Below are 120,954 nucleotides of genomic sequence, written 5' to 3'. Positions count from 1 at the left end.
AATCCGGGCCCTCTTCATTCTCAGCCATGCGGGGGCGACACGAATCCTGCCGCCTGTGACGGCATCCTAGCGCCTGATGGGAAACGCTTGCCAACTCCACCAATCACGATCAAGCTACGCTCAATGAAGAGCGCGAGTTGCTCGACTCGGAGAACGTGTTCTCATTGTTTAACACAGTTTGTCACTGCTGTCAAAACATACTGAGCAAATGCCGGTGGATTATCTGTTACCAATGCTGGATGGGTATTGATTCAGCTGCCGCTCTGGGAGATCACACTGGAGACCTTTGCACTGCACATTCAGTGAGCGAACCATGACACCACGGCAGACCCGCATACATGCTTCCGTATCAATCAAATTCTGCAGTGAAAACCCGGGCATTCCATTTACGTGTTATAATCGGCACTACAGGGGGTGGTCTCGGCTTCAAGTGACAATGCAGATTGAATTAAATTTAATTCATCTCCGTGCAAACTCCTCCCACTATCAAAGCACCCGCTCAATGACAATGGTTGGGGGCGCGTGGCACGCGCCTCATAGTTCATTGCCTGTTGATGTTATTGCTGCTGTGCTCACGCATCACGGACTTGCCTTGTAAATTAACTGGGAAACTGGATAAACGGGACCAAATCAAATAAACTCATCACTCGATCGCGCAATGAGAGCGAGAAGGTGTGAGTGGTGACGTCACTGGCCGCTCATCATAAAAGCGGCTACAGGGGCCACAGCCGTTGTTGTTGAAGCTGCGGACGTCACGTTAAGGTCTTGAAATTGCTGCATGTGGACATGTCTTGCGGATCTGTGTAACGCGTGGGTTTTGTCGATGTTTGGGGAATAGTGCTCAGCTCTGGCTGAGGATGAGGCCCGACGGGACAAATTGGCTCTGGAACAAAGCTGGCGCTACGCGATGTTGCCAGGACGTGTGAAAAAAAAATGTGCATTGTTTTCACGGGACTGAAATCTGCATCGTTTCTTCGCAAAGCAGCGACGGGGGGCAGCAGTCGTTGTTGTTGAAGCTGCAGACGTCACGTTCAGGTCTCCGCTACCGCTGCTCTGTTGGTGAAGGTGCCTTTATGGCGTGGGGAGTTCTGCCACGCGTGGGTTTACCTGGTTATGGGGGGGGGGGGCAGTACTCCGCTCTTACCGAGGATGAGGCCGGACGGGACAAACTTCCTCTGGAACAAAGCTGGCGCTACGTGCTATTGCCAGGATTTAAGATCGTTTTGTGTGGTCCATCGCATTGTGATGCGTAAAATGAGGTGCTGTGTGCATTGCCTTTACGGAACTGAAATCTGTCTCCCCGTCTGTATCGTGTCCTTGCAGATTCTTCTCGCGTACCGACTCGACCGCGTGCATCTCCTCTGCCAAGATGAGTGACCTCCATGCAGCCACCCTGAAGCTCCTGTCCACCTTCAACGAGCTCTCTCACGACAACGCCGTCAAAGATTGTCTGAAGAAGGAAAAGTTCAGGAGCTTCCTGGAGGGAGATAAGGGCAAGAGTCTGATCCAGGTGAGGCGCAGATTTGATATTCGCATGGGCGAGGCCCTCCGTTTAACCTCCTATTTCGGTCTCCGATTTTAATACTTGGGATTGTACCTTTCAGTCTCCCTTTTCCTGTATGCGTAAAGTCTATTGCCTGTTAACTGCTGGATAATGGTCTTCCTCGCGCCTTTTCTGGTTTTGAGAAATGTTGCTATAAATTATTGGCAGTGTGGGTTTAACCAGGGAGCATACAAGTGACTTCAACGCGTTTTAGTAGAACCGTGGCATTCCTGCTCGAGTCGTGGCCCCTTTGCCTATAGCGCCGGCTGGTCACGTAGCTGCCCGTCACAGCTGAACTCATGCCTTCAAAGGTCGAGCGCATATTGCTTTTGGCGGAAAGTTGTCTAAAAATGCATTCGTGACACATCCTAATTAGTTTTGCATAGAACATCGATGTATATCAAATGCTAGTCGAGTCGTCTGTTTTGGCAGGCATGTAGTGCAACTTATGTCCTTTGCGTTTTGGATTAATGGTTCATCCCCTCTGGTCAACATGCCGTTTTCTACATGTGCAAGTAATTCGGTCATCTATTGTGGGTAATGCACCTGTGCGAAATCCCTTTTATTGCATGCAACTTGTTTTATCCGACCCTTTGACCTGAAGGATATTCATCTTTAGTTGGTGGATGGTGTGAGTATTGGAATATGCTTTCATCTATTTGAGCCGTTCCAATAAAAATATCCCAAAATGCGAGGGTTTCACCCCTTTGCTTGGTAAACGAAGCAAAGCCGTGTCTTGCACATAAACCGGCTGTTGGCGTTAAGCCACGCTCGCACGAGTGTTTTAATCGCTGTAGATTTCACCCATGTTCCTCAGTCTGTCACAAAGATCCAGTCCACGTCTCATAACTCTTGCTATCGTGCTTCCATTCAGAATCCCGTGGATGGGTTCGTGGTGAGCCGCATCCTGCGGGACCTTGGCGATGACAAAGATGGGCAAGTCGACTTCCTCGAGTTCGTGATCACCATCGCGGCCTTGAAAGTCTGCTGCCACCCCAACTTCCGAGCGCACCACGAGTGGAATGGCAGGAGCCACGCGCTGACCGCATTCAAAGTGTAACGCGGCTGTTTGAATGATACGCATACTATGAAATAAACCTTTGTGGTTGCATCAACGTGGTGGGCTTGTGGCTTGGTATTGTGGGTAATATAAACTACTGCAGTGGTCTCCCTGTGTTGCTAGTTGCAATAGACGACTACCATCAATAGTCATGTAATACTGAACGTGCCAGGAATGGATTTCTTGCTTGCAGTTCTGTGGCTTCATAACTGAAAGATTCATAAAGTTGTGACCCAAGTAATTGGTAGGATGGGCTGCCCGGTTCTAGTTTGTACCTCCAATTGGCACTCCCTTTGCATTTTCGTGGAATAAATATTTGCATTGTATGTGATTCTGTAGTTTTTGACCAAGGTAACCTATCCTGAACATAGATGCATTAACAATCGTATTAGGAACACCACGTGTTTAGTGACGATGTTTTTCAACCACAACGCCAAATATTTCCAACAAACTGCAAGAGCAACGTTTCCACAACTTATCATGACCACAACATTGTAGAGCCACCTCCACAACCAAAGGTCCTTGCCATGGAAGGTGGACTAATGGTGTTTCCTGCCAAATCGGGACTTCCAAATGTATGCAGTGCAGGTGTCATTGGTGAGCGTGAACGTTGGAAAATTCATATTTTTGACAATTTGGGCACGTTCATTTGAAGTTCAAACAACATTGTTAGCAAAACAACATTGTTAGCTGACCCAAAGAAAGCTTTCGTGACTGCAGGAATTCATATTGAGTAATGATTTGGCTTCATCCCAGAGTTGACCTAGCAGAACAGCCCAGCTCTCTCCGTCCACACCCTGCTTATAACCACTCCGGCGTGTCTGGCTATTTTTAAAAATTGATATTCTATTTACGTGGCTTTACCGAAAGACCCAAATAATGAATTCCTGCCGGCACGAAAGCTTTAAGTCAAGATTTAGACGTTTCACACTTTCCCTCGGTCTCGTGTGTTATGCATGTTTCCCTCAAACGTACCAAGTATGAGACTGAGCAGATGGCCTTTGGGACATGTTGCTGCATGGCCGTCTTGATTTGTGGCAATGTGACTACAAGGATATAGGTCTGCTTCAAACTTAATTCCTTCCATCCTGAAGGATTGTGAATACTTCACGTAAACAGTCATTTCAAGAGGATTGGGAAACTGCAGTAATTTGAAGTGTTTGTAATGTCTTAATTATCTTTAGGTGAATTTCGATTTAAAACGTTCGTGACTGCATATTGGTTCTTTCGGTAAAGCCACGTAGAAAGGAAACTAATAAAAAATAAACAATAAAATTCTCACGTTTCGATTGCAACACAAGCAATTTTCTTGCTGTGGTTTTCACACCTGATGATGATTGCTTGTGTTGCAATTGAAACGTCGTGATCATTTTTTTTTATTTCCGTTCTACGTGACTTTACCAAAAGAACCAAAAATATCTAGTTGATTTAAACTATTTTTTCCAGGCAGTACAATTATAAAAAGTGTGGTTACATATTCAAATGCGTTCTCATAGGAATTGCACCATAAACTATCGCTCAATACAGCTATAAATGCATGGGGCATTGTTCTGTAGGAATAACACGTTCTTTCGGAGTGGGCAGGTAGGAACTTGGTTGGACAGCGCATTTGTGCGATCCGTGTCACGCGGCGCAACCTACGTGGGGCGGCGCGTCACGTGGTGCTGAGCCCGCCCGAAGCGCTCTGAAATACAAATCGAGGGCGTGGCTATGCACGACAGACAAATAATCCCTGATGGGCAGTGTGGGATTGTTGTTTCTACCTGTATGAAGTTTGAATGAAGCAGACTTGCATCGGTATTTTTTGGTCATTCCCACAAATGAAGACAAGACCATGCGCGTGTAGTGGCATAGAATAATAACGTAGCAGCATATTGCAGGCTGCTGGTAGGGAAAGGAATCTGCGGCTTTGGCAGCCCTGATGTCAGCCAGGTTATTCACGACAGGGGGATCTAGGAGAAAGGTCACAGAAGGGGGACACCAAGAAAGGGTGTGGCCAGAGGCAGAGCCAGGTCTGCTGGCATAAGAGCTGTCATACAAAGATAGATCACCTATCGTGCTGCTGAAGTCTTCACCATTGTCTCAGTCTTTACCATCTCGGGGCGTCACCAGTCAGGCAGCCTACCAACTGTCATGAGTATTGTCGATTATCAGACGGAATTACTTTAAAAGTATTAACCCCCGATGGTGCTTGTTAATAAAGAAGCACCTCAAACTCTTAGTGTCCAAGTTGGTCACAACACATGCCCCCACAGCCATCTGAAACAAATATTTCACGTGCAACGGTCATGCTCTAGATGTCCAATATGGTATACGAGGGAAATGTTTAGAACAAAACCCATGATTTGCTGGGGGCTTTTTGGCAGTGTGCAACGCAAGGGCAAATCAATAAAAAGCATAATTATTTTTAATTGAAAAGAACGTGCCGAAGCCAGCGTTGAAATAAGTTGCCACTCTCGTTCACAAACCCCATTTCAGATACTTGAAAAGTCCAGATTTGGCAAGGACACCATGAGGTCACCTTGATTGTGCCGATGCACTAAAGTGTTGTGATGGCAAGTTGTGGACGCGACTACATGCTCACAATAATTGCTGGCGTTAGATTGTGGTTGTGAAAACGGCCAACATGGTACTGTTGGGACTCTGGGTGTATCGTACCTACATTAATTTGTCAGCTTTATATATAAATTAAAAAACAAACTTTCCATCATGAAACCACAGCAGTACACAGGCAGACTCCTGGCACGGTTCATATAGCCAGATAATGGCTGGTAGTTCCCCATCGTAAATGGCAGTGCATGGCGACCACCGCAGTCGTGTCTGTATTTAAAGTGACAAGTCACAAGCACTGCATGTTGCGATCAAATGTTTATTTCACAGTATCCGTATCATTTCAAACAGCCGCGTTACTCTTTGAATGCGGTCAGCGCGTGGGTCCTGCCATGCCGCTCGTGGTGCGCTCGGAAGTTGGGGTGGCAGCAGAATTTCAAGGCCGCGATGGTGATCACGAACTCGAGGAAGTCGACGTGCCCATCTTTGTCATCGCCAAGGTCCCGCAGGATGCGGCTCACCACGAACCCATCCACGGGATTCTGAAAAGGAAATCGCAACAGCAAGCGTTAGAAAAGACTGAACCGAATGGAAGACCGCAAATACACGTACAACAATCAAGGGAGACTCGTTAAATTGCGTGCATATGCAGGTCATTCCACTGCATGTTGATTAACGGAGCAGCCGATAATACTGCATTCTCAGATCCTCATAATGTTTGTGAATATGCCAACAAGTACTGCATTCAGTATTAAAACACGATCCATCGTAACCGATAGGACTAGATTAAAAGCCCCCTCTGGTTTTCCGATCGGATTGGGCCCAATAACATTCAATTTACCCTCAGACCTTGACAAATCCGGCATTGCCTGATGAAACAGATTGGATAGCCAAAGAAAAACGGCGTACTCACATTGCAAATGTTGCTAGTTTACTGTGAACCACAACGGCGTCATAAAATAGTAAAAAAGTTCCACATTTGGTTTAGGCGACAAACCTTAATAATTGGCTGCATTGTGGTTAACGACATGCACATTTTACGTCATCCAAAAAAAACGATTGTGATAAACGGAGATTCGAGGGTCCAAGCTAAAAAATAAAGGCAGAGTCCAAAATGGGATGATTAGCAGAGGGACTCGTCCATACGATCATCAAAAGCCACGTCTCACCTGGATCAGACTCTTGCCCTTATCCCCCTTCAGGAAGCTCCTGAACGTTTCCTTCTTCAGACAATCTTTGACAGCGTTGTCGCGGGCGAGCTCATTGAAGGTGGACAGGAGCTTCAGGGTGGCTGCATGGAAGTCGGTCATCTTAGCAGAGGAGATGCACGGTCGAGTCGGTACGCAAGAGGAATCTGCGAGGACACGGCAGAGCGAGACAGATTTCAGTCCCCAGAAGATAATACACGAGGCATCTCATCTTACGCATCATTATGTGATCGACCACAAACTACCTTAATCCTAGTCTTGGTTCTTTCGGTAAAGTTACGTAGAAGGGAAATACTAAAATACAAATATTACACAATATATTTGTATTATTTCCCTTCTACGTGACTTTACCGAAAGAACCAAGAATATTAATCCCTGCGGTCAGGAAAGCTTTAAATACAAATTTACCTTAATCCTACTTTGTTTTTTCGGTGACGTCACGTAGGTAATATAAAAATAAAGAGAACTAAATTAAACCACGACATTTCGGAAGCAACACAAGCCTCCATCTTCAGGTGGAACCGCCACAGCAAAATTACTGTAGTGAATAAAAAAAGTTTATTATTTTTTACCGAAAAAAAACCCAAAGATTATGGATCCTTGCAGTCACGAAAACTTCAAATCTAGAATTACCTTAATCCTAGCAATATCACACAGAGGAACAGATTCCGTCCCTTCCAGCATTATCCTGGGCGATGCACGGCTCTCACCGAACCCAAGTAAAACCCACGCCTGGCAAAGATCCCCACAACACGAGGCATATTCTCCAACACAGACGCGGTAGCAGCGGCGCGGGCACCTGAAAGCGACGTCTGCAAATGCACCAACAACTGCTGCTGCCACTTTCGCGGCTTTTATGAAGCGCGGCCAGTGACGTCACCAATCACAGCTGCTCGCGCTCATTGCGCGATCGAGTGACGAGTTTCATTGATTGGTTTCGTTAATCCGGTTTTCCGGCTCAATTACAAGTAAATTCCGTGATGCGTGAGCACAGCAACAGCGTAAAGAGACAATGAACTGGGGAGTCGCGTGCCACGATGCTGCGCCATTGTCATCAAGCGGGCGTTTGATGGAGAGAGGCGTGGAGGAGTTTGCACGGAGACGAGTTTAATTTAATTCTGCATCGTTACTCGCAGCCCAGACCACAGCCTCCGCAGTGCCGAAATTACAAGTAAATCAGATGCTTGCGTTTTAACCTCAGAATTTGATTGAGACAGGCGTATGCACGTGAGTCTGCCGTCGTGTCATGGTTTGCTCACTGGATGTGTCATGCAGAGGTCTTTGGTTTCATCTCCCAGAGCGGCAAGTTACAACAATGCCCACCCATCAATGTAAACACCGCAGGTATTTGATGGGTATGTTTTGCCAGCAGTACCTTGACAAAGTAATCACAAGGATGGTCACCTCCAGTATGTCAGAACAGGAAATATGAATTGAGATTGTTAAAACTCACCAATGAAGACAATGTGAATTGCGTCAAATACAGTGGTCACAATATGATCCCATTACATTCAAGAAAAAGATAAAACACCAAAAACATTATGAAACCTTGTGCCAAGCTGAGATCAATCCAGGCCCTTTTCATTCTCAGCCACACGGCGGCGACACGAATCTTGCCGCCGGGCTCGACAGGAGTGCTACGGAAATTGAGGACTCTGCTGGCCAGCGGGCACAGAGCGATCAGGAGAAGACCGCTAAGGCGAATGCAGAACCCGTGTGGGCGGAACAGCGCCAGGAACATGCGAGGCGTTGGCGCGATGGGCCGGGAGGAAGCTTCACACCGGATCGTGCCAGGCAACACAACTTAGTCCAGGTTGCCTTTAAGGAGGACGTGCCAGAAGCGGTGACTATGGAATGTTCGATTTTTGTGCGAACTGGTTTTTGGTGTTTTATCCTTTTCTTGAATGTAATGGGATCATATTGTGACCACTGTATTTGACGCACATTGTCTTCATTGGTGAGTTTTAACAATCTCAATTCATATTTCCTGCTCTGACATACTGGAGGTGACCATCCTTGTGATTACTTTGTCAAGGTATTGCTGGCAAAACATACCCATCAAATACCTGCGGTGTTTACATTGATGTGTGGGCATTATTGTAAATTGCCGCTCTGGGAGATGAAACCGAAGACCTCTGCATGACACATCCAGTGAGCAAACCATGACACCACGGCAGACCCACGTGCATACGCCTGTCTCAATCAAATTCTGAGGTTAAAACGCAAGCATCTCATATACTTGTAATTTCGGCACTGCGGAGGCTGTGGTCTGGGCTGCGAGTAACGATACAGAATTACATTAAACTCGTCTCCGTGCAAACTCCTCCACGCCTCTCTCCATCAAACGCCCGCTTGATGACAATGGCGCAGCATCGTGGCACGCGACTCCCAGTTCATTGTCTCTTTACGCTGTTGCTGTGCTCACGCATCACGGACTTCCCTTGTAATTGAGCCGGGAAACCGGAAAAACGAAACCAATCAATGAAACTCGTCACTCGATCGCGCAATGAGCGCGAGCAGCTGTGAGTGGTGACGTCACTGGCCGCGCTTCATAAAAGCCGCGACATTGGCAGCAGAGGTTGTTGGTGCATTTGCAGACGTCGCTTTCAGGTGCCCGCGCCGCTGCTACCGCGTCTGTGTTGGGGAATATGCCTTGTATAGTGGGGATCTTTGCCAGGCGTGTGGTTTACTTGGGTTCGGTGCATTGCCCGGGATGATGCTAGAAGGGACGGAATCTAGTGTTCCGTGTGATATTGCTAGGATTAAGGTAATTCTAGATTTTAAGTCTTCGTGACTGCAAGGATCCATACTCTTTGGTTTTTTTCGGTCAAGTCACGTAGGTAAAAAAAAAATTACTTTTTCTTCGCTACAGTAATTTTTGCTGTGGCGGTTCCACCTGAAGATGGAGGATTGTGTTGCTTCCGAAACGTCGTGATTTAATGTAGTTGTTTTTATTACCTACGTGACTTTACCGAAAAAAACAAAGTAGGATTTAAGGTAGTTGTGTGGTCTATCACATAATGATGCGTAAAATGAGATGCCTCGTGTATTATCTTCTGGGGACGGAAATCTGTCTCTTATCCTCGCAGATTCCTCTCACTTGCCGACTCGACCGTGCATCTCCTCTGCCAAGATGACCGACCTCCATGCAGCCACCCTGAAGCTCCTGTCCACCTTCAATGAGCTCGCCCGCGACAACGCTGTCAAAGATTGTCTGAAGAAGGAAACGTTCAGGAGCTTCCTGAAGGGGGATAAGGGCAAGAGTCTGATCCAGGTGAGACGTGGCTTTTGATTGATCGTATGGACGAGTCCCTCTAATCGTCCCATTTTCGACTCTGCCTTTCAATTATTAGCTTTGACCCTCGAATCTCCGTTCCGCACAATCAAGATTTTTTTTTGTTTGGATGGCGTGAAATATACATGTCGTTTTAAACACCAATGCACCCAATTAGTAATGTTTGTCGCCTAAACAAATGTGGACCTATCTTTACTATTTTATGACACCGGTGTGGTTCTAAGTAAACTAGCGACGTTTCTTTGGCGATCTTAATCTGCTTCATCCGGCGATGTCGGAGGGTAAAGAGTGTCCATTGAGCCCAATCCGGTCAGAAAACCAGACGGGATTTGAATCTAGTCCTGTCGGTTACAATGAAAGCTGTCAATACTGAATGCAGTACTTGTTAGCATATTTACAGTTAAGCCACAGCCATTATGGTGATCTGAGAATATGCAGTACTATTATCGGCTGCTCCGTTAATCAACATGCAGTGGCATGACCTGCATATGCACGCCACTTAACAAGTGTCTCCCTTTATTGTTGTACATGTATTTGCAGTCTGTCACTCGGTCAAGAATCCAGTCTTTTCTAACTCCTTGCCGTTGTGCTTCCATTCAGAATCCCGTGGATGGGTTCGTGGTGAGCCGCATCCTGCGGGACCTTGGCGATGACAAAGATGGGCAAGTCGACTTCCTCGAGTTCGTGATCACCATCGCGGCCTTGAAAGTCTGCTGCCACCCCAACTTCCGAGCGCACCACGAGTGGAATGGCAGGAGCCACGCGCTGACCGCATTCAAAGTGTAACGCGGCTGTTTGAATGATACGCATACTATGAAATAAACCTTTGTGGTTGCATCAACGTGGTGGGCTTGTGGCTTGGTATTGTGGGTAATATAAACTACTGCAGTGGTCTCCCTGTGTTGCTAGTTGCAATAGACGACTACCATCAATAGTCATGTAATACTGAACGTGCCAGGAATGGATTTCTTGCTTGCAGTTCTGTGGCTTCATAACTGAAAGATTCATAAAGTTGTGACCCAAGTAATTGGTAGGATGGGCTGCCCGGTTCTAGTTTGTACCTCCAATTGGCACTCCCTTTGCATTTTCGTGGAATAAATATTTGCATTGTATGTGATTCTGTAGTTTTTGACCAAGGTAACCTATCCTGAACATAGATGCATTAACAATCGTATTAGGAACACCACGTGTTTAGTGACGATGTTTTTCAACCACAACGCCAAATATTTCCAACAAACTGCAAGAGCAACGTTTCCACAACTTATCATGACCACAACATTGTAGAGCCACCTCCACAACCAAAGGTCCTTGCCATGGAAGGTGGACTAATGGTGTTTCCTGCCAAATCGGGACTTCCAAATGTATGCAGTGCAGGTGTCATTGGTGAGCGTGAACGTTGGAAAATTCATATTTTTGACAATTTGGGCACGTTCATTTGAAGTTCAAACAACATTGTTAGCAAAACAACATTGTTAGCTGACCCAAAGAAAGCTTTCGTGACTGCAGGAATTCATATTGAGTAATGATTTGGCTTCATCCCAGAGTTGACCTAGCAGAACAGCCCAGCTCTCTCCGTCCACACCCTGCTTATAACCACTCCGGCGTGTCTGGCTATTTTTAAAAATTGATATTCTATTTACGTGGCTTTACCGAAAGACCCAAATAATGAATTCCTGCCGGCACGAAAGCTTTAAGTCAAGATTTAGACGTTTCACACTTTCCCTCGGTCTCGTGTGTTATGCATGTTTCCCTCAAACGTACCAAGTATGAGACTGAGCAGATGGCCTTTGGGACATGTTGCTGCATGGCCGTCTTGATTTGTGGCAATGTGACTACAAGGATATAGGTCTGCTTCAAACTTAATTCCTTCCATCCTGAAGGATTGTGAATACTTCACGTAAACAGTCATTTCAAGAGGATTGGGAAACTGCAGTAATTTGAAGTGTTTGTAATGTCTTAATTATCTTTAGGTGAATTTCGATTTAAAACGTTCGTGACTGCATATTGGTTCTTTCGGTAAAGCCACGTAGAAAGGAAACTAATAAAAAATAAACAATAAAATTCTCACGTTTCGATTGCAACACAAGCAATTTTCTTGCTGTGGTTTTCACACCTGATGATGATTGCTTGTGTTGCAATTGAAACGTCGTGATCATTTTTTTTTATTTCCGTTCTACGTGACTTTACCAAAAGAACCAAAAATATCTAGTTGATTTAAACTATTTTTTCCAGGCAGTACAATTATAAAAAGTGTGGTTACATATTCAAATGCGTTCTCATAGGAATTGCACCATAAACTATCGCTCAATACAGCTATAAATGCATGGGGCATTGTTCTGTAGGAATAACACGTTCTTTCGGAGTGGGCAGGTAGGAACTTGGTTGGACAGCGCATTTGTGCGATCCGTGTCACGCGGCGCAACCTACGTGGGGCGGCGCGTCACGTGGTGCTGAGCCCGCCCGAAGCGCTCTGAAATACAAATCGAGGGCGTGGCTATGCACGACAGACAAATAATCCCTGATGGGCAGTGTGGGATTGTTGTTTCTACCTGTATGAAGTTTGAATGAAGCAGACTTGCATCGGTATTTTTTGGTCATTCCCACAAATGAAGACAAGACCATGCGCGTGTAGTGGCATAGAATAATAACGTAGCAGCATATTGCAGGCTGCTGGTAGGGAAAGGAATCTGCGGCTTTGGCAGCCCTGATGTCAGCCAGGTTATTCACGACAGGGGGATCTAGGAGAAAGGTCACAGAAGGGGGACACCAAGAAAGGGTGTGGCCAGAGGCAGAGCCAGGTCTGCTGGCATAAGAGCTGTCATACAAAGATAGATCACCTATCGTGCTGCTGAAGTCTTCACCATTGTCTCAGTCTTTACCATCTCGGGGCGTCACCAGTCAGGCAGCCTACCAACTGTCATGAGTATTGTCGATTATCAGACGGAATTACTTTAAAAGTATTAACCCCCGATGGTGCTTGTTAATAAAGAAGCACCTCAAACTCTTAGTGTCCAAGTTGGTCACAACACATGCCCCCACAGCCATCTGAAACAAATATTTCACGTGCAACGGTCATGCTCTAGATGTCCAATATGGTATACGAGGGAAATGTTTAGAACAAAACCCATGATTTGCTGGGGGCTTTTTGGCAGTGTGCAACGCAAGGGCAAATCAATAAAAAGCATAATTATTTTTAATTGAAAAGAACGTGCCGAAGCCAGCGTTGAAATAAGTTGCCACTCTCGTTCACAAACCCCATTTCAGATACTTGAAAAGTCCAGATTTGGCAAGGACACCATGAGGTCACCTTGATTGTGCCGATGCACTAAAGTGTTGTGATGGCAAGTTGTGGACGCGACTACATGCTCACAATAATTGCTGGCGTTAGATTGTGGTTGTGAAAACGGCCAACATGGTACTGTTGGGACTCTGGGTGTATCGTACCTACATTAATTTGTCAGCTTTATATATAAATTAAAAAACAAACTTTCCATCATGAAACCACAGCAGTACACAGGCAGACTCCTGGCACGGTTCATATAGCCAGATAATGGCTGGTAGTTCCCCATCGTAAATGGCAGTGCATGGCGACCACCGCAGTCGTGTCTGTATTTAAAGTGACAAGTCACAAGCACTGCATGTTGCGATCAAATGTTTATTTCACAGTATCCGTATCATTTCAAACAGCCGCGTTACTCTTTGAATGCGGTCAGCGCGTGGGTCCTGCCATGCCGCTCGTGGTGCGCTCGGAAGTTGGGGTGGCAGCAGAATTTCAAGGCCGCGATGGTGATCACGAACTCGAGGAAGTCGACGTGCCCATCTTTGTCATCGCCAAGGTCCCGCAGGATGCGGCTCACCACGAACCCATCCACGGGATTCTGAAAAGGAAATCGCAACAGCAAGCGTTAGAAAAGACTGAACCGAATGGAAGACCGCAAATACACGTACAACAATCAAGGGAGACTCGTTAAATTGCGTGCATATGCAGGTCATTCCACTGCATGTTGATTAACGGAGCAGCCGATAATACTGCATTCTCAGATCCTCATAATGTTTGTGAATATGCCAACAAGTACTGCATTCAGTATTAAAACACGATCCATCGTAACCGATAGGACTAGATTAAAAGCCCCCTCTGGTTTTCCGATCGGATTGGGCCCAATAACATTCAATTTACCCTCAGACCTTGACAAATCCGGCATTGCCTGATGAAACAGATTGGATAGCCAAAGAAAAACGGCGTACTCACATTGCAAATGTTGCTAGTTTACTGTGAACCACAACGGCGTCATAAAATAGTAAAAAAGTTCCACATTTGGTTTAGGCGACAAACCTTAATAATTGGCTGCATTGTGGTTAACGACATGCACATTTTACGTCATCCAAAAAAAACGATTGTGATAAACGGAGATTCGAGGGTCCAAGCTAAAAAATAAAGGCAGAGTCCAAAATGGGATGATTAGCAGAGGGACTCGTCCATACGATCATCAAAAGCCACGTCTCACCTGGATCAGACTCTTGCCCTTATCCCCCTTCAGGAAGCTCCTGAACGTTTCCTTCTTCAGACAATCTTTGACAGCGTTGTCGCGGGCGAGCTCATTGAAGGTGGACAGGAGCTTCAGGGTGGCTGCATGGAAGTCGGTCATCTTAGCAGAGGAGATGCACGGTCGAGTCGGTACGCAAGAGGAATCTGCGAGGACACGGCAGAGCGAGACAGATTTCAGTCCCCAGAAGATAATACACGAGGCATCTCATCTTACGCATCATTATGTGATCGACCACAAACTACCTTAATCCTAGTCTTGGTTCTTTCGGTAAAGTTACGTAGAAGGGAAATACTAAAATACAAATATTACACAATATATTTGTATTATTTCCCTTCTACGTGACTTTACCGAAAGAACCAAGAATATTAATCCCTGCGGTCAGGAAAGCTTTAAATACAAATTTACCTTAATCCTACTTTGTTTTTTCGGTGACGTCACGTAGGTAATATAAAAATAAAGAGAACTAAAATTAAACCACGACATTTCGGAAGCAACACAAGCCTCCATCTTCAGGTGGAACCGCCACAGCAAAATTACTGTAGTGAATAAAAAAAGTTTATTATTTTTTACCGAAAAAAAACCCAAAGATTATGGATCCTTGCAGTCACGAAAACTTCAAATCTAGAATTACCTTAATCCTAGCAATATCACACAGAGGAACAGATTCCGTCCCTTCCAGCATTATCCTGGGCGATGCACGGCTCTCACCGAACCCAAGTAAAACCCACGCCTGGCAAAGATCCCCACAACACGAGGCATATTCTCCAACACAGACGCGGTAGCAGCGGCGCGGGCACCTGAAAGCGACGTCTGCAAATGCACCAACAACTGCTGCTGCCACTTTCGCGGCTTTTATGAAGCGCGGCCAGTGACGTCACCAATCACAGCTGCTCGCGCTCATTGCGCGATCGAGTGACGAGTTTCATTGATTGGTTTCGTTAATCCGGTTTTCCGGCTCAATTACAAGTAAATTCCGTGATGCGTGAGCACAGCAACAGCGTAAAGAGACAATGAACTGGGGAGTCGCGTGCCACGATGCTGCGCCATTGTCATCAAGCGGGCGTTTGATGGAGAGAGGCGTGGAGGAGTTTGCACGGAGACGAGTTTAATTTAATTCTGCATCGTTACTCGCAGCCCAGACCACAGCCTCCGCAGTGCCGAAATTACAAGTAAATCAGATGCTTGCGTTTTAACCTCAGAATTTGATTGAGACAGGCGTATGCACGTGAGTCTGCCGTCGTGTCATGGTTTGCTCACTGGATGTGTCATGCAGAGGTCTTTGGTTTCATCTCCCAGAGCGGCAAGTTACAACAATGCCCACCCATCAATGTAAACACCGCAGGTATTTGATGGGTATGTTTTGCCAGCAGTACCTTGACAAAGTAATCACAAGGATGGTCACCTCCAGTATGTCAGAACAGGAAATATGAATTGAGATTGTTAAAACTCACCAATGAAGACAATGTGAATTGCGTCAAATACAGTGGTCACAATATGATCCCATTACATTCAAGAAAAAGATAAAACACCAAAAACATTATGAAACCTTGTGCCAAGCTGAGATCAATCCAGGCCCTTTTCATTCTCAGCCACACGGCGGCGACACGAATCTTGCCGCCGGGCTCGACAGGAGTGCTACGGAAATTGAGGACTCTGCTGGCCAGCGGGCACAGAGCGATCAGGAGAAGACCGCTAAGGCGAATGCAGAACCCGTGTGGGCGGAACAGCGCCAGGAACATGCGAGGCGTTGGCGCGATGGGCCGGGAGGAAGCTTCACACCGGATCGTGCCAGGCAACACAACTTAGTCCAGGTTGCCTTTAAGGAGGACGTGCCAGAAGCGGTGACTATGGAATGTTCGATTTTTGTGCGAACTGGTTTTTGGTGTTTTATCCTTTTCTTGAATGTAATGGGATCATATTGTGACCACTGTATTTGACGCACATTGTCTTCATTGGTGAGTTTTAACAATCTCAATTCATATTTCCTGCTCTGACATACTGGAGGTGACCATCCTTGTGATTACTTTGTCAAGGTATTGCTGGCAAAACATACCCATCAAATACCTGCGGTGTTTACATTGATGTGTGGGCATTATTGTAAATTGCCGCTCTGGGAGATGAAACCGAAGACCTCTGCATGACACATCCAGTGAGCAAACCATGACACCACGGCAGACCCACGTGCATACGCCTGTCTCAATCAAATTCTGAGGTTAAAACGCAAGCATCTCATATACTTGTAATTTCGGCACTGCGGAGGCTGTGGTCTGGGCTGCGAGTAACGATACAGAATTACATTAAACTCGTCTCCGTGCAAACTCCTCCACGCCTCTCTCCATCAAACGCCCGCTTGATGACAATGGCGCAGCATCGTGGCACGCGACTCCCAGTTCATTGTCTCTTTACGCTGTTGCTGTGCTCACGCATCACGGACTTCCCTTGTAATTGAGCCGGGAAACCGGAAAAACGAAACCAATCAATGAAACTCGTCACTCGATCGCGCAATGAGCGCGAGCAGCTGTGAGTGGTGACGTCACTGGCCGCGCTTCATAAAAGCCGCGACATTGGCAGCAGAGGTTGTTGGTGCATTTGCAGACGTCGCTTTCAGGTGCCCGCGCCGCTGCTACCGCGTCTGTGTTGGGGAATATGCCTTGTATAGTGGGGATCTTTGCCAGGCGTGTGGTTTACTTGGGTTCGGTGCATTGCCCGGGATGATGCTAGAAGGGACGGAATCTAGTGTTCCGTGTGATATTGCTAGGATTAAGGTAATTCTAGATTTTAAGTCTTCGTGACTGCAAGGATCCATACTCTTTGGTTTTTTTCGGTCAAGTCACGTAGGTAAAAAAAAAATTACTTTTTCTTCGCTACAGTAATTTTTGCTGTGGCGGTTCCACCTGAAGATGGAGGATTGTGTTGCTTCCGAAACGTCGTGATTTAATGTAGTTGTTTTTATTACCTACGTGACTTTACCGAAAAAAACAAAGTAGGATTTAAGGTAGTTGTGTGGTCTATCACATAATGATGCGTAAAATGAGATGCCTCGTGTATTATCTTCTGGGGACGGAAATCTGTCTCTTATCCTCGCAGATTCCTCTCACTTGCCGACTCGACCGTGCATCTCCTCTGCCAAGATGACCGACCTCCATGCAGCCACCCTGAAGCTCCTGTCCACCTTCAATGAGCTCGCCCGCGACAACGCTGTCAAAGATTGTCTGAAGAAGGAAACGTTCAGGAGCTTCCTGAAGGGGGATAAGGGCAAGAGTCTGATCCAGGTGAGACGTGGCTTTTGATTGATCGTATGGACGAGTCCCTCTAATCGTCCCATTTTCGACTCTGCCTTTCAATTATTAGCTTTGACCCTCGAATCTCCGTTCCGCACAATCAAGATTTTTTTTTGTTTGGATGGCGTGAAATATACATGTCGTTTTAAACACCAATGCACCCAATTAGTAATGTTTGTCGCCTAAACAAATGTGGACCTTTCTTTACTATTTTATGACACCGGTGTGGTTCTAAGTAAACTAGCGACGTTTCTTTGGCGATCTTAATCTGCTTCATCCGGCGATGTCGGAGGGTAAAGAGTGTCCATTGAGCCCAATCCGGTCAGAAAACCAGACGGGATTTGAATCTAGTCCTGTCGGTTACAATGAAAGCTGTCAATACTGAATGCAGTACTTGTTAGCATATTTACAGTTAAGCCACAGCCATTATGGTGATCTGAGAATATGCAGTACTATTATCGGCTGCTCCGTTAATCAACATGCAGTGGCATGACCTGCATATGCACGCCACTTAACAAGTGTCTCCCTTTATTGTTGTACATGTATTTGCAGTCTGTCACTCGGTCAAGAATCCAGTCTTTTCTAACTCCTTGCCGTTGTGCTTCCATTCAGAATCCCGTGGATGGGTTCGTGGTGAGCCGCATCCTGCGGGACCTTGGCGATGACAAAGATGGGGAAGTCGACTTCCTCGAGTTCGTGATCACCATCGCGGCCTTGAAATTCTGCTGCCACCCCAACTTCCGAGCGCACCACGAGCGGCATGGCAGGACCCACGCGCTGACCGCATTCAAAGAGTAACGCGGCTGTTTGAATGATACGGATACTGTGAAATAAACATTTGATCGCAACATGCAGTGCTTGTGACTTGTCACTTTAAATACAGACACGACTGCAGTGGTCGCCATGCACTGCCATTTACGATGGGCAACTACCAGGCATTGTCTGGCTATATGAAACGTACCAGGAGTCTACCAGTTTACTGCTGTAGTTTCCTGATGAAAAGTTTCTTTAATATATATAAAGCTGACAAACTAATGTAGGTACGATACACCCAGTGTCCCAACAGTTCCATGTTGGCCGTTTTGACAACCATAATCTAACGCCAACGATTATTGTGGGCATGTAATCGTGCCCACATTGCCATAATCGCAACACTTTACTGCTTGGGCACAATCGACTTGACATGATTGTCTTTTACAAGTATCTGAAATGGGGGTTCGTGAACAATTGGCCAATACTTTCTTTCCATGCTGGTTTCGGCACGTTCTTTACAATAAAACATTTTTATGCGTTTTATGGATTTGCCCTTACGTTGCACACTGCCAAAAAGTCCCCAGCAAATCGTGGGTTTGGTTTGAAGCATTTCCCTCGTGTAACATATGTGAGATCTTGATCCATCCTATCTGCCTATGTCGGCTGTTATTTCCGACTCTCTCTCTCTCTCTCAGATCTATCATGCTCGCATGCCCGTTGGGTTGCACTCTCCTATCTTACAGGTACATGCTAATACTGGTGTAGTAGAGTTCATGACTCTTGGACGCCGGAGTTGGAGGCACACGGGTTTGATTCACACAGCACGGTTGTGGCATACAACACTAGAGGGGGTATCGGCCCCCTCACCCGGCTGGCTGGGGATACACGCGCTAGCTACTGCTAGCCTGTCTCCTAGTCCTCCACTAACGGGCTAGGGGAGGCTAACTGGCCCGACACTGGTAAGTCGGGCCCGGTACCCTGAGTCCCAGACCAGCTCTGACACGAGCACCGGCTCTGGATCTCGGGACCACGCCGCTGGCTCGGTCCTGTTCGGCCCTGATAAGGACGGCGAACCAGGGGAGTCCAGGGCTCTAGCTAAGACGTCTTCAGTCTTCACTGGTTAGCTTAATATTCCCCCCGAGCCCTCCGACACATCCCCTTTTATACCCAACCCCCCCCCCCCCTTGAGGGGTGGGGCCCCCGGGGGATCATAACTCCGAATCAGCCCCCCCGGGGTGCCTGGCGCAGACGTCGTAGAGAGCACCTCCCCGTGAACTCACGTAGCCCCGCCCACTGTGTTTGTTTGCCATAGGCTGCCATGCATAACGGGCTCTCTCTCTAACACCCCTACACTGGTAGGAACCTCTTGGTTACACCAGCCCACAGGGGATTATGGTGTCCGTCCGTCGTGCTGGTGGGGTGGGGAGGGGCTGGGTGGGTGGGGAGTGGCTGGGTGGAGAGGGGCTGGGTGGGGAGGGGCTGGTCACCCCGTGGTGCCCTTATAAAACTCAACGTTTAACCTACTCACGCCGGCTTGTGCCCGCCCTCAGTCGGCCATATTTGCAGAATACACCACGCCGCCGTTGACCCTGGCCATTGACCGAGCAACCCAACGTTCCTACTAGCTCCCTCCGCAGGAATGTGTTTTCTCACATTAACATCACTAGCCCTGGCCACTTTATAACCATTGAACTACACCCATTTCAAACCTTTTAGAATAGTCTGCCTCGGCAGCAGACCATGCTTTGCCACCTGATGACAGATGCTTGTGTTGCGCCCGAAACTTCGTGATTTATTTTATTCTATACCTACGTGACTTTACTGAAAGAACCAAAGAGTATACATATTGGAGATCTAGAGCATGATGGTTGCACGTGATTTGTTTTTTCTTTTTCAGATGGCTATGAGGGCATGTGTAGTGACCAATTCGACACTAACAAACACTAAGAGTGAGAGGCGCTTATTTATTAACAAGCACCATCGGGGGTCACCATTTTTATTATAAGTCCGTCTATGATAGTCGACATTACTCATGACAGTTGGTCGGCTGCCTGACTGGTGACGCCCCGAGATGGTGAAGAATGAAGAACGAGGAGAAGAATGGTGAAGACTTCAGCGGCACGACGGGGATCCCACTCCGTATGACAGCCCAGAGGTCCCCTACAGGGGCCCTTAAACTATTCTTAGGTTTTTTCTGTAAAGTCACGTAGGTAAAAAATTTAAATGAATAAAAGTAAAATAAAAATAAAATAAAAAATAAAAATCACGACGTTTCAGAGGCAACACAAGCTTCCGTCTTCAGGTGGGACCGTCACAGCACGATAGCTGTATCAGCTATCGAAACGTTGTGATTTAAAAAAAAAATTTTTACTTTTATTAATTTACATTTTTATCTACGTGACTTTACCGAAAAACCTAAGAATATGAATCCTTGCAGTCACGAAAGCTTCAAATCTGGGCCCTTATACTGTCAGAGGACCTGGCTCCGCCTCTGGCCACACCCCCTTTCTTGGTGTGCCCCTTGTGACATTTCCCCTAGATTCCCCTGTCGTGTATAACCTGGCCTGCTGACGTCAGGGCTGACGTCATGGCTGACGTCATGACTGCCAAAGCCGCAGATTCCCTTCCCTACCAGTAGCCTGCGCCTGGCTATGCTGCTACGTTACTATTATTCTATGCCACTACACGTGCATGGTCTTGTCTTCATTTGTGGGAATGGCCAAAAAAAACGATGCAAGTCTGCTTCATTTAAACTTCATACAGGTAGGAACAACAGTTCCACATTGCCCACCAGGGATTAATTTGTCTGTCGTGCATAGCCACGCCCTCGATTTGTATTTCATAGAGCACTTCGGGCGGGCTCAGCATCACGTGACGCGCCACCCCACGCAGCTTGCGCCGCGTGACGTGGATAGCACGAATGCGCTGTCCAACCAAGTTCCTACCTGCCCACTCCGAAGGAACGTGTTATTCCTGCAGAACAATGCCCCATGCATTTATCGCTGTATTGAGCGATAGTCTATGGTGCAACTCCTATTAGAACGCATTTTAATGTAACCACACTTTTAATAATTGTACCGCAACGAAAATATAGTTTAAATCAACTACAGATATTTTTGGTTCTTTCGGTAAAGTCATGTAGAAGGGAAATAATACAATAATTAAATTCAAATAATAAAATTCTTACGACGTTTCGATTGCAACACAAGCAATCATCAGGTGTGAAACCCACAGCAAGAAAATTATCTGTTGCTATCGAAACGTTGTGAGATTTTTGTTTAATTTTTATTATTTCCCTTCTACGCGACTTTACCGAAAGAATCAAGAATATGAATCCCTGCAGTCACGAAAGCTTTAAATTGAAATTCAACTAAATATAGCTAAGACATTACAAACACTTCAAATTGCCTCAGTTTCCAAATCCTCTTGAAATGACGGTTGAGCCAAGGAATGCATCAAGTGGATTTTAATCGAGAATTAAAACCGTTTCAGGTGAAGTGTTCACGATGCTGCCGGATGGAAGGAATTAAGTTTGAAGCAGACCTAGATCCTTGTGGTCACATTGCCACAATAAATCAAGACTGCCATGCACCAACATGTCCCAAAGGCCATCTGCTCAGTCTCATACTTGGTACGTTTGTCAGAAACATGCAATCACACGAGACCGAGGGAAAGTGTGAAACGTCTAAATCTTAAAGCTTTTGTGCCTGCAGGAATTCATTATTTGGGTCTTTCGGTAAAGCCACGTAAATAGAATAGAAATAGCCAGCCACGCCGGAGTGGTTATAAGCAGGGTGTGGACGGAGAGAGCTGGGCTGTTCTGCTAGGTCAACTCTGGGATGAAGCCAAATCTTTACTCAATATGAATTCCTGCAGTCACGAAAGCTTTCTTTGGGTCAGCTAACAATGTTGTTTTGCTAACAATGTTGTTTGAACTTCAAATGAACGTGCCCAAATTGTCAAAAATATGAATTTGCCAACGTTCATGCTCACCAATGACACCTGCACTGCATACATTTGGAACTCCCGATTTGACAGGAAACCCCATTAGTCCACCTTCCATGGCAAGGACCTTTGGTTGCAGTGGTGGCTCTACAATGTTGTGGTTATGATATGTTGTGGGAATGTTGCTCTTGCAGTTTATTGGAAATGTTTGATTAAACACGTGGTGTTGGTAATACGATTGTTAATGCATCTGTATGTTTAGGATAGGTTATCTTGGTCAAAAAACGTACAAAGAACCCACGTCACATACAATTTCAAATATTTATCCACGATTATGCAATGGGAGTGCCAATTGGAGGGACTAACTAGAACCGGGCAGCCCATCCTACCAATTACTTGGTCACACTTTAAGAATCCTTTCAGTTATAAAGCCACATAACTGCAAGCAAGAAACCATTCCTGGCACGTTCAGTATTACATGACTATTGATGGTAGTTGTACATTGCAGTAGCAATACAGTGAGACCACTGCAGTAGTTTATACCCACAATGCAAAGCCACCAGCCCACCACGTTGATGCAACCATCAGGTTTATTTCATAGTACGCGTATCAAACAGCCGCGTTACTCTTTGAATGCGGTCAGCGCGTGGGTCCTGCCATGCCGCTCGTGGTGCGCTCGGAAGTTGGGGTGGCAGCAGAATTTCAAGGCCGCGATGGTGATCACGAACTCGAGGAAGTCGACGTGCCCATCTTTGTCATCGCCAAGGTCCCTCAGGATGCGGCTCACCACGAACCCATCCACGGGATTCTGAAAAGGAAATCGCAGCAACAAGAGTTAGAACAAGTAAACCCGTAAAAACAAAGTTTTTCACTATAAATCCTTTATATGCGTGGCATCGGGGTGGCTAGAGTCCTCTCGTCCTCTGGCTTGAGATGGCTGCCACCTATGGGTCAGATGATTGTCTGGCAGCATTAAACAATTGGTAATTAAATATTTTGAAAAAATTTCCCTAAACAGTGTAAAATTTAGGAAATTTTTTTTCACGACAATGCATTGTCACGCACAACGAGTCTGTGTGCAAAATGTCAGCTCGATTGGATCACAGGAAGTGGGTTAAAAAACGACCGAAAGATTTGCACGGTCCTAAGCAAGCAAGCGAACTTAATATAAAGAATTTAAAAAACTAGACCTGGATCGAGTGCTAAAACTGCGGAACACGGGTAAAATCTATAGGAATCAAGTGATACGTGGTTTAATTGCACGCCAATGCAGGGGATTCCACTTCATGTCGATACAAAATTAGAGCAGTTAATATCTACTGCATATGCCCAGATAACACAGGTACTGCATTTTCAGATGAACACAATCCATTGTAACTTGTAAGACTACGACATTAACCCACCCGTCTTTATATCTGATAAGCAGAGCGATGACGTCACCTTTATCCCCTCTTAAGATGTTAACAGGACTTTAGGTCACAATTCTGGCTGTCGCCCGATGAAGCCGATTATAATTACCAGCAAAATTTTAATTATAAAAAGGCGAGTTTGCGCTCCACATTGGTGTGGAGTAACTAATTTGCACGTTCTGTTTACGCGACAAACCTTACGAATTTGACGGTCGGGTTTAACGATCCATTTATAGCAATAGGTTTTCCCTTTCATCTGGCAACAAAACTGACACCTTTACACAAATGGATCATGTTTGCATTAACCACAACACTTGCGGTCAAAATGCAAACAAAAAACACAACTCTGATCATGTATGCACCGTCCTTGAAATTGATTGGTCCACAGACAGCTTTTGTTAGGAGTCCAGTCTCACATGATGTTGGACCAGAGGACGCCAGGAGGCGCACAACTCAAAGCGCAACGCACCATCAGAGTAGAGAGCTCGGGGTAAGCATTTACACTAGTAGACCTCCAACCCAAAAGAAAAAATTGCGCAGAAAACCGGATGTTAAAGGCAACAAGCTCAATGATAAAACCGGACTCCAAAATGGTATTAACGAGAGGGACTGGTCCAGACGATCATCAAAAGCCACGTCTCACCTGGATCAGACTCTTGCCCTTATCCCCCTTCAAGAAGCTCCTGAACTTTTCCTTCTTCAGACAATCTTTGACAGCGTTGTCGCGGGCGAGTTCATTGAAGGTCGACAGGAGCTTCAGCGTGGCTGCATGGAGGTCGCTCATCTTGGCAGAGGAGATGCACGGTCGAGTCGGTACGCAAGAAGAATCTGCGAGGACACGACAGACAGAGCGAGACAGACCTCAGTCCCAGGAAGACAATACACGCGGCCCCTCAGTGTACACCATAATGCGATGGACCACAAAATGACCGATATCCTGGCAACATCACGTTGCACACTTTTTGTTCCAGAGCCTAAGAGTCATGCCTGGCCTCATGCTCCGCTAGACCTGCGCACTCCTCTCAACGCTTCCTGGCAAACACCACGCGTTGCAGAGACCAACCCACCAACAAACCCAGGGCCGCACAGAGACCTGAACGTGACGACTGTAGCTTCAACAACAACCTCTGCTGCCTTCGTCGCAGCTTTTATGAAGCGCGGCCAGTGACGTCATCAGTCACACCTGCTCGCTCTCATTGCGCGATCGAGTGATGAGTTCATTTGATTTGGTCCCGTTTAGCCAGTTAACCGGCTGTTTGACAATAATAACACTGGTCAACAAAAAAAAGTTTTTTTTCTGGCCTGGATTTTGCAGCTGTTTTAGACTAATTTCAGGGTGCTGATTCCAAATCTGATCTCAGATTTGCTCTATCACATCTCATTTTTATGCTATCGGCATACCCCATTTTCATTGATTTTACCCGAAATTAACTCTGTCACTTATGATTTCAAGTTGTTGCGAGTCAGTAACTGCTTTAGTGTTAAAATATGGTGCTGTATTTTTAGGATAGTGTGTTTATAATATCATTTTATGTAGATATCCACATTAATTAATATTTTTCTTCTGCAATGCAATATTTGATATCTCAAAAAGCTGATGTGATAGACACAAACTGATGCCAGATTTGGAATCAGCACCCCAAAATTACCTTAAAACCGTTGGAATACCTTATGCCAGAAAAAGTGTGTTGACCAGCGTAATCCGAGTTCATATTCTCTGGTCTGACATGCAGAAGGTGTAAGGTAAAGATGCAGCCTTGTAACTACTTGGTCAAGCTACTGCTGGCAAAACTAACTGATCAAATACTTCTAGATTTTAAGTTTTCGTGACTGCAAGGATCCGTATTCTTTGTTTTTTTTCGGTAAAGTCATTTTAATTTATTTTTATATTTGTTTAACCTACGTGGCTTTACCGAAAAAACCAAAGAGAATGATCAAATACTCGTGGTGTGCCTCGTTACAATGCTGAGGGGGCATTGATTCATCTTGGAGATCAAACCGAAGACCTCTGCATTACACATCCAGTGAGCAAACCATGACACCACGGCAGGCCCACGTGCAGACTTCAGTCTCAATCAAATTCTGAAGTGAAAACGCGGGTATCTCATCTACGTCATTTTATTTGTAATTTTAGTCACTGCAGAGGCCGTGGTCTTGGCTGCGAGTGACGATGTAGATTGATTTAAGCTGAATTCGTCTCCGTGCAAACTCCTCCACTCCTCCCTCCATCAAGCGCCTGCTTGATGGCAATGGCGGGGACGCGTGGCACGCGCCTCCAAGTTAATTCTTTGTTGATGTTGTTGCTGCTGCTGCTGCTATGCTCACGCATCACGGACTTTCCTTGTAAATGAGCCGGGAAACTGGCTAGACGGGACCAAATCAAATAAACTCATCACTCGATCGCGCAATGAGAGCGAGCAGGTGTGAGTGGGGACGTCACTGGCCGCGCTTCATAAAAGCGGCGACAGGGGGCAGCTGCCGTTGTTGTTGAAGTTGCAGACGTCACGTTCAGGTCTCTGCGCCGCCGCTTCTGCTGGGGCAAATGTTTTGTGTAATGGGGCTCTGTGCAACGCGTTGGTTTTACCTGGGTGCTGTGAGAGCAGTGCCCAGCTGATGAGGCCAGACGGGGGGGAAAGCTCTAGAGTCTAGAGCAAAGCTGGCGCTACTTGATGTTGGCAGGATTGAGGTCGTGTTATGGGCCATCGCATTGTGATGCGTAAAATGTGATGCCGTGTGCGTTGTCTTCATGGGACTGACGTCTGTTCCGTTGTCTTGTCTGTCGTGTCCTCGCAGATTCCATTCGCGTACGGACTCGACCGTGAAATCTCCTCCTACAAAGATGAGCGACCTCCATGCAGCTACCCTGAAGCTCCTGTCGACCTTCAATGAACTCGCCCGCGACAACGCCGTCAAAGATTGTCTGAAGAAGGAAAAGTTCAGGAGCTTCCTGAAGGGGGATAAGGGCAAGAGTCTGATCCAGGTGAGACGTGGATTTTGATATGCATGTGGAGGAGTTGCTCCGTTAATAATTCCATTTTTGGAGTCTCTGGTTATATTTCTGAGCTTGTACCTGTAGCTCTGTTATGCATAATAAAAAGGGCGGTTTTTTGCGATCTTCTAATTTATAAATGTATCAAATTTCGATTTAAAGCTTTCGTGACTGCAGGGATTCATCTTCTTGGTTCTTTCTGTAAAGTCACGTAGAAGGGGAAATAATGAAATAATAGAAATAATTCTCAGATGCTGTCTTTCCGACAGACCTGTTCTTCACCTGAGGACGGCTGCTTGCGTTGTGGCCGAACCGTTGTGAGAATTATTATGTTTTATTTTTTATTATTTTATTTCCCTTCTACGTGACTTTACCGAAAGAACCAAGAAGGTATAATGTATCGTTAAACGGGACGTGGCCAATTCGGAAGGTTTGTCACTACTTTAGGACACTGATGTGGTTGAGGGTCCACTAACATTTATAATTTGAGTACGATGTTTATCTGGCGATACAATCCGTTTCATCGGCCTATGGCCAGAATTGTGATGAACGTCTTCCTGCGTGGGGTAAAGGGAATGGGACTGCCTGAATCCTGTGCAAAGAGCAGAAAAGGGAAGTAAATCTAGTCTTATAGGTTGCAATGGATCCTTTTAATACTGCGAAATGGGGTGCTTATTTGTTGATTGGCATTCGCAGTTAATCTACTTGCATTGTGTTCTGAGAATATTCTGTATCTATTGTTGGCTGCTCTGTTAATCAACACTCATTGGACGGACCTGCCTCCCCACGCAATTAACCAGTGTACCACTTGATTGCTGTACATTTCACCCGTGTTCTGCAGTCCTTTGCAGACTGTCACCTAGGTCCAGGTCCAGTCTTTTCTCCTAACGCTTGCTGTCGTGATTCCATTCAGAATCCCGTGGATGGGTTCGTGGTGAGCCGCATCCTGAGGGACCTTGGCGATGACCAAGATGGGCAAGTCGACTTCTGTGATGCCGCCGCCACGAAGCCGTTCGGCAGGCGCCCAAACCCCCGACTTCGCCACCACCAAGCAACGGAGCCAACCCCGCGTCCCCCTCACCTCACCTCACACGAACACACCCGCACGCATTCCCCCCCCCCCCCCATAGAGCTCCGAGGGGAGGTCACCTGGCCGACCGGTTTTTATCCGAGAAACCCTTATCGGGGTTAACTCTCACGGTTTCCGGCGATCAGGGAATTGGACGACCTCCCCCGTGCTACGTTGCGCCGCGGCGCTGCGACCAGCCGTAATATGGTGTGGTCGCGGCATGGGGCATTCGGCCACTGCGGTTGAGGTGCATTTTCCCCCCCACACACACCCCCACGGGTCGACGGGGCAAGCAGGGGAGGGACGGGACAGCACGAATAGCGGGACCGCAGGAGCTGTTGCGCATAGTCATGGAGGGTTGGGATAATTACGCTTGAGCGCGCAGGCACCATTGTTAGGGGAGTTAAAGGATAAGGCTATTAGTATAAATAATTGGGAGAGGGGAGGCGCGCGAGGAGCCATGCACAGCTTCCCACGACGGGCCTTTGTGATGGACACCGCCGCATGAACCTCGATGATGGGGGCCTGCATGAGAAAAGGATTGATTGGAATTTGCGCCGTGCAGGTCGCTCATTGATTAGCGGAACAAAGGCACCGCGGAGCTGCCTGGCCCGGGCGAGGGGGGCGCGTGCCATTGTTTGGAGTTCACGCCGCGCGGACAAAGGATTAATTAGCATAGCGAAGGCGCACGGTACGTGGGAAGGGGGTAGGGGTCCGGGAATCAGGATAAATGGGAAGCGCAAAGGGGAAATCGGACGGTTCTCTCCAGGCCAGCGGACCCGCAGCAGCTCCAGCCAGCGAGTCGGACGTCCGTGCGACGTGTCGAGGTGCGCTGTTAGCACCGGGAGCAGCGAACCACCGCGGGCACCAAACAGTGAGTGGGGAGGTGAAGTAGGGTAGCGTAAGCCGATAAATAGGGAATAGGTACAGGTTTGGGTGGAATAGGCCAGCCTCGTCGACTCACTGATTCAACATCAATTTGCAGGTAGCATATAATAAATCATTAATAGCGAAGCGTGATCTTGTTGAGCAGTGTGTCGCGTGGGGAGCTGCGTGTGTGTGCGTGCGACCACCCCGTGTGCGATACAGGTGCGCGATCATAACGTGAGTTGAGTTGGAGTGCGCGGAGCGGCGTGTGTGTGTGTGTGTGTGGGCGTGCGTACGTTCGCTCCGTGTGGGTTGCAGGCGCGCGATTAGGACAGGGAGGTATCGTAGTAGGGAGGGGCAGAATACTACTCGGTAATTAGCCATGCCGGCTACGCGGACCCGCGGGGGAGGGGAATCCTCGGGCGATGGTTCCCACGCCACGGGTGAGGAACCTAGCAGCGGGGGGGCGATTGATGATGCTAGCCCGGCCGTTAGCATTATCGAGGGAGGGATCTCGGGGGCTAGCGACCCTCACATATTGGTGTCAGAAACGGGACGATCCCCCGCACCCCCAAGGGAAAGAGGCCCCCCAACCCAGATTAAAATCAAATGCACATTTACGGGCAAAGGAATTCCATCATGGAAATCGTTTGCCCGCAGCATCAGAGGGGCTAAAAAAGTTAATGGGTGGTCAGATGAGGAGGCGTTGCAGCAGTTAGAGTTACATTTAGATGGGCGGGCAGCTGACTTTGTGGAAGCTTTGCCCGCAAGCGCACAAAATCAGTGGGAAAAAGTAATGTGCGAACTCGAACGGCGCTTCGGCGCCTATGACGAGGAGGATGCGCAGGCGGCCTTAGAGGCACGCCGTCGTCAACCCGGCGAGGATCTGCGAGATTACGCCGAGGATGTACGCATGTTGACCCAGCTCGCGTACCCAGAGTACGAGGCCAAAATAATTGAGGGCCTCGCCGCCGGTAAAATCCAACGATATTTGGCACGCACCCCGTGGTGGCAGCCAAATGTAGACGGTGCACGCCTCTCCTTTAACACCCTCGTCGAGCGCGCGCGAAAATGCGAGAAACTCTCAGGTGAGCGCGCGCAGCCTCGAGGGAGGGGACGAGAGTGCGCCGTGGCGAGCCTACTCTCCGACGAGGAGGAAGAGATCGCCATCGCAGTAAGGGGACGGGCAAGGGAGCCCCAGAGACCCAGCGAGACCACCCCAGGGTGGGTAGCCGGGTTACGGACCGGCATGGGAGATATTGCTGGCCGGGTAGACCAAATGGACGGTAAGATAACCCATGTAGGTGAGAGGGTAACCCACGTAGGTGAGAATATGACCAAACTGCAATCCTCCGTTGAGACCATCCGATCCGAAATGGGGGACCTACGCGCCACGGTAGGGGGGTTATCTGGAAGGGTGGCCCGACTAGAGGCGGAGGGTGGACAGCGGCGTAATGGGGGGGGAGGGAGTGGGCAGGGGGCCCACTACGGAGCCGCCCCCCCTCCTCGGGCATGTTATATGTGCGATCGCCGAGGGCATTTAGTGAGAGATTGTCCTGAAATCACCCGAGCTAGGCAGATGCGGGGGTTAAACTCCAACGCCCCCTAGAAAGCGGACCAACTAGGGGTGCAATCGACGCGGTCCCGATACAAATAGACGATAATGAGAATAATGGCGAGCGAGTGATCTCCACACAGGTTCCAACAACAACGCCCACGGAAACGGTGACTCCTGGCGACTGGCTACGGGAGCTGGTGGCGGGGATCACGGGGGCCACGTCGCTGGTGGAAGGGGAGGTAAACGGAGTGCGTACCCGAATTCTGCTGGACACGGGGGCGGTGGCCTCGCTCGTGAGCGCAGCGCACTGCAGCGCGATCGGGGTCGACGTGCGTCACCTGCAGGCCCCGGACCGCGCGCTGCACACGGCGAGCGGAGCCGGAATGGGGCTGCTGGGGAGAGCCACCCTAGAGGTCCGCATAGGCAGTCAGGTGTGCACCCAGGAGTTCTATGTGTCGAGTGCGTTGTGTCACGAGTGTATCGCAGGTACCGACCTCTTATAGAACGGTTGGGACTCAACGTGCAACCCCGCCAGCGATGCGCCACCATGGAGAGCAACGGCGAGCGGATTCCGTTCCTGGGACGAGAACCAACGCGCCCCCGCTTCGCACCTGTGGCCGCTATCCTGGCGACGGCAGTCACCATCGGCCCGCTCACCGAGATGCTGGTGCCGGTGGCAACATCCCCCACCGACCCCGCGCTCCGACCATCAGGAGAGGTAATGCTAACTCCTCACCCGGAGTTGGCAAAACGGTATGGGGTCGTGGGATCCGCCACGTTGGTAAACGCAGATGGGGACCGATTGTTTATGCGGATGTTTAACCCCCACAGTACCCCAGCGACACTGCGGCGGCGCACCCCGATAGCCACCGTACACCCCCTGCACGCACGCCACTCTAACGACTCGGTGTTCGCACTCTGGGCTGAGGACCCCGGGCGTCCTGAGGGTGACCAGGACCTGGCCTGGCGAGTCGGCCCGACTCCCCGAGCCGAGGTCGTTCCCCTGCTCGACGCGTTACATGTACCATGGGCGGATTTACCTAAGGGAGAGGCCGATCGGCTGCGCGAGTTACTGCGGGAGTATGCCGACGTATTCAGTGAACACGACTCGGACGTGGGTCGGACCGATCTTGTTAAGCACCAAATTGACACCGGTGCAGCCCGACCCATCAAACTCCCTGCGTACCGAGTGGGCGCACCCGAACGCGCCCAAATCAAAGAGGCAGTTGGGGACATGCTTCGCGATAACATAATTCAGCCCTCGGCGAGCCCCTGGTCAGCCCCAGTGGTACTAGTGACGAAAAAGGATGGGTCAACCCGGTTCTGCGTCGATTACCGTAAACTAAATGCAGTCACGCTCGGCGATGCCTTCCCCATACCCCGCATCGACGACACCTTCGACAGCCTCGCTGGAGCGCGATATTTTTCCACCCTCGATCTCGCGTCCGGGTACTGGCAGGTGGAGATGGCGGAGGAGGATCGGCCGAAAACCGCATTCACCACCCCGATGGGGCTATTCGAGTTTCGAGTACTCCCGTTCGGACTCACCAATGCGCCCGCGACGTTCCAGCGGCTGATGGAGTTGGTGATGCGGGGCTTGCAATGGGAACAGTGCCTGATTTACTTGGACGATGTGATAGTGTTCAGTAGATCTTTGTCTGAGCATTGGTCCAGGCTTCGAGAGGTGTTCCAGCGACTGCGAGCGGCTCATCTCAAGCTCAAGCCACGTAAGTGTTACATCGCACAACGCGAGGTGGGGTACCTCGGGCATCGCGTCAGCGAGGCAGGTGTGCACACCGATCCGGAGAAGGTACGCGCCGTAGTGGAGTGGCCACGGCCAAGGAATCTGACGGAGATCAGATCATTTTTGGGGCTCGCCACCTATTATCGCCGATTTGTAAAGGGATTCAGCGAGATTGCACGCCCCCTCACCCAACTCACCTCCCCTAAGCACCCCTACCAGTGGACGGGGGCCTGCCAGACGGCCTTCACCACTCTCAAAGACCACCTCACCCACGCCCCCACCCTCGCTTTCCCCGATTTTACCACCGATTTTATTTTGGACACCGACGCCTGCAGCAGCGGGCTGGGCGCGGTGTTGTCACAGGTACAGGATGGGACGGAACGAGTCATCGCGTACGCCAGCCGGACCTTGAGTGGGGCCGAGCTGAACTATTGCGTGACCCGCCAAGAGTTGTACGCCGTGATTTTCGCATGTAAGCAGTTCCGGCCGTATTTGTACGGCAGGAAATGTCGCGTACGCACTGACCATTATGCTCTGCAGTTCCTTCTTACATTCAAGGAGCCGCGGGGGCAGATGGCCCGGTGGTTGGCGCAGTTGCAGGAGTACAACCTGCAAATCGAGTATCGGGCTGGCCGGACGCATGCAAACGCGGACGCCTTGTCGAGGCGACCCACGGTGGACGCCGAGACAAGGGCGGAGGAGGCCTGCCCGTGCTTCACGGGGGGACGCTGCCGGCAGGCAACGGACCCCCGAGCGGCCGCGGCCACTGACCCCCCCCCAGCGAGAGAGAGTGCAGTGTGCGCCACAGAGACCCTCGCAGGTGGCACCGAGGATCCCGTCGACCGCACGGCAAGCGCGGGACCCGCGGCTCGGGACCTGATCGGACGGATCCAAAAGGACGTCGGCTGCGCCTTCCCGGGCCTGAACGACGAGCAGCTGAGACAGACCCAGCAGCGAGATCCCGATCTGGCGGCAGTGGAGGCGGCACTGCGGGAGGAAAAGAGCGCCCTACCAGGACCCTGGAGCGGTTTGTATGCCCGGTTGTGTGTGCAGAACGGAGTGGTACGGGAGTTAACCGAGGCCGGCCAGCAGTGCGGGCCGAAACCGGCACGATACCAGGTACCCCTAAGGCCGTTCCGCGTCAGCCGCACGAATCAGCTGGTCGGGATTGACCTACAGGGGCCATTCCCACGATCCCATCGAGGCAACCGATATATCCTTGTCGCAGTAGAGTATTTCACCCGCTACCCCGTGGCAGTGGCCATCCCTGATAAAACGGCCTTGGTGGTGGCCCGGGCATTCGTGGAACACTACGTACTTACTTAAGCACGGGATCCCAGAACGAGTCCTCACCGACCAGGGTAGCGAGTTCGAGGCCGAGTTGTTCCAGGCACTGTGCCGAGAGTTCGGAATCCAGAAGGACCGAACCACAGCGTACCACCCCCAAGCGAACGGTATGGTGGAGCGCATGAATCAGACCCTAGCGGGGAAACTCAAACGTATGGCGGCCGCAAATCAACGGGATTGGGACGAACACCTCCCCTACGCCCTTTTCGCCTACGCCACCACCGTACACACGTCGACGGGACAAACCCCGTTTTTAATGATGTTCGGCCGTGAGTCTCGTTTACCCGCAGATCTGCTATTCGGCGTCCCTTCCCCCCAGCCGGAGGAGGGAAGCCGCCCCGTGGAACACCTGTTGGAGACCCTGCGAGAAGCCCGAGGCCGAGCATACCCGCAAGGGGAAGCCGCGCATCGGCGGCAGGAACAGGGCACCCGACCCCGCATGGAACCCCCCTTATTCCTGACAGGTGCTAAGGTGTGGCTACACACCCCTCGCGTCGGGGCCGGGCAGGTGGGGAAACTGACGACCTACTGGCGGGGACCCTGGACCGTGGTGCGGCAGATATCCCCCTGGACGGTACTAATCTATGGCGGGGAGAGGGATCGAGAGACGGTGGTCAACGTCCGCCGCTTAAAACCGTGGAAAGCGGCCCCGGCGAGAGAGGACCCCGTCACCCGAAGGCCCCGAAATCCCGGAGTACCCGCACCCCTCGTGTTGGGGGGCCTCGCACACTACATGGGCCCCGCCGGGCCCCCGAGACGCCCCGATCCAGTCCGGAGAAGACGCGGACGACGGCCACTAAACCCTTCCGCTGCTGAGTTTGTGCCCCAGCCCACAGGTGCCGGAGGACGGGGAGAGCCGCTGGAGTGGAGGAGGAGACCGCCGCAGGAGCTACAGAGGACGGAACCACCCGCCCCGAGGCCAGCCACCAGGTCCGGACGGATCCCCCGGACCCCGCAACGTTTCCTCGTGGGCGCGGCCCAAGCGAGGTGCTCCAGTCAACCCGGGACGGGGACTGGCACCTCGGGGGGCTATGTGATGCCGCCGCCACGAAGCCGTTCGGCAGGCGCCCAAACCCCCGACTTCGCCACCACCAAGCAACAGAGCCAACCCCGCGTCCCCCTCACCTCACCTCACACGAACACACCCGCACGCATTCCCCCCCCCCCCCCCCATAGAGCTCCAAGGGGAGGTCACCTGGCCGACCGGTTTTTATCCGAGAAACCCTTATCGGGGTTAACTCTCACGGTTTCCGGCGATCAGGGAATTGGACGACCTCCCCCGTGCTACGTTGCGCCGCGGCGCTGCGACCAGCCGTAATATGGTGTGGTCGCGGCATGGGGCATTCGGCCACCGCGGTTGAGGTGCATTTTCCCCCCCCACACACACCCCCACGGGTCGACGGGGCAAGCAGGGGAGGGACGGGACAGCACGAATAGCGGGACCGCAGGAGCTGTTGCGCATAGTCATGGAGGGTTGGGATAATTACGCTTGAGCGCGCAGGCACCATTGTTAGGGGAGTTAAAGGATAAGGCTATTAGTATAAATAATTGGGAGAGGGGAGGCGCGCGAGGAGCCATGCACAGCTTCCCACGACGGGCCTTTGTGATGGACACCGCCGCATGAACCTCGATGATGGGGGCCTGCGTGAGAAAAGGATTGATTGGAATTTGCGCCGTGCAGGTCGCTCATTGATTAGCGGAACAAAGGCACCGCGGAGCTGCCTGGCCCGGGCGAGGGGGGCGCGTGCCATTGTTTGGAGTTCACGCCGCGCGGACAAAGGATTAATTAGCATAGCGAAGGCGCACGGTGCGTGGGAAGGGGGTAGGGGTCCGGGAATCAGGATAAATGGGAAGCGCAAAGGGGAAATCGGACGGTTCTCTCCAGGCCAGCGGACCCGCAGCAGCTCCAGCCAGCGAGTCGGACGTCCGTGCGACGTGTCGAGGTGCGCTGTTAGCACCGGGAGCAGCGAACCACCGCGGGCACCAAACAGTGAGTGGGGAGGTGAAGTAGGGTAGCGTAAGCCGATAAATAGGGAATAGGTACAGGTTTGGGTGGAATAGGCCAGCCTCGTCGACTCACTGATTCAACATCAATTCGCAGGTAGCATATAATAAATCATTAATAGCGAAGCGTGGTCTCGCGTGATCTTGTTGAGCAGTGTGTCGCGTGGGGAGCTGCGTGTGTGTGCGTGCGACCACCCCGTGTGCGATACAGGTGCGCGATCATAACGTGAGTTGAGTTGGAGTGCGCGGAGCGGCGTGTGTGTGTGTGTGGGCGTGCGTACGTTCGCTCCGTGTGGGTTGCAGGCGCGCGATTAGGACAGGGAGGTATCGTAGTAGGGAGGGGCAGAATACTACTCGGTAATTAGCCATGCCGGCTACGCGGACCCGCGGGGGAGGGGAATCCTCGGGCGATGGTTCCCACGCCACGGGTGAGGAACCTAGCCCGGCCGTTAGCATTATCGAGGGAGGGATCTCGGGGGCTAGCGACCCTCACACTTCCTCGAGTTCGTGATCACCGTCGCGGCCTTGAAATTCTGCTGCCACCCCAACTTCCGAGCGCACCACGAGCGGCATGGCAGGAGCCACGCGCTGACCGCATTCCAAGAGTAACGCGGCTGTTTGAATGATACGGATACTGTGAAATAAACCTTGTGATCGCATGACCGTGGCGTGCTTGTGACTTGATACTTTGGGTATAAAAGCGACTGGAATGGTCTCCATATACGCCCACCGTGGCCATTGCAAATGGAAATCTACCAGGTGTCGTCTAGCGATATGGAACGTGCCCGGTTTACAGTTGTGGGTTTCATGCTGGAAAGTGTTTTACAGTTGTGACGCGTTAATCCTAGGTACGATACACCCACGTGCACAAACATTACCACGATGGCTCTTTATTACCACAATCTAACGCCAACCATTGTGAGCATGTACCCACGTCCATCACAATTGCCGTAATCGCAACGTTTTACTGCCTAGGCACAATCGAGGTGTGCTAATGAAGGTGACCCCCGATAGCGTCCTCGCCAAATCTGGACACTTCAAGTATCTGAAATGGGATCTATGAATGAGATTGGCAAAAAAAATGCAATACTAGTTTCGGTACCTTTTTTTAAGTAAAAGATCATGCAAATTTGTTATGGATATTACCTTGCGTTTCTCACTAAGAAAAACACCTCCCTAGCAAGTTATGGGTTTGGAACATTTTTTTTTTCTTTGAGTACGACGTTGGCGATCTAGATCATAACGGTTTAAATCTGAAGGCTTCTGCGACCAAAATCCATGATACAGGTTGTTTTTTTTTTTTGGGGGGGGGGGGGGGGGGTTAGGTCGTGTAAATATATCATGATGGCTGGACACATGGTTTTTTCTTTTATCAAATGGCTTTTGGGGCCTTGTCTTCATTTGTGTGGATGACCAAAAAACGATGCACGTCTGCTTCATTCAAACTTAACATTTTTCTTGTAGAACAATGCCTCATTAATTTAAACCTGTTCTTTATTGAGCGATAGTTTAATATGGTGTAACTCTTATTGGAACACTTGTATATGTAACGCCACACTCCTTAGACTTGTACTGCAAGGCCTAAAAATACACTAAAAATAACTTGATATTGACTTAAGATATTACAAACACTTCAAATTATTTTAAATGCGCTTCCCTAATCATGTTGAAATGAGGGTTGAGCCAAGGAATGCATCAATAAGTGGATATTAATTACAACTGGTTTGAGTGAGATTCATTCAGCCCTGCAGGATGAAAGGAATGAAGTTGACTTGTACCGTTTTAAGGTCACAGGTCCCGGAAGTCATGTGATCTGTCTCGTGCTTGGTACGTTTGAGGGAAGCATGCGTAACACCAAACATAGGCGTGGGGAAATTGTGCGTAACGTCAGCTAACATGTTATTTTTTTATTTTAACTTCAAATTAACGTGCATAAATTGCCAAGAATATGGATGTTCCAATGTTCATGTTCAATTATTTGGTGGGAGACACCACCAGACCACCTTCCATGACAAGCATGTTGGTTGCAGTGGTGGCTATGCCTACACAATGTTGTGGTAACAGTTGTAGAAACGTGGCTGTTGCAGGTTCACAGGAAATGTGTGGCGTTATATTGTGGTTTAAAAAAAAAACATTTTACCAACAGACACGAGGTGTTGACAATCTATATATATAAAAGGGAAATTTGCGAGTGTGTCCGTTCCAAATGTTTAGCGTACTTCCCGACATGCAACAAACTTGAAATTTGCCATGTGGGTACTTTCCAGACTACACCATGTAAAAATTATAAAAATACACATTTTGGGGGGAGGGGGGGGCTCAATAATGCATATATTTTTTGCAGGGCAAGTGAGCTGTGATGTCAAATGTCACGTGACCCGCGCATGTGGAAGCGTAACGCATTGTAGTGGTGGTTAGCGCGCAGCGCTACGAACCCCGGCGACCCGAGTTCGATTCCCGCTCACGGCCACCACCAATGACGATTATTTCAACCGGTCCTAGGCCTCCCCTAGGTCGACTCAGCCTCAAACGAGTAACTGGTGTGGTGTGTGAACATCGCCACTGGGGAGAGAAAGGCGGCCGGGCGTGGTGGATCCAAGTCCCGGCCCGAAGCCAGGTAATACAGCTAGTGGATTAATAAAGTCCAACCCATAACCACAATCATATAAACGGACATCTATGCATTGATTTCTATGAAGATAAGTCCAGATAGTGGCGAAGGTTTAGCAAATTGTTACTTTTATTTACATATATCATTTTAAATCCTTTATATTAAGTTCGCATGCTTGCTTACAACCGTGCAAATCTTTCGGTCGTTTTTTAACCCACTTCCCGTGATCCAATCGAACTGACATTTTCCACACAGAATCGTTGTGCGTGACAATTAATGTTCGTGAAAATTTTATACTTTTTTTTTTTTTTACACTAATTGATGTCATTTTACAAGTACTGCAATGGCGGCAAACCTCAGGCCCACCAATAGGCAAAGCAGCTTACAAACAGCACTGCAATGGCGGCAAACACAGCACCCAACCCTGGAGCCTATTGGATAAAGTCTGCTTATTCAAAACTACCCTCCCTTTGTTATCGCTTCTGATCCATTCGTTTCTATTGCTTCCATGGCTACTGCAATGACAAGAATAGCAGAACCTACAGGGCTATTGCTGCAGTGGCAAGGTTCAGCTGCTTTCAATTAGCCACCCCCCCCCCCCCAGCCTTAATGTACGGAGACCCGACTTGGCCATTATATTATAATATATTTTTGCCTACACGACTTTACCGAAAAAAAAAACCTAAGAATCCTTGCAGTCACGAAAGCGTCAAATCTAGAATTAACTTGGCTAGTTGATGTATCACGTGATACCACACCATTGGTTTGTTTAGGATAGGCTAAACGAGTCAAATGAAACCCATATCACTTGCAACTCAACGATTTAGCCCACGAAAATGCAAAGGGAGGGCCAATTGGAGGTATGAACGTACGCTTCCTTTTCAGTTACCAAGCCACAGAACTGAAAGCAAGAACTAATATATTCGCGGCATGGTCAGTATTGGTAGTTGTCCATTGCAATCGGCAGTGCATAGAGACCACTGCAGAACTGTCTATAACCAGAGTACCAAATGACAAGCACGCAACGTTGATGCGATCATATGGTTTATTTCACAGTATCCGTATCATTCAAACAGCCGCGTTACTCTTTGAATGCGGTCAGCGCGTGGCTCCTGCCATGCCGCTCGTGGTGCGCTCGGAAGTTGGGGTGGCAGCAGAATTTCAAGGCCGCGATGGTGATCACGAACTCGAGGAAGTCGACTTGCCCATCTTTGTCATCGCCAAGGTCCCGCAGGATGCGGCTCACCACGAACCCATCCACGGGATTCTGAATGGAAGCACAACAGCAAGATGGGACAAGGAGTTCGCCTGGATTTAGGCGACAGATTGCAGAACATTGGCAAAATATTTAGCAAGTAAAACTGGTGCTAGGGAGGCTCACAACGGTGGCATACGCAGAGAAGCCCAGCGCATATAGAAACGTATCGCAATGCACCTCGCAGCATCTACAAACGCATGCTTCAGGCAAATGGCGGATAAAAAAAGTGCACGGGAGATTAAAGCACGGGATTTGGCACAGGTGAATTACCCAAAACTACAGAGTAGGACAGGATTATCTTTGTGTGGAAGATGCAATATTGGCCAGGAGGGGATGCAAATTTAGCATGAAACTCAAACAACATCACTGAAAACGGTCCGAAGTTGCACCACATGCCTGCCGAAACCGGAGGCTATGAACATTGGATACACATCGATGTAGTGTGCAAAGATAATGAGTATGTGCCACGAGTATGCTTGGACACACCTTTCCTCCAAAAACAGTGTTACCTAAATGGGTCGAGATGATAATGTGCTCGACCTTGAAGCAAGGCATGATATCAGCTGGGAGGCGACTGCATGAACAGCCGGCGTTATAGGCCATAAGGAGATGACTCAGGCAGGAATGCCAACGGTTCTACGACACGCTTTTAACCCACCTTGTATGCGCCCAGGTTAACCTCACACTGCCAATAATGGCAACATTTGTGTAAACCAAACGAGTGTGAGAAACACCCTCATTTGGAGCAGTGGACTGTATGCGGACATGGTCAGAAAAGGGAGATTGGAAAGGTACGATCCCAAATAAATAAAAATGGGATGATAAATGGATGGATTCGTCTATGTGAAAATCAAATATGCGTCTCACCTGGATCAGACTCTTGCCCTTATCCCCCTTCAGGAAGCTCCTGAACTTTTCCTTCTTCAGACAATCTTTGACAGCGTTGTCGCGGGCGAGCTCATTGAAGGTGGACAGGAGCTTCAGCGTGGCTGCATGGAGGTCACTCATCTTGGCAGAGGAGATGCACGCGGTCGAGTCGGTACGCAAGAGGAATCTGCGAGGACACGACAAACGAGACGGTCTTCAAATCACTCACACGGCACCCCACTCTACGCACCAATGTTAGGAATAGCAAAACGAGCGAACATCACGTAGCACCCCCCAGCTTTGTTCCAAACACAATTTCATAATAACGGTTTTTGGGCTAGATCGCGTTATTTATAAATGTGTCGTAACCCTCCACCACCCGACACAGCCAAACAGTAAAAAGTGTCACGTTTACAAAGGACAAACAGTTCACTACTTTAGCCCACCGGTGTTTTGAGTGAATCAACATCATTTAAAATTTGAGTACAACAAACACAATTTGTTGAGTCTAAAACTCAGCCAGCGCTGTGCACAGCTCTCATCGAGCCCAGGTAAACCCCACGCGTCGCACAGCGATCCCCACAGCATAAGGCGTCTTCCCCAACACAGCGGCGGCGCAGAGACCTGAAAGCGACGTCTGCAACTTGAACAACGACTGGTGCCCCCCCGTCGCGGCTTTTATGAAGCGCGTCCAGTGACGTCACCACACACCTGCTCGCTCTCATTGTGCGATTGAGTGAGTATCTCTTTGATTGGTCCCGTTCATCCAGTTTCCTGGCTAATTTACAAGGAAAGTCTGAGCACTGCGGCAACAACATCCACAGGCAATTCACTGGGAGGCGCGTGCCAAGCGGCCCCAGCATTGTCATCAAGCGGGCTCTTGATGGAGGGAGTGGAGGAGTTTGCACGGGGACGAATTAAACTAAATCTACACGGTCACTCGCAGCCGACACCACAACCCCCTGCTGTGATAATTGTACGTAAATGAGATGCCCGCGTTTTCACTGTCAGGATTTCACTGATATGTACATATACTGGTAGGAACCTCCTGGTTACACCAGCCCACAGGAGATTATTGTGTCCGTCCGTCCGTCGTGTAGGGAGGGGCTGGGTGGGGAGGGAGGGGCTCGGTGGAGAGGGGAGGGTGGGGTGGGGCAGGGTGGGGAGAGGAGGGTGGGGAAAGGCTGTGTGGGGAGGGGCTGGGTGGGGAAGGGCTGGGTGGGGAGGAGCTGGGTGGGGTGGGGCTGGGTGGGGAGGGTGGGGGGGGTGGGGCTGGGTGGGGAGGGTGGGGGGGGTGGGGCTGGGTGGGGAGGGGAGGGTGGGGAGGGGCTGGGTGGGGAGGGTGGGGAGGGGCTGGGTGGGGAGGGGAGGGTGGGCAGGGGCTGGGTGGGGAGGGGAGGGTGGGGAGGGGCTGGGTGGGGAGGGGAGGGTGGGGAGGGGTTGGGTGGGGAGGGTGGGGCTGGGTGGGGAGGGTGGGGAGGGGCTGGGTGGGGAGGGAAGGGCTGGGTGGGAAGGGGAGGGTGGGGTGCGGCTGGGTGGGGAGGGTGGGGCTGGGTGGGGGGTGGGAGGGGTGGGGCTGGGTGGGGAGGGGCTGGTCACCCCGTGGTGCCCTTATAAAACTCAACGTTTAACCTACTCACGCCGGCTTGTGCCCGCCCTCACAGTCGGGCATATTTGCGGAATACACCACGCCGCCGTTGACCCTGGCCATTGACCGAGCAACACAACGTTCCTACCAGCTCCCTCCACTGGAATGTGTTTGATGACAATGCGGACTGCGTCAAACTGTGTTCAACGATGAGAACTACGTGCCCTCGTTAGAACTACGAACGACCATAATTGAGGGCAGCGTGATCGTGATTGGTGGAGTTAGGGGCCGTCCATAAATGACGTCACAAAAAGTCAGACCCCCCCTCAAATATGACGTCACAAAGCTCTGGCCCCCCCAAAAAATATATAACATGCTTCAAATCGCTTTAAACTATTGTCATTGTAGTGCGTATTTAATGTGGCGCTGCACTTTGATGTTGTAGTAGAAAACATTTACTTAATAGTATATTTAATCAAGTAGAACGTGTTGTCTATATTTATTTAAAGTTGCGCATTTCGATTTGACGTTACATTTCTCAACCCCCCCCCCCTCGTCACACATCGTCACAAATGTCTGACCCCCCCCCCCCCTAGGTGCGTGACGTCAATTATGGACGGCCCCAAAGCACGCGTTTCCCATTCGGCACTGGGATGCCGTCACTTGCGGCAAGACTCGGGTTGCCCCCGCGTGGCTGAGAAAAGAACAGAGCCCCGATTAATATTTAGCTTGGCAAAAGGTTTTATATCACGAGTTCATAAAGCCTGCCTTTGCTAGGAAAATGTTTTCAATAAATATAATAATTAACCTGATGACGGACTCTTGTGTTGCGACCGAAACGGCGTGTCTCCCTTATTTTTAAATCCTTTATATTAAGTTCGCTTGCTTGCTTACGACCGTGCAAATCTTTCGGTCGTTTTTTAACCCACTTCCCGTGATCCAATCGAGCTGACATTTTCCACACAGACTCGTTGTGCGTGACAATTAATGTTCGTGAAAAAAAAATTCCAAAATTTTACACTTTTTAGGACAAAAATATTATATTTAATTACCAATTGCTTAATGGTGCAATGCAATCATCTGACCCATAGGTGGCAGCCATCTCAAGCCAGAGGACGAGAGGACTCTAGCCGCCACGCATCTAAAGGATTTATAGTGAAAAACTTTGTTTTTACGGGTTATACTTGTTTCTATCTACGTGACTTTACCCAAAGGATCAGAGTATAATAATTAACCTCAAATTATTTTTTGACAATTTTTATCTACGATCAGACGCTAACTACTCAAAAATGAATTAACTTATTACGGAGGGAAAGCTCATATCGTTTACGGCTTTTTTAATAATAAGATTTGAACATCATAAAATGTATTTTTTTCGTTCAAAACCACTTAAATCTGAAGTATCTCACAATCAAAGATAGGAAAAAGGTTCTCCCTTTTATACTTGTTATTTAACGCTCTGAAACAAAAAAAACCCACTATTATATTTTAAAGTTTCTGTATGGCACGCACAAACATGTTTTATAGCACTTCAAATCGAGATTTGGGGGCCTTAAAATGAAAAATCTCGTATTTTCAGATGTTTCCAATTATCTTATATGTAACAAAATTCAGATTTCTACCATGTCGGGAAGTACCCTAGAGGTTTGCGAGACAGATTAAGGTCTTTATATAGATTGGTGTTTTCTATTTTTTAAATATTATTAAGTATACATTGGTTTCATTCTTAATAAAGTCTAACCAAACTCAATTGTATTTACAAGTACAATAATGGAATATTGCTTGCACATCACAACTGTTGTAATTATTTCAATTGAACCGTCATGAGTAAATTATACTTGATGCATTCCTTGGCCCAACCGCTATTTCAACAGGGTGAGCAGCTCTCAAGATCACTTTCAAGTGTTAGAATTACCTTTAGTTACTAGTTTTCTTCATTATAAGTTTTTTTTTCAAATAGATTAAATTTGTTTATTTTTAGGCCTTGCATTACAATTGAGACGGCGTGTTATGTACACCGTTTCAGTAGGCGTCAGATGAAACTATCACTCAATTTAAACATTCAAGTTCAGGTGAAGTTCAGTCCTGCGGGATGAAAGGAATTCGGTATGAACAAAGCAGACAAACCCTTTAGTCACATTCCCACAATACTGCAAGACAAGGACATGCACCAACATCTCAGAGGTCATGTATAAACAAATTCACACGTGGCCAACCATTCCCTGGATTGCATACTTGTGCAATGTGAGAATATATCCGGGTCGCTGACGGATCACAACTCGTCACGATGATTGGCTCTGCCGGTCCTGGTCAATAGCCAATGGGGGGGAAGTCTAGGGGCGTAGCCCTGACGTAATGGAAAGGTGACAGCTGTAAATAGAGGATTGGTTCTGCTGGCTTTAGCCACAGCCAATGGGGAGACGAGTCAGGGGCGTGTCCCCAGGAGCCTACGATGGAGTCTGGAAGATTTCAGAGGCTAACCAGGATTGGTGGAAAGGTTCCACGTGACCCGGGTAGTAAATAGGGGTGGAGACGAACACGTGGCCAGAACTGGAACGAACGGAGGGAAGAGGCCACGCCAGAGCGGGGGTCCAGGCTGCCACGTGGCTGCGCGCATCTCTATCCCTCTCACGCTGTCCATCAGCGGCGTGAAGGAGTTGTAATGAATGACAAATAAAGACCAGATTCCAGAAGTCGCTTCCACAACCTTTACACTTGGCATGTTAGAGGCAAACATGCAGAACACCGGGCTTTCTGGGGTCTTGGGAGAAATTGCGAAGTCTAATATGCACAACGTTTATTTCAAATGAACGTGCTGAAACCCTGAAAAAAAATGTGCAACCGATCTCATTTCAACCCCCCCTCCTATTTGAGACTCAGAACGGTCCAAATTTGGTTGGAAACCAGCCCTCGAGCCACCTTCCAGAGCACACGTTAGTTGCAGTTATGATGCCAGTCGTAGGAACGGAGCTTTTACGATTAGAGTAATATTTGGAGGTTGTACAAAGCAGATAAATATCTTGGTCATATTTAGATACGTGCTGTTGATATTGCGCATAGATCTTGTTAAAGCATTCACGTATTACATTCGTGCACCCTATCCTACGTCGAATAGATCTGGTTAATTGTATTAATCCTTCCAGTTATGGAAAACACAACCAGGGAAACGGATTCCTGATCACCAGACTTAGCCTGGTAGCCACCCATCATGGACATTGTAAAGGACCGTGCACGAGAAACCACTGCAGAACTTTCTATAACCAGAGTACCAAGTCACACGCACGGCACGTTGATGCGATCAAATGTTTATTTAATAGTATCTGATTCATTCAAACAGCCGCGTTACTCTTTGAATGCGGTCAGCGCGTGGGTCCTGCCATGCCGCTCGTGGTGCGCTCGGAAGTTGGGGTGGCAGCAGAATTTCAAGGCCGCGATGGTGATCACGAACTCGAGGAAGTCGACGTGCCCATCTTTGTCATCGCCAAGGTCCCTCAGGATGCGGCTCACCACGAACCCATCCACGGGATTCTGAAACGGAATCACAACAGCAAGAGTTAGACAAGCCTGGAACTGGACCGACTGCAGAACGGGTGAAGCCTCTAGCAATCAAGTGAGACACGGTTTAATAACATGCTAATGCAGGCAATTCTATCATGTTGATTAACAAAGCCAACCACAACAATATGTACTGCAGTCTCAGAACTAAACAAGATCCATTCGAGCCTTTAAGGCGACATTAATCCCTTAACGGGTATTCGCCCCGGATTAGGCCCCATCAGAAACCATCTCTACAAGGCCAAAACGCCACTTGCCACAATTATGGCTGGCGCCTCAAATGCAATTTTAGAAACCAGCGAAACGTCGTACTCTACAAATACATGTTGCCAGCTCTTCACACCGGTGTGCTAAAGTAGCAACCGATCGGCACGCTTTACATAATCACCCTCACCAATTTGGCCGTGTCGAGTTTAACGGGCATTTATATTTGCGCGGTCCAATCCAGAAACCTTTATTATGCAGAACACGGACGTTAAAAAACACAAGCTCAAAAAACAAAACCGGAGACTCAAAATGGGATCATGAGCATTGGGACTGGTCCAGACGAATATCAAAACCACGTCTCACCTGGATCAGACTCTTGCCCTCAACCCCCTTCAGGAAGCTCCTAAACTTTTCCTTCTTCAGACAATCTTTGACGGCGTTGTCGCGGGCGAGCTCATTGAAGGTGGACAGGAGCTTCAGCGTGGCTGCATGGAGTTCGCTCATCTTGGCAGAGGAGATGCACGCGGTCGAGTCGGTACGAAAGAAGAATCTGCGAGGACACAACCAACGAGACGTTCTTCAAAATCATGCACACGGCACCTCACCTCTCCACACCACAATGTTACGAATCGCAAAACGACCGAACACCACGTAGCACCCCCAGCTTTGTGCCAAACACAATTTCATAACAAAAGGTTTTTGGGCTAGATCGCGTTATTTATAAATGTGTCGTAACCCTCCACCACCCGACACAGCCACACAGTAAAAAGTACCACATTTACAAAGGACAAACAGTTCACTACATTAGCCCACCGGTGTTGAGTGAATCAACATCATTTAAAAATTTGAGTACAACAAACACAATTTTTGTTGGGTCTAAAACTCATCCAGCGCTGTGCACAGCTCTCATTGAGCCCAGGTAAACCCCACGCGTTGCACAGAGATCCCCACAGCACAAGGCGTCTTCCCCAACACAGCGGCGGCACAGAGACCTGCAAGCGACGTCTGCAACTTCAACAACGACTGCTGCCCCCGTCGCGGCTTTTATGAAGCGCCTTCCAGTGACGTCACCACTCACACCCGCTCGCTCTCATTGTGCGATCGAGTGATTATCTCTTTGATTGGTCCCGTTCATCCAGTTTCCCGGCTAATTTACAAGGAAAGTCTGAGCACTGCGGCAACATCCACAGGCAATTCACTGGGAGGCGCGTGCCAAGCGGCCCCAGCATTGTCATCAAGCGGGCTCTTGATGGAGGGAGTGGAGGAGTTTGCACGGGGACGAATTAAACTAAATCTACACGGTCACTCGCAGCCGACACCACAACCCCCTGCTGTGATAATTGTACGTAAATGAGATGCCCGCGTTTTCACTGTCAGGATTTCACTGATATGTACATATACTGGTAGGAACCTCCTGGTTACACCAGCCCACAGGAGATTATTGTGTCCGTCCGTCCGTCGTGCAGGTAGGGGCTGGGTGGGGAGGGAGGGGCTCGGTGGAGAGGGGAGGGTGGGGCAGGGTGGGGAGAGGAGGGTGGGGAAAGGCTGTGTGGGGAGGGGCTGGGTGGGGAAGGGCTGGGTGGGGAGGAGCTGGGTGGGGTGGGGCTGGGTGGGGAGGGTGGGGGGGGTGGGGCTGGGTGGGGAGGGTGGGGGGGGTGGGGCTGGGTGGGGAGGGGAGGGTGGGGAAGGGCTGGGTGGGGAGGGTGGGGAGGGGCTGGGTGGGGAGGGGAGGGTGGGGAGGGGCTGGGTGGGGAGGGGAGGGTGGGGAGGGGCTGGGTGGGGAGGGAGGGTGGGGAGGGGTTGGGTGGGGAGGGTGGGGCTGGGTGGGGAGGGTGGGGAGGGGCTGGGTGGGGAGGGAAGGGCTGGGTGGGAAGGGGAGGGTGGGGCTGGGTGGGGGGTGGGAGGGGTGTGGCTGGGTGGGGAGGGGCTGGTCACCCCGTGGTGCCCTTATAAAGCTCAACGTTTAACCTACTCACGCCGGCTTGTGCCCGCCCTCACAGTCGGGCATATTTGCGGAATACACCACGCCGCCGTTGACCCTGGCCATTGACCGAGCAACCCAACGTTCCTACCAGCTCCCTCCGCAGGAATGTGTTTGATGACAATGCGGACTGCGTCAAACTGTGTTCAACGATGAGAACAACGTGCCCTCATTAGAACTACGAACGACCATAATTGAGGGCAGCGTGATCGTGATTGGTGGAGTTAGGGGCCGTCCATAAATGACGTCACAAAAAGTCCGACCCCCCCCTCAAATATGACGTCACAAAGCTCTGGCCCCCCCAAAAAAATATAACATGCTTCAAATCGCTTTAAACTATTGTCATTGTAGTGCATATTTAATGTGGCGCTGCACTTTGATGTTGTAGTAGAAAACATTTACTTAATAGTATATTTAATCAAGTAGAACGTGTTGTCTATATTTATTTAAAGTTGCGCATTTCGATTTGACGTTACATTTCTTAACCCCCCCACTCGTCACACATCGTCACAAATGTCTGACCCCCCCCCTAGGTGCGTGACGTCAATTATGGACGGCCCCAAAGCACGCGTTTCCCATTCGGCACTGGGATGCCGTCACTTGCGGCAAGACTCGGGTTGCCCCCGCGTGGCTGAGAAAAGAACAGAGCCCCGATTAATATTCAGCTTGGCAAGGTTTTATATCACGAGTTCATAAAGCCTGCCTTTGCTAGGAAAAGGTTTTCAATAAATATAATAATTAACCTCATGACGGACGCTTGTGTTATGACCGAAACGGCGTGTCTCCCTTATTTTTAAATCCTTTATATTAAGTTCGCTTGCTTGCTTACGACCGTGCAAATCTTTCGGTCGTTTTTTAACCCACTTCCCGTGATCCAATCGAGCTGACATTTTCCACACAGACTCGTTGTGCGTGACAATTAATGTTCGTGAAAAAAAAATTCCAAAATTTTACACTTTTTAGGACAAAAATATTATATTTAATTACCAATTGCTTAATGGTGCAATGCAATCATCTGACCCATAGGTGCAGCCATCTCAAGCCAGAGGACGAGAGGACTCTAGCCGCCACGCATATAAAGGATTTATAGTGAAAAACTTTGTTTTTACGGGTTATACTTGTTTCTATCTACGTGACTTTACCCAAAGGATCAGAGTATAATAATTAACCTCAAATTATTTTTTGACAATTTTTATCTACGATCAGACACTAACTACTCAAAAATGAATTAACTTATTACAGAGGGAAAGCTCATATCGTTTACGGCTTTTTTATTAATAAGATTTGAACATCATAAAATGTGTATTTTTTTCGTTCAAAACCACTTAAATCTGAAGTATCTCAAAAACAATCAAAGATAGGAAAATGGTTCTCCCTTTTATACTTGTTATTTAACGCTCTGAAAAAAAAAACCCACTATTATATTTTAAAGTTTCTGTATGGCACGCACAAACATGTTTTATAGCACTTCAAATCGAGATTTGGGGGCCTTAAAATGAAAAATCTCGTATTTTCAGATGTTTCCAATTATCTTAAAAGCTACCTATATGTAACAAAATTCAGATTTCTACCATGTCAGGAAGTACCCTAGAGGTTTGCGAGACAGATTAAGGTCTTTATATAGATTGGTGTTTTCTATTTTTTAAATATTATTAAGTATACATTGGTTTCATTCTTAATAAAGTCTAACCAAACTCAATTGTATTTACAAGTACAATAATGGAATATTGCTTGCACATCACAACTGTTGTAATTATTTCAATTGAACCGTCATGAGTAAATTATACTTGATGCATTCCTTGGCCCAACCGCTATTTCAACAGGGTGAGCAGCTCTCAAGATCACTTTCAAGTGTTAGAATTACCTTTAGTTACTAGTTTTCTTCATTATAAGTTTTTTTTCAAATAGATTAAATTTGTTTATTTTTAGGCCTTGCATTACAATTGAGACGGCGTGTTATGTACACCGTTTCAGTAGGCGTCAGATGAAACTATCGCTCAATTTAAACATTCAAGTTCAGGTGAAGTTCAGTCCTGCGGGATGAAAGGGATTCGGTATGAACAAAGCAGACAAACCCTTTAGTCACATTCCCACAATACTGCAAGACAAGGACATGCACCAACATCTCAGAGGTCATCTATAAACATAATTCACACGTGGCCAACCATTCCCTGGATTGCATACTTGTGCAATGTGAGAATATATCCGGGTCGCTGACGGATCACAACTCGTCACGATGATTGGCTCTGCCGGTCCTGGTCAATAGCCAATGGGGGGGGAAGTCTAGGGGCGTAGCCCTGACGTAATGGAAAGGTGACAGCTGTAAATAGAGGATTGGTTCTGCTGGCTTTAGCCACAGCCAATGGGGAGACGAGTCAGGGGCGTGGCCCCAGGAGCCTACGATGGAGTCTGGAAGATTTCAGAGGCTAACCAGGATTGGTGGAAGGGTTCCACGTGACCCGGGTAGTAAATAGGGGTGGAGACGAACACGTGGCCAGAACTGGAACGAACGGAGGGAAGAGGCCACGCCAGAGCGGGGGTCCAGGCTGCCACGTGGCTGCGCGCATCTCTATCCCTCTCACGCTGTCCATCAGCGGCGTGAAGGAGTTGTAATTAATGACAAATAAAGACCAGATTCCAGAAGTCGCTTCCACAACCTTTACACTTGGCATGTTAGAGGCAAACATGCAGAACACCGGGCTTTCTGGGGTCTTGGGAGAAATTGTGAAAAGTCTAATATGCACAACGTTTATTTCAAATGAACGTGCTGAAACCCTGAAAAAAAAATGTGCAACCGATCTCATTTCAACCCCCCCTCCTATTTGAGACTCAGAACGGTCCAAATTTGGTTGGAAACCAGCCCTCGAGCCACCTTCCAGAGCACACGTTAATTGCAGTTATGATGCCAGTCGTAGGAACAGAGCTTTTACGATTAGAGTAATATTTGGAGGTTGTAAAAAGCAGATAAATATCTTGGTCATATTTAGATACGTGCTGTTGATATTGCGCATAGATCTTGTTAAAGCATTCACGTATTAAATTCGTGCACCCTATCCTACGTCGAATAGATCTGGTTAATTGTATTAATCCTTCCAGTTATGGAAAACACAACCAGGGAAACGGATTCCTGATCACCAGACTTAGCCTGGTAGCCACCCATCATGGACATTGTAAAGGACCGTGCACGAGAAACCACTGCAGAACTTTCTATAACCAGAGTACCAAGTCACACGCACGGCACGTTGATGCGATCAAATGTTTATTTAATAGTATCTGATTCATTCAAACAGCCGCGTTACTCTTTGAATGCGGTCAGCGCGTGGGTCCTGCCATGCCGCTCGTGGTGCGCTCGGAAGTTGGGGTGGCAGCAGAATTTCAAGGCCGCGATGGTGATCACGAACTCGAGGAAGTCGACGTGCCCATCTTTGTCATCGCCAAGGTCCCTCAGGATGCGGCTCACCACGAACCCATCCACGGGATTCTGAAACGGAATCACAACAGCAAGAGTTAGACAAGCCTGGAACTGGACCGACTGCAGAACGGGTGAAGCCTCTAGCAATCAAGTGAGACACGGTTTAATTACATGCTAATGCAGGCAATTCTATCATGTTGATTAACAAAGCCAACCACAACAATATGTACTGCAGTCTCAGAATTAAACAAGATCCATTCGAGCCTTTAAGGCGACATTAATCCCTTAACGGGTATTCGCCCCGGATTAGGCCCCATCAGAAACCATCTCTACAAGGCCAAAACGCCACTTGCCACAATTATGGCTGGCGCCTCAAATGCGATTTTAGAAACCAGCGAAACGTCGTACTCTACAAATACATGTTGCCAGCTCTTCACACCGGTGTGCTAAAGTAGCAACCGATCGGCACGCTTTACATAACCACCCTCACCAATTTGGCCGTGTCGAGTTTAACGGGCATTTATATTTGCGCGGTCCAATCCAGAAACCTTTATTATGCAGAACACGGACGTTAAAAAACACAAGCTCAAAAAACAAAACCGGAGACTCAAAATGGGATCATGAGCATTGGGACTGGTCCAGACGAATATCAAAACCACGTCTCACCTGGATCAGACTCTTGCCCTCATCCCCCTTCAGGAAGCTCCTAAACTTTTCCTTCTTTAGACAATCTTTTACGGCGTTGTCGCGGGCGAGCTCATTGAAGGTGGACAGGAGCTTCAGCGTGGCTGCATGGAGTTCGCTCATCTTGGCAGAGGAGATGCACGCGGTCGAGTCGGTACAAAAGAAGAATCTGCGAGGACACCACAACCAACGAGACGGTCTTCAAAATCATGCACACGGCACCTCACCTCTCCACACCACAATGTTACGAATCGCAAAAGGACCGAACACCACGTAGCACCCCCAGCTTTGTGCCAAACACAATTTCATAACAAAAGGTTTTTGGGCTAGATCGCGTTATTTATAAATGTGTCGTAACCCTCCACCACCCGACACAGCCACACAGTAAAAAGTACCACATTTACAAAGGACAAACAGTTCACTACATTAGCCCACCGGTGTTGAGTGAATCAACATCATTTAAAAATTTGAGTACAACAAACACAATTTTTGTTGGGTCTAAAACTCATCCAGCGCTGTGCACAGCTCTCATTGAGCCCAGGTAAACCCCACGCGTTGCACAGAGATCCCCACAGCACAAGGCGTCTTCCCCAACACAGCGGCGGCACAGAGACCTGCAAGCGACGTCTGCAACTTCAACAACGACTGCTGCCCCCGTCGCGGCTTTTATGAAGCGCCTTCCAGTGACGTCACCACTCACACCCGCTCGCTCTCATTGTGCGATCGAGTGATTATCTCTTTGATTGGTCCCGTTCATCCAGTTTCCCGGCTATTTTACAAGGGAAGTCTGAGCACTGCGGCAACAACATCCACAGGCAATTCACTGGGAGGCGCGTGCCAAGCGGCCCCAGCATTGTCATCAAGTGGGCTCTTGATGGAGGGAGTGGAGGAGTTTGCAGGGGGACGAATTGAATTAAATCTACATGGTCACTGGCAGCCGACACCACAACCCCCTGCTGTGATAATTGTACGTAAATGAGATGCCCGCGTTTTCACTTCAGGATTTGACTGATATGTCCCCATGTACGTGGGTCTGCCGTTGTATCATGGTTTTCTTACTGGATGTCTAATGCAGAGGCCTTCTGTTTGAACTCGAGCGGCAATTGAACCACTGCCCACCCAGCATTGCAAAGATGTGCATCACAGGTATTTTATCAGCATGTTTCGCCAGCAGTGGCTGAACCACTATTTTCCAGCAGTAGCTTTGACCAAGTAATTACAAGCATGTATATTGTTGCTAACACCTCCTGTGTCTCAGAGCGGGGAATATGACCTGAGATTATTCAAACTGATCATTTTTGAACGACTCACACTCTTCATTGAGCGCAGTTTAATCGTGATTGGTGCAGTTTGGGGCCGTCCATAAATGACGTCACACGATTTTTGACGATTTTTTACCCCCCCCGCCCATCGTCACACGGCGTCACAAAAAGTCAGACCCCCCCCCTCAAATATGACGTCACAAAGCTCTGCCCCCCCCCCAAAAAAAAAAACAGGCTTCAAATCACTTTAAAATATTGTCATTGTAGTGCGTATTTAATGTGCCGCTGCATTCTAATGTTGTAGAAGAAACATTTATTAAAAAGTATATTTAATTAAGTAGAACGTGTTGTCTATATTTATTAAAAGTTGCGCATTTTGATGTGACGTCACATTTCTCAAACACCCCCCCCCCCCTCGTCACACATCGTCACAAATGTCTGACCCCCCTCCCCCCTAGGTGTACGCGTTTCCCATCAGGCGCTCGGATTCCGTCACGGGCGTCAAGACTCGTATTCTTAGGTTTTTTTCAGTAAAGTCACGTACGTAAAAAAATAAAAATTAAAAAAATAAAAATAAAATAAAAATCACGACGCAACACAAGACGGAGGCTTGTGTTGCCTCCGAAACGTCGTGATTTTTATTTTAAAATTTAAAAAAGTAAAATAAAAATAGAATAAAAATCACGACGTTTCGGAGGCAACACATGACGGAGGCTTGTGTTGCCTCCGAAACGTCGTGATTTTTATTTAATTTTTATTTTACTTTTAATAATTTTAATTTTTTACCTACGTGACTTTACCGAAAAAACCTAAGAATGTGAATCCTTGCAGTCACGAAAGCTTCAAATCTAGAGTCAAGGCTCGTGTCGCCCCCGTGTGGCTGAGAATGAGGAGATGTCCCGGATTGCTCGTTGCTTGGCAAGAGGTTTTTTTTATAACGCATTTGACTGCAAGTTTTGTGGTTAATGTAAGCATGATTCCTTGCAAAAGGTGTCAGTTTTGTTGCCGGAAAAATCCTATTAGTATGTTTTGGTACTGGCAAGAGAGGTCCCATGATGTGGCTGCTCACCCCGAGCTCTCATTACTCTGGTAGTGCGTTGTCTATGAACTGTGCGCCTTTTGGCGTCATCTGGTCGAACACCATATGAGACTAGGCTCTAGGGACAGCTTTCTCTGGTGTGGACCAATCAGTTTCAAAGACAATGCATAAATGATCAGAGTATTGTTTTTTGTTTGCATTTGACTGCAAGTATTGTGGTTAATGTAAGCATGATTCCTTGCAAAAGGTGTCAGTTTTGTTGCCAGAAAAGAGGGGAAAACCCCTATTAGTAACATCATTGGTGTTTAATATTTTTCTTTAATATAATCGGGTTATATTATGGGCATTGTGTTTGACGCAATCCACATTGTCTTAAATTATAAGTTTTAATAATCTCAGTTCATATTCCCTGGTCTGACATGCAGAAGGTGTAAGGTAAAGATGCAGCCTTGTAACGACCTGGTCAAGCCACCGCTGGCAAAACAAAGTGATCAAATACTGGATGGTGTGCATCGTTACAATGCTGAGTGGGAATTCATTCATCAAACTCTGCAGCTATGGCAGCTATGGCTGCAGAGTTTGGTAGTACATGTTGTTTATGTCGTTTATTGTGAAAATTCGGTCACAGTTCCTATGATTACTGTTTCATTGCTTTTATGGCTTTATTTTGGTGATTTTCGAAACGTTTTTTGGTTTGGCCATGTCTGTTTGTTGTAGTACGGAGTTAGACTGATGGCCTTAATCTAAGTTGTCTTGTGGTTGTTGTTGTTGTTTGACTTGCATCCCACTGGGATTTTTGCACAGTGTTGGTGTACGGTGCTTTTTCTGCAATATTTTTCTCTCTTTTCTTGGATTTTCTGTTTGCACTTAGTCACTTTAAGATGTTTTCTTGTTCATGTTTTTGTTTTTTGTTTGTTGCGGTTGCACCCGATTCAAGTGCCGAATGGCTCACAGGGCTATACCTAATAAGTGAACTTGAACTTGGGAGATCAAACCGAAGACCTCTGCAGCATTACACATCCAGTGAGCAAACCATGACACCACGGCAGGCCCACGTGCATACTTCAGTCTCAATCAAATTCTGAAGTGAAAACGGGGGCATCTCATTTAATTGTAATTTTAGTCACTGCAGAAGTAAGCCTCGGCAAGGTAAGGTAAAAGTGTAAAAAGCAACGAGCCTACATTTACCCTACCTTTTACCTTACCACAATACAATCACTCTACCCTACCTTTTACCCTTTAGCAGGTAAGGTAAAAGGTAAAAAGCAACGAGCCTACCTTTTACCCTACCCTTGACCCTTACCCCTTGGCATGTCGACACATTTACCCTTTATCTTTACTCTTTTACCCGGTAAAAAGGGTACAATTACCTTACCTTGCCGAGGCCTACTGCAGAGGCCGTGGTCTTGGCTGCGAGTGACGACGTAGATTGATTTAAACTGAATTCGTCTTCGTGCAAACTCCTCCACTCCTCTCTCCATCAAGCGTCTGCTTGATAACAATGGCGGGGCCGCGTGGCACGCGCCTCCAAGTTAATTATCTGTTGACGTTGTTGCTGCTGCTGCTGTGCTCACGCATCATGGACTTTCCTTGTAAATTAAAACTGGCTAAACGGGACCAAATCAAATAAACTCATCACTCGATCGCACAATGAGAGCGAGCAGGTGTGAGTGGTGACGTCACTGGACGCGCTTTATAAAAGCCGCGACGGGGGCAGCAGCAGCAGTTGTTCAAGTTGCAGACGTCGCTTGCAGGTCTCTGTGCCGCCGCTGTGTTGGGGAAGACGCCTTGTGCTGTGGGGGATCTCTGTGCAACGCGTGGGGTTTACTTGGGTTCGATGAGAGCAGTGCGCAGCGCTGGCTGAGGGTTTAGACCCAACAAATTGTGTTTGGAACAAAGCTGGGTGGTGCTACGTGCTGATGTTCGGTCTTCTTCTTGGTTCTTTCGGTAAAGTCACGTAGAATGGAAATAATAAAATAATACAAATAAAACCTAATAAAATAATTCTCACGACGTTTCGATGGAGAGCAGGTCTGTCGAGAAGACGGAGTCTGAAATGACATTACACGGACAATGAAATGACATTTCAGACTGTCTACTCGACAGACCTGATCTCCACCTGAGGACGGCTGCTTGCGTTGTGGCCGAAACGTCGTGAGAATTATTTTATTGTTTTATTTTTATTATGTCATTCTACGTGACTTTACCGAAAGAACCAAGAAGATGAATCCCTGCAGTCACGAAAGCTTTAAATCGAGATGTTCAGTCGTTTTGCGGTTCGTCACATTGTGGTGTGTAGAGTGAGGTGCCGTGTGCATGATTTGAAGACTGCGACGTGGGCAGCTTCCGTTGTTATTGAAGTTGCAGACGTCGCCTTCAGGTTTCTGCGTGCGGCTACCGCTGCTGCTGTTGGGGGAAGATGCTTTGTGGAGTGGGGATCTCTACAACGCGTGGGTTTTATCTGGGTTCGGCGAGAACAGTTCCCTGGCTGAGGGTCAGGCCATACGGGACAAATTGGTGGTTTTGTGGTTGCCGTGTTTAATCATCTTCACGGGAGTGACGTCCGTCTCGCTCTGTCCTCTGCAGATTCCTCTTTCGTACCGACTCGACCACGTGCATCTCTTCTGCCAAGATGAGTGACCTCCATGCAGCCACCCTGAAGCTCCTGGCCACCTTCCATGAGCTCGCCCACGACAACGCTGTCAAAGATTGTCTGAAGAAGGAAAAGTTCAGGAGCTTCCTCAAGGGGGATAAGGGCAAGAGTCTGATCCAGGTGAGGACGTGGCTTTTGATATTCGCATGGACGAGTCCCTCTGTTAATCGTCATATCTTGAGTCTCCGGTTTCATCTTTTTGACCTTGTATCTTCGAATCTCCGTTCTGCATAAAGTTATAAGTTTGATTGCGTAAATGTGTATCTATCGTTTCAATCTTACACGGACAATTAGTAATGTTTGTGCCGTAACCAAAACGTGACAATTTCTACAGCACACATGTTATGGAGCGCAAACTCAAAACATTTAAAATTAGTTTTTTGCTGTCGCTTGCAGTCGGCTTCATCAGGCGATAGCTATAATTGTAAGTCTGCCTGGTTAAGGTCTGAGAGGGGTAAAAGTGGTGGCATCACTATGGGCCTATCTGAACCAGGTGGCTTAATGTTGTCTAAATTGCAATGCACCATGTTTAACGAGAATGCAGTACCCCCTTTTTAAATCATTTATATTAAGTTTGCGTGCTTGCTTAGGACCGTGCAAATCTTACGGTCGTTTTTTAACCCACTTCCCGTGATCCAATCGAGCTGACATTTTGCACACAGACTCGTTGTGCGTGACAATTTATTTTCGTGAAAATTTTTCCAAAATTCTACACTGTTTAGGGAAATGTTTTTTAAATATTTAATTACCAATTGCTTAATGGTGGCAGACAATCATCTGAACCATAGGTGGCAGCCATCTCAAGCCAGAGGACGAGCGGACTCGAGCCGCCACGCATATAAAGGATTTGTAGTGAAAAACTTTGTTTTTACGGGTTAAAATTTTATGGCTTTGCTTGGGCCGTTTAATCAACACGCAGAAGAATATGCACATGTTTATCCGAGAATATGCAATATATTGGCTGCGCACCGTTAATCAACTTTCAATGAAATGATCTGCATTGGCATTTGAAATTAAACCGGATGTGCGATTTGATTTTTTTGCTGTAGATTTCGCCCATGGTTCTGTCTTTGCCAGTCTGTTACCTCGGTTCATTGTTTTCTCGTAACTCTTGCTGTCGTGATTCCATTCAGAATCCCGTGGATGGGTTCGTGGTGAGCCGCATCCTGAGGGACCTTGGCGATGACAAAGATGGGCACGTCGACTTCCTCGAGTTCGTGATCACCATCGCGGCCTTGAAATTCTGCTGCCACCCCAACTTCCGAGCGCACCACGAGCGGCATGGCAGGAGCCACGCGCTGACCGCATTCAAAGTGTAACGCGGCTGTTTGAAATGATACGGATACTGTGAAATAAACATTTGATCGCATAAACGTGGCGTGCTTGTGACTTGGTACTTTGGTTATAGAAAGTTCTGCAGTGGTTACGCATGCACTGTCCTTTGCAATGTCCACAATTGGCGGCTACCAGGATAAGTCTGGCGATATGAAATCCCAGAAATCCGTTTCCCTGGTTGTGGTTTCATAACTGGAATGCCGAATCAAGTTGACCAAATCTATTCGACGTAGGATAGGGTGCCCTATTGTATACGTGATTGCGTTGACAAGATCTATGCGCAATATCAACAGCACGTATCTAAATATGACCAAGATGGTTATCTGTTTTTACAACCTTAACATTACTATAATCGTAAAGGCTCCATTCCCACGACTGGCATCATAACTGCAACCAACGTGTGCTGTGGATGGTGGCATGAGGGCTGGTTTTCAGCCACATTTGGACCGTTCCGAGTCTGAAATGGGAGGGGGGGGAGTAGAAATGAGATTGGTTGCACTTTTTTTTCAGGGTCTCGGCACTTTCATTTCAATATAACTAGTTTTTCATATTAGCAGACTTTAAACAACTTTGCCCAAGTCCCCAGAAAGCCCGGTGTTCTGCGTGTTTCCCGCGAACATGCCAAGTATGAAATCAAGTAAATGGTTGGACACTTGTGAATTTGTTTAGAGATTACCTCTGAGATGTTGGTGCATGTCCTTGTTTTGCGTTGTGGGAATGACTGAAGTTCAGGTCTGCTGCGTTCATACCGAATTCCTTGAATCCCCCAGGACTGAACTTTACCATAGTTTGTGTAACGCCTACTGAAACGGTGTACATGACACGACGTCTCAATTGTAATGCAAGGCCTAAAAATAAACTAAATGTAGTTGAACAAAATTACAATAAAGGAAACTATAAACTAAAGGTAATTCTAACACTTGAAAGTTCTTTTGAGAGCTGCTCTCACGCTGTTGAAATTGCGGTTGGGCCAAGGAATGCATCAAGTATATTTTACTCATGACGGTTCAATTAAATAATTACAACAGTTGTAATGTGGTGTGCATGCAATTATTCCATTAATATACTTGCAAATACAATTGAGTTTGGTAAGACTTTATTCCGAATAAAACCAATGTATACTGATAATATTTAAGAAATACAAAACCAATATATACAAAGACAATCTGCGTCTCAAACCTCTCGGGTACTTCCAGACCTAGTAGAAAGTTGAAGTTTGGTACATGGGTAGTTTTAAGACAATAGGAAACATCTAAAAATCCGAGATTTTTCATTTTAAGGCCCCCAAATCTCGATTTGAAGTGCCCTAAAACATGTTTGTGCGTGTCATACAGAAACTTTTAAATATAATATTGTGGGTTTTTTTGTTTCGGAGCGTTAAACAGCAAATAAAATGAACGGGAGAACCATTGTCCAATCTTTCATTGCTTTTGAGATCTTTCAGATTCAAGAGGTTTTGAACGAAAAAAATATGCATTTATGATGTTCAAATCTGATTAATTAAAACATCGTAGAAGATATGCGCTTACCTTCAGAGTATTAAGTTCATTCATTTTTGAGTAGTTAGTGTCTGATCGTAGATAAAAATTGTCAAAAAATCATTTGAGGTTAATTATTATACTCTGGTTCTTTGAGTAAAGTCACGTAGATAGAATTTGTTTATTAAAAAAAACACGGCGTTTCGGTCGCAACACAAGAGTCCGTCATCAGGTTCATTATTATATTTATTGAAAACCTTTTCCTAGCAAAGGCAGGCTTTATGAACTCGTGATATAAAACCTTCTGCCAAGCTAAATATTAATCGGGGCTCTGTTCTTTTCTCAGCCACGCGGGGGCAACACGAGTCTTGCCGCCTGTGACGGCATCCCAGCGTCTAAGGGGCCGTCCATAAATGACGTCACGCACCTAGCAGCGGGGGGGGTCTGACGATGTGTGACAAGGGGGGGGGGGGTGAGAAATGTGACGTCACATCAAAATGCGCAACTTTAAATAAATATAGACAACACGTTCTACTTAATTAAATAGACTTTTTGATAAATGTTTTCTCCTACAACATCAGAGTGCAGCGCCACATTAAATACGCACTACAATTACAATAGTTTAAAGCGATTTGAAGCATGTTTTATTTTTGAGGGGAGGGGGCAGAACTTTGTGACGTCATATTTGAGGGGGGTCTGACTTTTTGTGACGCCGTGTGACGAAGGGGGGGGGGGGAGGTCAAAAATCGTCCAAAATCGCGTGACGTCATTTATGGACGGCCCTAACTCCACCAATCACGATCACGCTGCCCTCAATTATGGTCGTTCGTAGTTCTAATAGGGGCACGTTGTTCTCATCGTTGAACGCAGTTTGACGCAGTCCGCATTATCATCAATTATCTGTTACGATAACCTCAGTTCATATCACCTGCTCCGATATACAGGAGGTGGCAACATGTTGGTCAAGCGACAGCTGTCAAAACATACTGTGGTGTCCCTATACTCTTTGGTTCTTTCGGTAAAGTCATGTAGGTAGAACAAATATATGAGAAAAAATATTTAAAACATTTTTTTTACCTACGTCACTTTACCGGAAAAACCAAAGAGTATGGATTCCTGCAGTCACGAAAGCTTCTAATCGAGATTGTGGTGGACCTCTTTAAAATGCTGGGTGGGCATTGGTTCATCTGCCGCTCGGGGAACTCAACCCGAAGACCTCTGCATTACACATCCAGCGAGCAAACCTTGACACCACGGCAGATCCACGTATATAACACATTCCTGCGGAGGGAGCTGGTAGGAACGTTGGGTTGCTCGGTCAATGGCCTGCAGGGTCAACGGCGGCGTGGTGTATTCCGCAAATAGGCCCGACTGTGAGGGCGGGCGCAAGCCGGCGTGAGTAGGTGAAACGTTGAGTTTTATAAGGGCACCACGGGGTGACCAGCCCCTCCCCACCCAGCCCCACCCCTCCCACCCCCCCACCCAGCCCCACCCTCCCTACCCAGTCCTCCCCACCCTCCCCACCCAGCCCCTCCCCACCCTCCCCACCCAGCCCCTCCCCACCCTCCCCACCCAGCCCCTCCCCACCCTCCCCACCCAGCCCCTCCCCACCTTCCCCTCCCCACCCAGCCCCTCCCCACCCTCCCCTCCCCACCCAGCCCCACCCTCCCCACTCCACCCAGCCCTTCCCTGCACGACGGACGGACGGACACAATCATCTCCTGTGGGCTGGTGTAACCAGGAGGTTCCTACCAGTATATATGTACATATCAGTGAAATCATGAAGTGAAAACGCGGGCATCTCATTTACGTACAATTATCACAGCAGGGGGTTGTGGTGTCGGCTGCCAGTGACCATGTAGCTTTCAATTAATTCGTCTCCGTGCAAACTCCTCCACTCCCTCCATCAAGAGCCCGCTTGATGACAATGCTGGGGCCGCTTGGCACGCGCCTCCCAGTGAATTGCCTGTGGATGTTGTTGCCGCTGTGCTCAGACTTCCCTTGTAAAATAGCCGGGAAACTGGATGAACGGGACCAATCAAAGAGATAATCACTCGATCGCACAATGAGAGCGAGCACGTGTGAGTGGTGACGTCACTGGACGCGCTTCATAAAAGCCGCGACGGGGGGCACCAGTCGTTGTTCAAGTTGCAGACGTCGCTTGCAGGTCTCTGTGCCGCCGCTGTGTTGGGGAAGACGCCACGTGCTGTGGGGATCTCTGTGCAACGTGTGGGGTTTACCTGGGTTCGATGAGAGCAGTGCGCAGCGCTGGCTGAGGTTTAGACCCAACAAATTGTGTTTGTTGTACTCAAATTTTAAATTATGCTGATTCACTCAAAACCGGTGGGCTAAAGTGGTGAACTGTTTGTCCTTCGTAAACGTGGTACTTCTTAAATCCTTTATATTAAGTTCGCTTGCTTGCTTAGGACCGTGCAAATCTTTCGGTCGTTATTTAACCCACTTCCCGTGATCCAATCGAGCTGACATTTTCCACACAGACTCGTTGTGCGTGACAATTAATGTTCGTCAAATTTTTTTCCCCCAAAATTTTACATTTTTGGACAAAAATATTATATTTAATTACCAGTTGCTTAATGGTGCAATGTAATCATCTGACTCGTTGGTGACAAGGACGAGAGGACTCTAGCCGCCACGCATATAAAGGATTTATAGTGAAAAACTTTGTTTTTACTGGTTATACTTATTACAGTTTGGCTGTCGGGTGGTGGAGGGTTATAACACATTTATAAATAACGCGATCTAAACCAAAAACCGTTATTATGAAAGTGTTTGGAGCAAAGCTGGGGGTGCTACGTGGTGTTCGGTCGTTTTGCGATTCGTCACATTGTGGTGTGGTGAGGTGCCGTGTGCATGATTTGAAGACCGTCTCGTTGTCTGTCGTGTCCTCGCAGATTCCTCTTGCGTACCGACTCGACCGCGCATCTCCTCTGCCAAGATGAGCGACCTGCATGCAGCCACGCTGAAGCTCCTGTCCACCTTCAATGAGCTCGCCTGCGACAACGCTGTCAAAGGTTGTCTGAAGAAGGAAAAGTTTAGGAGCTTCCTGAAAGGGGATGAGGGCAAGAGTCTGATCCAGGTGAGACGCAGATTTCATTTTCACATAGAAGAGTCCATCCATTTATCTCATTTTTGTTTATTTATTTGGCATCATACCTTTCCAATCTCCCCTTTCTGACCATGTACGCATACAGTCCACTGCTCCAAATGGGGGTCTTTCTCACACTTTTTGGTTTGACACAAATGTCGCCGTTATTAGCAGGTGTGAGCTTAACTTTGGCGCATACAAGGTGGGTTAAAAGCGTGTCGTAGAACCGTGGCATTCCTGCCTGAGTCATCTCCCTATGGCCTATAACGCCGGCTGTTCATGCAGTCGCCTGTCCCAGCTGATCCCATGCCTTGCTTCAAGGTCGAGCACATTATCATCTCGACCCATTTAGTTAACACTGCTTTTTGGAGGAAAGGTGTGTCCAAGCATACTCGTGGCACATACTCATTATCTTTGCACACTACAGCGATGTGTATCCAATGTTCATAGCCTCTGGTTTCGGCAGGCATGTGGTGCAACTTCGGACCGTTTTCAGTAATGCTGTTTTGAGTTTCATGCTAAATTTTCATCCCCTCATGGCAAATATTGCATCTTCCACACACAAAGATAATCCTGTCCTACTCTGTAGTTTTGGGTAATTCAATTGTGCCAAATCCCGTGTTTTTAATCTCGCGTGCACTTTTTTTATCCGCCATTTGCCTGAAGTATGCGTTTGTGGATGGTGCGAGGTGCATTGCGATACGTTTCTAAATGCCCTGGGCTTCTCTGCGTGTGCCACCGTTGTGAGCCTCCCTTGCACCAGTTTTACTTGCTAAATATTTTGCCGATGTTCTGCAATCTGTCGCCTAAATCCAGGCGAACTCCTTGTCTCCTCTTGCTTGTTATGCTTCCATTCAGAATCCCGTGGATGGGTTCGTGGTGAGCCGCATCCTCCGGGACCTTGGCGATGACAAAGATGGGCAAGTCGACTTCCTCGAGTTCGTGATCACCGTCGCGGCCTTGAAATTCTGCTGCCACCCCAACTTCCAAGCGCACCACGAGCGGCATGGCAGGAGCCACGCGCTGACCGCATTCAAAGAGTAACGCGGCTGTTTGAATGATACGGATGTTGTGAAATAAATCTCGTGGTTGCATAAACGTGCCGTGTTGGACTGTGCTCTGGGTATGGAAACTACCATGGTGGTTTCGCTGCGCTATATTAGCAATGGGGTTGATTTTAGTCTAACACGTAGATCGCGTGATTTATTCGTGTGTCGTAACCCTCCACCACCCGACACGGCCAAACGGTAAAAAAAATGTGTCGCGTTTACAAAAGACAAATAGTTTACTACTTTAGTCCACCGGTGTGTTTTGAAGACTGCATCAACATTTACAATTTTTAAGTCCGACGTTTCGCTGGTCATTACATCCAGCAGCATCGGGACAATTTGCCAGAATATCGAGGCCCTCCACGTGATCCCGGTCGTAAATAGAGCAGCATGGTGACGATCTTTTAACTCCATCTGGTGCAGCGATTTGAGGGGTTGATCTACTCTGGTTCCACGAATGCGTACAGTCCCATAGCTCTGCGGATTTATTCCAAGCAGTTGCGTTGGAGGCAGTCTCGTTGTTCAGCAAGTGCCAGGAGCGTTTTGCCGCTTTACAATTAATGGTCTTTCAAGGCAAAATGAGAACTGGAAGAGTCACGGGGAGTAAGGGTTTGATACGAGCAACGGGTGAAGCCGAGAGATCTTTACAAGGTTTACAATGTATCTCGGCAAGAAACGTCTGAAAATATACTACCAACATTCCTGTGGAGGGAACTGGTAGGAACGTTGGGTTGCTATGTCAATGGCCAGGGTCAACGGCGGCGTGGTGTATTCCGCAAATATGGCCGACTGAGGGCGGGCACAAGCCGGCGTGAGTAGGTTAAACGTTGAGATTTATAAGGGCACCACGGGGTGACCAGCCCCACCCCACCCAGCCCCTCCCCTTTCCACACAGCCCCACCCCTCCCATTTTGGATGCACGACGGACGGACACAATAATCCCCTGTGGGCTGGTGGAACCAGGTGGTTCCTCCCAGTATAAGTTGTCTCCATTGTGTTTTATTACAGAACGGGTGAGATGACATTCAACATTTACAATCCAATTGGCAACTATCATGGAGAGGAACATGTTCGCAGGCTCAGACTTGTTCGGCCATCTTGCTATGGGAGGGATATCCTGTCATGACCAGCAATTTGCATGATTGTACCACAACCATAGGCAACGAAACGCATGAAAATACCAGCATAATATACACGCAAAATGGTGTATTATGAGGTAGACAGAAAAAGATCGCAAGTATCCCCAGCAAGCTTTACGAGTCAAGATAACGTCACTCTTCTTTGTTCGGCGTGATGTTTAATGTTTCATTCCGTGTGCTCGGAGTTTATTAAGGATCTCAAACTCAGTTTAAGAAGAACCCAGCAAGTGGAGCAAACAACACATGCCCCCTATCGCCATTGTTTGCAGAGGTTCGTGGTGCAAAAAGTCACGTAGAAGGGAAGTAATAAAATAATAAAAATAAAACATAATAAAATTATTCTCACGTTTCGGCCACAACGCAAGCAGCCGTCCTCAGGTAAAAACCAGGTCCGTCGAGGCGACGGACCTGGTCGAGGAGACGGACCTGGTTTTCACCTGAGGACGGCTGCTTGCGTTGTGGCCGAAACGTCGTGAAAATTTCATTTTATGTTTTATTTGTATTATTTCCCTTCTACGTGACTTTACCGAAAGAACCAAGAATATGAATCCCCGCAGTCACGAAAGCTTTAAATCGAAAAATAAAACCATCCAATTTACGCAATTGATGTGGAAAGCCCAACGACGTGATCTGTCTTCTCACAAATTAGTTTAAGAAATAGTAGTAGGTTTTTACCCTTTAAACTGGTACAAAACTGACACCTTTATACAAAGCATCATGTTTGCAATAACCGCAACACAAGCAGCCAAAATGCCAACAAAAAGAAACAACTCTGATAATGATAATGATATGCACTGTCCTTGAAGTTGATTGGTCCACACCCGAGACAGCTTTTCTTAGAGCCTAGTCTCCATTGGTGTTGGACCAGATGACGCCAAAAGGCGTAGAACTCAAAAACAGCACACTATCAGAGTATTTAGAGCTCGGGGTAAGCTTCTTTTTGTTTGCATTTTGACTGCTTGTGTTGTGGTTATTGCAAACATGATGCCTTGTATAAAGGTGTCAGTTTTTGTACCAGTTTAAAGGGTAAAAACCTACTACTATATTTGCCACTGGTAAAAGAGGTCTCATAGTGTAGTTTAAGAAAGTTTAGGCGCATCCACAACTCGACAAGACGATGTGATGGTACGGAAACTGCGACTTTGGTATCAGTCAGTGTCTTAAGATACATCTGTGAGTCGGCATAAAAGTTCAAATGTACAGTAGGCGGTGAAGTTGCTGTTTGTAATCTCAATTGAGTAATATGCAGGTAATATTTCAGCATTTGGATGTTTGGCCAATATCGGTTACACTTCTTTTTTTTAGCTATGGGAGGAAACTGGAGAAACTGGAGGAAAATCATGCTGAACAGGGGGAGAACAAATACACTCCTTGCAGAAAGATGCCTGAGATGGGAACTGAAACCACGCTAATCTTGCTGTGAGGCACAGGTGTTACCACTGCCTAACTCTACCACCATACAAGTATACAAGCCAGAGGCTAGTTCAGCTTCTGATGTGAAATGTAGTGTTTGTTTTATGCATAAAGACCAATATACACTAGACATTTCCATTGCAGTCAATGGCGATGCAATCACATTGCACGGTTTGCACCCGATTCGCTTCCAACAATTGCAAGAATTCCAGGTGAAATGCTTTACCACTGAGGGCGATGCATGCGAGTGCAATATTGTCGCAAAAGATAGAAACACATGCATACGTACATACACAGAAACAAATATTCCCCTTGTAGTCTTCAACAATCTGTTGGGGAACAAGCTAAAGCTGTTAGGGAGTACCGATGATGACCAGAATACGACACGAGGGGGTGGTTTGGCTCGCACCAAACATGGCCATGTGATGTTTACACACTACACCAGGTACTCATTAAATGGTGATTTGATCTAGTGGAGGCCCATAACCCGTTCAGATATTCATCACTGATATTTGGTCTGTGAGCAGGAATCAACCTCATTCGCCGGGGTTCATAGTGCAGTGCGTTAACCACTACACCTACCGCTCCCCACATACACACAACATGCAAACACATACGTACGTTGACTCATGCATACACGCATATTGCACATGCACACAGCAACACGCGTACACGTATGGAGTGTGACTGCATGAAACCGCATCGCGACCATTTTTACACTGTAATAACGTTGCAATACTGTCGAAAGTAATGCGAACGAAAGTGCTCCATAGGATTGCAATCCATCAGGTGCACAGAAATTGCACGGTGTATTACATTAGGTACGGAAGTCAATGACAAGATTCAAATAAGCCGCTCTTGCACACGGGACCATCTTGGTCTTACACGTTCTCACCTGGATCAACGGATAAACTTAAATCATTCATAACAGTGGGTAGGACATGTCACTAGATGATTGATGGTAGGTAGATGAGTGCGTAGAGGGGAGTTGAGCAATACAAGAGGGGAAGATGAAGACGGGGGCGAGTTCACGGAGGATCTTAAAAGTCAGTGAGAGCGATCGTGAAATTGATCTGGTATCGGATTGGAATATATATACACAGACATAATTTCAACCGTGATGATGGTTACAAACTGAGTAACCATTGGAAAGATGTGATTAACCATGCAAAAAAGATTTAACTACACTTATTTGGACCATCTTATTTGACAGACAACTATTACAGGTTATTGATAGACAGCCAGTTTTGTTTTACCAGGTTTAGTTTTTTCTTTTTTCAAACTTTTGTTATGTAGGCTAGGCGTAGTCACAAACCGCACCTCTCCATAACAAAGGCTCAGTCTTTTGTTATGCAGTCTATTCTTAGTCTTAACCCTCACCTTACCATATTAATAAAAAGTGTGCCGTACTTGGCCCTTCCCCTCTTCAACCATTATATATACGGAGTGGTAGCTCTTGTAATCTCTCATTTACTTGATACAGCTGTCGTGGCTGTGACGGTTCCACCTGAAGACGGAAACATGTGTTGCCTCCGAAACGTCGTGATTTTTATTTTATTTTACTTTTATTAATTTTAATTTTTTACCTACGTGACTTTACCGAAAAAACCTAAGAATATTGGGAGACAGTCGAACGGCGGGAGCGTAGAAGCCACTTGGTTCCGTTTACGGGTGCCGACGACAGCTGTGGAATCTTCCACGACTCAGGGCCGATGGAGGCTTGTGCAGCACGCCGATGTCAGTGGCTGGACAGTCCACCGTGTTTGGTGAAGGTTGCATCACGGTCGAGATTATTAACCAGCGATGAGGGAGTCTGTACGAACCACAAGGCAGACACACACGCACACGCCGGAACAAGCGCACCGTTAATTCACAACGAGCTGTCGAGCCCAGTTCACCATCCTTGTGTAATAAGAGCCTATGTCAGATTCACGTGGTGATCGGCTTTGCCGGTCCCGCTTTACAGCCAATGGGGGGAGAGCCTGGGAGCATGGCCGCGGCGTGATCACGGGATGTCAGCTAGGTGATTGGTTTCGTTGGTCTTGGCCTCAGCCAATGGGAAGACAAGTCGGGGGCGTGGTCCCGGGAGTTGATGGGGGATCTGGAACATTCGGCGCAGGCTATTGAGGATTGGCTGGAGTGTACCACGTGACCCAGGCATTAAATAAGGGGAGAGAGGAGAGACACGGGGTCAGACACGGAACTAAGAGAGGGAGAGGCCACGCGCGAGTGGGGCTCCGGGTGCCACGTGGTGGTGGGTCTCTGGTGACTGACTGCCCGCTTCCCGTTGCCTGCCAGCAACGGGGAGTGTTTGTGAACTGCAAAGGAAGTGAAATAAAAGGACCGATTCTACAAGCCGTCTCCAGCGTGTCATAACACTTGTTATGCAATAAGTGTAGCAGCACCGGGAGTGGGAGTCAAACCGTTGCCTCCTCACCACCGCCCTCCTGGTTGTACTGGACGAGCGACTCAGCCCAGACATCGGGGACCTTCAGTGCCGGTCGCGGCTGCCGGCAGAAGCAGCAGTAGAGAACTCCTGTGGGAGACACGGCACGTTAATACTGGTAGGAACCTCCTGGTTACACCAGCCCACAGGGGATTATTGTGTCCGTCCGTCCGTCGTGCATCCAAAAATAGGAGGGGTGGGGCTGGATGGAGAGGGGAGGGTGGGGAAGGGCTGGGTGGGGAGGGTGGGGAGGGGAGGGTGGAGAGGGGTGGGGCTGGGTGGGGAGGGGCTGGGTGGGGAGGGGCTGGGTGGGGAGGGTGGGGCTGGGTGCTTGGTGGGAGGGGTGAGGCTGGGTGGGGAGGGGCTGGTCACCCCGTGGTGCCCTTATAAAACTCAACGTTTAACCTACTCACGCCGGCTTGTGCCCGCCCTCACAGTCGGGCATATTTGCGGAATACACCACGCTGCCGTTGACCCTGGCCATTGACCGAGCAACCAACGTTCCTACCAGCTCCCTCACCAGGAATGTGTTTCAGCAGTCGCTCACCGGGTGGGCCTTTATGACGTTGCTCAAATTCAACAAACGTGCGAACGTGTCAATTGAAACTGTCATCGTGCTGCTTGTTGCTGACCGTTTTGACGTGCGGGTCTGTGCTCAGCAACTTTGTATATCGTTTATTGTTAAATTTAAAACACAGTTCCTATGATTACTGTTGTTACATTGTTTTTACAGCTTTATTTTGGTGATTCGAAAACATATGGTTAATCTAAGTTGACTTATGGTTGTTGTTGGCTTGCACCACATTGTGATGTTTTGCACACAGCGTTTTAATAAAAAAGAAATTGGGAATATTTGATGGTTTATTCCAGGATGTTTCTGTTGCGCGTCGTTGCTTTTGGATGTTCTGTGTTCATATTTAGTTTGTTGCGGTTGCACCCGACTTAAGAGCCGCATGGCTCACAGGGCTATACCTAATAAATGAAACTTGAACTGTGTATTTATTCTAGATTTGAAGCTTTCGTGACTGCAAGGATTCATATTCTTAGGTTTTTTCGGTAAAGTCACGTAGGTAAAACATTTAAATTAATAAAAGTAAAATAAAAAATAAAATGAAAACCACGACGTTTCGGAGGCAACACAAGCTCCCGTCTTCAGGTGTAACCGTCACAGCACGATAGCTGTATCAAGTGAGAGAAATTCAAAGAAAACAGTCCTTGTATATATATACTGGTTGAGGGTGGGAGGAGCCAAGGTAGGCACCTGGATATTATTGTTGTGAGGTTTGGTGCGGCTGAAGCACGCTGCTAGGAATGAGCCTTTGTTGTGTAAACTAGGTGCGGCTGCTGTAAAGGTGCGTGTAAATGGGACTGAGCCCTTTGTTATGTAGAGGTGATGCGGCTGAAATCGCTGCCAGGACCGTGTAAGCTAGTTTATTTTATTTTACGTACAATATATATTTAAAATAATAATAACAATAAAAGTTTTCAGCCGAACAGAATTGGCCCTCACCAAGCAGCAGCAGAGTGAGGATCGGAAACACAATGGCGGCCACGCCGTCGAATCCGAGGCCCACCGACCCAGCGGGGGTCACGCAACCCGAGCCCTTGAGTAGGCCCAAGCAGTGGCAGGCACGCACGGTGATTTGTCTCGCCTCTCCGAGTCCCTCCCGGTCCCTCAGCAGCACCGAGAGCTGGTGCACCCCGGGCAGGGGGCCCCTGCCTGAAGGGGTCACACGTGCCTGCAATCGTGCGTTCGTGGCTTGATAGAGGAAAGGGGGGCACGGGTGGGATGGTGGGGTGGGGGGGCGTGCAATGGTGGCAGTAGAGGTATAAGTAGAAGCAATGGCAGGGGTAGCAGCAACATGGTGATACAAATTTTTTAGTATCTTTGAATAAATGACTAGCACTGTAATAATAAACTTTGTATGTCTATGGGGTTTACATGCCTCATACCCATATTGCCTTCTCATTGACCCCAACATGGCCATTATGAACTCCCTGATAAAGTCATGGAGTATACTGAACCCCAAGGGTTGAATGATAACGAGTTTTTATATATATGTAGTAGGTTCGAATTAGGTGCACACACACGCAGCTTGGAGGCAACACTATTTATTAAACGGTAAGTAATATAACACTGTACATAAGGTGGTGAGCACCTTCCTCAACTCACTAACACTCTGGAACACGACACAGACTGGACCAGGCAGGCAACGGCCTGCCTGGCCCAGGACGATGACTCGGGACTTGACGACCGATGATGTCTTCACTTTGGAGTACAGTACAACAGCCTCGCTCTGCGTTCACACCACGCTTATATCTCGTTTGGCGTGGCTGGCTCCGCCCCGGCGTGGCTGGCTCTCTTCAGGCCACGCCTCCCTTCCCAGGACACGCCTCACTTCCCCCACCTCTGGGAAGGTCCGGATCCCTCCAGCACGTGACCCCCCAGGCACCCCCTTGGGGCCCCCAGCCCTCGTACAGGCCGACACAGTAGTGACCATTCTATGTCACTACATCACCCCCCCCCTGTATAAACACACAGCCGTCCCCGGCTGTAACACAACTGTGAAAAATCGAAAAGGTGTGCCTCCGAAGCAGCAACATCAATAAATGACTGGCGACCGATAAGAAATACAATCACGTAATATATACAGAATCGACGACGGTAAAAGGGAACCGCACAGAAAACGGGGAATTAACAACAAATATACATGAAAACTGGCTAACCCACTTACGCTCCAGCACAGCCCCCCCCCCCCCCCCATTAGAATCACGCATGCAATGACAGTCACCCGTTAGCACCCCCCCCGCCTTTCCGACGTGGCGTCACAACCAGTAGCACGCGTCGGCCATATCGGGGGGGGAATTTCCATGTTACCACCCCACCGCCTTTCCGACGCGGCGTCACAACCAGTAGCACGCGTCGGCCATATCGGGGGGATTTTAACCCAGTCTCTCTCCAAGACTCGCATCGCAGCATATAGCTGTACCAACCGAGCTGAGACGACCCAGTCTCTCACTCACTGCACAACATGCACCCTAACAACTGAGGGATACAGTCTCAACGTAACAGGACAACTCCACCTGAACCTTACGAATCTCCAGCCCACTGTTTCAACGCGCCTCGGAGGGTCTCAACCTCCGAGCCGTAAGGTCAAGCTGTCAGCCATAGCATGACGGGACCACACTCCCCGAGCCATGTGAGCGCACAGCCCACAAGGCTAGACAAGCCACAGAGTGTCTCGATCTCCGGGCTGTCAGGTCAAGCCGTCAGACACAGCATGACGGGACCACACTCCCCGAGCCATGTGAGCGCACAGCCCACAAGGCTAGACAAGCCACAGAATGTCTCGATCTCCGGGCTGTCAGGTCAAGCCGTCAGACACAGCATGACGGGACCACACTCCCCGAGCCATGTGAGCGCACAGCCCACTAGGCTAGACAAGCCACGGAGTGTTTCAATCTCCGGGCTGTCAGGTCAAGCCGTCAGCCATAGCATGACGGGACCACACTCTCCGAGCCATGTGAGCGCACAGCCCACTAGGCTAGACATGCCACGGAGTGTTTCAATCTCCGGGCTGTCAGGTCAAGCCGTCAGCCATTGCATGACGGGACCACACTCTCCGAGCCCTGTGAGCGCACAGCCCACTAGGCTAGACATACCACGGAGTGTTTCAATCTCCGGGCTGTCAGGTCAAGCCGTCAGCCATAGCATGACGGGACCACAACGTTCATGTTAGACACGCAACACTCACTGGGCCATCCTGGTCAGGACCTGCGCCCCAAGATAGGTGACAGCCAGCAGCACAATTCCAAATCCCTGGCAGCATGTCACCATCGCAATTTAACACCATCACAACACATACAATTTGAATTATGATCCCCCACAGAACTGATCCAATGCCGAACAGGTACGCACAATTTGTGACGATCCCGAATATTCAATGGTCACAACAATACACCTCACATCCCGTATCCGTACACATCATCTCCGAGACTCGCATTGCAGCATGCAGCTGTACCAACCGAGTGGAGAGAGCAACGCAATTTGACGGCAATTAACGGAAACGCACCCCCGATCCACGTAGAACACAAGGAGCATTCCCGCACAAAAGACATCATCTGTGCAACAACGGACAGGAACCAACCAGTGAGTTTGAAACAAACCGAACCTGTCATTTCAAAATCCCCTTCAACATTAACCATGGGACTCAGGGCATTCGAATTTTGAGAGCAAAAAAAAAACTAGACACAAACGTCCAAAATCGCCGAATTGATTAATACAGTATATGCAGTATACGAAGTTCGTACAGTCAATCATTTGGCGCAATGCTCCATCCAGTCCCCACATGGCAACACACACAATCAATACTCCAGACAATCCATACATAGTAAATAATCACAAGCAAGTACCCAACATTCCATACCCTGTTAACAATTCCAAGCAAAGCTCCATACAGTCTGTACCTTGGCAACAATGACGATCAAAGTTTCTTACAGTTACACGTGACAATCACGAGCGAAACTCCATACAGTATACACAATAACAATGGCGATTTCGCAACAAAACGATGTAACAACACGAGTCGTTAACACGGCAACCTACAGCATATCAACGGAGCTCGGGACACCAACAACGAATTAATCATTAACTACACCCAGAAGATACCGATCTCGACGCCGTATTTAACAACGCCGTTACAAGCAGACACCCGCATGGAAGCCGCGTCAATTTATCACGCACACAACTGGACAAACACGCTCCGCAAACCAGCGAGTTAAAAAAAAACACCCGCGATCGCAACCCGGCACACGCAAGATGGGTGAAGTTATTATTATTTTTCTTGAGGCCGGGTGCTTGTCATGTCACGACTCGCCTGGCAAACTGTGAATAGTGGAGGGCGGCAAGGTGGAGCACTGGGACACCCCGAAGAATCTTGCATGGTGAACACGGCCTGCTCTTGCGAACCCCCATCCACAAGACGGGGCGCCACCTGCACGTGTGGAACTCCCCCTCCGCAGGCGTTGATGTCGGCGGGAGCGGCGCTTTGGCGGGAACAGCGCCCCGACTCGCCGCCGAAATGGCGGGCCCACCGCGTGGCCCGCATGCCCGGGCCTCCCCCGCCAGCTCCGTTCCCGATGGTGGCGAAGCAGCAGTGCGATGCAAGTCCCACCGCTCCGCGTGCAGCGCCATCTCTCTCTCTCTCTGTCACCGGGGCTGCCATCCCCGGGGCTGTCCGAAGGATGGTCGTCACACCGTCCCCGTCGTACGAAGGCGTCCAGGTGAGTTTTATATTTGTTTTTCGTGTGCCCATTTTACTTCCCTAGGATAACACCTAGCAATACTTATTTTTCCACAACTTCTGACGCCAAATGTAGTAGGTTCGAATTAGGTGCACACACACGCAGCTTTGAGGCAACACTATTTATTAAACGGTAAGTAATATAACACTGTACATAAGGTGGTGAGCACCTTCCTCAACTCACTAACACTCTAGAACACGACACAGACTGGACCAGGCAGGCAACGGCCTGCCTGGCCCAGGACGACGACTCGGGACTTGACGACCGATGATGTCTTCACTTTGGAGTACAGTACAACAGCCTCGCTCTGCGTTCACACCACGCTTATATCTCGTTTGGCGTGGCTGGCTCCGCCCCGGCGTGGCTGGCTCTCTCCAGGCCACGCCTCCCTTCCCAGGACACGCCTCACTTCCCCCACCTCTGGGAAGGTCCGGATCCCTCCAGCACGTGACCCCCCAGGCACCCCCTTGGGGCCCCCAGCCCTCGTACAGGCCGACACAGTAGTGACCATTCTATGTCACTACATATATATAGAGTGTGCCCTCCTTTACGCAAGGGCATCACAAGAGTGATTTACATGCAGTACATGACTTGCATCAAGCGAACTCTAGCCTTTCTCCAGTCACCTTCGCAGTGGCTTTTGGCTGGCCATCGAACAAAGACGGTCACCACATTGCGCGCTTTCAGATGCGCTTCTTCGGCCGTTTGGAACGCTCTCCCATCTGATATTAGGAAGCCACTGGAGCTATGCACTTTTAAATATAGATTGAAAACTAGAACTGCTTTTTATGTTTTGCTTGTCCTTCTCCCCCCCCCCACATCTGATTAGCATGGTTGGATACGTACGGTGCGAACGAAGTTCCACATACATACATAACACCTCATATCAAACATTTGAATAGCCTACGACGTTTCGATTGCAACACAAGCAATCATCATCAGGTATAAATGAAATGACAACAAAAAATTCTAACCAAAAAAACTATATCACCAAGATATCTGTCTGCTTATATGTCTGTCTATAGTTTTTCTGGTTAGAATTTTTTGTTGCTATTTCATTTATACCTGATGATGATTGCTTGTGTTGCGATTGAAACGTCGTATGCTATTATTTAATTTATTATTTTATCTTTATACATGACTTTACCGAAAGAACCAAGAGTAATTCCTGCAGTCACGAAAGCTCCAAAATTAAAATTAAGATTTGAATAGCTACTAACAGTGGCAGCTATACTTGTCTGGCACACGGGGACTCAGCACCGACCTGCATGCGAGCATTGGTCTGCCGGTAGGGGTCAATTAGTGCTTCGTGAAATCCCAGTCGAATATTTTCAGTATCAAGATGGCAAATTTGGACTGTGACACCGGCACACGATGATCTACTAATTTCAAATTGTCACGAGATTGTGAGCATCCGCGATGAAGTGGGTGGCATGTGTTGTTCGGGCAATATGCCACAGTATTAACCAAAATTGCTGGCCTTTTTGAAATCGAAAACCTCTGCAATGAATGATGAATGTGCTAACAATTGGGCTGTGTCACTGCCATAATAACGATTGTTTAAAAATGTGTAATTAGATATCTTTAGGGAGAAATCACAACCGTTTGCTGCGTCAAATATGTCTTCGTGCTCTCTAACTCAGGTCACGCACTCTCGAAAATATTTTTCAAATGTGAAATACTTTTGCCGATTTTGGCACGTGGCTCATCCTTTCATGACATTGGTTCTTGAGGTTTACGTGAAATGACGAACACGAATCTTTCAATAAAAATGGCAGTGTGTCATGAACGAAAACAATCAATTTTATGACAATGATAAAACAAACATTTGAATTCAGCTCACTGTCAAAATGTGTCCCTAGCGAGTAATCAATCAAACAATACATTAAACATTTTCATTCCACTCTCCAGATCAGGTCATGTACTCTGAAAATACAAACTTGCATATTTGAAAGGGGAAATTGTTTCCAGATGTTTTGTGCATGGCTCATATTTGTGCTACTCTAGTTTATCGAATGATAAGGAAAATGAGAAAGGTCAGTTTTTGTCATTCTCCCAGTTTTATCCTGATTGTACTATCAGCGTAAAGAGACAAATAATCTATTCGCAAATCTTTCAGAGGGCTGCTAAACTTTTGTGTTGGAGAATGACCCGCTGAAGTGGATATTACAGAGCTACCTCTAAGATCCCTTCTTAATGTTACCCTCACACAGACACAGCAGAGGGGAGCATTATCTCCACCCGCTCTGCATGTCAGAGTAACGTACAACGCATGACATACCAATATTTTAATTCTCAGCGCTGAAACTTTGACACGTTTGAGTGCAGAGCCACATTAAGTGCTGTTGTAGTGGCTGGCCATGTTACGGTGATGAAGAAGTTGTCACTATAATGAATGTGATTAGTTGACTGGACTTGAAAACTCGGATTTATCACGGGCAAGTGAAACCGAGATTTGAACCCAACATCTCAGCGGTGCCAAGCTCAAAGCTCTCGCCTCTGAACAACCCGGTCATTTTACTATCCATTTTGCTTTTTGTCCCAAATCTTGCGATGGCGAAAGTCGCAAAAAGGCATCGATTCTGCCGCCACTCTCACCGTTCAGAGTCACGACCTCCCACAGCTCATCGGTGCCGGGAGGCTTGTTGACCAATTGGAAGTAGAAAGGGGCCCCATGAGCAGGCGAGTCATCGTCGGTGGCCATGAGGGGAAGACCCTCAGAAGGCCTGGCCAGGCAGAGGTGTGGCGTTGAGGCCCCTGTTGCAAAAAGAGGCCCCGCGAGCTTGGGAGCATGGTCGTTGACGTCCACGATGTTCAGAACCACGGTTCCCGTGCAGGTGAAGTCCGGGCGACCTGAAGCAATCAAAGTTATCATCCATAATCAACGTTTTTGAATTTAGATCGCGTTATTTATAAATGTGTCGTAATCCTCCACCACCCGACACGGCCAATCAGTAAAAAAGTGTCACGTTGACAAAGGACAAATAGTTCACTGCTTTAGCCCACCGGTGTGTTATAAATAACGCGATCTAAACCCAAAAACGTTGATTATGAATAATATTGGTCGCGAAAGCCTACGTGTTAAACAAAGTTATCATCATCAGCTTTGATTTATCAACTTTTGAAAGAAGGTGTTTCCCAAACTGTCACCAGCTCTCATGATCACGTGATGCAACGATACATCCAGCACCTGCACTGATCACATCTCTCCAGCTCCTTTCTGATGCGTTCCATTCCTTGGCTGTCACTCCTTTACACTATGAGACCTCCTTTACCAGTGGCAAAATATAGTTATAGGTTTTTACCCTTTCAACTGGTACGCCTTTTGGCGTCGTCTGGTCCAACACCAATGGCGACTAGGCTCTAAGAAAAGCTGTCTCGGTTGTGGACCAATCAACTTCAAGGACAGTGCATATCATTATCATCATCAGAGTTGTTGCAAGTCAAACAACAACAACAACCACAAGACAACTTAGATTAAGGCCATCAGTCTAACTCCGTACTACAACAAACAAACATGGCTAAACCAATCAACTTTTCCAAATCACCAAAATAAAGCCATGAAAGCAATGAAACAGCGATCATAGGAACTGTGACGGAATTTTCACAATAAACGACATAAACAACATGTACTACCAAAAACCCTGCAGCCATAGCTGGCTGCATGAATCACTCCACAACAGCAGGAGCATCAATCGGAGTATTATAATTTTTCAATGCACCTTTAAGATCAGCACACTAAATCAAAACACAGGTCATACTTTGCAGCGATCATCCGAAGTGAAACATCTTATTTTAGGCCACTGAATAGCACTGGCAGCTAGGGGTGTACAACTCCTCTAGAGCAGTTTTGAGTCGACTAGTAGCCCCAGCCACAGCGAGAAGAAAACTGGATGGGGTGTGCTGGGTGTGCATATCTTTCCCTGGCTGGAATTAAGCCCTGGGTGATATGATGTGTCGCTTTCGAAGGAGGCCAATGTTGGCTTTTGGATATTTGATGACCCAAATCACCCTGATTGAGCCAGATCGCACCAGATCTCGGCAGCTAAAGCAGAGTCGTGCTGCCTTGCATAGCCCTCGGATGAGTGACCACCTGCATCGATGGCAATGACGGTCACGTTGTACTGCCCACTGCGGATGTACTCGGGGTCTTCATAGTCCACGTCCCCAGCCAAGCTGAGCGCTCCTGTGCTTGGGTCAATCGCCAGCCAGCCCGCCCTGTCTGACACGATCTTGTAGCTGTGGACAACCGGTCCATTCGGAGTTAACATCAGCATGCATAGACACAGCTCTAAGTCTTGAACCCATACACTCACCCTTACCACCTGCTTACCATCCCTGATACGGCCATTATGAACCCCCATGAGAAATGGAGAAAACCAAGCCCCAAGGGTTGAATGATAATTTTATAAATTTCGATTTAAAGCTTTCGTGACTGCAGGGATTCATCTTCTTGGTTCTTTCGGTAAAGTCACGTAGAAGGGAAATAATAAATAATAACAATAAAACATAATAAAATACAATTCTCACGACGTTTCGGCCACAACGCAAGCAGCCGTCCTCAGGTGAAGAACAGGTCTGTCGGAAAGACAGCGTCTGAATGAGCACCACCGAAAGAACCAAGAAGATAATTATATATATATATAGCTGAACCACCTTTGGGCAGGGCCATCTCAGAGCGCTTTACACGTGATAAGTGACTTACATCTCATCTCAACACAGTGGCAGCTGTTCATGCAGGACACAAGGTGACTCAGAACCTAGCCTGCAAGTGGGCATTGGTGTTTCCAGTAGCGGGCATTGATTGTCAAGTGTATTCCCATTGAGTCATTTGCCGTGTGCCATATTTGGGCCCTGACACCGGCACACCAGTGGCCAATTCAATTTGAATTACATGGGGTCGGTCTGTAACATCGGCTATAAAGCAAACGGGTGTGCGGTATCTTACGCTTGATACACACATGCCATCACCCTTGCCGTCACCTGTTACTGGACATCAGTGAAACAGAGCTTCGTACCTCATCTCAGCTTCCTCCAGGATTTTTTTCAATTCTGATTATGGACTTCTCACCATCCCTGACATGGTTATTACGAGCCTCCCCCGCCCCCCAGCCAGGCCTCGGCAAGGTAAGGTAATTTACCCTTTTTACCGGGTAAAAGGGTAAAGGGTAAAGGTATCGACATGCCAAGGGGTAAGGGTAAAGGGTAGGGTAAAGGTAGGCTCGTTGCTTTTTACCTTTTACCTTACCTGCTAAAGGGTAAAAGGTAGGGTAGAGTGATTGTATTGTGGTAGGGTAAAAGGTAGGCTCGTTGCTTTTTACACTGTTACCCTACCTGCTAAAGGGTAAAAGGTAGGGTAGAGTGATTGTATTGTGGTAGGGTAAAAGGTAGGCTCGTTGTTTTTTACACTTTTACCTTACCTTGCCGAGGCCTACCCCCAGCGCGACTTTATGCTCACGTGAAGTTGTGCGTTGTCCCAGTGTCGGGGTCCTGTGCGGAGAAGACCCCGAGCGACGATCCCAACGGCGACCCCTCGTCGCACTGCACCATGCGCACCGAAGGAACGAAAGCCGCGTCCTCGTTGACGTCCGTGACGCGCACGAGCACCGTGGCGGTGGACGACGACGATGCGACCACGCCGGGAAGGAGCTTCTCCTCGTTGGCCACCGTCACCACGAGAGGGACCGTCTTGTCAGCCGTTGTTATCGCTTCAAAGTTCAGTGGCTGCGGTGGTGAGAAATTCGGGCGGCGTTGAATCGACCAGCTAGGGTCAGCTCGTGCATCTCCGCGGCCTGGAACTCGTGGACCCCCAACTGTCCATGTTGTTGTGCTCCCTTGCCCTCTATCGTCTTTCCGCCAGAGGTCGCAAACGGGTTTTCATTCCTTACCCGTACCCGACCGCACCAGGGTCGAAAATAGGTACCCGTACCCGTACCCGGCCGGGTATGGGTACCCGTACGCTACCCGTACCCGTACCCTACCCAAAATGAGTGACAAACGGTTACTCACCGGTGACTCACGGCCTACCCATACCCGGCCGCACCAGGGTCGCAAACGGGTACCCGTACCCGTACCCGGCCGGGTACGGGTAGCCGGGTATCGGGTAGGGTACGGGTATCGGGTACCCGGTTGCGACCTCTGCTTTCCGCCCTTCTGCCCAACTGTTCAAGTCTCAGCTCAAGGACGTTTCTGTTTTTGATTCCCTATAGTTTGTGTTGGTAGGACTGTATCGTGATCGTGCTAAAGTGATGTTGTGAAACCCTCCGCCACCGACACAGTAGCGGATCTAAACGGGGCCGTTGACCTCTCCTCCCCCCCGCCCCCATGCTCCCTGCCCCCCTATCCCTATGATATATATTTTGATTTAACATGTAGGAGGCTTTCGCGACCAATATTATTCATAATATAGGTTTTTGGGTCAGATCGCGTTATTTATAAATGTGTCGTAACCCTCCACCACCCGACACGGCCAAATTCTTGCCCGATGAAGTTGATTGTAATTATCAGCGAAACGTCGTACTACTCAAATTAAAAATGCTGTTGATTCTCTCTTCAGCACACCGGTGGGCTAAAGAAGTGAATTATTTTGTCCTTTGAAAAACGTGACACTTTTTTACTATTTGGCCGTGTCGGGTGGTGGAGGGTTACGACACATTTATAAATAACGCGATCTGACCCAAAAACCTATATTATATTTTTATTGTCAAGTAGGACCTTATTTAAAATCTTTACATTTCAAGACAACCCGCACCACCACTTACCCCCAATTGGCCAGTCTTTACATCAACCTGTAATTCAACAAAGCCAAACAAATTACATTTGTCTGTTTCAGCTCACACCTGTCAGTCGAATGACAATTTTCACAACCAAATTTAGCGGCAATTAGACGTGAATTTAGCTTGAAAATATGACCGGCATATTCAGGAAGTCTTCTTCTTTGCATTACTGGTGTACCCCGATATGTATTCGATTGATAATGATTCGTTATAATGTTCATTGTAATTAAACAGCTTTTTTAGATTACGTCTCGTTTGACTCCCGAGTGGCGATGTCTACACCACCACACCAAAGTCCTCATTTGAGGCTGAGCCGACCTCGGAGAGGCCCAAGACCGGTTCAGATAATCGTCACTGTGTGTTGGTAGCCATGAAGCGATGATTGAACTCGGGTCGCCAGATTGCTTTTCGTAGCGTGCTAACCGCTGCACCACCGCTCCCACTGCACACACACATGCCCACACAAACCTTGACGACGGACAATACGCCCTGGTTGGTCTTGGCATCGGTGGCAATGGCGAAGTGCCCCGCCTCGTTGCCGCGAGTGACGGTGTAGACGGCGCGCCACGCCGGCAAGCCCGGAGCGTCCGCATCTCGAATGTCCAGCACGACCGCCTGGGTCACCAGCTCGTTCTCCCGCACCGTCCCCTCGTACTGCACAGCGAGGAGAGGCCGGGAGGGAGGCAGGGAGGGGAGCGGGGAAAGTTCGAGCCTCCTCTGTGATGGGCTCTGATTACAATCGCCAATTTCATCCCGATTCATCTTCTTGGTTCTTTCGGTAAAGTTACTCTCACTGTGAGAATTATTTTATTATGTTTTATTTTTATTATTTTATTACTTCCCTTCTACGTGACTTTACCGAAAGAACCAAGAAGATGAATCCCTGCAGTCACGAAAGCTTTAAATCGAAATTCATCCCGATTGTGCTGTCAGCATCATCATCGTCGCGAGACGAAGGACGCATTCGGATATCTCGGAGAGCAAAGCGATCCTTCCGTTTTGCAGAGCGGCCCACAGACGTGCAATATCCCTTCGAGTAACTTCTGGTTCACACACAGTGGAGGGCAGCACTTTCCCAATTGCTCGGGATGCATGGTTCAAGTTAATTTTGTTTTAACCAGGCGAGAGATTTTAAAGTGCCGGGAGAGTCTAATTTGCAAGATAGTGAGATAATGAGAGTGACGTTCATCGTTTGACAGTCAAATAAATGTTATAATTGTTAAAATTATAAACAAAAAATTAAAATATTTTTTATTTTACCAGGTAAAGCCTACTGAGCTATATAGCTCTTTTTTAGAAGCGACCATGCAACAAATGATAGTTCAACGAAGTGGCTTAGCACGTGGAAATGTATAGCAGCCAAATACTAAATGTGGAAGGGAAAACCAGAGAACCCTGAGAAAAATCCACGCACCTACCAGGAGAACATGCAAGACTCTAAATATACAACAAGCGTCAGGGTCAGGATCCCACGACAACTTGTCTATTAGGCGATGTAGTTAACATCTCGCCACCATGTTCGGCATGTTGATGATGATGATACTGATACTATTGTAGAGGAGTTCCCACAGACGCACCCGGAGAAGGAGGTAAGTTAAGGGCTTTCGCCAGGGTTTATTAAAACTTATCAATATTACACACACAGCAGGGTACACAACTCCCAGGGGCTAGGGGGGTCCTACTCTGAGTCTGGGTCCCTGCCGGCTAGCTCCGGTCTCTCTCTCTCGTGTCGGATCGTGGACTCTGCCGACTCCACCGAGCGGAGAGAGAAGCACCTCTACGGCTACCACCGGCTTCTCCCCAGACTCACCACTCGATCCCTCTCTCTACCCCTGGTTCCCACTTCACCCTGCTCACTCTACCCGTTCCCACAGTGACCCCGCTTACGTCACGGGGTCTCCCGTAAGTACCCTAGGAGACGTGACGTCATCGCACTGAACGGCACACCTGACGTCACGTCCCCATTTTACTCCTCTACACTATTGCTGTGGCTGCCGATGATCACTGTGCGACACTGGGAATTGTGTGCGCGCGAGACAAGACCTTGGGGGAGGTGAACTCTGGGGGGTTGTCGTTCGTGTCCCCCACGATGATGGTCACAGTGGTCGTGTTGCTGAGCCCTATGGGGGAGCCGTTGCAGTCCCTGGCGTTCACTTCCAGCAGGAACTGACTCACAGCCTGCACACACACACGCACGCACGTATCATCGTCAACATAGGCGACGGTCACTCCATTGCTGAATGAATGCTTCCACAGGCCACCATCAACGGTCTGCGCACAAACCAATATCGTCATCCTCTTCTTGGTTCTTTCGGTAAAGTCACGCAGAAGGGAAGTAATAAAGTAATAAAAATAAAACATAATAAAACAATTCTCACGACGTTTCGGCCACAACGCAAGCAGCCGTCCTCAGGTGAAAACCAGGTCTGTCGAGGCGACAGCGTCTGAATGAAACAGCACACGTGCTTGGAGCATATATATAAGCTGGGTTGGAAGGGGGGAAAAGGGCGCCTTGACAAAAGAATATGCATATCAAGAGGAATTTAGCATATTTATGGGAAATGCAGGTATGTGATTAGTACTACTTATGCCCGTGCATTATGCAGGATTAGCAGCATCAAAGGGAAGGGATATGGGAGATCGTCATCCTATCTCGCATACAAAGACCGCCTTTATGACCGTGTAGTGACTCTGAATGTCACTGTGCGGTGCCGGCCTTGCGAGGCCACGGCGGATAATCTGTTGTCATTATGTGCAGCCCGGTTACTGGGCGTAGTACCACCAGCCCTAGCGGGGCTTGGGTGTGCGCTGGTTAGCGCAGAGGCAACACGTACGGTGTGCGGTGCAGGCTCCCGGTGAGGGAGCGAGAGAGAGTGTCAGGCAGCCAGGGTTACGTTGGGGCATGATACGCTGGTTGACCTCCCAACACGTGACCGGATGATATTGGAGGGGGTCCACCGGTAGACGGGGGCTGCTGGGTGGTCACGTGGTATAGAGGAGCTCTCGGGAGCCGTTGGGAAAGAGCTCGAGAGATCTAGAAGGTGGGCGGGGTGAGAGGCGGAGCCGGAGAGATCTAGAAGGTGGGCGGGGTGAGGGAAGGATCCGGAGAGATCTAGAAGGTGGACGGGGTGAGAGGCGGAGCTGGAGAGATCTAAAAGGTGGGCGGGGCGAGGGGCGGAGCCGGAGAGATCTAGAAGGTGGGCGGGGTGAGGGAAGGATCCAGAGAGATCTAGAAGGTGGACGGGGTGAGAGGCGGAGCCGGAGAGATCTAGAAGGTGGACGGGGTGAGAGGCGGAGCCAGCCCCAGCCCGGGCCGATATAATGGGGGCCCCATGTGGGGCTCGCGGTTCTTGACTGTTGTTGAGTGAAGATCCACGTCGTGTTGAAGAAGCCTCTAGCCACGTGGTCCGGGACCCAGCTTGTGGTCCGGACCGGGATAGCGGGACCGTGTCTAGTTCTGCCGTAACGTGGTTAGATGGGCGTTCAACACCCGAGTGTAGGTTACGTTATGTTGCGTGTTGAGTTGATGTAATAAATAGTGTTGCTACCAAGACAACGTCTATGACTCAGTTGGACTCACTACAACCGTATCAGATGGGTTGGGGCAAGTGCTGTCCATGAGCACCTATTCAGGCGGCCGGCATGGCGCGCTAACACTTTTTCCCTCCTCCCAGACAGACTAAAAACAACCTGGATGCATCCAAGATCTAAACACTGACGTCTGATTGATTACACTGGTCAACACACTTTTTCTGGCATAAGGTATTCCAACGGTTTTAATGTAATTTTGGGGTGCTGATTCCAAATCTGGCATCAGTTTTTGTCTATCACATCAGGTTTTTGAGATATCAAATATTGCATTTTTAATAAAAACTGCAGAAGAAAAATATTTAATAAATGTGGATATCTACATAAAATGATATTATAAACACACTATCCTAAAAAATACAGCACCATATTTTAACACTAAAGCAGTCACTGACTCGCAACAACTTGCAATCATAAGTGACAGAGTTAATTTCGGGTAAAATCAATGAAAATGGGGTATGCCGATAGCATAAAATGAGATGTGATGGAGAAAATCTGAAATCAGATTTGGAATCAGCACCCTGAAATTAGTCTAAAACAGCTGCAAAAGTCCAGGCCAGAAAAAAATGTTTGTTTTTGTTGACCAGGCAGAGAGATGTTACGGAGGTCCTTGTCACCAGGGTGTTGCATGCAGTTGAGGTGGACACAGTGTTCTGGTACACACAAGGGCTCTCCCTTTCGATCCATCCTGAAAATCAAGAAGTCAATGTCAAACCTCCCAAAGAAACTCAACATTACCAAACTGGACCAAACTTGAAGAGACAATTACCCAGTTCCAGGAAGCCCTGACAACAACACGAGGGGAGCATATTTCTGAGCATTCCTCCTTAGATATGGAGGGTGGATATTCGCAGTTCCTCAGGGACAAAGTTCAGGAGGTGTCTATGAAGGTACTTGCAGAGCCGTCCGTAGGGGAGGTGCGGGGCCCGGGGCAAATGCCACCATATGGGCCTCCTGACACACCTTCAAACTAAAGTATTACATCTGACACCGTGAGGTTGAAGCGCAAGGGTTCAGGGTGGTCGCCCCGTTTCGCTATGCCCTATGGACGGCTTTGGGTACCTGATATCACCGGATGCAAGTGCCCACACTGGTTTTGACCAGAATAATGCCACCATTGACAGATTGCACGAGGTATAAAATGGCTGCACGTGCCCACACTCTTGCAGCGTGAGAAATGAAAAGAATGTTGGTGCGATGAAATTGTCAGCAGGTAAATTTTAAGGAACAGAAGCGCTTCTAAGAGTGCCATGAATGGAATATATGGTCCATCGGTGAATGGAGCAGCTTTCCTTAGGTTTAGCAGATGGGTCATATCTTGGCACAGACATCATCAAGACCCTCGATCACCGGAGGCTTGTTGGCTGGAATTCAGAAGGTCTTGGAGCATTACGTTGGTGACGGTCGAGGTAGTAACAATGATGATGGTGTAGGTGGTGACGATGGTGGTGGATTCACCTCTGTCCAGCACGATCAGTGTTGTGATGGTGCTAGTATTGGTGACGACGGAGATTGTAATCACATTATGCTGGCGATGATGGTGGAGGTAGTGACGATGGTGACCGTGGCCTCACCTCTCTGTCCAGTTTTATCAGGGTAGTGATGGTGCCACTGCTCCTGTCGATGGTGAACGCTTTGGGTATGGGTGGCTTCTGGGAGATGATGGTGTACATGATGATGACGTGGTCTGTAGCTGGATCATCTCCATCTGTCGCCTCTATATTTATCACGGTCGTGCCTGAACAGAAAAAAAAATCCGTGTTTGCGTCGTAGCGAACTAAATTCATAATGTCGGTAAACAACTCTAGCCATCAATTGATCATTTATTATCACAATGTAACACCAACAATTTCTTCAATCAACCTGTATCACAAATTCCTTATACAGATAGTCCCCGAGTTACGATGGTCCGACTTACGATATTTCGATCTTACGATGCGATAGCGATACAACAAAATTGTAAAATATTTTGAATTTCGCGTGGCAGGCAAACGCAGCAGCCTACGAGGTATGATACTGTACGTTGGGACGCTGCCGGGATGTACGCATCTCCTGCCTTGTGTGATGCAGATAGGATTGTTTCCTGAAAACACTTTCTATTAAATTGCAGTTCATATAGGTAGGCTTAGAATTTACCTTGTATTTTTTACTTTACATTTTACTGTGCAATACAGTATTGTAATTAATAAATACATAAAGTATATAGTTTATACATTACGGTACTGTAAATTGCTCTGTTTTGCTAAATTATCACCATTCTTTAAGACTCCTGGGTAGGCTAGGCCATCTTCGACTTACGATATTCTTGACTTACGATGGGGTCGTCGTAACGCATCTCCATCGTAAGTAGAGGACTACCTGTAGTGCCAATTCATAAAATTACAAACCGAGCCTATTAACCAATTAAGGCTTAACTAGAATCACAATAAGCATTACAACTCCAGATTCATTATTCACACAATGCACCGTAATATAATTAAGGGTGGCCAATTATCGCCAACCCCTAAATAGTAGTACACGAAGCTAACCTGCCAATCACAACCAATCAGCTACCAGCAATGAACCGTAGTTATTAAAATGGATGAAAAGATCTTCCACTACATGGAAAATGTGAGACACTTTCTCCATGAATGGAAAATTAACGAGAGTCCAGTTTGTGACTGGTTGTGCAACATCTCGGACCGTGCAACGTATATCGTGAACGGCGATCTGAAACAAATCCCACGCGGCTACTCCTGAAGCAATGGAATGGATATCAAAAATCTCGACATCAATTTGTAATCTGCTGCAATCTCCAAAAATGCCATACGAACGAAGAAGAAGATGAAAATGGATCGCGCGCGTGATCGTGCCAAAGATGCCTGGGCATCGAATTAAGGGCCCGGATCAGGAAGCTCTTTGATGGGAGAACTGAGCTCGTGTTAACACGTTCATGATGTCTTCTTGGTTCTTTTGGTAAAGTCACGTAGAAGGGAAATAATAAAATAATAATAAAACACAATAAAATATTATATAACATTATATATTATTTTATTTTATTATGTTTTATTTTTATTATTTTATTATTTCCCTTCTACGTGACTTTACCGAAAGAACCAAGAAGATGAATCCCTGCAGTCACGAAAGCTTTAAAACGTTGATGATGCTGGATGTATTCTCCAGTAATACGCCATATAAATACTGTATTGTGACAAAAAAAATGTGCCTGCTTTTCAATATTCTAGTTTGCTGAAAAACCAAATCAATTTGTATATTTGCCCACATGACAACTTGATTTGATTGGTTTTGTCGGGTCGTGGAGGGTAATAGGACAAAAGTCGGCATTGTACCCGCACTGTCCAACCCAAAATTAACCAATTATGAATCATCATATTGGTCGTGACAGCCTACGGATAAAGTATGCACACTTTGATGTTGTCGTCTTGTGGGTCTGTGGACATTAACTGTGTTAAAATAAGTACATCCCAATCACATCCCAATATAGGATCATGAAGCTTGGGCAATTGCTGGTGCTGGTTCTGCCTGCATTCCCGCTCTCTGCCATACAAAAAAACTTTGCACGCTACAAATAAAATTTCGATTTAAAGCTTTCGTGACTGCAGGGATTCATCTTCTTGGTTATTTCGGTAAAGTCACGTAGAAGAGAAATAATAAAATAATAAAAATAAAACATAATAAACAGGTCTGTCTTTCCGACAGACCTGTTCTTCACCTGAGGACGGCTGCTTGCGTTGTGGCCGAAACGTCGTGAGAATTATATTTTTTTATTATGTTTTTTTATTTTTATTTTATTATTTCCCTTCTACGTGACTTTACCGAAAGAACCAAGAAGACGTTACAAATTCTTCAGGCTTAAAAAAAATAAAAAATGTGCATGTATACAAATAACACATCGTTATTATTATTGCTGCACTGCACAGCTGAGGGAGTGACATGGCCCAGCAGTAGGCTGTTTTCTACTTATTGCAGAGGTTTACGATTAGGATACAGCCAGACATGCTGGTTATTACTGCAGGGGTATCAACTATACATATATATATTTGTAATCACAGTGGATCTTCAAACATCCCCTGCCATAATTTGAAACCAGTTGGCCATTTTATAACAGCATTATCGTGGTTCAAATTTGCCAATTTAAAGAAAATATATACAGCATATTGCTCAGGAGGGATGACACACAAAGCAGCAATTATCACCCCCTAAAATGCTTAAAGTGAGATGCAATGCACGTCACTTGTCATATACACCATTCTACACAACAAAGGCTCATTCCTAGCAGCGTGCTTCAGCCGCACCGAACCTCACAAACGTAATATCCAAGGCCTACCTTGGCTCCTCCCACCCTCAACCAGTATCTATACAAGGACTGTTTTCTTGGAATTTCTCTTCACTTGATACAGCAATCGTGCTGTGACGTTCCACCTGAAGACGGAAGCTTGTGTTGCCTCCGAAACGTCGTGATTTTTATTTTATTTTCATTTTACTTTTATTAATTTTAATTTAAAAATGTTTACCTACGTGACTTTACCGAAAAAACCTAAGAATATGAATCCTTGCAGTCACGAAAGCTTCAAATCTAGACCGTAAAGTAGTTTGAGAGACACGAAGGAGGGCAGCTCTTATAAAAAAATGTTTTTTATCATTCTCGTTTTCGTTAAATACGCTCACCGGCTGGCTGGTTCTCCAGCACCGTTCCCGTGAAGTTTTTCTCCACGAACTGCGGAGTCTCGTCATTGACATCGGTCACCAGCACCGTCATCATGGCAGGATTTTCGACTTCCTGGCCCTGTTCGTCATACGCGTGCACAAACATCTGCGGGAGCAATGAGTTCCGGCGTGAGCACCGTATTGGCTCCCACGGCTACAGACTCACGGTGGATGCTGCCACTGGGCTTGATGGGCGCGATCCCCGTGGCTACAATCATCTTTCTTCTCCATCCGATGCCACCTCCGATGCCACCTCCTCCATACACCACCATCCTCCTCCCCTCTCCATCTCTGCCCTCCTCCACCCATCCTCCGCACAAGATTGCTCAGCACCAGGTCTGCAAGCATGCATTAGTCTGCCAGTAGGGGGCAATGATTACTGTGTGTAATTATAATACTGGTCAACAAAAAAAAAAATTCTGGCCTGGACTTTTGCAGCTGTTCTAGACTAATTTCAGGGTGTTGATTCCAAATCTGATCTCAGATTTGCTCTATCACATCTCATTTTTATGCTATCGCCATACCCCATTTTCATTGATTTTTACCCGAAATTAACTCTGTCACTTATGATTGCAAGTTGTTGCGAGTCAGTGACTGCTTTAGTGTTAAAATATGGTGCTGTATTTTTAGGATAGTGTGTTTATAATATCATTTTATGTAGATATCCACACTAATTTAATATTTTTCTTCGGCAGTTTTTATTGAAAATGCAATATTTGATATCTCAAAAACCTGATGTGATAGACAAAAACTGATGGCAGATTTGGAATCAGCGCCCCAAAATTACCTTACAACCGTTGGAATACCTTATGCCAGAAACAGTGTGTTGACCAGTGTTATCCCGTGGAGTGAACCGTCTCTCACCGCGAGAGAAGATGCAGATGTTTGATAACAATGCACACTTATCATTTTAGCACTATGAGGAGCGCTGGCTGCCACAGTGGACTCGTTTATACCAAAATGTCAGCCTACCGCAGACGCAATCTCACGGGAGGGATTACTGCGAGACTGACAACAACATGGGCAGTCAAGGGGGGTGCCTGATCATTGCAGACAATTCTCGATTTAAAGCTTTCGTGACTGCAGGGATTCATCTTCTTGGTTCTTTCGGTAAAGTCACGTAGAAGGGAAGTAATTAAATAATAAAAATAAAACCTAATAAAATAATTCTCACGACGTTTCGTCCACCAAGCGTCTGAATGAACACCACCAAGCTTGGTGGTGTTCATTCAGACGCTGTCTTTCCGACAGACCTGTTCTTCACCTGAGGACGGCTGCTTGCGTTGTGGCCGAAACGTCATGAGAATTATTTTATTATGTTTTATTTTTATTATTTTATTATTTCCCTTCTACGTGACTTTACCGAAAGAACCAAGAAGACATTGCAGACAATTTTAAATGGAACAACATTCTGCGTCACCTTCCCAGTGTCGGTGGTCTGGCACGTTGTACGCTCGCGAATACTGGAGTCCGGCAGGTCGCGAATAATGAACTCGTATACGCTTAGTAACTCGCGAATATGCGAAACTCTTGAATCTAGAGCTCGTACACCGTGAGGGTTTACTGTAATTTGCAGTGTATTTTCATCTTCTTCGAATTCGACGCTGGCATTTAATGCCCCACTCATTTCAGATGGCATTGCGGGAACGCTTAGTGTTCAATCTTGAGTGAAGTGGACTGCGTGTAGCATTTCACGGTTAATACAAACCGAGGTATTAACTGGGACTTCCTTACGGAGTCAAACCGCAATTCTCTACAACAAGCAGGCGAACGTGTTACCGTTGGGGCTTTTCTGCCGCCCCGCTGCTTGACAGCTCTAATGTCGAGGGAGCGACAATACTTTTTGAAGGCCCGTGATTTCACACATCGTACTTGGTAATCTTTCAGCGTCTCGCGATCCACAGCTTCCTTCACGTATATCCGTCCATGGCCGTCCAGGTGGAACAGCCCCACGGGATCCTCATCCGCGCCGGGGCCCGTGAGCTTGTACTTGTGTGCCTTCGTTTGGTCCGATGTGTACTGCGGACACGCGCGCGTGTACGAAAACAAATAGCCAGTGGCGGTCCACTACGGTTGCCACCTCTGAGATGTATATATATAGATTTTAAAAATGGAGATATCAGGCAAAGAAGAATATCTCGCATGACGATGAGAGGGGAGGACAGCATGCGTGTGCATTGTCTCGAGCGAGTGCAGAATTATTATTACAATGTGGGGACCTTTAACATTCCTGGGAAGACTGAAAAATATCCCAGACACATCCCAGGACAGCGGCTACTTCATCTTTTTGGTTCTTTCGGTAAAGTCACGTAGAAGGGAAACAATTTAAAAAATTTAAATAGAATATAATAAAATACAATTCTCACGACGTTTCAGCCACAACGCAAGCAGCCGTCCTCAGGTGAAGAACAGGTCTGTCGGAAAGACAGCGTCTGAATGAACACCACCAGGCTTGGCAGCGTATATTTAAGCTGGGTTGGAGGGGAAAGAGCGCCTTGACAAAGGAATTTGCATATCAAGAGGAATTTAGCATATTTATGGGAAATGCAAATATGGGATTAGTCACTACTTGTGGAATGCGTAGGAGGTGGGCGGGGGGTTTCAAAGTCATATTATGCCCGTGCATTATGCAGGATTACCAGCATCAAACATCACCTCTCCAGCCACTTGCTCACCGGGGGTCTGTCTCACTGCGAGACACTTCCCCTCTCCACCACAACTCTCCAATCCACATATGACATGGGCCTCCAGTCAGAAAAAACTCAAATTTTGACCCACAGTTTGTGTGTCCATCCCCTTAATCCGTGAAGCAAGATGTCGGAATCAGAATCTTTATGCATAGCTGTCAACCCATATGGTTTGCCCGTGTTCTTGTACAGGGAAATTGAGTTTTCAGGTCCACACGGCAAACAGCCGTTTCGATATGGGCAAAAAAACCCGTAATTTTTGTCTGTGTTTCTCCCTTGTGATGGGACTTTGTAGGATGAACGTTGAGATTTAGAAGGGCACGGGGTGACCAATAAGGTCTGACTTCGTCTGTAATAAGGTCGACACCGATAGGTATGTTTATGCTGGAAGAATCCGATGACTTGTAAAGTGCCAGATGTCCAGTAGGGGCAGGCTGGAAGGTCACAACAACAATACAAAATACACAATAGGAGCGCAAAGCATTGGAAAGGTAAGCAAATCGCAAAAAATACAAAACACTAAACTGTTATACTATTGGTTCTTTCGGTAAAGTCACGTAGAAGGGAAATAATAAAATAATAAAAATATCAAACAATCATATTTTATTATTTCCCTTCTATGTGACTTTACCGAAAGAACCAAGAATATGAATCCCTGCAGTCACGGAAGCTTTAAATCAAAACTAAATTGTTACCTGTTTATTTTACCAGGTAAAGCCCACTGAGCAATTCGCTTATTTTTCAGAAGCGACCTGGCCACAAAACATAGCTCAACGAGGTAGCAAGTGAATATAAATAATCTCAACGCATCTCTCTACATGCGGAAAGAAAAAAAAACAGGACCCGTAGAAAAAAAGCCCACAACACCACGGGGAGAGAGACACGCAAACTCCAAATATACAAGAGGCCTCAGGGTTGGGGTCGAACCCCCGACCATCCTGCACACCAGGCGAGAGGGATAACATCTCTCCACCTTCGTGGCTCACAATTAGGCAGCGGCTCAGCTATCGAGTACACGGGCGGCGCAATCGTTACCGGCCCGGAGCGGCCTAGGCGCCAGAGGTCGCAACCGGGTACCCGATACCCGTACCCTACCCGAAACCCGGCTACCCGTACCCGGCCGGGTACGGGTAGCCGTTTGTGACCCTGGTGCGGCCGGGTACGGGTAGGCCGTGAGTCACTGGTGAGTAACTGTTTGTCACTTATTTCCCAACGTCTTGTCTCTTCTCACAATTCAAGTTCCTAGAATCAACCCACCCGCGCCTGCAACATGGCTTCATCCCAGAGGTCGCAATCAGATACCCGATACCCGTACCCTACCCGATACCCGGCCGGGTACGGGTAGGGTACGGCCGGGTGCGGGTACCCGTTTGTGACCCTGGTGCGGCCGGGTACGGGTACGGGTAAGGAATCAAAACCCGTTTGCGACCTCTGCTAGTAGGCGCAGATCACCGAATAGTGGCAGGGGAATTGGACAGGGGGACCCAGTTTCGTTCCTTCCTCGCATCAGGGCCTGTGCCCACCACTCTAGGCCGCTGTGTGCGTGCGTTACCATGGTGACGAAGGCCGGGTAGGGGCCGGGATCGTTCTCGTTGACGTAAGGTTTGGGAACTGTCCACTCTCGACGAACGCGGCTCGGGCACCGAGATGACGACGCACCATCCTGAGGACAAATGTGGGGAGCGAGGAAGGACAAACACAGAGAGAGAGAGAGAGAGACGGACGCACGGATGGAAAGATGGAAAAGCAGGCAAAGCAGGGGCGGTTTCTTCATTAGGGTGATTGGGCGACGCACCACCAATGTCATTCAACCACAGAGTCACGCTAGCCGTCACTGTGCCTCTGGATATAGTCCAATCAGCGTCATGCTACGTTCTGTGGAGTACCGCCTCTTTTTGGGCGATTTCCCTCCAGCTGAGAATCGCCCAGAGTGGTCGCATAGACTTACATTCAAAGATGTTTTTTTTCGAACGGGGGCGCTGCAATGCATTCTCTATGGCTTCCGGGCGGGCTCGCCCTAACGTGCTTACGCCATCATACGTAAGCACGTTTCATCCAACAATATAATTTGTCGCCACCTAGTGGAATCTTTAATAAAAGAAACTTGAGTGGTTTGTTTTAATAGTGAGTATAGAAACAAACAAGATGTATTGTAAGAGTCACTTTATTTTTCATTAATATTAAAGAAGTGAAGTTGCCTTTACATGCTTAAGCTGTTAATTTATCCATTGCATGGGTGGACCTTATCCTTATCAATCATCCAGACATTTGCCCCCCCTGAGAGATTTTGCAGGAGCCGCCACTGAGGCAAAGTGAATGGTAAAAAAAAATACAGTGATAGAAAGTGTTACGGATTGGTAGAGAGAGACGGGCAGACAGAGAGGCATAAAGACAGTCAGACGTAGTGCTAGATGTGACATATAGGAAGGTAGAGTGATGGATGGACAGGTAGAGTGACAGAGATAGTGACTGGCAGACGCAGTTATAGCCAGTGAGGAAGACATGAACAGACGCAAAAGATGGCCATAGAGATAGCGTGGCAGGCAGGCAGGTCGCCAGGCTAACACATGCAATGATGCGAAGACAAGAAGGGAGTGTGGCAGTAACTGATGTAAGACAGGCAGACAGAGCTGGTAGATCATTTAGACAGCATCTAAGTCAGGTACTCAGTGAGTGAACGAGGTGACTTCAAATACCCTTTCATGTCCTGTAATAAAATAAAACTATCAGGAAAGGCGGCCCCGCAGGAGTGTGGAATTTCCATCACTGGCCCTGGAGGGCTGTGCATGGGAGATGACCCCCCCCCCCACACCAAATTCCTGTTCATTTGAGCTAGGAAATTACTTCGACTTTTTTGTCTTTAGAATCAAGATAGCAAACTAACCTGCTTCCATTCCTCCCTTAAAACCACCTCTTCTCCCCTTGCCCATCCTGTTTCTGCTACTCCCCGCCCCCCAGCTATGACCTGACCCCACCCCAAACCCCATCATTACCCCAACCCCCTATCACGACCCCAACCCCCTATCACGACCCCAACCCCCTATCACTACCCCAACCCCTATCACTACCCCAACTCCCTATCAATACCCCTATCACTACACATATCAGTACCCCAAACCCTAATTCACCACTCTCACCTGTTCTCCTGTCACCATAATTACACCACCACTTTTAATAACAACAACCCCAGTTTTCATTATCTCAATGACTATCGTCTTGTGTACGATTTTTATCATTGTGTAGGGGTAATCGTCACTCACCACTCTGTGGGCTGGTAGCTTCCCCTTATCGTCAATAGGGAGCGGAAGCGCTATCACGCCAGGGCTAATGTCCATGGCCCAAGAAGGGGCCAACGACAAACCCTAGCAAACGGATCCTGGGACGCATTCCCCAGGGCCCCGAGAGGAGGGAAACAGGGGATGATGTTTACACCATTGGTACCTCATTTGCCAGTAAAAAATATGATAATTGGGTTTTTACCCTTTTATCTGGCAACAAAACTGACACCTTTTTTACGAGGAGTCATGTTTTCATAGACCACAATACCTGCAGTCATGTTATGTTTTTATTTGCATTATCACTGCAGGTATTGTGGTCTATGCAAACATGACTCCTCGTAAAAAAGGTGTCAGTTTTGTTGCCAGATAAAAGGGTAAAAAAGCAATTATCAGGGGATGATGTTACCTTCCAGAAAGTTCTAGAAGGGAGGCGTGGCTAGGGCGGAGCAAGCCACGAGCCAGTATATAAGCCGGACCTCTCAGAGGTCTGGCTCAGTCATCTGCAAGCTGAACAACGAAGACCTGGGCTGAAGGATAGGACCTTGGACCCCAAGCTCCATTGTCCTTCTAAGGGCCAGAGCTCAGTGTGGCCAGTGGTCAGGACCCACGGACCGGGTACGGTCGGGTCAGATAGCCTCCCCTAGGGCTCCAGCCAGAGGAGGGTACCGGGGTACCCAGTGATAGGGCCCGTATAGTCCGGAGGCCATACCTCCCCAGGTATCGGGTAAGGGGACCGATATACCCTTTATGTTAGGGACTTGTAAGAAAGACAATAAATATCGTGTTGCCTCATCAGAAGTTTATTCCTCAATTTATACCCACTACAACTGGGGTCAGAAGTGGCCAAAAATGGAAACAAGACGAACAACCCGCGTAAGAAGCCCAGAGTGTAGAGACAGTTCGGGTGTGGAGACAGTGCGGGTGCAAGGACAGTGCGTGGACTGGTCACAAAGGGGAACCATCAGGGAAGTTCGGGAATGGGCTAGAAAGTTCGAGAAAGGGGGCGTGGCCGGGAGCGGAGTGAGACCACGCCGGGGATAAAAGGGGGTGACCGGTGAGGCACGGGGCTGCCATGGGATCGGGGTCATCTGTCTTCACGCCGTCGCTGTCTTCGCATCGTCGCTGTCTTCGCATTGTCGCTGTCGTTGCTGTCTTACGTCGTCGCTACTTGCGTGCCAACCCTGGCCCAAGTTACCTGTGTGTCATCCCTGACCAAGTTATCTGCGTGAAGCGCCCTAATTAGGAAATGAAGCAACCCTCTACAGTTCCGGTTGTCAGAATCATCATTACAATCGTAAAGCGCCTTCAAATAAGGCGTTTTTCAGTATAAAAATATATACAACTTAACAATTTTTATTTTACCAGGTAAGGCCCACTGAGCTATATAGCTCTTTTTCAGAAGCGACCTGTCTACAAATGATAAATCAACAAAGTGGCTTATCACGTGGAAATGTATAGCAGCCAAACACTCTAAACGCGTGATGTTGATTCTAAATGTAAAGGGCAAAACCTGAGGACCCGTAAAAAAAGCCAAGCATCCACAGGGAGAGAGAGAGACACACGCAAACTCCAAATATACAGCAGCAGGCGTCAGGGTTGGAATCGAGCCCACGACTCCCTGTATACCAGGCGAGGTAGTTAACATCTCCGAGCCACCGTGGCGCTGTCCCATGAGATCGAAGTTGATGAGGAATTACCTCGAGGCGGTTGACAACAAACATCGCCGGGGGGGTTGGGTGCGAGAGACGTACCTGAGCGTGGCACCGCACAAGAACCCGCGCTGCACTCCTCCACGTTTTGCCACCGTGAATGCCGCGCGCCCTCACGGCCACGTGAAGTTCCGACCCCGCGGCCAGGGTCAGAGGTCGTGACGTCGTGAGCACCCCGCGAGAGGTCACGTGCAGAGAGCGCGGCCTCACTGCGAACGTCGGCGCCGGCATGCCGCCGCACGATCGGAACGGGACTGCAGGCCGAAGAGAGACGGAGAGAGAGGGTCCACAGTTGGGCTCTTGGGTCAGGTCACGCAAAGATGTGGCCAAAGTTTGTTCTTGAGGTCCTCCACCACTCGACGTAGCTGAGCGAGTGAATTGTTCACGGGCAGGAGCGTTCAACACGCCAATTATGGTTTCGGTTCGCTCGTGAGTTTAAGAACAATTCTCAAAATCTAATTTGGCGATTAGCCACAAACCGGCTCGCTTCAAACTGTGCAAAGCATCTTCAGGAGCATCCAGGAAGTCGGAATAACGGCGTCACCTGACCCAGATTCTTACATAGGGGAGATGATATCACGCGAACCACCAATCACATTTAAAACTAGCGTTCAACTATTATATATTTCATTCTACCTGGACATGCCGGCGGTACGATGTCACTCGGCTAGCCTGGGAACCCCTGGGAATTCCCCAGGAAGAGCTAGAGTCTGTGTATAGTAATGTATAGTAGTGCATAGTAATGTATAGTGTCGTGGTGCTGGAGTCAGTCGCCAAAGAGAGGTCTGAACGCCATACTCAACATGCTGCCACCGCAACCCTCAGGTCTGGAATTTTAGGCAAATTAGGGTTACAAAACACTGATTTTGTTTGTGCGCAGTTCACCGATGACTCTGGCTTAGGTCCATACACTTGAGAACCCGTTTTAAGCTTGGTACCGCAGCTACCTGGATGTAAACCTCGGTGGTTCAGGAGTCAAGAGCGCTGAGCTAGCACCACTGAGGTCCTGGGTTCGAATCCAAGTTTCAGCTACCGCCTGTAATTAAACTGTGATTACACTTTTTGGTGTGTTAGTTTGTTGTCCTTTCCCCTGCACCTCCGATTAGCACGGCTGGCTACGTACGGCGCGTAAGAAGTTCAACATACATGGACTCACACAGAGACCCATAGACTCACCACACAGAGACCCATAGACTCACACAAAGACCCATAGACTCACCACACAGAGACCCATAGACTCACACAGAGACCCATAGACTCACACAGAGAGCCATAGACTCACACAGAGAGCCATAGACTCAAACAGAGACCCATAGACTCACACAGAGACCCATAGACTCACAAAGAGACCCATAGACTCACACAAAGACCCATAGACTCACACAGAGAGCCATAGACTCACACAGAGAGCCATAGACTCAAACAGAGACCCATAGGCTCACACAGAGACCCATAGACTCACACAGAGACCCATAGACTCACAAAGAGACCCATAGACTCACACAGAGACCCATAGACTCACACAGAGACCCATATATTTGGATAGCGAGTAACCGACCGTGGCTTGCTCGCAGTGACTTGCATAGAGACCAATATATTTGCATAGAGACACAATGACTGCATAACCTAAGTTGTGGTAAGACGGGGGCTTTGCCAGTGTAATGGATTAATGTCTCGGCAGATCACCAATGACATAAAAAAACGACCACGCAATATGTCTTTTTTTATCCAGACTAAATTCCAGCGGTGACGTTTGACCTATGCCAAACACTCTGTGCATAGGAGGTAAGCCCACAGTGTGGGGACAACCATAGGTCTCTGCTAAGAGTCACTTAAGAAATAGTCCTGTGATCCTCTTCCATCGAATCCCACGTGGCAGGATTATTGAGTCATACAGCTATCGAGATTCATCACGACGAAGGCCATTCGCATCCTTCGCCTATATCTGTCCCGCCGCGTGAAACATCTCAAGTATTTTTTGACGCGTCCAATCAGTCACACGGGCCTTCTACAAGTGCATCATTTCAGCAAGATTTGTTCGACACCAAAGCAAACTGGACTGGTTTTGACATTCCGCGCGTCATTGACAGAGCCAGGCTTGCTTGAAACAATGCTGGTGAATTGCCAGACGACTATATCCAAGGGATAAGACGTGAATGCTCGTTTAACATTAAACTATGTTAAGGTTGGAAATAATAAAATAATAAAAATAAAACATAATAAAATTATTCTCAAGACGTTTCGGCCACAACGCAAGCAGCGTCAGACACTGTCTCCTCGACAGACCTGGTCTTCACCTGAGGACGGCTGCTTGCGTTGTGGCCGAAACGTCGTGAGAATTATTTTATTATGTTTTATTATTTTATTATTTCCATTCTACGTGACTTTACCGAAAGAACCAAGAAGATGAATCCCTGCAGTCACGAAAGCTTTAAATCGAAATATGTTAAGGTTAAGATGTTCTCGTGGCTTCCCCTTCCTTTGCGCTAGTGTTCTTGTTTTTTTGTGGCACCATAACTGGATGCAGTTGAACATCATGCCGAGGATAGAGTGTCGTTAATTCGAATAAAAGTTCTTGGGAAAATCGAGAGCATGAGTGCACGTGTTTTATACCCATTCCAAACAATCATACTCACCTTCTCACAACCAGGATAATAAGAAGCTCAACATACATACGGTATATATATGTATTATAGAAATGCATGGAGGTGCAGTGATGGCATTTGACGTTCAAATGAGGAACACGTGACGGATACCATCCAAGCACAGCCAATTACAATATAGGAACGGGTACATCGTTTTGGGAAGCATGTTTCGTGTGATACTGCGTAAGACACAAAAATCACCACACCCGTCAATAACACTGGACCATAGAACAGGCAGTGACCCAACTCAGGTGACTGGGTTTCAAAGTGCTGTGCGCTAATCACGCACCACTACTCCCCAGATGCGTATGCACATGCACAGAAACGCACAGAGACCAAGATGCCCCGTATAGCCTTTTTGAGAGGATTGTTTGTTGGGGGAAAGTGCTGTTTGCGAGCACCTATGGAGGACGGCACGGCACGCGAAGGGGTGTTACCCCAGTTGTGATGTGTTAGAAGATCCAATGGGTTATTCGTTGAAGGCTGAGTCAACCTAAGGGAGGCCCTGGACCGGAGCAGATGTTCATTATGCATGTTGCCCATGCACGAAGAACGTTCTCGGATCGCCGGGTTCATAGCACAGCGCGCTAACCACCACACTACCTCCCGACAAAGACAAAGATCCCCCGTATAGCCTTAACAGACGATTGGGGCAAGTGCTGTTCGCGAGCACCTATGAAGGCCGGTACGGCACACGAGGGGGTGGGTGGCCAGCACCACGCCAGGCCACCTTTGTCTCCCCAGTGGCGATGTTTATGCACCGCACCAGGTACTCATTTTAGGCTGAGTCGACCTAGGGGATATTCGTCACTGGTGTTGGCCGTGAGCGGGAATCGAACTCGGGTCGCCGGATTCGTAGCGCACCAATCCCAATACCCGCCATTCGCAACTAAGTGACGGTGACGTCACCACGGCGTCTGCGCCAGGCCAGGTGCACCTTGAGGCCACGTGACACCACCACTCCCCCACACTCATACTCACATTGCATTTTCGCCCAAAGGCCCTGCACACGTAGGCAGGGCAATAATATGCGAGAACGCTGCCGGCAATGTGGGCACGAGTGAGCACGTCGTGAACGCGGCACGGTACACAACACCGCGTTCTAAATACTAATGAGATGAGGTCTTTTAGAAATTCTCGGCAGTTCTTGCGATCGAGCGAGCCCAACTTTTTTGCCGATGAAGATGATGAATGTTTGCGTGTGTCGAACCACAACGCCGGCTGCAGTTGTGTACGCCCAGGAGGCTCTGTGTGTGTGCCTGATGGAATGTGTAAAATACATTTTTTTTTATCTTTGGAGAGACAACAGTAATGTTCAAGGAGGCGTTTTGACCGATGGTTCAATTTGTCACATTTCCCGCGATGATAATCATTGTCCGTGATGGATTACCTCTTGGCTCACGCTGTAAAGACGTTACCCCGGATGAATGACGGTATAATGTCGAAGTGCCGTATAATGCCATTCATCAATAATGCCATTAACACTGCTCTACAGCCAAAATGCTTCCGAAATAAACGTCGTCCAACATTACTAATTCTGGGTCACTGAGAATTTATATTATGCTTGAAATTGTTGATTGGCTCCAGTTTTCAAGATATGCTACTGGGTCAGTATATAGTTAGACTGATGGCCTTAATCTAAGTTGTCTTGTGGTTGTTGTTGGTTGTTTGACTTGCATCCCACTGGGATTTTTGCACACAGCGTTTGTGTACGGTGTTTTTTCTGCAATATTTTGATGTCTTTTCTTGGTTTTTCTGTTTGCACTCAGTCACATATTCACTTTAAGATATTTTTGTTCATGTTTTTGTTATTTGTTTGTTGCGGTTGCACCCGATTCAAGAGCCGAATGGCTCACAGAGCTATACCTAATAAATGAAATTGAACTTGAACTATACGACCCTTGACTTGGGAATGGCAGAGGATAAGTGAGTTATAAAGGTGTAGTGCGTTGTACAGAGGCACACGCTGGAGTTGGAGGCTACACGTTTATTTCAACACCCCAACAGGGCTAACTACATAAGCGTACACGGCTTCAACATCTCAGTGACATATTCTTAGGTTTTTTCGGTAAAGTCACGTAGGTAAAAAATTCAAATTAATAAAAGTAAAATAAAAATAAAATAAAAATCACGACGTTTCAGAAGCAACACAAGCTTCCGTCTTCAGGTGGAACCGTCACAGCACGATAGCTGCATCTGAAGACGGAAGCTTGTGTTGCTTCTGAAACGTCGTGATTTTTATTTTATTTTTATTTTACTTTTATTAATTTTATTTTTTTACCTACGTGACTTTACCGAAAAAACCTAAGAATATGAATCCTTGCAGTCACAAAAGCTTCAAATCTAGAATCTCAGTGACAACTACACGGTTACCTACGTGAGCAGCGGACTAACTCCATGAACGGGTCAGTCAGCGTCCACGCTGCCTGACCCACGATGCCGAGCGAAGACCGAAGACCCGGAGACGACGACGAGACGCGGGACCCCAGGATGATTTCACAGACGAGCCTCGAATGCACTCCGGACTGCCCCTTTATGCTCCTGAGCGTGGCCTTGCTCCCCCTTCGAGACCTTTCCCGAAGGATCTCGACGGAGCGTCACGTGTCCCTCAAGCCTCGCTTGCCCCCCCCCCCCCTCACTACCCTGTCCCGGTCACGTGCCCTCTCGGGTTCACCCAGACTACCATGTCCTGACTTGCCCTCTCTCAGGTCGCCACCAGGACTATGCCCCCCAGGGCCCGGCTCGCATGCCGTACTCACTCTGGCCCCAGACGCACAGTAGAACTCTTAGGACAGTGCCTGGCGCTACCACCATGGTGACACCCTTAACGTCACTACGAAGGGAAGGGATCTCAATTTAAACCAGAAATTACTAAAATACATCTTTGACTGGATCTATGAATAAATCTATGACCGGGTTTGGACAGTACAGTGGTACTCCGGAGATCCAACTTAATTCGTTCCAGAAGGCCATTCGAACACCGATTTGTTCGAACACCGAATTAATTTTCCCCATAAGAATGAATGTAAATGGCATTAATTGGTTCCAGACACAAGAAATCTCTCATTATAAAGCATTTTTACACGAAGTTTACAGGAATTACATGCATAAAATCATACAAAAAAACAAGAAACACAATAAATAAATGGAATAAATTGATAAATATATGGAATAAATGAAATAAATGAACATTGAACTTCACTTTACCTGTAGTAAGGAGAGCTGATGACTTGAGTAGAAGGTGGTGAGAAGGAGGAGGTGGTAAAACCTTTGCCTGGGCAAACGTCATGCACGCTGGCCATGCGAGTCTCAGCCATACAGCTTCTTTCAAGTCGTGATTGCCCGTTCGACCTCCGAATTTCGTTTGGTTTGGAAATATCTTTCGAACACCGATTTGTTCGAGTTCTGATGCGTTATATTTCCGAGGTTCTACTGTACTTGCTTTTTGAGCAAAACAATGAATGATGCAATCTGAACCTGGGATTGCATCATACATGATATTATTCCTAGAAGGCATTGGTAATGCAATAATAACTAGGCTTACATCCCTCTGCTGAAAAAAATATCCCTATATAAGCTCTAGAAATTATCCAGTGCCGTGCTCTCTTATTTGTCAGTGTTTGATTTTGTAACGGAACACATTTCTGTTTTGCCAAAGTGAGCAGAAATGCCTCGTACTTGTGTGAACAAAGCTGATAACTTCTGCTATGTTTGTGGTGAAGTGGATTTTGCATCACAAAGGCGCAATATAACCACTGTGGTTAAGAAAGCCTACCACCTTAATATTGGCTGCAAAATTTGAGATCAGGACAAGATGTGGGCCCCACACATATGCTGCAACACTTGTGCAACAAATCTTTGCCAGTGGTTGAACAGGAAAAGGAAATGCATGCCTTTTGCAGTGCCAATGATTTGGAGAAAGCCAACAGATCATATCAGCAATTGTTACCACTGCATGGTGCCTCAAGTTGGGGAAGGTGTGTCAAAGAATAAATCATGGACTGTGCATTATCAAAACATTCCATCAGCTATTCGCCCAGTACCCCACGGAGAAGGACTGCCGGTTCATGATGCACCAGAATCATTCTCACTTGAGTCAGATGAGGAAGAGGATGAAACTTCTGGTCCTGAACCATCAAGGTCACATGACCCAGATGTTCTCCCATCCTCCTCCTCTGAACCACACCTCATAACGCAAGGTGAACTGAAAGACCTTGTCAGGGATTTGGAACTTCCCAAAAGTAAGGCAGAGCTGTTGGGCTCCAGACTTCAGCAGTGGAATCTCCTGGCAGGTGATGTGAGGGTTTTATGTTCCATGACCATCAAAAAGATCTTGTCCCACTCTCCTTCATGGAAGGTGATCTTGTAGCCTGCAACAACATCGATGGTGGTATAGCAGCCCTCACCATCGTCACTGATCCAGACGAGTGGAGACTGTTCATTGATTAATCGAAGATGAATCTTAAAGCTGTTTTGCTTCATAATGGCAATGTTTCGCCATAAATTCCAGTAGGTCATGCAGTCCATATGAAGGAAACCTATGACATCATGAAACAACTTTTGAGGTGCATAAACTATTACCAACATCAGTGGCAGCTTTGTGGCGATTTGAAGGTTGTTGCTCTATTGCTTGGTCTGCAGACTGGATACACAAAGTACTGATGTTTTCTCTGCGACTGGGATAGTCGTGCGAGAGATTCCCACTACATCAAGATAGATTGGCCAATCTGACAGTCATTGGAGCCTGGGACGAAAAGTGTTCAGCATCCACCACTTGTTGAATCAAGGAAGATGTTGTTACCACCCTTACACATCAAGCTGGGTCTGATGAAGAACTTTGTCAAAGCCATGGACAAAACACAAGCAGCTTTCAAGTACCTCCGTGGAAATGTTCCAAGGTTAAGTGAAGCTAAGATAAAGGAAGGTGTCTTTGTTGGTCATCAGATTCGTGAACTTATTGGAGATTATGCATTTGACAGTGCACTTCGTGGCAAGGAAAAAAAGACGGCATGGAAAGCCTTCCAGTTAGTGGCAACACATTTTCTCGGAAACAACAAGGCAGACAACTACAGGGAGTTGGTGGAAAACCTCCTCAATGCATATAAAAGCCTTGGTTGCAACATGTCACTAAAGATAACAAATTTGCACTCTCATCTCGATTTTTTCCCACAAAACTGCGGAGCAATGAGCGACGAGCATGGCGAGCGATGTCACCGGGACATTGCGACAATGGAGAAACGCTATCAGGGCAAATGGAGCCCCATCAATGCTTGCAGACTATTGCTGGAGAGTGACAAGAGATGCTCCATTTAATGAATTCAAGAGACACGCCAAGAAGTGCCGAGTAGACACTGAATAAGGACTAAACTATGTACTTATATATACATAATAGTGTTTGGCCTTTTGCTTCATAATAAATTGTATTTATATAACCCCTTTGCTGATTTTTTAAGTGTTACATGAACAGCACAGGTGACATGTTATCATGTAAATCAACCATAAACACATTAAAAGACCTAGGTTTACAACTTATGAGTAAAACTCTATCTACACAATATACATAGACGTAAAATGTCAAAACTTTAATATCTTAGGAACAGTAGCAAATCAGTTGTTTTAATTGTCATATTTGAATTCAGCACATCAAACTCCACATTTCATCTCTGAAGCAGACGACGTCTAAAAAATGTATATCTCTGTTATTTGCCCAGGAAAAGCCTCACTAGGTCTCAAATTTCTACTGGACATCTATAAAACTACTGGACATCTGTCAACAAAAGCTTTGTAATTCATCGGATTCCTCCAGTATAAATACATATTCTGATATAGTAGTAGGGTTTTACCCTTTTAAACTGGTGCAAAACTGACACCTTTATTCAAGGCATCATGTTTGCAATGACCACAACACAAGTAGTCAAAAAAGCAAACAAAAAGAAGCAACTCTGATAATGATAATAATATGCACTGTCCTTGAAGTTGATTGGTCCACACCCGAGACGGCTTTCTTTAGAGCCTAGTCCCCATTGGTGTTGGACCAGATGGACCAATCAACTTCAAGGACAGTGCATATTATTATCATTATCAGAGTTGCTTCTTTTTGTTTGCTTTTTTGACTACTTGTGTTGTGATCATTGCAAACATGATGCCTTTGTACCAGTTTAAAAGGGTAAAAACCTACTACTATAATTTGCCACTGGTAAAAGAGATCTCATAGTGTAAACATATTCTGATTTTCAGCAGGTGATAACTCAGACTGCCGTGACAGCTAGAACTCAACACATTTAATAATAGCCCCACGGCCATACATGGGAACTAAACTATATAATAGGTGACGATTCAAGCAATACGCCTTGTTTTCATCTGAGAAAGATGCGTGATGCTTGATTAATGTTTTAGAGTTCTGGTTATCTGTGATTGTGCATCACTGGCAACACAAGATCACATGTGTTTATTTTTGTACTGTGACCGCAATGGGTAGATAAATCACCGTCATTCGACTTCCCCAACGAGCTAGAATCAATTCAACAGAAGGCTCAAGGGTAGTTTATTTAATTTGAATTAGCTACAAACAATGACCCGTGTCCATTTCCGTGGTGGCACGGCCGTGCAGTTGCCCATTCGCCGCTTGTTGCAGAGGTTCGTGGTTCGAATCCAACAGGCCACCCCGGTTATTACTGCAGTGTGTGCTGTGTTAACGATACAATTGTTGATTAATAAAAAAAATATTTGGTCAGATCATGTAGCTAAAAATGCGACTGTATGGATAGTAGATGTGAAACATCCTCCCCGATGTCATTCGCCCACCCCCTCCCAATCTTGTAGACTAATGACCACTTGCAGACCAGCGCTAAATCACTTGTGCAGCACAGGGACCAGCTGTCAATGTGGGGATTTCCTCCTGTTCAAATGCGTTCACGTGAGATGTAGGTCGCTTATCGCGTGCGACGGCGCTCGGAGATGCCCCGGGTTAATGGGGGACGGGAGGGGGGAGGGTGCGGGCTCTATCAAACACGAAGTCGGGTATCGATCGCCCCGGTAGATTTTCTGTCCGTACCACGTGTGTTGTTGGGTATGATGTCACGTGGTTTTGCTCCACATACTGGGGGCTTCTTTCCAGTACTGAAGCCCACTCCATGACCAGTTGCTGGCCCATGACTTTGCTGATGAAGCTTTGTCTGTTGCCATTCGCTCCACATACTGGGAGCTTCTTTCAGGTACTGAAGTCCACTGTAGGACCAGCTCCTGGCCCATGACTTCGCTGATGAAGGTTTGTCTGTCGCCATTCGCTCCACATACTGGGAGCTTCTTTCAGGTACTGAAGCCCACTCCAGGACCAGTTGCTGGCCCATGACTTCGCTGACAAAGCTTTGTCTGTCGCCGTTCGCTCCACATACTGGGAGCTTCTTTCAGGTACGGAAGTCCACTCCAGGACCAGTTGCTGGCCCATGACTTCGCTGATGAAGCTTTGTCTGTCGCCATTCGCTCCACATACTGGGAGTTTCTTTCAGGTACTGAAGTCCACTCCAGGACCAGCTCCTGACCCATGACTTCACCGACGAAGCTTTGGCTGAAGCTCTGTGATAGACGATGACCACCGGTCATCATCAAATCCCGTGACATGTCCCAGCCAAGCCCACTGGCTTTTTTTTTCAAAGTCAAAATCCTGCGTCTACTTTGTTCCAGTTTATTTTTCAATGTTCAATAGTTCTGATCCGTATGGCATAGAAGGTGGCATATCCTGGTTCAACTTTTTAAAGGAGGGTCCTGCTAAGTGTTTACGGGAGGGAGAAGGCAAGGTACATATGTGGAGTAATTTGCAGGTATATTTTTCATCATTGGGATATTTTGGTCAAAACCAGTTGTGTTGTTGTTGTTGTTTATAGCATATGGGAGGAAACCCCATGCAGAACAGACGAGAGAGAGACAACACACAAACTCCACACGCAGAACGGTGCCCGAGTCGGTTAATCGAACATAGGGCTCCATGCCGTGATACACGAGTGTTTAAACCACCCCGGCCGTCGAAGAAGGACCAGTCACGCGTCTCATGGTGTCGATCATGATCACAGCATCAGAGTTTGTGGCGAGATTAATGAATGTTGCTGCTCGTGTTGTCTCCCCTTTGTGACTGATGTAGTCCTTGAAAGATGACGTCATAGAAGGCTGCTTGCTCTGAGCACTGGATTTTTTGTCTAATGAAGTGATAAAAGGTAGGTTTTTAAAAAGCGTGTTTTTTTTGTATATATATCTTTTTTTTGGAAGCCAATCGTTTCTGAACTGACACTATATCAACTCGCTACACTTGAGAGTCTGGTTTTACCGTGGGTCGCGGTGTAAAGCAATCGATGTCAACCGAGACGGTCAGCGGTTGCCAGCACAGTGTGTACTGACGCGGCATTTAGCCGTGTGAACCACAACCGAACGTGGACCTCACATGACCGTCGTAGTTACCATTTTATTTATCCGGCCAGGCGGCTCAGAAGTACGGCGAATGGCTCGCAAGTAGAAGTATGCAAGTTCTAGTCCTGGTTGTGAGGGGGGGGGGGGGGGTGACTTAGCCCATCATTACTCCATGGTCGTTAAAACAAGTACCACCTTCTTTGTGGGGAATCCCAAAAGTGATTGTCCTATGGGAGAAAAAAAACGTGCCCCCGCCATAGGAATGTGGAATTTCCACCACTGGCTCTGCAGGGCTGTAAAGAGGAGATGAACACTATTCACTTCAATGGGTTACTGAGTGAGAGAGTAGGTATGTGAGTGAATGAGTGGGTGAGCGAGTGAGTTGATGTAACCTTTAGTGTAGAGGGTGGTGGTGGTTGAACAGTCAGTCTGGCAGACCGAGGCCTCAATAAGGAATCAATGAGTGCAGTTCACTGGAACAGTCACCGTAGTAGTAGTAGCAATATAAGTGTGATATCCAGACAACACTGCACAGATGGATGCAGTAATCCATGTACTGCAGTCTCCTTGCCAAGCCATAGTCCGATGTGTTCTTTTTGGTTAGTTTCACAAATCTGTGGGAACCACCACGCCCGCCCACGTCGGACATTATTTGTTGGCAGCCTTACACACGCGTCCCACCGCAGAAAATTACTTATTTGAGTTTTTGAGGTGAACAGTCACGTGCTGCGAGCAGCTGTAATTTGCACGCTTAATTGTGATCGCACGCGCTGCCGAAGGCTATGCACTCGGCGGTTTTTTTTTTGTTTAATATTTTTCGTTATTGTAATAACAATTAATGATGTAATAATAAATTAAGTTCACGTGAATGCGGTGTTCTTGGAAGAAGCTGTGACCCAGCCACTTCTTCGGAGATGAGGGCACCGAAGTGTTTTTTTGAAGGCGAAACGCCGTGCGAGGCTACAAGAGTTGGCGTCTGCATTTCTGTGCCAAACATGGAGCGTTCGGAAACCTACGAGCCAACCGAGCAGTGTTTTGTGTAACAAGCCATCGCTAAAATCACAACTAAAATCTACAAGACATCCTCTTCGGAGGCCGCTCGAAAGAAGAAAAATGCGTGGCTTACCAAGGTGTTCGAAAAACCTATTGGTCACTCGGCTGAGCCCAGCGGCTATAAGGGGGAATGCACCACACTGGTTCCGTCATTGGTTCGTGAAGAGGTCAAGGTTCAAAGTGCACGCATCACCCAGCACCCGATTGTTAGCCACCATCGAATTCAATTCCCACAGGGTTCACAGCTAGGCGTGCCGACCACAGCTACAGCGTGTTTAATTAAAAACGTTGTTGTGTGTTGCTTATATTGTAATTTATTTGGGCATTACGTTCCCACCTTCCCTGAGGTACGATGACGCTTTTGTTTGCATATCCCTCCCAGCCAAGAAGGCACTCCTCGTGTTTTTCGCCTCATAAATGACATCATGCCCCGAATCTGGTTTTCACTATGATCCCATCATTTCGATCGGGCGCTCTTTGCTCGTGACGTGTGATTAATCCAGCGGAGTTTGTTTAACCAACTTGACTTTGCCGATGAGATCCGGTAGGTCGAAACCGGTTCCAGAGTTGGCTTGCTTAAAAACTAACATCGATAATACTGGTCTGAAAAGCCTGATATTTTACAAAAAATATGTGTGTGTTTATGGGAGGAGACTAGTTACCAACTGCCCGGGTTTGACCTAAACAGTTCGGGTATTAGCAGTTGCGTTCGGGTGACAGGAATGATTTTTTACCAAGATCTGGGGGTTTGGGTTGAACTTTATTACTGTAAAAACACTGCACAGGTCTAGACTGATTGGCAAATATTGCTGTGGTTTGGTTTGTGGAAAAGGTGAAACACCCCACTCCTCACTCAGTCACCCACTCATCCACGGACTCTTTACATAAAAATGCCACTTAGTAACTCACTGACTCACTCACCCACTCAACCTCCCACGCACCCTATGGGTTCCACCTCTCCAGAGTTTCATTCTCCTGGACAATTTCCGAATGGGAATTCAGCATTCGGGTGTCAGGAAAAAACTTTCACTGAGATCCGGTAGCGACATCGCATGGGGTAAATGTATCATAAGGCGAACACTGGTCACCTTTTGGCGTTATCTGGTCTGGCACTCGTGAGACTAGGCCATAAAAATGGCTGCTGTCTCTAGTGTCGGCTAATCGGTTTCAAAGACAATGCATGAATTATCAGAGCATGTTTGCATGCTAACCACAAGCACGCGTGGTTATTGCAGACTTCAATCCTTGCAACAGCTATCTCTTTAGTGTTTAAACATCTGAACACCTCCTGTTTTTTTTGCCAGAAAGTGTAAAACCTATTCGAATTTTCCATACTTTGATACTGGCAAAAACGGTCCCATGATATGGGCGTGGGTGTGTTTGGTCTGTCGAAAAAGTGGCAGTCCTAGTCTGGAGACCGAATGATTTTTTCCCTACAACAGTGGATCTCAGAGTGTGGGCCACGGTACCACCGGTGGTCTCCGATGGTCCTAATGGTTAGCGGTCCCCAACCCTCTTTGGCACCAGGGACCGGTTTCGTGGAAGACAATTTTTTCACGGACCTGGGGGGGGGGGGGGTCATCATTAGGTCTTTCCCCCTTTTCAAAGAAGCTCTCCAGCGATTTATTTTTATTTTTATTATTTTATTACTTCCCTTCTATGTGACGTTACCGAAAGAACCAAGAAGACTCTCCAGCGATGTTTGTTTTTTACTCATATTGGCTAGGGTCAGCAGCTTGTGGGCTTAGCAAGACTGTGACTGAGACAAGTGCGCAGTGCGGGAAAGAGGCGTGGACGGAAGTGGTGAATAATAAAACAATGGGGGCGGGTTCCACGCACGGACTCACCGCTCACCACTATGCGGTGTGTAGAGTGTGTACACGAGCGGACTCACCGCTCTCACCTCCTGCTGCTGTACGGCTCGGTTCCTAACAGGCCACGGACCGGTACCGGTCCGCGGCCCAGGGGTTGGGGACCCCTGACCTAGGTGGTCCCACCAGTGGCCGTGATGCTGGGTTGATTCGGAAAAACGATGACAACGTTTATTATTCCTTTTGTTTGAGCCGTGAATTAATATTTTTCTCACGATATGAAAAAAATATGAAGCTAGCTAACCAGCCTAACCCTAAAAACGTAATGCGGCGTCAAACAAAAAAAGGAATGCTGCGGTAATATAAAAGTGTTGTATGGGTACTGCTATTTAGAGAGATAAGTGAATGCTTTCGTCACCAGGGGTGGGGGTTTGGGTGAGGGGTGGGGGGAGTTGTGTGGTCCGCAGAATGTTTGCATTCCCTGAGCGGTCCATGGGGCCTAAAAGTTTGAGAAACACCGCCTCCATTATCACCCATGGGGTTAGACTTACGGGTGGGGACCCATTATGCATGGATTAGTATCCATTATCCATGGGTTATCCATTATCCAAGGGTTATTATCCATTACCCGTGGGTTATTAACCATTATCCATTGCTTTAGATTCAGGGTAAGGAACCATTATCCATGGATTATCCATTTTGCATGGGTTATTATCCATTATCTATGGATTTAGACTCACGGGTGAGGATCCATGATCCATTATCCATGGGTTATTATCCATGATCCATGGGTTATCCATTATCTATGGGTTATTATCCATTATCAGTGGGTTATCCATTATCTATGGGTTATTATCCATTATCAATGGGTTATCCATTATATATGGGTTATTATCCATTATCAGTGGGTTATCCATTATCTATGGGTTATTATCCATTATCCATGGGTTATCCATTATCCATGGGTTATTATCCATGATCCATGGGTTATCCATTATCTATGGGTTATTATCCATTATCAATGGGTTATCCATTATCTATGGGTTATTATCCATTATCAATGGGTTATCCATTATATATGGGTTATTATCCATTATCCATGGGTTATTATCCATTATCCATGGGTTATCCACCATGTGTTCTTCATTATCCAAAGGTTATAGACTCACGGGTGAGAAGGCATTATCCATCATCCATGGGTTATCCATTATCTATGGGTTATTATCCATTATCCATGGGTTATCCATTATCTATGGGTTATCCACAATGTGTTCTTCATTATCCAAAGGTTATAGACTCACGGGTGATGAGGCATTATCCATTATCTATTGGTTATTATTCATTATCCATCGGCTATCCATTATCTATGGGTTATCCACCATGTGTTCTTCATTATCCAAAGGTTATAGACTCACGGGTGAGGATCACGTGGCCCGACGGAACACGCTTCGGGATGTCCGCACAGACGTGGCCCACGGCGAATCCCGGCCGGCAGCCGCCATCACGTGACGAGGCCTGCTGAGTGACGTCAGCAGAGGTTGTGGATCAGAGAAATGGACAGTGTACGGCAAAACAGAATTTACTCTTTGCATAACTTGTATCATAATAGAAGGGTTTTTCCCCTTTTTTATGGCAACAAAACTGACACTTTTTACAAGGAATCATGTGTGCATTAACCACAATACTTGTGGTCAAAATGCAAACAAAAATACTCTGATAGTATATGCATTGTCCTTGAAACTGATTGGTCCACACCAGAGACTGCTTTCTTTTGAGCCACGTCTCAATTGGTGCTCGACCAGATGACGCCAAAATGCGTACAGCTCAAAGACAACGCACTATGAAAGTAATGAGGGCTCGAGGTGAACATCTACATCATTAGACCTCCTTTGCCAGTACGAAAATATAATCATAGGGTTTTCCCCCTTTCTTTCTGGCAACAAAATAAAATAAACTCTGATAATATATGCATTGTCCTTGAAGAGTTTAACGTGCCAGCTGTTATTGTTTTTGGCTTACTCGCCGGTGAGTTACTTGGAGAACAATTATCACCACCTAATTCGGTGGTGAGATACGCGACGTTTAACTTTAAGTCGGCGATACGTGTTCACAAATAGCGACTGTGTGTGAGTGGCACGAGGGAATCCGTTGCGGCTATGAAGCAAAAGCCAGCAGTCAATCATCACCCTGTTTTAGAGAACAGCCCAGGATGAGTATGTTGTCACGGAACGACATCTGCAGTCACCTTCAGCTCTCACCCACTTTTTGGTTACACCTTTTTTATTTAAATCCTTTATATTAAGTTCGCTTGCTTGCTTGCTTGCGTGCTTGCTTGCTTGCTTAGGACCGTGCAAATCTTTCGGTCGTTTTTTAACCCACTTCCCGTGATCCAATCGAGCTGACATTTTCCACACAGACTCGTTGTGCCAGACAATTATTGTTCGTGAAAAAAATTCCCAAAATTTTACACTTTTTAGGCAAAAAAAAATTATTTTACATATATTCAAAGAGAACTCATTCATGGCTTTGGCTGAACGTCAGAGTGTAAGAGCCCAGAGCGTAACCCCTCCACAGGCCGTGGCGGAGTAGCGCAGTTGGTAGCGCCCTCGCTTCCCATGCCAAAGGTCGCGGGATCGATCCCCGCGTCCTCCACAGGCGAATATATTTTTAAATCCTTTATATTAAGTTCGCTTGCTTGCTTAGGACCGTGCAAATCATTCGCTCGTTTTTTAACCCACTTCCCGTGATCCAATCGAGCTGACATTTTCCACACAGACTCGTAGTGTGTGACAATTAATTTTCGTGAAAAAAAATCCAAAATTTTACACTGTTTAGGGAAAAGAAATTAAATATTTAATTACCAATTGCTTAATGGTGGCAGACAATCATCTGACCCATAAGTGGCAGCCATCTCAAGCCAGAGGACGAGAGGACTCTAGCCGCCACGCATATAAAGGATGTATAGTGAAAAACTTTATTTTTACGGGTTTACTTGTTTTAAAATCCTTTATATTAAGTTCACTTGCTTGCTTGCTTAGGACCGTGCAAATCTTTCGGTCGTTTTTTAACCCACTTCCCGTGATCCAATCGAGCTGACATTTTCCACACAGACTCGTTGTGCGTGACAATTAATGTTCGTGAAAATTTTTTCCCAAAATTTTACACTTTTTAGGACAAAAATATTATATTTAATTACCAATTGCTTAATGCTGCCATGCAATCATCTGACCCATAGGTGGCAGCCATCTCAAGCCAGAGGACGAGAGGACTCTAGCCGCCACGCATATAAAGGATTTATAGTGAAAAACTTTTTTTTACGGGTTATACTTGTTCAATATGTGCCCTGCCGACGGTGTTCATCACGCAGGCTATCAAACAAAATATCAATTGGTTACACTGGAGAACACGTATGAAAAAAATCCACATCTTAGTCTACGCCGACTCTATTTGGCCTGTGGGGTTTCTAAATCATTGTTAAGCGGGCAGAGACCATCAATTTATTACACTTGAGAAACCAGTTTAATCATAATTCAATCTCCGTATTGGTCTCTATGATTCTATGGGTCTTTGTGCGAGTCTGTTGGTCTCTATGTGAGCATAGGGTTTCAATGTAAGGTGACTTGGCTGAAAACATCGGTTAATCACGAAACCCTGATTCGAACCCAGGCTCTTAGTGGTGCCAGCTAAGCACTCTAAACTCTGAGCCACTCAGCACACAATTTGAACATGTAGCCAAATAGGGTGGAGTATAATTTATTTCATACATTTAAAGAAACAATACGTAATAAATCTGACGTCTCATTAACATGGTAGTGTGCTGGAGGGTTTAATTAGACTCACATAAATTTGAGCCGTGTTTTATTTTCTTTCTTTTAATTTGGAAATACGACGTAATCTCCGCTCTTAGTCCTTGACATTTCTCAAAGCCTTTGATCGTCTCTGGCATCACGCGCTCATGTGCTGGGGGCCTCCGTCAATCGGCATTCAGTCGAATCTGCCAGCCTGGATTTCCAGCTTTCCAACTGATAGGTCAGTATGCAGAGCAAAACCCTTGCTAATTCGGCACATAGGGGGCTCTGGCCTTGCCGGATTATCTGCCATGACCTCCTGCCCCGATACATTTGCTTTCCAAATTTCTAGATTTGAAGCTTTCGTGACTGCAAGGATTCATATTCTTAGGTTTTTTCGGTAAAGTCACGTAGGTAAAACATTAAAATTAATAAAAGTAAAATAAAATAAAAATCACGACGTTTCGGAGGCAACACAAGCTTCCGTCTTCAGGTGGAACCGTCACAGCCACGACAGCTAAACGGAGTGGTTTATATAATAAACGGAGTGGTAGCTCCTGCAATCTCTCATTTACTTGATACAGCTGTCGTGGCTGTGACGGTTCCACCTGAAGATGGAAGCTTGTGTTGCCTCCGAAACGTCGTGATTTTTATTTTATTTTACTTTTATTAATTTTAATGTTTTACCTACGTGAATATTCTTTCCAAATTTGTTTTCCAAACTCATCGCACACTATAAGCATTGACACACGCTGCATCAATTCTATCCAAAACTGTGGATTTGTCTCGCGGACTAAGGGGGCGTCCATAAATGACGTCACGAGATTTTGGACGATTTTTGACCCCCCTTCGTCACACGGCGTCACAAAAGTCAGACCCCCCCTAAAATATGACGTCACAAAGCTCTGCCCCCCCCCCCCAAAACCATATTTCCATTTTGAAAATAAAACTTGCTTCAAATCGCTTTAAACTATTGTCACTGTAGTGCGTATTTAATGTGGCGCTGCACTCTGATGTTGTAGGAGTGTTGTTATAACAATTAGTGTTCTTATAACAATTCGATATTTATTTAAAGTTGCGCATTTTGATGTGACGTCACATTTCTCACCCCCCCCCCCCTCGTCACGCATCGTCACAAATGTCTGACACCCCCCCCCCCCCCCCCAGGTGCGTGACGACATTTATGGACGGCCCCTAAGGGATTTATACTTCGGTATCTTCCTATTACTTCTTGATGTAGCTTTCGACGACATTTCTTTGATGATTGGCTTGCGCTGAGTGCACGAGCAAGGTCAAGTCGACAGCGACGGGTCTGAACACGCTCGCCACGTGCCTCGACATTGTTTTGGTCGTTGTGAGCGGCATGACTCCACGTGCTATACCGAAATTGGACCATTTGCTATGCCAATTCGGCTCATGGTGAACTAACAATACACCGTATATGCCGAAAGCGCAGTCGTGCAAAATTATCCCCAATTACGAATTATGAAATACCGAAATAACGAGGTATTCATATTCTTAGGTTTTCGGTAAATTCACGTAGGTAAAAAAATTAAAATTTATAAAAGAAAAATAAAATAAAAATCACGACGTTTCGGAGGCAACACAAGCTTCCGTCTTCAGGTGGAACCGTCACAGCACGATACAGCTAAAGAAATGGGTCTCTGTGTGGTGAGTCTATGGGTCTCTGTGTGAGTCTATGGGTCTCTGTGTGGTGAGTCTATGGGTCTCTGTGTGAGTCTATGGGTCTCTGTGTGGTGAGTCTATGGGTCTCTGTGTGAGTCTATGGGTCTCTGTGTGGTGAGTCTATGGGTCTCTGTGTCAGTCTATGGGTCTCTGTGTGGTGAGTCTATAGGTCTCTCTCAAAAAACACAACTCTGATAATGTATGCACTGTCCTTGAAATTGATTGGTCCACACCAATTTGATTGGTCGACACCGATTTCTAGGACAGTGCATACATTATCAGAGTTGTGTTTTTTGTTTGCATTCCGAACGCAGGTATTGTGGTCAATGCAAGCATGACTTCTTGTAAAAAAAAGTTGTCAGTTTTGTCGCCAGATAAAAGGGTAAAAAAAACAATTATCATATTTTGCTACTGGCAAAGGAGGTTCCAATGGTGGAAGAAGAGAGTTGTTGAGTGCGGAGCGGAAACTCTGCGAGCGAAGGTGACCGCTTAATGTGTAGGGCGAAGTTTGTTCCAGCGAAGGGGGTTGTCGAGAAGAGAGAGACTTTTTAGACTTTTTAAACAACGTTTATTGCCGCCAGCAGCAAAAAGCACTGGAGGCGATTTCAATATGAAACACACAAAGTCACCAGCAAACAAATGAAAATAAACGCTACAAATCGACGCGCCGTGGCGTTGAAAGCACCGCGCACAATACAAAACAAAAGTCACGTGGTTGTGGTGTCATCGCGCACGCCACGGAGAAGAGAGAGAGAAAGAGAGACAGAGCGACAGCGTGGACTGAGCAATAGGAGACGGAGGAACGGAGAGAGGCCGCAAAGATTGAGAACGTGGAGCGCGAGAAGGCGACGCCGAGAAATGAAAACAAGCGGTGGGGTAAGACCACGAAGGGATTCGCAAAAAAAAAATGGGGGGGTTAGGCCTAAGAATAATCTGGCTAAAATGCGCGTCGTGTAACCCCTCCACCACCCGACACAAACCAACAAATGGCAGTTGTCACCTGGGTGGTGTGCACGCCGAATCGACCGCGTGACAATTAATGGGGGTGAGGGGAGCGATCATCGCGACCGAATTGTGTAACAAAATTTGCGTATCGCTTGCCACTGAGCCAAGCATCGGGCGAGAGACCAGGCATTCAGAATGACCGACACAAAAAAAAAACCTCAAAGAACCCCGCGGTGTATGGCATAAAATTCAACATGACGAAGCGAACCATAATAAGGTTTTTTTTATTTGAGTTCAAACCCGTAAATATAAATGTGTCGTAAAACCCGCCACCACCCGACACAGCCAACTAGTAAGGGTGTGTCACGTCAATCAAACGTGGCTATTCATTCCTAGCTCAGCACACCGGTGTGTTGGAGAGTAAACCCACGACATCGACAATTCGAGTACGACGTCTCGCCGGCAATTTACAACCGGCATCATCAGGCGACAGCCAGAGTTGTGGATAAATGCGATGTCGTAACCTGTGAGTCAAGCAGGTTCAACAAAAAAAAAACCCTCTACGCGTTACACAAGGCAAACAATGCCTTTAATTGCTGCAGGAAAATCCTCGCCGAGACTCAAAGACTATTCTTGCGTGCAGGAGAGAGCAGTGCAACAAAAAAAAATCATCCACCGCACTTCCACGTTACCCCCACCCCCTCCCAGCCCTTCACCAAACCCTCTATGACCAGCGTGGCGAAGTATTGAGAAATTTACCCCCGAAAAACTGCACGGCGTGGAGTGGCCGTCACCCATCAGCGGACTGGACAGGGAGTCTTTGTACACGGACGCAGCGGAGTAGCTGGCCAAAGCAAAAGACCAGGTCCCTAAGCAGCCGATGAGTCACGGGGAAAGAGGGGTGCTTAAAACGCCAGCTCAAATCCTCATCCTGTCGAACACCAGCCAGACTACATTAACGATTCATAAAATCTCACTAAACTTGCCTGATTAAAAGTTTTCGTGACTGCAGGGATTCATCTTCTTGGTTCTTTCGGTAAAGTCACGTAGAAGGGAAATAATAAAATAATAAAAATAAAACATAATAAAATAATTCTCACGACGTTTCGGCCACAACGCAAGCAGCCGTCCTCAGGTGAAGAACAGGTCTGTCTTCCCGAGAATTATTTTATTATGGAAAGACAGCGTCTTTCCGACAGACCTGTTCTTCACTTGAGGACGGCTGCTTGCGTTGTGGCCGAAACGTTGTGAGATTTGTATTTTATTATGTTTTATTTTTTTCATTTTATGATTTCCCTTCTACGTGACTTTACCGAAAGAACCAAGAAGATAGTTCATCTCATCCATACGATGTTCAACCACCACAATAAAGGTTACAGCAACACACTCACTCGCTCTTAGACTGTTGGGATGACTCCTGTTAGCGAGCAGCACCTATGAAGGCCGGCAAGACACAAGTGGGGGTAAGGTGGCCAGCACCACGCCCGACCGCCCTTGTCTCCCTCGTGGCGATGTTTATACATCGGTACTCATTTGTAGGCTGAGTCGACCTAGGGGAGGCCCAGAACCGCTTCGAATATTCGCCACTGTTATTGGTCGTGAGCAGCGGGAATTGAACTCGGGTGGCCGGGGTTTATAGCGCAGCGCGCTTAACACTGCCCGATTAAACGCACAAAGACAAAAATCACCCTTATAGCCTTTACAGACTGTTGGGGCAAGTGCTGTTAGCGAGCAGCTATAAAGGCCGGCACGGCACACGAGGGGGTGGGTGGCCAGCACCACATCCCCAGTGGCGATGTTTACACACCGCACCAGGTACTCATGTGTAGGCTGAGTCGACCTAGGGGGAGGCCCAGGACCGGGTTCAAATAATCGTCACCGGTGTCGGCCGTGAGCGTGAATCGAACGCCTGGTCGCCGGGTTCGCAGCGCAGCGCTAACCGCCCCACCACCGCTCCCCCCCCCCACACGCGCGCGCACGCACGCACGCGCACACGCGCGCGACCCGGAGAAAGCCGTGCACGCGCTCACCTGGGCAAGCGGAGTTGAGGAGGCGGCAATGACGATAGCGGCGCTAGCCACGCACAGCGCAACTATCGCTCTCCCGGCAGGAGTCATGGTCGCCGGATACAATCCCAGCCACTCCCGCCGCAGCAGCAGAAGCAGCAGCAGCAGGCAGACCAAGAAGAAGCCTCGATCGAGCAAGCTGTGGCTCCTGAGATGTCGATTAATGCGGATGGCGCCAGGGGCGGGCGATCGAACGAGAGAGAGAGAGAGTTCGATCGCCGTGAGGCAATGCAGAGGTGCGGTGGGGTTCTTTTTAGTTTTAAAGCTTCGAGGCAGCGACGCGTTGTCCCACCTACCCACGCACCAACGCACTCTTCCCCCCCCCACACCCCTTCCTTCATTCTCTCGCGAGCACCCAGCGATAGGAAGTTCTATTCTTGAGTTTTTTCGATAAAGTCACGTAGGTAAAAAACATATTAAAATATGTTTTATTTAAATTTTACTTTTATTATTTTTTTTTACCTACGTGACTTTACCGAAAAAAACCAAGAATATGAATCCTTGCAGTCACGAACGCTTCAAATCTGGATAGGAACTTCTCTTTTTTTTACGATCAGAGGAAACAAGAAGATGCTCGGTGTAGTCGGCATTTTACTTCGTTCATCCTTTTTTGTTCCAATGCGTTGCTTTATGTGCCCCCTTCTTTTTTAATGAAAGATTTCACGAAAGATTATCTCTCTTCTCTCTCTCTCCCCATCTCTCTCCTCCCTCTTTTTATTTTACTTTGAAGTGTTTTATTTCCATACTTAAAGGTTCAGAAGGTGGCAGCCAAGGCATGGGAACGCATCCACCGGGAAAGATGGGGAGATGAAATCAGTTCGGGCGCGCGAGCTGGGTAGGAATTTTTTGTTGTTGTTACCACATCGCAAAAATTGTACGAAGAGACGATGACCGAGGCTTGGGGGAAGGCCTTCATCCAACCTCTTTATTTTCTTTTTACGAACAGTGGAAACAAGAAGATGCTCGGTGTAGTCGGCACTTTGCTTCGTTCATCATTTCGTAATTTTCTTTTTTTAAATAACTTTGCTTTATGTAAACCCCCACCTCTCGCTCACTCTCTCGTTCACTCTCTCGCTCTCTCTCTCGCTCACTCTCTCGCTCAATCTCTCGGTCACTCTCTCGGTCACTCTCTCGCTCACTCTCTCGCTCACTCTCTCGGTCACTCTCTCGCTCACTCTCTCGGTCACTCTCTCGCTCACTCTCTCGGTCACTCTCTCGGTCACTCTCTCGGTCACTCTCTCGCTCTCTCTCTCGCTCACTCTCTCGGTCACTCTCTCGGTCACTCTCTCGGTCACTCTCTCGCTCAATCTCTCGGTCACTCTCTCAGTCACGCTCTCGCTCACTCTCTCGCTCACTCTCTCGGTCACTCTCTCGGTCACTCTCTCGGTCACTCTCTCGGTCACTCTCTCGGTCACTCTCTCGCTCTCTCTCTCGCTCACTCTCTCGCTCAATCTCTCGGTCACTCTCTCGGTCACTCTCTCGCTCACTCTCTCGCTCACTCTCTCGCTCACTCTCGTTCTGCACGCAGCCCTTCTTGCAGTCCGACGGCCTCCGACGGGTAGCTCACATCAGCACGCAGAGCTCCCCGTCATCTGCCACCGAGCACACGGCCTCCTCCATCGCCCACTGCTCCTTGAAGGCCGGCACGGCGTGGGTCAGCCGCGCATGGCGGAACTCCAGCCCACACACCCTGGCTCCGAGCAGAGCGCGGAAGATGACCCAGGCTGCTGGCCGGACGTTTCCCCTCCAGGGCCACCTTCCTCGCCCTGTAAATGGCGAGCTTGGCGTAGCCGATGACCAGCCCCTGAAGATGTTGGGGTCCGTCGCCCTTTTGGTATCCAAAGATGAGGACCGTCGGGGAGAAGTGGAGGCTGAACTTTAGGAGGATGTTTTTGAGGACCTTGAACAACAAGTCCAGGCTCTTGCACTCCACGTATTGGTGTTGTGCGCGGTGCTTTTAGCGCCACGGCGCGTGGATTTGTAGCGTTGATTTTCTTTTGTTTGCTGGTGACTTCGTGTGTTTCATTTTCGAAATCGCCTCCAGTGCTGTTGCTGCTGGCGACAAACACGTTCCTTCTGAGTGGGCAGGTAGGAACTTGGTTGGACAGCGCATTCGTGCACGACAGACAGACAAATAATCCCTGGTGGGCAGTGTGGAACCTGTTGTTCCTACCTGTATGTATAAAAGATAACTTGACTTTAGGTAGCCAGGCAGACAGCCCCCTTAACTATCGCCCCCCCCTCCCTTAGGCCCCTCCT

At 47.6% G+C, this 120,954-nt stretch overlaps 12 protein-coding genes across 14 annotated transcripts; 5 read left to right on the top strand and 7 right to left on the bottom strand.

Moving 5' to 3' along the window:
* The first annotated feature begins 741 nt into the window (after window positions 1–741).
* On the top strand, window positions 742–2,852 carry LOC144951599 (protein S100-A1-like). Its single transcript, XM_078881879.1, has 3 exons — window positions 742–762; window positions 1,324–1,510; window positions 2,418–2,852. Exons 2-3 carry the CDS (start codon window positions 1,370–1,372, stop codon window positions 2,601–2,603), a joined length of 327 nt encoding a protein of 108 aa, XP_078738005.1. The 5' UTR covers window positions 742–762; window positions 1,324–1,369; the 3' UTR covers window positions 2,604–2,852.
* A 2,651-nt stretch (window positions 2,853–5,503) lies between these two features.
* LOC144951605 (protein S100-A1-like) lies at window positions 5,504–7,205 on the bottom strand. The gene is made up of 3 exons (XM_078881888.1): window positions 7,161–7,205; window positions 6,323–6,507; window positions 5,504–5,695 (listed from the first exon to the last, which is right to left on the bottom strand). The coding sequence occupies exons 2-3, from the start codon at window positions 6,461–6,463 to the stop codon at window positions 5,510–5,512; spliced, it is 327 nt and encodes a 108-aa protein (XP_078738014.1). The 5' UTR covers window positions 6,464–6,507; window positions 7,161–7,205; the 3' UTR covers window positions 5,504–5,509.
* Window positions 7,206–13,331: 6,126 nt separating this feature from the next.
* On the bottom strand, window positions 13,332–15,045 carry LOC144951606 (protein S100-A1-like). Its single transcript, XM_078881889.1, has 3 exons — window positions 15,001–15,045; window positions 14,162–14,346; window positions 13,332–13,534 (listed from the first exon to the last, which is right to left on the bottom strand). Exons 2-3 carry the CDS (start codon window positions 14,300–14,302, stop codon window positions 13,349–13,351), a joined length of 327 nt encoding a protein of 108 aa, XP_078738015.1. The 5' UTR covers window positions 14,303–14,346; window positions 15,001–15,045; the 3' UTR covers window positions 13,332–13,348.
* Window positions 15,046–16,788: 1,743 nt separating this feature from the next.
* On the top strand, window positions 16,789–18,299 carry LOC144951609 (protein S100-A1-like). Its single transcript, XM_078881891.1, has 3 exons — window positions 16,789–16,811; window positions 17,291–17,475; window positions 18,097–18,299. Exons 2-3 carry the CDS (start codon window positions 17,335–17,337, stop codon window positions 18,280–18,282), a joined length of 327 nt encoding a protein of 108 aa, XP_078738017.1. The 5' UTR covers window positions 16,789–16,811; window positions 17,291–17,334; the 3' UTR covers window positions 18,283–18,299.
* A 4,027-nt stretch (window positions 18,300–22,326) lies between these two features.
* On the bottom strand, window positions 22,327–24,407 carry LOC144951576 (protein S100-A1-like). The gene is made up of 2 exons (XM_078881844.1): window positions 24,235–24,407; window positions 22,327–22,990 (listed from the first exon to the last, which is right to left on the bottom strand). The coding sequence occupies exons 1-2, from the start codon at window positions 24,373–24,375 to the stop codon at window positions 22,805–22,807; spliced, it is 327 nt and encodes a 108-aa protein (XP_078737970.1). The 5' UTR covers window positions 24,376–24,407; the 3' UTR covers window positions 22,327–22,804.
* Window positions 24,408–26,430: 2,023 nt separating this feature from the next.
* On the top strand, window positions 26,431–35,778 carry LOC144951771 (protein S100-A1-like). Its single transcript, XM_078882137.1, has 3 exons — window positions 26,431–26,571; window positions 27,494–27,574; window positions 35,674–35,778. The coding sequence occupies exons 1-3, from the start codon at window positions 26,431–26,433 to the stop codon at window positions 35,776–35,778; spliced, it is 327 nt and encodes a 108-aa protein (XP_078738263.1).
* Window positions 35,779–38,857: 3,079 nt separating this feature from the next.
* LOC144951608 (protein S100-A1-like) lies at window positions 38,858–40,614 on the bottom strand. The gene is made up of 3 exons (XM_078881890.1): window positions 40,530–40,614; window positions 39,906–40,092; window positions 38,858–39,047 (listed from the first exon to the last, which is right to left on the bottom strand). Exons 2-3 carry the CDS (start codon window positions 40,044–40,046, stop codon window positions 38,862–38,864), a joined length of 327 nt encoding a protein of 108 aa, XP_078738016.1. The 5' UTR covers window positions 40,047–40,092; window positions 40,530–40,614; the 3' UTR covers window positions 38,858–38,861.
* Window positions 40,615–44,786: 4,172 nt separating this feature from the next.
* LOC144951600 (protein S100-A1-like) lies at window positions 44,787–46,267 on the bottom strand. Its single transcript, XM_078881880.1, has 3 exons — window positions 46,248–46,267; window positions 45,619–45,805; window positions 44,787–45,021 (listed from the first exon to the last, which is right to left on the bottom strand). Exons 2-3 carry the CDS (start codon window positions 45,757–45,759, stop codon window positions 44,836–44,838), a joined length of 327 nt encoding a protein of 108 aa, XP_078738006.1. The 5' UTR covers window positions 45,760–45,805; window positions 46,248–46,267; the 3' UTR covers window positions 44,787–44,835.
* Window positions 46,268–50,482: 4,215 nt separating this feature from the next.
* Window positions 50,483–51,483, bottom strand: LOC144951611 (protein S100-A1-like). Its single transcript, XM_078881895.1, has 2 exons — window positions 51,315–51,483; window positions 50,483–50,717 (listed from the first exon to the last, which is right to left on the bottom strand). Exons 1-2 carry the CDS (start codon window positions 51,453–51,455, stop codon window positions 50,532–50,534), a joined length of 327 nt encoding a protein of 108 aa, XP_078738021.1. The 5' UTR covers window positions 51,456–51,483; the 3' UTR covers window positions 50,483–50,531.
* Window positions 51,484–55,356: 3,873 nt separating this feature from the next.
* On the top strand, window positions 55,357–57,638 carry LOC144951604 (protein S100-A1-like). Its single transcript, XM_078881887.1, has 3 exons — window positions 55,357–55,387; window positions 56,220–56,406; window positions 57,420–57,638. Exons 2-3 carry the CDS (start codon window positions 56,266–56,268, stop codon window positions 57,603–57,605), a joined length of 327 nt encoding a protein of 108 aa, XP_078738013.1. The 5' UTR covers window positions 55,357–55,387; window positions 56,220–56,265; the 3' UTR covers window positions 57,606–57,638.
* A 4,417-nt stretch (window positions 57,639–62,055) lies between these two features.
* LOC144951765 (protein S100-A1-like) lies at window positions 62,056–63,249 on the top strand. The gene is made up of 2 exons (XM_078882128.1): window positions 62,056–62,196; window positions 63,064–63,249. The coding sequence occupies exons 1-2, from the start codon at window positions 62,056–62,058 to the stop codon at window positions 63,247–63,249; spliced, it is 327 nt and encodes a 108-aa protein (XP_078738254.1).
* A 1,282-nt stretch (window positions 63,250–64,531) lies between these two features.
* On the bottom strand, window positions 64,532–118,941 carry LOC144951728 (cadherin-13-like). Of its 3 annotated transcripts, none has more exons than XM_078882062.1 (15): window positions 118,660–118,941; window positions 111,626–111,728; window positions 96,344–96,555; window positions 92,867–92,977; window positions 90,500–90,646; window positions 88,589–88,733; window positions 85,495–85,658; window positions 82,376–82,510; window positions 80,801–80,986; window positions 79,015–79,280; window positions 77,650–77,795; window positions 76,155–76,409; window positions 69,763–70,011; window positions 68,230–68,342; window positions 64,532–67,619 (listed from the first exon to the last, which is right to left on the bottom strand). In XM_078882062.1, exons 1-15 carry the CDS (start codon window positions 118,744–118,746, stop codon window positions 67,545–67,547), a joined length of 2,394 nt encoding a protein of 797 aa, XP_078738188.1. In that variant the 5' UTR covers window positions 118,747–118,941; the 3' UTR covers window positions 64,532–67,544. The 3 variants fall into 3 exon arrangements, with proteins under 3 accessions (XP_078738188.1, XP_078738190.1, XP_078738189.1); XM_078882064.1 differs by having other exon boundaries at window positions 68,244–68,342; XM_078882063.1 differs by having other exon boundaries at window positions 111,626–111,725.
* Window positions 118,942–120,954: the final 2,013 nt, after the last annotated feature.

The sequence above is a fragment of the Lampetra fluviatilis genome, chromosome 63, assembly GCF_964198595.1.
Source record: "Lampetra fluviatilis chromosome 63, kcLamFluv1.1, whole genome shotgun sequence".
In the NCBI taxonomy this organism is placed as follows: domain Eukaryota; kingdom Metazoa; phylum Chordata; class Hyperoartia; order Petromyzontiformes; family Petromyzontidae; genus Lampetra; species Lampetra fluviatilis.
Note: the sequence above shows the minus strand (reverse complement) of the source record. Positions and strands in the feature narration are given on the sequence as shown.

Bases quoted from the DNA above. Each gene is read 5' to 3' on its own strand.
- LOC144951599 (XM_078881879.1), top strand. From the start codon at position 1,370: ATGAGTGACCTCCATGCAGCCACCCTGAAGCTCCTGTCCACCTTCAAC. The intron at 1,511-2,417 runs GTGAGGCGCAGA...GCTTCCATTCAG, and splicing joins AGGGCAAGAGTCTGATCCAG to AATCCCGTGGATGGGTTCGT.
- LOC144951605 (XM_078881888.1), bottom strand. From the start codon at position 6,463: ATGACCGACTTCCATGCAGCCACCCTGAAGCTCCTGTCCACCTTCAAT. The intron at 5,696-6,322 runs GTGAGACGTGGC...TTTCCTTTTCAG, and splicing joins AGGGCAAGAGTCTGATCCAG to AATCCCGTGGATGGGTTCGT.
- LOC144951606 (XM_078881889.1), bottom strand. From the start codon at position 14,302: ATGACCGACTTCCATGCAGCCACCCTGAAGCTCCTGTCCACCTTCAAT. The intron at 13,535-14,161 runs GTGAGACGTGGC...TTTCCTTTTCAG, and splicing joins AGGGCAAGAGTCTGATCCAG to AATCCCGTGGATGGGTTCGT.
- LOC144951609 (XM_078881891.1), top strand. From the start codon at position 17,335: ATGACCGACCTCCATGCAGCCACCCTGAAGCTCCTGTCCACCTTCAAT. The intron at 17,476-18,096 runs GTGAGACGTGGC...GCTTCCATTCAG, and splicing joins AGGGCAAGAGTCTGATCCAG to AATCCCGTGGATGGGTTCGT.
- LOC144951576 (XM_078881844.1), bottom strand. From the start codon at position 24,375: ATGAGCGACCTCCATGCAGCCACGCTGAAGCTCCTGTCGACCTTCAAT. The intron at 22,991-24,234 runs GTGAGACGTGGC...TTTCCTTTTCAG, and splicing joins AGGGCAAGAGTCTGATCCAG to AATCCCGTGGATGGGTTCGT.
- LOC144951771 (XM_078882137.1), top strand. From the start codon at position 26,431: ATGAGCGACCTCCATGCAGCTACCCTGAAGCTCCTGTCGACCTTCAAT. The intron at 26,572-27,493 runs GTGAGACGTGGA...GATTCCATTCAG, and splicing joins AGGGCAAGAGTCTGATCCAG to AATCCCGTGGATGGGTTCGT. The intron at 27,575-35,673 runs GCCGCCGCCACG...CACTTCCTCGAG, and splicing joins GGCAAGTCGACTTCTGTGAT to TTCGTGATCACCGTCGCGGC.
- LOC144951608 (XM_078881890.1), bottom strand. From the start codon at position 40,046: ATGAGTGACCTCCATGCAGCCACGCTGAAGCTCCTGTCCACCTTCAAT. The intron at 39,048-39,905 runs GTGAGACGCATA...GCTTCCATTCAG, and splicing joins AGGGCAAGAGTCTGATCCAG to AATCCCGTGGATGGGTTCGT.
- LOC144951600 (XM_078881880.1), bottom strand. From the start codon at position 45,759: ATGAGCGAACTCCATGCAGCCACGCTGAAGCTCCTGTCCACCTTCAAT. The intron at 45,022-45,618 runs GTGAGACGTGGT...ATTCCGTTTCAG, and splicing joins AGGGCAAGAGTCTGATCCAG to AATCCCGTGGATGGGTTCGT.
- LOC144951611 (XM_078881895.1), bottom strand. From the start codon at position 51,455: ATGAGCGAACTCCATGCAGCCACGCTGAAGCTCCTGTCCACCTTCAAT. The intron at 50,718-51,314 runs GTGAGACGTGGT...ATTCCGTTTCAG, and splicing joins AGGGCAAGAGTCTGATCCAG to AATCCCGTGGATGGGTTCGT.
- LOC144951604 (XM_078881887.1), top strand. From the start codon at position 56,266: ATGAGTGACCTCCATGCAGCCACCCTGAAGCTCCTGGCCACCTTCCAT. The intron at 56,407-57,419 runs GTGAGGACGTGG...GATTCCATTCAG, and splicing joins AGGGCAAGAGTCTGATCCAG to AATCCCGTGGATGGGTTCGT.
- LOC144951765 (XM_078882128.1), top strand. From the start codon at position 62,056: ATGAGCGACCTGCATGCAGCCACGCTGAAGCTCCTGTCCACCTTCAAT. The intron at 62,197-63,063 runs GTGAGACGCAGA...GCTTCCATTCAG, and splicing joins AGGGCAAGAGTCTGATCCAG to AATCCCGTGGATGGGTTCGT.
- LOC144951728 (XM_078882062.1), bottom strand. From the start codon at position 118,746: ATGACTCCTGCCGGGAGAGCGATAGTTGCGCTGTGCGTGGCTAGCGCC. The intron at 82,511-85,494 runs GTGAGGCCACGG...GTGTGTGTGCAG, and splicing joins TGATAAAACTGGACAGAGAG to GCTGTGAGTCAGTTCCTGCT. The intron at 80,987-82,375 runs GTCTTGTCTCGC...CTCGCTGTGCAG, and splicing joins CAGAGTTCACCTCCCCCAAG to TACGAGGGGACGGTGCGGGA.